This window comes from Dermacentor andersoni, chromosome 3, assembly GCF_023375885.2.
Source record: "Dermacentor andersoni chromosome 3, qqDerAnde1_hic_scaffold, whole genome shotgun sequence".
Taxonomy (NCBI): domain Eukaryota; kingdom Metazoa; phylum Arthropoda; class Arachnida; order Ixodida; family Ixodidae; genus Dermacentor; species Dermacentor andersoni.
The window spans coordinates 57235245-57379423 of NC_092816.1; the positions used below are offsets into that span (position 1 = coordinate 57235245).

At 45.5% G+C, this 144179-nt stretch overlaps 2 protein-coding genes and 1 pseudogene across 3 annotated transcripts; 1 reads left to right on the plus strand and 2 right to left on the minus strand.

Moving 5' to 3' along the window:
• Positions 1–13360: 13360 nt before the first annotated feature.
• On the minus strand, positions 13361–24223 carry LOC140216352 (uncharacterized; annotated as a pseudogene).
• Positions 24224–30351: 6128 nt separating this feature from the next.
• On the minus strand, positions 30352–56296 carry LOC126547533 (acetyl-coenzyme A transporter 1-like). The gene is made up of 10 exons (XM_050195483.3): positions 56190–56296; positions 51851–52130; positions 50029–50336; positions 48109–48263; positions 44557–44753; positions 42048–42232; positions 41295–41415; positions 37083–37304; positions 36342–36511; positions 30352–34102 (listed from the first exon to the last, which is right to left on the minus strand). Exons 2-9 carry the CDS (start codon positions 52109–52111, stop codon positions 36353–36355), a joined length of 1608 nt encoding a protein of 535 aa, XP_050051440.1. The 5' UTR covers positions 52112–52130; positions 56190–56296; the 3' UTR covers positions 30352–34102; positions 36342–36352.
• A 521-nt stretch (positions 56297–56817) lies between these two features.
• Positions 56818–110080, plus strand: aPKC (protein kinase C iota type). Of its 2 annotated transcripts, XM_050195479.2 has the most exons (18): positions 56818–57173; positions 63626–63747; positions 65904–65993; positions 66286–66336; positions 66988–67073; positions 68508–68639; positions 73718–73829; positions 76249–76361; positions 77036–77200; positions 79050–79147; positions 80714–80850; positions 82051–82136; positions 84887–84974; positions 86067–86192; positions 89434–89513; positions 90299–90388; positions 99213–99328; positions 104137–110080. In XM_050195479.2, exons 1-18 carry the CDS (start codon positions 57124–57126, stop codon positions 104222–104224), a joined length of 1830 nt encoding a protein of 609 aa, XP_050051436.1. In that variant the 5' UTR covers positions 56818–57123; the 3' UTR covers positions 104225–110080. The 2 variants fall into 2 exon arrangements, with proteins under 2 accessions (XP_050051436.1, XP_054919140.1); XM_055063165.2 differs by lacking the exons at positions 56818–57173; positions 63626–63747 and adding an exon at positions 64464–65622.
• Positions 110081–144179: the final 34099 nt, after the last annotated feature.

Below are 144179 nucleotides of genomic sequence, written 5' to 3' on the forward strand. Positions count from 1 at the left end.
ACCATCATACGCATGCAACGAGCAACCCATACAGGTATCAGCTTCAATTCCATGCATTGTTTGTTTCCCGGACTACACCGTTCCAAAGCGATCAATGCCGAAATGCCAACTGCATGTAGTTCAGCACAATGCGCTATGTGAGACGTCGATGTATTGAGGTCATACACGAAAGGAGTGTTTGACATGTTTGTCGAGGCAAGAAGAGTGAGGATATTTGTATGGCCTAAAGAAAGGACAATGGTTTCATTCTAACGTCTGTGGCCAATGGACACCGGGGCGCGGGCGTTTGCTTTTGAGCGAAATGCTCTCGTGCACATCTGCGACATGTGATGTGACGCAAGCGCCCCAGCCGTCTCACTTAATTACGTCGACGTATATGCGCGCGAACGGTGCGATTGTAGCCTGATGCTTCCGCTACCAGCCCAGCGCGGGGCAATTCCGCTTGCGTCTATTTGTATGTATCGAGTTGTAAATTTTCCAGCAATATCGAGAGGAAAAAAAGTCGCAGTTTCGCCCGAAAGGCGAAGCATCGATTGCGATAGCAAATTAGTAGACAGCTATACGAAGTAAGGATAGTAGTTTTGTTGGTCGTATAAACTTGTGAACATTCGCTTACTAACCAAATTAACAAGCATGGTGTCACCCGCGCACAAGCAAACATGAACTCGTCTCGCTCAATGACCGCGAAAACTCGATGTCAAAACGCTGTAGTGAGGAAGTGCGGCAGCAGCAGCGAGCGAATTGACATTATTCGTGGTGTTTTTCGCTTCAAAGTGAACTAAGTGGCGAAAACACAGTGCACACGAAGCTATCAGCACTCGGCGCACTCTGTCCCTGTCGCAGGTCGCTTTCAAGAGCCCCTGCGACCGCACCATGTGCAGCAGCCGCCAGGGTAGAAGCCCCTTCCCCTGTGCCTTGCGCACGACGGTACATGGCGCGCTTCCTCCCCGCTTTCCTGTGGCAGTGGCAGTACAGGGCCAGGAAATACCTCGGGTAAGAGAATATAAATACCTTGGTTTATGGATAAACGAAGGCAATAGATATATAGAAACAGAGGAAAAAAACAATAACAGTGAAGGGGAAAAGAAATGCAGCCATAATGAAGCACAGATCGCTATGGGGATACAATAGGTACGTGGTGCTCCGGGGTATGTAGAAAGGTGTGATGGTTCCAGGACTTACTTTTGGAAATGCGGTTGTTTGCTTTAAATCAGGGGTACAATCAGGACTCGATGGGAACCAAAGTTCACTGGGACGCCTCGCATAGGGCGCTCGCGGGAAGACTACAAATGAAGCTGTGCAGGGTGATATGGGCTGGATTAATTTTGAAGTGAAGGAAGCTCGCACTAAAATTGAGTAGTACGAAGAACGACTGAGGAATTTGGAAGAAAGTAAATGGGCTGGGAGAGTGTTGAGGTATCTGTACAGGAAAAAACATTGATTCACAGTGGAGGAAAAGAACTAGGAAGCTTACCAGCAAGTATGCGGCCTGTAGGATGGGCAACACAGCAACAAAGAACGTCAAGCAGAAAGTCAGACAGGCTGAAATAATATCATAGGGGGGGGGGGGGGGGGCGGCAGTGGAAAAGAAACCTGCCATGAGTAACTACTTAAGAGGAAAAAACGAAATCAGGAAAGAAGAAACAATTTATGATAACTCAAAGGGAATTGCTCATTACTTTTCGAAGCGAGATCCGGAAGCCTTAGAACACGCACCTATAAAGCGAGATATAAGAAGGGAGAAGAAGCATGTGCTTGCTGCGGTAAAGCTAGGGAAACTATGGAGCATGTTTTATTAGAGAGAGAGATTCTTGTTGGAGGGAAGAAAAATTGGGGTAAAGTGCAGCGCAGTAACTGTCTCTCAGGTGAGGACACCTCAACCGCGCTGCACAAGAGGGAAAGGGAATTGAAAGAAGGGTGAAAGAAACGCGGCGGCGGCTGCCCAAAACAGCGCGCGAGGGCAAGTTGTTGATATTCGCTTATGAGGCGCGGTGACGCGCCTAGTCGTGGTGAAGCAGAGCTTCCTGCGCGGCCAGAGCCGCGTCGCACATCTGTCGTACGTTGCCGTCGATAGCAGGGCACTGAACGAGCAGGGCACGGAGTGCAGCCGCGAGAGCGGCTATGAGCGCGTCCCTCGGGTCGCTGCTCGGAGCGGTTTGTGGGCTGCGCAACGGCTCAGGGGCGGCCGTCTGGGTGTTGCGGCCACGAAGGGCGTCACTGTAGGATCGGCCCTGTGGCGTGCGAGCAGACGTCGGCGGAGCGGCTGTATGTGGCTCGCACGATGTAGCGCCGGCCAGTTCAAGCGCTTTTTTCCCCGAGAGGGGCCGCTCAGATGAAGACAACAACACGGCCGCCTTCCTCTCGCGCTGCCACTCGGGACAGCTCGGCTCTGTTGAAAGGTGTCGACCACCGCAATTTAGGCAGCGGGGCTTCTCAGCGGGGCAGTCTCCTGTAGGATGCGAGTCACCGCAGCGCAGGCAGCGGGCGTCGCGGAAACAGGTGGCGCCGGCATGGCCGAAGACGCCGCAGCGGTCGCACTGAAGTGGCCGGGGCAGACGGGCACGAACGGCGCGTAGCTGCTTGAAAAGTCGCACGTTCGGAGGCACGACGCTCCCGACGAAAGTGACGGTGACGCTTGCGCCACTCCGCGAGCACGACAGCACCGCGACGGGTGCCTCCAGGTTTTCGCTCACTGTGCGGGCGTCGAAAGAAGGGTCGACCCCATAGATGATACCCACACAGGAGTTGCTGTGTAGTGCCTTCGAGCGCACCGCCACGTTACCAATGACGCACACCTCGAGAAGGGGCGCCGAGTCGGCACCGCGTGTCACGTCCACAGCCACCACGTTGCGACGGAAGTTGACACGGACACGCCTCACGCCCGGCACGGCGGATAGCTGAGCGGCGACACTGTCTCGCGAGAGGGCCAGGAACGTGGCTCTGCGCTCGATGGGCCGGTAGAGGATAGTGACGGCGGTATCGTGAGTAACGCCGCCGTCAACGGGTGGGGAATGCGCCTCAAAGTCGACGAACCGTCGGAATCGGCGTCGTCTTCTTGCGGCGTTTTTCGACTTTCCCGCTGCGGGCTGGCAGGCTTAATTGCGAGTCCTTAGCGGTCGCGGGCGGCAGCGGAGACTTCCTGAGGAAGTGCTGCCCTGATCCTTCCGCAACTGGGGTAGGCGTTCTCGGCCGGCTGTGGTTGGAAGCGGGGCCGTCGGCGGCATCCTCGAGATAGTCGAGAGGCAACATCGCAGTCGCGCACGGACTCTCGTCTGGTGCGGTGTTGAGCGGAGGCGACGAGCAGGCTTCCGTCGATGAAAGCAAGGGGCTCTCCGGGCGGATAGGACTTTTCGCGGGTGAGGCGGTCGCGTCCGTGCGGGAGGACGTAACGTCGGAGCCAATCATACTTGCGGTTGGCAAGTAGAAGGTGCCGGCGCTCTCGTCGAAGACGTCTGCCCAGCGGTCGATTGAGGCACCACTGGCCTCCTTGAAACCCTTGGGTTGAGCGAGAGCAATGTCAAAGTAAACATGTCCGCTATAGAAATTAGTAAGAGGCGATTGGAAGATTGATGGAAGTAGGGAAACTACAAAAAAATGGAGACATACAAAAGCAAAGTTCGCAATAGGGGGAAAAAATTTGGTTGTGGGAGTTCATAGTGGTCTTCCTTTTTTTTTAATCCTAGGTAGGACATTAAGCAGTATAATAGCAAGAGCTTGGTGGCGCGACCGACCGCCCCGTTCCAAAGAGGACGCTCATAACATCCATCCTTCCTCCCTTCACGTGCGCGAGATTGAGCATAGGTGTTCTGTGATTGAGCCGCCAACATGGAGGAAGGAAAATCTAAGGAGTGACGCCGGCAGTCGGCGTTACTCCGCCATCGTGTCGGGCCGGACTCTCCTCTCTTGTTTACCTTTCTCGCCTTTGCAAATTTACGCGCAGCTTGGCGTGATTGCGTGCCGCAGTGACCTGACGAACGGTCCAACCGCGGTGTATTCCATCGCGATACGATGTAAGGCAAGCCCATCTCCAGTTTATGAGAACAAACACGTGTGCTGGCCGTGGCTTCACCGTAATCGTTTTGCTTTGTTGAACACGTTTCGGACGGCCGCCCACGGCGGAGATGTGACGAATCACAGCGCGCCGACGAACAGTGAGGCCGAAGAGAACGTCGTTACGTATTTAAATACACCGACTGCGGCCTGAGGTATATAGTTGTCACGGTAAGTGCAGTTTCACGAAAACAAAGCCCTGCGGGGCCAAACACAAAGCGCGTTGACCGGGCCTACGTATGTAGGTACGTGTCATCAGCCGTTTAACGTGCGCGCAGGCGTCTGTTCATCTGTCGACCCTTGTTCTCTCTTGCACCGCATCCGCCAACCTTCACTTCCCTGCGCCCCTCGAGCAAACAGATGTAAGATTACTGCAATAAAGGGGGTTCGTCCCTTTATTACTCACGGCAGTCGCTTCTTTCCCATCCTTCCTATATTTTACGTGCCACAATTGCATCGTCTGCCGTCAAATCTGGACCACTGCACAGCTGTCACTGAGGTGTCACTAAGGTGCTTGTCGTACATAATCTGAAGCACAGCGGTTTTAGTCCGTGATGACTCGTTAGCATGCGAATCCCCCGAAGACGGGAAAATATATCCTAACGTCGTCCTTCGTCCGTGGTGTGGTACGTGGTGCATGGCGTTGCACGCGCGCTCGTTTCACGCTTTTTCGAGTCCCACCTGGCCACAACAACAACTGGGAGAGTTCGGACTAGTTAACACAGTGGAACAAAACACGAAGACCAACGCAGTCCTCTGTTGCGCACCCTACGCTTTTGTCACGGTACTAAACCCACGGAGCAGTACGTGTGAGCGCGCGCGACCAGAACAAAGCCGCTATTGTGGCTTGGGAACACGGCCACTACAGCAAAAGAAAGAAAAAAAACGGGAGTGGGGGAAGGAGAAAATACCACGTGATATCTCCATACTTTTCGCCTAGCGCGCGGAGGGTGTGGGGCGCCTCCTCATTTTTTTCCCTCCCCCATGGCCGCCAACCATCCGCCAACGTTGGCTTACCCTCGCATGCTTTCACTTGCACATACAGCCTACAGCGCGCGGCGACGATACAGAACATCACGGCGACGGCGGCAAAAATACGCCTGCGGTGTCTGTATAATTGCTATCGCAGTACGGGAGCGCACAAAAATGCAACATCGAATTTACTTTTCACCCAACGTGCCCCGACGTTGTCGTTCGCTGGTGAAACGCCATCGATGGTTGGGAGTGCCGAGGTGCGCTGCGCCGTTACCGAAGTGCCGCCCGTCTGTTTGGCCTACAAGACGAAACTCCCCGGCATGTTAGGACTTTTGCTAAACCTTCGTAAATATTGCAACAGCTCTAACTGCTACACTTTACAGAACTGTGATACCTGCTTTCTGCTGCAGATGTCAGGGATTTGTAATTCTACATTGTTTTTCAATTTTCATTGCACTTACCGATTTTTTTGCAATATTGTAATAACTATGTGGTCGCAAATAAAAATGTCTGCTAATTTCTACAGTCGGTAGAATTCGTATTTCAATGCAGCAGATTTCAAGGACAATGTGCAAAACCCGCAAGTGCATGCGCTTATCTGCTGCAAGGCGAGAGGGGGGGGGGGCAGAGCGAGAAACACCTTTATTTAATAAAGGTACAACGAGGTCCTTAAATTAGCTTGCCGGTAATACGAAGGGTGGTGGCCAATCGCTTGCCACGACCGTTTCGGCCTAGATAGTAACTTCTGCCTGAATCTGGTAGTTAGTCGTCGACAGGAGTGACTCCCACGTCGGAAGTTGGTAGTATTGACTGTGGAGGAGGGTTTCCCTCGCATTCTCAAAGAATGTGGTTTTGGGTAGTCTTCATGCACTTGCAATGTTGGCAGTTTGGCTGGATTTCATCAAGGTAGATTTTGGATAGCCGATGTGGTCTGTGGATAGAATCGGTTTGGATTTGTCTCCAGACGGTAAGTAGCCTGTTGTTAGTTCTGTATGCGGGTTCACGTATGTTTTACGATTCTTTCAGTCATAAGCTGTATAATTTCGTTATACATGTGGTAATCCCTTCCTGCGGGAAGTCCAAGGTTGAGAGGTGCACCTCCCTGTTGATTACACCTCGGGCTACTAGGTGGGCCGCCTCATTCCCCGGATTCCCCAATATTTCCTTCTGCCCTCCCGTCTTTCCTAGCACTACGGAGGGACAAATAATAGTGCCCTCTTGCGCCACCAACGAAAATGGAGAAAATACCCCACCACCATTAAGGTACGTCCACACTAGCGGCAAACGGTGCACGGTGCTGTGGCAAGATTCACAAAAAGCGGCAGCAACGCGCAAAGGGGTGCGAGACCCATTCGCGGCAGCCGCAAAACGAGCACCAATAAGAAGCGAGCCGCGCTGTTGTGGCGCCACCTGTCGCATAAGCAAAGAACCATAATCTGTGGGCTCCGAGATAGAACAGTGACACGCACGTCGTGAAATCTCAGGCCATTTCCAGTCAAGGGGGCTGCTTTTCTTAAGCCTTCCACAACGCCACCGATACGTCGACGAAGAAGCCTCGCAATGGAGGCGTTTTTGGAAACCGTTCGCAGATATGCGTGCCTCCACGACAAATCGAACGTCGATTTTAAGGACAAGGAGCTGCGCGCCAACCGCTGGCACATTATTGGGCAGCAGTTTGGCGTGACAGGTGAGTAATTGGTGAAGGCGGGGAAGCAGAGTGTGCGCCTGGCCCTCAGTGTCCCTGTACCGCCATAGGGCGCACCCAAAACTTTCTCGTTCGCTTTCTGGCCCGTCGGCGTCGCACAAGTAAAGAACAAATAAGTATTATAGTGTTCACAGTCACCAGTAGTTCCTCGTCCGTATCCGACATGCCCGAGGGTGGCCAGCAGTGGCGCAAAGAAACAGACACTTCCGATGGAACAAGAAATCGGCAGAACGGAGAGCGCGTTGTCACGAGAAGTATCAAATGGAACGAGTCAACGCGGGATTCCACGCGCCGTTGCCGTGTGCCGCAAAACGCGACTGTGGACTTGCCCGCGTGCGGCGTGTCGCGCGCGTTTTTGTCGCTAGTGTGGACGTACCTTTAAAAGAGTCGTGGCGCCGCACCTGAGTGCGATTCGACTCTACACAACTCGTTTGGCCTAACCAAGCTAGGTGGTGGACCTCGCGGTTTTGCATGCTTGAAGAAATGAGCGCTACGAAGACGCGGACTGAAGGAGGAACATGTACGACAGAAAACGCGCTTTACAATCTCAGCCTGAAGCAACGACCTCGGGCTAAGGTTGTAATTAAAGTGTCAACATGAGGGCCGTTGACGATATCTCTACCGCCCTCCGTTATCTGCAGTGCACAAAAGCGCGTTTCTCAGCTCTAACAGTGCTAATAATGCTTAGAGTATACACTCTAAGCACTATAACAGTGCACTACTACAGGGGGAATGCGACCATCTTGGTGAGGGCAAGTTAGCTGGAAGTTGTTACGTGCCCTCTAAGGAGTACAGCAAGAATTTTTCACATTAGTTCATTACTAGCAGATATATAAATCTTTGAAGTGCCGGGAATCCATGATTTCAGGAGGCGATCTAGCGTCACCGCGAACATAGACGCCCTCTCGCCCGTCTAGCCTCCGCAAGCGAGATGCCTTCCCTACCGCGTTACGAATACATAACGGGCCCCGGCTTCTTTCTCTCTCTCACTTTCGCTCACGTTTTTTGCTGTGTGTCGCACTTTCGGTGACGGTCTCGCGCGTGAGCTGTTGTGTTTGTCTCGTTTCGCGCATCGGACGGTTGTGCGAGCTCTACATGAGAGCACCTGACTATATATATATATATATATATATATATATATATATATATATATATATATATATATATATATATATATATATATATAGTGGTGTAATACCCCTGACACACGGGCAAAACTAAAGTCCTTTCCAGTAAACCCCTTTTGCTAGTCTGAAGGACCATTTGAAGAAAGGAGTTGCGCCGATGACACACGGCACCGTACTGAACTTCTTTAGGTAGTTCCTGAGATGAACGCCGCAAGAAAAATAGCGCTGGCTGTTAAAGCCACAAGAGAGAAAGCATTCTTAAAAAGCTGCATATTTAATTACACTTAGCTACTGTAGAACCTAAATATATATATTTTTTAATTGTTGATGGCTAATAATGCTTATAGTCGTTTATTTTATTCGCGTTCTTGCGTTGTTAGCAGCCATTTAACTTGGTCCAGCAACTATGTGCAGCCGGTGTTTTGCTGTGCGTGCTGTTTAATCTGGTGATGCCCACGTTTCTGTAGTCCTTTTTCACGTCTTTTTCGTCCCTTCCTTTGTGCGCGCAGGCGTAACGCGTTTTATTTAATATGTTATTCCAACAACTGTGGTTTCTTCTGGGTATTTCTTGCGGGCGCTGATTGTGCAGCCTCCATCTCGCGACGTGAACACACCACATGCGCGCAGCAAACAACGACGACACTGCCGGAATTCAACATGGCGGCACTAGCGACGTTATGCGAGCGTTTGAGAGTATAGCTAGAGGAAATCTTCACTATTCGACAAATTGTATTACCAACTGTATTTTCGCAAGGTAAAAAAAAATACCTATGGGCACCGTAGTTGTGTGGCAGGTTTCCTTCTATTGACGAGTTGTGCACGCTGTGTGTGAGAGTAACTCCTTTTCCGCTCGAAAAGTAGTTGCGCGATCTCCTTTCCCGAAAAGGAACTTTGCGTTAAAGGAGATACTCCTTTGTCGTGTGTCACTGCACTTGAACGCCTTTCCGGTAGATGTCCCCTTACCTAAAGGACTTTAGAGTGCCCGTGTGTCAGAGTGCCCGTGTGTCATGCCCTATCGGTAGCCGTATTACTCGGGCAACTGAACTGCACCTTCCTTGTAGTAGATCGGGACACGGCAGGACAAAAAGAAAAATGCAGATCCCACGCACTGTGGGAATGATGTAAGCGAAGCTTTCCGTGCTGGACGCTTTGATTGACGATAATTAGCGGCGATGCTGACGGCTAAAGCATCACTTCTTCAACGTTCAGTCTAACACGAGAGTGGTGACGAGTTGATGTTAATCGTTACTTTGCGTGCACCAATGCTATTTGTCTGCGTAGTATACAGAACGCACAGGGAGAGGTGTTTGCTTGAGGCGTTGTTGTGCGGCATATTTTATAATCTCTGAGAGGGTTGAGCGTTGCCATTTCCTCACATGGCACATCGCATTGTGGCAGAAGTATCAAACTTGAATTGTATTATGGGGCTGTACGTGCCAAAACCACAATCGGATTATGAGGCAAGCCGTAGTGGCGGGCTCTGGATTAATTTTGACACCGTGATGTTCTTTAAGGTGCCCCAAAATCTAAGCGCACGTGCGTTTTCTATTTTGCCCCCGTCGACTCTGACCGCATGAAATGGTTGGATTCAGGCCAGGGCTCAGTACACAAGATGTCATGCTCAGACTTAAGCATGATTTCTTAGACATATACTACTCAACTAACACCAGGGCGATCCTAGGCCTCGACCTCACCAAGGCATTTGACAACGTTAAACACAAGGCTATCTTGGCAGGCCTCGAATAGGTGGGACTCGCCGTGGTTGCTCAGTGGCTATGGTGTTGGGCTGCTGAGCACGAGGTCGCGGGATCGAATCCCGGCCCCGGCGGCCGCATTTCGATGGGGGCGAAATGCGAAAACACCCGTGTACTTAGATTTAGGTGCACGTTAAAGAACCCCAGGTGGTCGAAATTTTCGGAGTCCTCCACTACGGCGTGCCTCATAATCAGAAAGTGGTTTTGGCACGTAAAACCCCATAAAAAAAATAGGTGGGTGTGGGACATAGGGCATATGCATACGTCAAAGACTTTCTGTCACATAGGGAGGCGAATATAAAATTTCTGGAGGTAAAGTCCCCTCCCATCACGCTTGGGAACAAAGGAACCCGCAAGGGTCGGTGCTATCACCCTTCCTATTCAACATAGCGATGAGGGGTCTCCCGGCGGAACTCAATAAGATTAAATCGATAAAATTTAGCATGTACGCGGATGATATCAACAACTGGGTTAACAGTGGGAGTGACGCAGCCATCTAACTTAAACTAAATATAGCGGCGAATATGGTGGAAGAGTATGCGGCCAGCAGAGGCTTGGCGTGCTCGCCACAGAAATCGGAGCTATTAATCATTGAGCCAAAGCATCAAAGGGGACACGCTGGAAGTAGCAGACCATTGAGCCATCCTGACAAGCAGAACTCCACGAGCTTGCAACTACTCCACAATGTAAACATAGCAGCTCAAGCTTTGTTGCAAGTCCAAGTTGGGTGCCTCCTTGAACCTTCATCCCAGTCGCGAAGCACCGCTGGCACGGGGTCCCGGATAGCAGGTTGTCTAGGGCATCCGTTTGTACAAGGAGAAATTTTTCGCCTTCAGTTGTAGCGGTGGCAGCTTCAGGATCGCGCTCCATTGCTCGAAATTTTCGCTCCGTCGCTGACATAGTGCCAAGTTCTCGTTGCACAGCAGCGCGTTTTTTCACTGTTTATCTGCCGTCTCTTTCTCCTCACACGTCAGGAAACGCGTTTTCAAGTGCACAGTGGTCGACGCGATCGCACTGTCCGAGGCAAATGAAAGAGGGGACGTGGAAGCCGCTGTCGATGAGCACGAGACACCAGGCGCACTTGTCACGACAAATTCTTGCGCCGGTGGAGCAGGAGTCACGTTGCTGGAAGCGTCGACGCAATCACGCTCTTGCGTAGATTAAGCAGAACCTGCCCCACAGGAGCCATCGGTGCGATCACCGTCGGCGCGCGGGCGAGCTTCATAGAACGCTTCCTTGCACCGAACGCGTGTTAATTGAATTTCTTCGGGCGCATCGTGGCCGACCGCACAACAATCGGCAGGCTAAACGTAACAACGGTCTCGTAAATACGGTTGAAAATCGCCTCGTAAAGACGATAAAAACTTGGAGAATATGCGAATGGCTGCAAAGATAGACGGTGGCAAGCGGAACACACAAAGGGGGCCGGCGATGGAGGAGCCGAAGCCGACGATGACCGGACGTATTATGCCTAGAACTGAGGTTAAACAGCGCGAAAAGACGAGGACACAAGGAAACAAATACCACAGACAAGCGCTGACTTCCAACTGGAAGTTTATTTGAAATTCACCGGACATTTATACCTTTTTCAGCATAGGCATGCGCACACCAGTCGCAAAAACATCTGCAAATCAGCAACATTATAATTTTTTTTCCAAAAATGTTATTTCTTTTCCCGACAAGGCAAGAGAGGGAGTGCTTACACATTTATCCCCTTCCTTTCTAATGTGAAAAACCTCTACTATTTCCCTTTCCCTCTTACCTTTTCCTTTCCCTATGAATTTTGTCTTTTCAAATATGGGGGTGCAGTGACACTTGTTACAGTGTGTAGCTAAATGACTCCCATAGCCATTATTTAGGTTACTGCTGTGCTGACGAGCTCTTTCATTGAAGCACTGTCCCGTTTGACCTATAAAAGATTTCCCACAGCTTAGCGGTATCTGATAGATAACGTTGCGCCTGCACTCAGTGAAACGAGTTTTATGATTTGTGGTGTACAAGTGCCTTTCGCGCTTGTTCATGCGATTACACAGAGGACAGCTTACACGGGGCACTGAAAACCAAATTAATATTGTTTATTGGAAACTTTAAGATTGTGTGACAACTTGTGTAAGTATGGCACCACGTGCGCTTGTCTTTTGTCTTTCTTTTCGGGAAGTTTTGGAACTTTCCTAGCTCTTTCTGCAACATGGCTTCGCATACTAGTGATGCCCCACTAGCGACAAGGTCATCGCACGCAGCAGCCAATAGGAGTCGCGGGCTCTCCCGCGTCGTTGAGGAGCGCCGCGCTTCGCCCAATCTCAGCTTCACGTTTCAGTCGCGGGAAACTTACGCCTCTCTCGCGCTGCCGCGGGTGGCGGGGAAAAAAAGCACCAGAAAGAATTCACCAAAACAAAGCCAAAACAGCGGCGCTCGGGGTAACGGTGCAGAAATGGCGTTCGCGCCAAGTAGGGGTATTTTGAGCTCGAGGGCTACCGAGGCCCATTATAAACGTTATTTGATATAGTTTCGCGATGAATGAGACGTTGAATTTACAGAAATGGTAGTTTATAAGACATACTGCCCGAATATGTGGTTTTCCAAAAATCGTCCTTTTTGCGATTTTTCGGTTTTCAAAGGGCGCGTCCCCCTTTAAGTCTGGGTGGTACTCAAACAGGAGTGTGTGGGGCAGTTACACACAGACCGACTTTCTTGGCATGCTCAGGAGCATGCTGCACTCTCGGCACTAAGGCTGATAGGCTAGCCGCTACCTCCATAAGGCCAAGCAGGCTGGAGGGGCTGGCAGATTGGTAAAGAAGAGGTTGATTCCATCAAGACAATTTTGAACTTGTGCTAGCTGATCTTGACCTCACCGGTCAGAAAGGCCTTGGGATTCAGTTGGAACTGCTCCCCAGTGTCAAGAAAACCTACCTCCATGGGCTCAAGTGGAGCACTGGAAGAGTCAGGAGCCGGAGAAGGTGGCTGTCTTTCCAGCAGTTTTTGCGAAATATTCGTTGTACCAAGCCATACATTTGCAGCAGGACTCTAGGAGGTGGAGGACAGGGTCGGGTCAGCAAGGTCATACTAACATTTCCCATCAACCAGAGATAGCGCATACCAGCACCAGTGAATTGCGTCGGCCTAGTTTACACCTGAAAACTATGCACGTCCTCTATGCACTGCGCGACAATTTTTTTAGGTTCTACCTAGATTATCTTGTCCCTTTAAATATTACACGATCCAGAGTAGACTGCTGCAGTCACGGCACTTTGTGAATGCATTCGTAGTTTTCCAATTTATATTGATGTTCAGCACTGCACATCGTTTCCCATGACAGGAATGTGAGCTATGCCTATATCGCTGGCTGTTGACACATCTATATGAGTTCAGAATGAATAGCCTGAATGGACAGCTGAGGAAAGCTAAGCTGACTTTTTCATGCCAATACATTCGGTTAAGGTGAGGACTAGATCGTTGTGTTTATCTCCATTGCTTGCCTTTTTTATTGTTATGCACCCAACCGTAGCGACCACTTGTCAAGCAGTGCATCTAGAATGACTGTATTTCTCATTTAACAAATCTATTTTAAGTAGGTTATAGAAAACGAAAACAACAGTGTGACGGTCATACTAAGAGTGCATGTGCCATTATCCATGTCATTTCTTCCCTTCCAAATAATCGAAAATAAGTCATTGTTTCTTCTATATTATGTGGGGGGAAGAAACGACACTAAAAGGGTTAAGGATGCATAAAAATTAAAGGGCCTTCAATCCATGAGAACAATGTTTTATTATGAAGCAAGTTCAAGGTTCTCAAAGGTCTGCACGGATCTTTACGAGCAAAACAATTTCATACCAGTGCATTAGTATCACTGAAACCAGTTGAATCATAGTAGGAATCAAAAAAGCACATAATAATTGCATAATTTCAATTCCTCAGAAAAGGCTAAATGCATTACATAGCAATAGTAAATAGCCACTCAAATTCTCTTTAAGTGTTCAGCACAATAAACGCGAATAAACTGAAACATTACATGCTATGAGAGCAAGTATTGAAATAACAATAATAAACAAAACCCAATCCCAAATTTTATTTAGTGTGCTGAAACGAACTCCCACAACTGATTTAGTAAAGAGCAGTTAAACACTTCAATGCTGAAAGAAGTGCTTGTCTGCAACAAATAACTTAAACATCATAATAATGAAAAGTGAAGCCTTACAATGTTTCATCCTAGTATAGAACTACAGGCGTACACATATGCTGAGCTTCAATGAAAAAACTAAGGAAAACATGAAAAGCAAGAAGGAACAATAAGGAGTGCACACAACTCAGCACTGCTGCACTGCACATGTCAGGTGCACTTGTGGTGGCAAGGTGCCTATTGAGGTGGCTTTTATGCCCAAAGGTTTGACGGTAGAAGTGGCACTGAAACAGCCTCTCGCTTATGTGGGTTGTGCATGTGTCAGTTCAGTGTGAACTTCTGCAAGTAACTCTGAGGACATGAAGAGCCCTGACATGGCATCTCCTTGAGTGGATACACAGGTGATCCTTCACTACGAACTTTGTGTGTATGAGCGCTTGTCGGTTCAGTGCAGACTTCCACGAAAAGTTCTCAGGACATGAAGGACCCTGAAACAGCCTCTCACATTAGTGGAAGTGAAGTTCAGTGCGAACTTCCATGAGTACATCCAAGTACATGAAGAGCACTGGCATGGCCTCTGGCTGAGTGGATGTACACGTGGTCTTTCAGTAAAAACTTTTGAGGATTGCTGAGGACATGCAGGGCACGGAAATGGCCGCCGCATGTGTGGATCGCGACTGTTGGTTTAATGCAGACTTCCACATGAAGTTCTCAGGACATGAACAGCTCTGAAACAGTCTCTCACATTAGTGGAAGTGCAGATGAACCTTCCATGTCGACTTTTGGGAGAAGCTTTGAGGGCATAAAGGGCACTGAAATGGCTTCTCTCTTGTGTGGGTGCGCAGGTGTTCGTTCAGAGCATTCTTCTGGGAGAAGCTCAGAGGGCATGCAAGGCACTGATATGGCCTCTCACCTGTGTGAGTGTGCAGGTGTCGGTTCAGAGTACTCTTTTGTGTGAAGCTTCGAGGGCACGAAGGGCATTGAAATGGCTTCTCACCTGTGTGGGTGCGCAGGTGCTGGTTCAGATGACTCTTTTGTGAGAAGCTCTGAGGGCACGAAGGGCATTGAAATGGCTTCTCGCCTGTGTGGGTGCGCAGGTGCTGGTTCAAATAACTCCTTCGTGAGAAGCTCTGAGGGCACGAAGGGCATTGAAATGGCTTCTCACCTGTGTGGGTGCGCAAATGTTGGTTCAAAGTATTTTTCTTTGAGAAGCTCTGAGGGCACGACGGGCACTGAAATGGCTTCTCACCTGTGTGGGTGCACAGGTGATGGTTCAGGTTACTCTTTCGTGAGAAGCGTTGAGGGCAGGCAGGGAAATGGCCTCTCGCCGGTGTGGGTGCACAGGTGCTGGTTCAGAATACTCTTTTGTGAGAAGCTCTGAGGACAGGCAGGGCACTGAAATGACCTCTCGCCGGTGTGGGTGTACATGTGCTGGTTCAGAGTACTCTTTTGTGAGAAGCTCTGAGGGCATGAAGGGCATTGAAATGGCTTCTTTCCTGTGTGGGTGTGCAGGTGTTGGTTCAGATGACTCTTTTGTGAGAAGCTCTGAGGGCACAAAGGGCATTGAAATGGCTTAGCGCCTGTGTGAATTCGCAGGTGTTTGTTCAGAGTACTCTTTCGTGAGAAGCTCTGAGGGCACGAAGGGCATTGAAATGGCTTTTCGCCTGTGTGGGTGCGCAGGTGTTGGTTCAGAGTACTCTTTCGTGAGAAGCTCTGAGGGCACGAAGGGCATTGAAATGGCTTCTCGCCTGTGTGGGTCCACAGGTGTTCCTTCAATGTAGACTTCACCGTGAAGCTCCTAGCGCATAAATGGCAATGAAATGGCATGTCTTCTCTGTGGATGCACAAGTGTTGCTTTAGAATAACTTTTTGTGGGAAGCTCTCAGCATGAAGGGCACAGAAATTGCCTTTTGGCTGTGTGAGTATGCAGGTGTTGCTTCAGCTTGAACGTTCGCGAGAAGCTCCGAGGGCACAAATGGAATTCAAACACACACTGGCCTACATGGATCCTCGTGAGCACTTCAGATCACAGTTTATTCACCTCATAGACACAGGAGTTACAGCGCTGGCGGTATCCTTCATGTAACTGTACCATCTGTATTTGCTGGACAGCTGGAATGCTTCAATGCTGCACCAAGAAAACAAGACAGGTTACCGAGTAATATTTTTCACTTAAATATAAAAATATAATAATAAAATGCCAAAGAAATAAAATTACATAGATAGTAGTGGTAAAGATCAGCCTTTTCTTCATTCAATGTCTCGGTAGTGATTTCAGATCAAATCAGAGCACAGCAGGTCAACCATTTTGATTTGGAAAATATAAATATATTTTTATGATTGCTCAATGGCCAAGTTTATGAATTTACACAAATGTTTGCTTAAATAATTTTTAACTGTAAGTATAGTGAGAAGACTAGGAGCATGGTATTAGTTCAAGCTGCCATAGCAGTCAAATACGACAGCCCAAACATTCAGTAATACCATCATAGGCCTGATGACCTAATTAAGAACAGCAGTACTTCATCTCGAACTAGGTTTCACGGTATTGTCTGTTGTGGTAGATAGTTACATTCCTGAAATTTATTTATAAATGCTGCCGACTCACTTGAGTCCAAGGAGGAATGAATATACAGAAAATGCAATCAAAGGACAAAAGCACAAACACTGGAAAACAACATAAATCACAAATATGACAACATATCTACTTTCAACAACGATCCTAGGCTATTCATTCCATTCTTTGTCTTAGAAAAAATTACTATTTATAAGCATTATTCAAGCACATAGCTCCTGTATCATTCTACTGTGGTACTGATAAATGCTGGCACAAGAAGCAGGACACAGGTAAAATTATTTCATAATGCTGGACTCTGTTGTACACTAAATGCAAGAGTTGTAGCCTGTCTAGCGTGTCTTCCCTGTTGCTATTCAAGATGGAAAGTACTCAGCATCTGCGATACACTATCAGTTTTTCTGCAGAAATTGCAGATGAACCTAACTGCTATTTGCTGTAATAATTCTAATTTAACAATATTTTATTGGCATATGGATCCCGCAATGCTTATGCATATTCATAGCTAGGTCTGACAGCATAGCGAACGCCCCTATACATTTACCTATATAGGGGCTCCTTTGAAATTGTGACAAAGGTCCATAAACTTCTGAGAGCACTCACTCAAATGTTTTCAATATACTCGTCCCACCTCACATGTTCTGTTAGAATTACATCGAGGTACTAATAGGTAGAAACATTGTTAGGTGTTGGCGCCAATAAAATATGGAAAGCGTAAAGGTGTCTCCTTGCTGCTTATTTTCATAACACAGCACTAATTAATGTTAAAGCTCATTTCCTACCCTTCACACCAGTGGCAAATCTTATCAAGGTTATTTCTGAGCTATTTCGTCAGCTTGTGATTTAACTACTGTGTACAATACATCCACCCATATTTGCTATGTCATTGACTACTAGGAACAGAAAAGGTCCCAAGAATGACTCCTATCCTGTGCTACACCTGACGTGAAAAGAAATACCTCAAATACGATTGCCGACTTTGATGTACTGAACACTGTTTTCAATATAGGCTCTGATAAAATGCACAGATTTCGTGTCCATTTAACTGCGTAAAGCTTACATGGAGCTTTATGTTCAGGCACTTAATCAAAGGCATTGGCAAAATCTAAAAAATCCTGCCTCTATTTGTTCCCTGTTATTAACTGCTAAGTCGTTATATGAGGCAATAAGCTGTGACAGTAAAAGCCTTCCATAAAACCATGCTGGACTCGAAACAGCATGTTGTCTTCATCTAGGTATTTTTAGGGTGCCAACACATCACATGCTCTAACCTATTGCTGCAAAGTTGGGTCAGTGAGACTGGATGATGACTTTGCACGTTTAGGAGATGCACCAGCAATGTATTTGGCAATGAATGGGTGGACACGCAATATGCTGTATGGCCAACAATAGTATATACTTTGCGAATACTTGACCGGCAGTTTCGCAGAGGATATATTCTTGTTGAAGACAAAGAGCCAAGCCAATAAATGTTCCACAGTGGCCTGCAGCAGCATTCATTGGATGATACGTCACAAATCTCTCCCAATGGCGCCGACTGTTCTTACGATGAGCCAATTATCGCTTGCGAAACCCATCCGTTCACTACAACTTTGAATTGAAACCATAAAGCAGTCCTTTAGGGCACCAGTTGGAGTGCTAGAGTATAGTCGAGGCAGTGGAGCACGGTTTATGCTACGTTGACGAGAAAACGTAAAGTACCTTGTGCAGTGATGGAACAGCCATTTGACCTTCTGGCGCAGATCTTAGCACCAGCAAGAACCTGATTTTGCGCAGCAACTAGCACTTCTGGCACAGTGTCGAACATATGTCAATCTTTCTTTCTTTTATTTAGATTATTCAAGGCAAATTCGGCAAAACCATATGATGTAATTTTAACTGAAATAGGCAATTGATATATCTGACGCCAGTTTATGCGCATAAATAAGGCATTCGGGATAAAAAGAACCCAACTTTTAAAATAATGGTCAGCCCTTTGCATACATAATGGTATAAGGCTGTTTATTGATGGTATTGCTCAGCATTTATTAATAATTGGAAAGTTTCCTCGTCAGCAGGTACTGACAATATTAACTCTAAATTACTAAAGAATGCTGTCTCTGGGCAGGTTTTTATTCCATATTTTTCATCAATCTGTAATGACTTGTCAGATTCCACAAGATTGGAAACTGCCAATCATACCAACCTTCAAAGACGTCAACAAAAACATGGCTGAAAACCAGCAGCTGATATTGTTGACGTATATATGCTGTAAAATGATGGAACATTATGCCACGGTACCACGGGAGGGACAAAGACGACGATCGACAAAGACGACGACGAGACACGACGTAAGAGACGACGTAGTGGGGCTAACCTAACGTTCGGCCATACTGGTTTTACCGGTCATATCTTCTGCAGAGTAATCACGGTCCCATTTAACCTTACATCTTTGCTCGTTTCATTTTTGGTGGAGGTGCTAGGTATTGCAAAAGACGGAACTCCACAGCGGGCTTGTCCTCGGCCGTTCTACCATGCTGACAGACGGCCAGGCCTTGCGAGCATCACTGTCGGGTCCCATCGGATGTGTGTAGTGACGCGTTCGTATATGCCAAGCCATTCTTCGATGTTGACTTTGTCGGTGCTGTTACTAGAGAAGGTGCCGGGGTCGCGCGGATGGGTGAAGATGACAGACGGTGGCGGTGTCGCGGATGCTGATGGCCCGGGTGCACCAGGTGCTGACGCCATGCACGGCAAAAGTTCTGGGAATTTGAGAGCATGGGAATTTTGACAGACGAGAACAGTTTAGAAAAACTCAATGTTTCTATCAGTCCTTGTACTGTTTCAAAGCAAAGTTGGATTTGACGGGGGTCGCTATGAGGTAGCCTTCTCGTGGAAAGATTGTGAGTAGCTAGACAGCAATCAAAGATAAGCTTTAAAGCGAGTTTAATAGGGATTTCGCTGGGAATATGGATCAACCATTAAAATTTTTATGAGGGCATGCCTTGCTGAATGTATACCGGAAAGAAGTGGTTCGCCATGTCTTGTATTCATTACATTCCACATCATGCTGTCGTACGTAGTGAGTCAACAACTACAAGAGTATGGATGATCTTCGAAGAGTCAGCATATAGACCTCACTTGTGTCATCGAACAAATGCTTAGAAAAAGGACCTAATCTTCCGACTGACTTTGTTGCTCCTCTCACACGTTTTTGGATTAATCATTAAAAGCCTTGCTACAGATGAATAGCAAGAAAGAAGAAAGAGGTACTGTGCAATGAGTTGAGAATAATCAGACACCTCTTTAGGACTGCGAAAAGCCTATTCATGCTAAACTTTATTCTGGGGCAACACATGATATCTGTGTAAGGCCTACTATAAGCGACAGCCAGGCTATTGGACTATTAGCTCAATCTTTCCATGTACTTGGCCTTCGCATTAGACATGCAACAGAGGAAGAAGCACGACAACTGTACGGAGAAGTTAACGCCCCGATTGAGTCGATGGGCATGCGGCTGAGGAAATGGCCATCGCAGTCTCACCATGAGCTAATTGTTGCAGCCAATGAAACCGCCATTCCTGCTCAAAATAATATGGGACCCTGTGACACAAGTTTTGACAGTTGCCTCAGGATCTGCGCTTGGGTTTCTCCAGACAGAACGCAAACCATGTAAGAGGTCTGTTCTGTAGACAGTATCGAGAATATTTGACTCCCTTGGAATGGCTGCACATTTCAGTATTTAAGCGAAGCCACTGTTTTAAGAGCTGTGACAATGAAAAATTGGTTGAGACAGCGAGCCGCAAGAACTGCAGAAAGTGGGGAAACTAGTGCTCAGAGCCGCATCGTATTCATACAACAAGGGACAGCCTGGGCATGAGCCCAGGCTGTCCCTTGTTGGGTGAATGCTGAGCCAGGAAATTAAACCGTTCAAGTGCAGATGTCTTGTAGTACCAACAAGAAAGCTTATGTAGCCTGCACATTTTTTCAGGTATATTGAACATGAGTGCATGTCCGCTGTGCTTGTGTAGTGGCCAAATCAAGAGTACCAAATATAAAGATCCTGCCACCGAGACTGCAACTTTCTTGGTACATTGCTAGAAGCCAAGTTGGTGAAGTTCATGGTTAGCTCCCTCAAGGCATAAAATAGGTCTAACCTTTTAGAACCAATTCTACAGTCACGCTGCATTGCATCAGAGGATCACCATTCCAATGGCAGCATTTCGTTGGCCAGCAGAGTGTTTCAAATTCAATGCAACTCTCGCAAAACAAGTGCATTGTTCAACAGTACTGCTCTCAAAGGAGGTTTGAGTGGAAGCTTATTGCAGAAAAGGCAGCATTGTAGGGAGGCTTTTGGGAGAGGATGTTAAGAACTGCAGTTCCAGCCTCCAGAAGGTTCTCAGCAAGGTGAAGCTGATGCCTCAAGAATTTGGGATAATGTTGTATAAGGTAAAGGTAGTAATGAAATGCAGGCTCCTCACTTAAACGTCATCGTTGCCAGAGAAAATGAAAGTGGTTACACCAGCCCATTTCTCTAATGGTAAGGGACTCAAAGGCTTTCTCTATCACAAAGACACAGACATTTCAGTTCCAAAATCCAGTGACGAGAAGATGCTGTCATGGCACAGTTCGTTGAGCAATCTTGGAAAACATGGCAGAGAAAGCACCTACTGAGCCGCCATTCTGCACACCATGCAAGTGTTCAAGCTCAAGCTTCGAACAATCTAAATGATGGAGCGTGTGCTTGTTTATCAAGAGTAAGCATCATGACTGCTGTGGAAGACTGGGCAGATCACAGAGGTACATTGAGGACATGATCAGAACATAAATATCTGTTGAATTAAGCTTTCAAACAACTCAGTAGCACACAGACCTGTCCAGCATTTTCTTTAATTGAGCTTTTGTCGACTCAGCAGAGTCAAACTACATGGTTTTCAGAGGCAGAGGACAGTGAAGGGTTTTGCTGCTTCTTGCACAAGCATAACCATCAGCTGTAAGAAAACTAAGAACAGGGACAGCATCCGCCATGAACTCTCTCATGGAAAACATGGAAGGACTCTGGTATTATGGTTGATTTACTTGAAAATTTATTCCCGCAATGGCCATGATCATATTTTGCACCCTCTCCCCTTCAAGAATGACAGAATATCTGACTGAATTAAAGAATTACCATACTTAAGAACAGCAAGTCTGCAGAACTAATTGCACGAAATGTGTCATGGACGCTACTCAAGCTACAAAAAGCCTGTCTAAAAGTGTACCTGAAATCAGTGTAGAGAACATTCAGATAGAATGAGCCACTGCTTTTTACTAAAACAAGACTTTAGCTTCTTCGTCCAGCTTTTCTAGAACTTACATTATAGCTGCCCCATTCTAGGCCTTACGCTAACATTGAATTAAAAGGATATCAGCACCGTACAGTCAAAATGAGGACAATTGTCCTCATTTTTGTAGAGCACTGCTTAAGCAGTGCTCTACAATCATTGTCATTATGTGCTGATGAAAAGAACTTCATTTAGGACCACTTCCACAACTGGGAAAGCTACATGCTTGACTATGAAGGTACAGACGCCAGCTCTATCCAATACACTGATGTTCAGCGGGCGTTGGACAGTCATGGCAGCTGCTGGCACTCCACTGATGTATGAACAGAGTGGCTGAGAGGCATAATCCTGGACTGCCAATCTGTTGACTGTGAATTAATGTCCTTCCAGAAGAATGGGAACATTTCGTTCTTTGCAGTTTCCTTGCAAAAGATTTTGGGATAATAGTGACGGGCAGGCGGAGACACCACTAAAGATCAAAACAAGCAGGGGAGTTCTATATCTCCTTGCATATTAACATTTTGTACAGGGCAGCCTGCTTAAGATGAATTTTCACACACGTCACTTGAGAAATAAACTACACTGCAAGCTGCAGAACTGCTGGCACTGTAGTTGCAGCAATGAAGGCACGGAATCATAAAATAATTTTTAGCACTTCCTTCAAAACTTAAATAGCTGATGAAAAGTGTCGCAACAGGTGCCATTGAATGACAATAAAGTTAAACCTCGATAAAGCAAGGGCCGTAAGATCGGCAATTTATTTCGTTAGATCAAAATTTAGCTAAATTGAAATTCAACCTTTTCGCAAAGTAATGTTGCCAACCGATTCTTTTTTACTCTTAAGGGGCGTAACGATTGAACTTGATTCATTCCCATTCTCCCTTTTCCCTAACATACACCAGCGTGCCATCAACTTGCCTAATAAAGTTTTTTTCCATTACATTATATTTGCAGTAAAATCGTCTGATAGGTTTCACGTTATTTCTCTGGGAATTTGTCGTTTTCTTTCAGTGTGTCGAGGGCAGCTTCTCTGAACTTCAGTCATGGAGAGCGACCTCTGTGTGGTATCCCGAAACGAGTGGCGAAGGGTAGCGCTGAGCTTAGCGTCACCTATTACTACCCAATACTCCCTCCCTCCCCTCCTCTGGCTTCTAGATTGGATTGCCGCGGCTCGCTACGTGCTTGCGCGCGCTTTTCCGAGCGCAGATTGGTGTGCGCCTGGTTTCTGCAGTAGGCTTTTATACGATCGCTTGTCGCTGCTTTTCTTTCCTCTGGATTGATTCGGCGTGGCTTGGTGCAGGTGCACAGACTTGGTGTGCGCCTGCTGTTTGCACTGGGCTTTTAACACATCGCTCGCTGCTCGCGCTTATATATAAAGAAGTGAGCGTCGTTTAACGCGGAAGTGCTGCACCGCGGGCGTACCGTGTAAGCGCGCAGCAATGACGGGAAGCATTGCGCAAACACGTAGCAAGTCGCGCCAATCCAATACAGAAAAAGGGGGGGGGGGAGGGGAGTGTTACGTTTCGCCTACGACGGGACGCCGGGGCTTCGTTCAAAGCGGCGGACATTTTGGCCCGTTCAGCGCCGCCGATACGCCTCCCCGCCAAGCGCGTCTTGGCATGTTTCAATGCCACGTGTCTTCAAGTGTGCGTGTGTGCATGTTGGTGCCCACGCTTGTCAAAGCGCGGCAGCCGGGGAGAGGAGCTCCCCAAGTGTGAAGCGAGGAGGTCTGACCGGCACCGGCCCGGCGGATGCGTCACTACACTCGTCTCAACCTGTCTCTCAGCGTGTCCGTGCCCCGTCACGTGCGCCTCTATCGAGGCGTTCCTTCTTTTCCTCAGCTGCCCCCGGACGCCAAGAGAGAGGCTCCGATTTCTTCGGTTGAGTAACGTGCTCTCCAATCTCTCCACTTCGGTCGACCTGACCGGCCGCTCTTTTGCGATGCTAGAATAAACAAATTGTTCTGTTAGCAGTCGACTCATGCTTTGCCAGGACCTTCAGATGTTTCCAGTTGTGCCCCAGGCCGCCAGGCCAACGCTACCCTTGGGGCTTGCGACCCATTTGCAACAACGGGTGTCAGCGCTGAGTTTCCAACAGGAGTAATAGGTGACACTAAAGGTTTGTTCGATTCAGAAAAAGGTGCACGGCACAACAAACAAAAAGGTGCAGAGGGTGCCAGTTATGGTGTGCCGGGCTGCACCCACTTGCTGCAGGGTTGAAGGGTGCACTGCACCGCGGCGACACCTTGCCTTGCACCTTGCCTTTCATTCGTACACGGGTGTGCAGGGTGCACCCCTGCACCTCGGGGAATCAAAGGCCTAGGCGCAGCGCACTGTGAACAAGTGCAGAAGGTGCAGAGAAACTTGGCTGTATCGAATAGACCTTAAGCTCAGCGTTACCGCGGCGAAGTCCTTTATATCGCACCGATCGAGATCGCTTGCACGATGCTAACTAGCCTTGCTCACAGGCGAGAGGCTGTTGCATATAGGCAAGGCGTTTAGTACTAGTACTGCCTCTACCGGTACTCACGCTTGTCATTTTGCAGACGAGGTAGGGAGCATTGGTCTTCGAAACAGCAGAAACAACCCAGCCGCACACACGAAATCCGGTCACAGAACACCTATACAAACTTAGAGAAGGGAAACTGTACCTTCCACAGTGCTACGGAAATAAGCATAGCGGTGGCGTCGTGAACTAAAGTATGCGACCACAGGTGGCGCTGTACAACAGGAAACGGAAACGGGGTTTTGCACACGCTTCACCAGGTGTTCTGTGGCTTTACTGGGTTTCTGGCTGCTGCGCCTCGTTCGTGCTCCCGCCAGTTTAGTTGCTGTGTAGCAAACGTAGCGCCTACATATTAATGTAGGCGCTACGTTTGCCACACAGCAACCAAACTGGCGGGAGCACGATCGAGGCGCAGCAGAATACATGTAGCGCTGAGTCATATCGAGTTAAGGCACACTCTAAACTGACTTTTAAGGGCATCCCGAGCGGTTTTTCGTTTATTACGCCGCCGTTACCCTGAGTTAAATTGTGCCGCCGCGCTCCAGCTGTTGCATTTCGTGTAGGGCTACTGACAGAGTGCGGTTTCCAGGTGGCACGATGGCCTCGACTGGAATAAACGCACACGACACCAAAGATTGAGTAAGCCTGAAAATATTTTATTTGCATTTTACAAGTACAACAAAAAGCACACGTCTACGCATCCACACAAACGCGGTTCAAGAAATGGCTCATTAATAAGAGTAGCACAAACGCACAAGAAAGAAGACCTAAGCTACAAAACGTACGGTCGGCTGCTAAGTATAATAATTTCCCTGTCACCGCGTGTCACTTTTATACAGCATCTTTACAGCACTACCAGGCCGGGTAGTTTGGCGGAAAGAACGCAACCGCTTATACGGCCGTCAGCTGCCTCTTCCTTACGGGTGTCATAATTATCCTAATCTCCGCATCAACGTCGTGCAAGTTCGCATACAGGTATCTGTATCTGAACCATATGTGCCAGCTTAATACACGTGTAGTGAAATTATGATAACCACTGCGTCTTATCAAACGTATTGGTTTTACAAATGCGCATTACAGCTGACGGAACGACATACTGTAAGTGAAGCACAAGAGAGCAAGGACAAAAGGAGGATACAACACTTGAAGAAATGAAGAATTAGTAGGCATACAGCAAACAAGCGATGACGGAGAACACACAATGATGCATCGGGTGTTCTGTGACATCGGTTTGCGTACTTGCGGTGTTATGGAGATCAACGGCATAAAAACGTACCTTCAAGCGTACTCCCTCAACCTCTGCCGCATTCATTATGATAATCAACGCCTAAACAAAATGAGGCACTATTCTTTGGGAAGAGTAGACCTTTTTACAGCAAGTCTATGTAATGACTCGCAGACGAAACCAGCATGCTTTCGAAAATGTTTTACCGCCGTAGTATTCGAACGCCAACGGCCAGGAAACACATCGATACCAATAGGCTGTCGGCTGTCGGTGGTTAATCGAGCACAAAAACCTTGACGCTATGACTAAAAAGCAGCTTCAACAATAAAATATTTAAAAAATCAACTGCCTATTTGCCTGAGGTAAAAAAGCATCCTTAGACACCTCGATTGTTCATGTCAATGGTTTGTGTAAATTAAAAAATTCAGCATGTTCAGCGCCCCTAGCAGAGAAAGCACAAATTAAAGTAGTCGACCAAATTACAGTAGCTTCACTTACGCGCTTACGCTGAAACGCGCCTCGATTGATTTTTCGCCCTCTGTGGCCATTTGTTGAACTTGAGAGTGTGCGGGGCCTGATCCGGTATCGAAACACGCGCACATTCGGCGCGATTGGTGCCGATGTTGATGGACTATTCCATCTGGGAGGGAGCCCTCCCCCACTTCCATTTTCTTACTCCATACAATCCTCGGCCCAGACGTGTAGAGAGGCGTAGACTAATAGGTAGCGTCGAAAACATGCGTGCGCCTAAATCACTGAACACCTATATGTTGTACAATGGTCGCACGAAAATCCCTCATGTGACCTGATCCTAGATGCACTGCACATAACACCGTTTCATCTGTCACAATAACTAATTTTCTACTAAAACAGCACGTAAAAAGCTGTTTTAGCGTTATTATTACACCAAAGCTTGTTTTGTTTACCTACGAGAACTTGTTGTTGCATGTAGATTATATGAGACTTTAAAAGTATCACCGGGCCGCTGAAGTTGGAGAACAGACAACAATATTCGTGCTCGCTTTGGAACAGTTTGTTGTCTGTTGCTTTTCTTCGCTTGGTTATGCATCGCAGATGAGTAAACTTCACTGGAAGATGTAATAAACATAAATGGAAACATTTTATGAAGATTTTACTTTAAAAACGCGTTATTTGTCTAGCCTTATCCACGTTTTAGACGAAGTCTTTTACAACATCAGCCAACACAAGCCCCGCAGACACATATAATAGGTGTCTGGGCATATACTACAGTTACAGTGCCTAGTACTACAGTGAACTACATTCCATACACCACATATACTGTGGTGTATGGAATGGGGCAATGTGTCTCCGTACGGAACTGGGAACGCTTCTTCGATGACGCCAAACCGTGGTGCCTAGCGCGCGAAATTTAAACATGTTGTGCAAAACTTCTGCATTTGTAAACCAAAACGCTCTCAAAACACGACTGAAATACTTATAATTTGCAAAAAAAAAAAAATAATAATGCGAACTGTTAAGATGCAACAGTAACGGCGTCTATGCTTGCACGCTTCCGACCAGAGATCATGCAGTGTTCCTGATCGTTTGCTCAGCCAACGGCTCGGCGTTTCGGTTGCAGAAGACAGACAAACACTCGTCTGCGCGTTCCGTTCGGTAAGTACGCGTATATTTTTAGTATTTCGAAATACACGAGCATGAAAAACCGAGAAAGAGCACCTCCACTGTGCCTGGTCGGTTGCACGGGATTCCTTTCATTTTGTATCGGCCAGAAAAACGGTCGCCATGTTTCACTCAAGAAAAAAAAAATATATGCTCTGTGACGAATGCAGCCGCTTACGTTTAGATATTTCTCTCCGTGAAAGGGCGGCGAAGGGCAAGAATACAGCCCATGCTCTCTATGTGCCCGATCTAAAGCAGCTCGGAGTTGTTGTGATCGTTATGCAGGAACCTCAATGCACGCGCGCGCACACACACACACGCACACACAAAGTACATTTGCAAACCTAGCGCTTGCCGTGCGCATAAAGTATGTGCGAATGCGGCAAGAAAAACCACAGCAAGCAATCGGCGAGCTCCAAACGTACATGAATGACCTCCGCGATAACCATGCATAGCTGTCAATCCCGGAGGCCCTGTGTTGCACAATTAGTTTTTTTTCCTCTTGCCAACAATGACTCCAGGCTGCAGCGACAGATGGCGCTGCAGTAGACCGGCATGCTCCAGCACTCCCGGCCGTCATCGCAAGAAGAGGCATGTCGGGCACGTTTTCGCCCCCGAACGACACACTGCCCTATTCCAGTACACCATAGCACAGCTGCATAGTCCGGATCTGGCATGTCGGGCTGGTCCTGGCGTCATCCCACATTCCAAAAAGCGTTATGCGTAGACACTACAATGCGCATCAAGTTACGATCAAGCCACTATCCTTTTCGACTCACCCTCGCACCCAAAACACATATACCGCTACCCACGTCTGTCATCGTTATTGCCACATGAGGCAGTGGCATGACAAAAACACCAAATTGGGTGCTCGCGGCGTAAAATGCGCCAGTACAAATTCGCGATATACCCTGCGCCAACACTGCACTCGTTGAGCTCCAAAATCGGGCGGCGCGCGCTGCGCGATTTCGGAGGCCATTTTGTAAGCTGAATTTGCCGCTACCGACGTTGCTCTGCGGCCGCTCTTTCGCGCGGCTCACGATTTCACTGGGCCTTAGTGTTGGCCTTAAATAAAGTTTTTTTTTTTTTTTGCCTTCCTTCAGAGGTGCGTTACGCATGTAATTCAGCCATTTGGGCATCTGCGCCCGCGGCAGTTTTTATAGGAGGAGGAATAAACTTTATTATTAGAAATGAGCCGACAGTAAAATCGTCCGAGGGGGGCGGCGTCCCTAGTCCAGGATGCCGTGGGCAGGCCTGAGCCGATAGCTTGGCCCTGCTCACCAGGCGATGCTGGTCTTCAGGGCTCGAGCTTGTCAGCTGGGCCTCCCACTGCTCGACGGTTGGTCCGGTGATGGGCGGTGTCGATGGGTTTTGTTGACATTCCCATACCATGTGGTAGAGCAGAAGGCGCATTTGTGAGAATAGCTCGTAGGATACATGGCGTGTAGCAGGGTGCCATGCGGGAATGTGCCGGCCTGTAGTTTTCGGAAGATCACCGCCTCTTGTCAGCTTGGGATGCGGGGGTGGATAGATCATCCTACCCAGTCTGTAGTGGCTCAGGATATCGGCGTATCTTTTCGGGACGCTATCTTGTTGGTCTACCGGTGCTCGTGAACCCGGTGGGATGGCCCGGAGAATGTGATCTCGGGCAGCGGCATTAGCCGCTACATTACCCGCCAGGGACTCGTGTCCCGGGTCCCAGACAATGCACAGTTCTGGAAAATTGTCTCGTTTTTCGAGGATGCTCAGGGCTTAATTGTTGGAAATGCGGCCCTTTTGGTAATTTCTACATGCTTTTTGTGAGTCGGTGATGATTGTGATTTGATCTTCCTCTCGCTGGCCCGTAGTGGCCGCCAGGCCTATCGCCGTTTCTTCCGCGCTGTCGATGTCTGGAGTGCTTACCGAGGCCGCTGCTACCTCTTGTCCTTGGCCGTTGATCACGCTGATAGCGTGGGCCGCTCTGTTCTTGTACTTTGCCACGTCGGTGTATCGTACTTCTCCTTGTTTTGGTCCTTCGTAGGCCTTACGTAGAGCTTTCACTCTCGCTCGCCTCCTTTCTCTGTGGTATTCAGGGTGCATGTTTCTCGGGATGCTGGCCACCGTGATCTTCTCCCTCAGGGGTAGAGGAATCCGCTGTTTTGTGGACTCATATTGTGGACTCGAGGTTTAAAAATACATGGCGTTCTATGGGCTATAAGTTATGTTCAATACTTTGTTATATATAAAATTTTGTTATACTGAAGTTCGTTGTAGTGCTTGCTTATACGTCCTCTTTTGTGTTCCATCGTCGTGACAGTATCGTTTCCCAGTGATGAATTACTGTCTTGCAATATCCATCCAACAGCAACGTTTGCCCTCTGCTTACACTGTTCTTGGTGCATGCCTACTAAGTGCCCCTAGCAAGTACCTACTAAATGTTTTCTCTTTTCCTGTGGTCCAGTAAACACGGCCGAGTGAAAGCGGAACAAAGCGGAACAAGCAAAGGGACACTTCTTATTGCCCGACGACACCCTTGTACCTGAATTGCGCTCACCGACTCCTGGTGGGTCTCCAGAGGCTGAAGTGCTGTTCAGCCAGTTTCATTTGTTGGCCGGTAATCCCAGTCTTGACAGGGCATCGACACTCATGCACCACAGTAGGGAGGAGACTGCATCTAGTCTCATCCTCAACGCACAAGCCCTCTAAACACCACTGGCAACGGCGAACGTAGCCAGCAGCAAACCGACAGCAGCAGGTATGTGGCGTTGAAGAAGTGCCTTGGTTTCGTTTTTTATGCGAAGCATATTACTAGAGCTCAACCCAGCTCCTCAGGCGCGGCGGTGTCGCCATATGGTGTCGCCTTCAATACCACGTGACACCGTGACGTCACGACAGAGGAGAAACGGGGCTCCAACTCGCGCCGTCGCTCGCGGCGTCGCCTTGAAGGCTGACCACGTGACACCGTGACGTCACGACAGAGGAGAAACGGGGCTCCAACTCGCGCCGTCGCTCGCGGCGTCGCGGCGGTATATAAGCAGCTGCGCTTGTTTCTAGGTGGCTTTGGCTCAACTCTTGCTAGATGGGCTGGGTGGGAATCGAACCAGGGTCTCCGGAGTGTGAGACGGAGACGCTACCACTGAGCCACGAGTACGATGCTTCAAAGCGGTACAAAAGCGCCTCTAGTGAATGCGGTGTTGCCTTAGAAACGAGCTTCGTTGCCGCGCCGAACGCTGCGTTGCTCGACGCTCACCGCGTCCAATGCGGGGCGCGTAGTCGCTGCGCCGTAGCCCATTGTCTTACACCCCTTGGCGGGTCGACGGGAACGCTGTCGCGTTTTTCTCACTGTTGCCAGTAACTTTACCAGGAACGTTGGCCAGGAATGATACCAGGAATGTGAAACAATCTTTTTTATTATCATCAATAAATATGTCATAGTAAATGGATCTGGCATTCAAGAGTCTTTGAAACTTTGGTCACAAGTTTTACTGCGCAGTCAGATTTAGGAGAGCAGCGTTCCAGTTCAATGTGCCCTTGTAAATGGTAACTACTGAGTATGCCCAAAAGATTGTGGCATGTAGTGTAAAACAATTCACTCGATCTACTGTCAGCTGGTACACTACTCCATTCTGCTAGGGATGTGGTTTTAAAGAAATGCATTCATATTGGATCTGCGAATACACTGATTTGTCATTATGGCCACCATGAGGAAGATGACAATGCTTACGGACACGTGTACGATTGCAGCTTTATCCCTCCCCTACTTTCTAATGATCAGAGGGACAGAGACAGCTGATATTCTAGTTGAGTCAGATAAAAAAAAAATGAGCCGAGCAGGCCATGTAATGCGTAGGGCCGTTAGAGTTACAGAATGGGTGCCAAGAGAAAGGAAATTTGCAGCACAAGTTGGAATTAGCTAGCACAAGACAGGGAGGGGGTGATTGGAGATTGCTGGGAGAGGCCTTCGTCCTGCAGTGGTCATAAATATAGGTTGACGATTTTTTTTATGTGATTAGCATTGTTAGGGTACTTCACGCACTTTCGAGGGGCTGTCTGTCTCTAACCATTTTCGCACAAACTTAGGTCACTGGGTAGCCCATGGTCTAATGGTTAGAGCACCGGGCTGCTGTGATGGAGGAAACGGTTTCCAAACCAATTGTTGGACCATCTTTGGTCACGGATATGCGAGATTGGATATGCACTGCTTATCAGTTAACCCATTTCACACCAACTTGTGTTACTGGGTATGTGCCAGTGCCAGTGGGGCGGAGCCACGCTTTCGCGTGCACTCCGCCCCACCGGCTGATATGGCATCGCCTGCACTGGGACGACGCTATCATGAAAAGCGCCGGCAACGGGGCGCGAATGCTTTCCTGCCTCTCGCTCCGACGGGCCACCAAAACTCGAGATTACGCAAAATACTAAAGGCGCGGAAAGACAGCTTACATGATGCCATGCCGTCTCGGCGTGCCCACTCTTTGCACACGTGGCAGATTACCTCTAAAGCAGAGTGTGCGGCTGCGTATGCGCTCAGCCGCGCTTGCAGCCATGGGCAGCCACGGCCGAGACGCGCACCCACTTACCCTCCCAGCCCCCTCGCGCACGCTTGAACGCGTTACCGCGAGCTCGCTCGCCTACCCTTTTCCCTTTACTTGCACGGGAAGGCGGCACTCGTGAAGCCATCTTTCTTGTCTCACTCTCGCACACTTTCACTCGCGCCTGAAGCACACTGCGCGGAGCGCGATAGGATCTTATCGCACTTAGACTTTATACGGAACGTGGCGCAGCTTCACTTCGGTGGTCAATCATTTGACCATCTTCGTCCGCGGAAGTTTCCATTTATCGTCTCGGCATTCCTCTGTGGTGGAAGCGAAATTTCGATATATTGAATTCGCCTACAAACACACTTCTTATAATGAGGTTCTAAATACATGGTGTTCTATAGTCAAGAGGTTGTGAAAAGTTAAATACTTCCTTATATCGAGAATTTCGTTATATTGAAGTTTGTTATATCGAGTTTTAACTAAATTTAAGAAAAACCCCACATATGTTAACAAAACTAATAAATAGGGATGGGTTTGGTAATGCCTTCTTTACTTCGTTCTCTGCACTTTTATTGCGATTTAAATTATATGGACACACCAGACGAATTTCCGCCACTGGCATGATGCTTCATATAAAGTCAATGTGTGATAAGATTGCGGCCTCACACCGTTTGTTGTAGGTGCAAGGGAAAACATCTGAAGGTGAGCCGAGAAGGATGGTGACTTGGTGCAGGGGTGTCTTCTCACGAGGCGGCGCGCATCCTATCTTGGAGGCAATCTGTGGTGGGTTCGAAGGCTAGCCGACTGGAGATACCTGATGGCTTTGTTTACACTGTGTTCTTGCTTGCCTAGTTCATACTGAAGCAAAAAGAAGTAGAAAGGGGAATTCGCTCACCACTGCTGCTCTTCACCACACTAGCGTTCTGACAGCAAGTGTCTGAAATCGTCGAGTGAGATGTGTTCAGATTTGCCTGTGTGTGCATGACACCATGCTTGTTAATTAGTTAGTAAGCAAACAATTACAATAGCTTATACAGCTGATAAAACTACTAACTTTGCTGCGTATAGCTGTCTAATAATTTGCTATCGCAATCAATGCTTCGCCTTTCAGACAAAACTGCGAGTTTTTCAACAAAATAATAAAGTATACGAAAAGTAGCGCACACCGGCATGCTTCACAGGAGATATGATGTCTTTCCTTAGCTCACAAACCCTTGCTGGCATACATTATATCATGCACATTTTGAACATTTCTGTCTCCATCCTAGACATGTTGGTCTGTTGTCGCCCCGTTTTACTCATTACTGATATACACTCTTGCAACAAAATTAATGAAGAACTGACTAGAAGAATCAGCCACCTTTCTTAGAATGTAGCGTAGTTAGGTAAACATCCTCTCAACATCACGACTCCCGTTTGCAAAACAGAGCGAATCAGCACTGTGTTAATTCGCTTCCAAATACATTACCACTGTATGCATGTATGCATGTATGCAAGGTGTGGGGAAGTGCAATGCAATGTGCCACTATCGTATTCATGTAAATGTGGCTAACTAAAAGAGCAACAAGCTTTCATTCAGTGAACGGCAGCATACAGTGAATATATTTAAGTGTTTAAGTGAAAATAAGGTGCTTGCTGCATTCATTTAGTAATAATAATAATATTGATATATCTTGACCACTCTTATCACGAAAGGTGGGCAGCGTTCATTAGTTTTCTAACACCTGCATTTATTATTATCCTTCAAGAAAGGGCAAACATGGGGAGAAATGGGGTTCAATCAGAGTTTTATAAATTTTGTTAGGGGTACAAAATTGAGGAGTTATCAGGTTTTATCTGAAAATGAAGGACCCTAGGTATGTGCTGCTCTTCAATCAATTAATGTCTTTGATGCCAAATGGAGTGCACTACGGCGAAGCACCACGACGTGCACTACGGCGATGATCTGCTACGAGATGGTGCCATAGTAGCAGGTGCTGTCACCCGGTCACCGATGACGTCGTTACTAAGCCATGTGACGAGCACATCCACTGGTACCATATATGGAAACAAAGTGTTGGCGTGGGCTTCAGTCTCATTAAGCATGCGCTACTTTGCCTGCGCTGCCGCCGCTGGAGAATGCGCTCTACGCGAGCCACACATTCACGCTTCCTTTCTGAACAATGAGCGGCGCAACCGGTGGAATTCAAAGCACCTAAACAGCTGCACTCAAATTTCTCATCAGGGAGTATTGTAATCGTCGATGAATTTTCCTTTTTCGCTGCATGCAACAGAATAGACATAAAACTTGGGCGAATCATGGAATCCAATAAGTCTTCACGTCTCTTACTTAGTCGCAAAGGCGACTATAAAACTTTTGGTTAGGAAAACATGATCACGCTCATACAGTATAAACTTGTACAGAGACATTTGAAAATGTTGGAATGCTTTTTGACCTAACAAATGTACAGTACCACAGATGCCTGAACAGCTCAGGCATAGCTTTTCACAACAAACCAAAGTGCGAGTTTTATACAATGCATGAGTGACTGAAGAAGTGGCATCCAGTTCCACAGCTTGTCGTTGAAGTTTCCATTGCAGTTTCTTGTGCGTAGCTTCACATCTGGAAAGAAAAAAAACAGGTAACCATCTTCAGTGACGGCACAAAGTTTTTCATAGAATGCCATACCACGTTTTCATGAACATGGCAAGTGTTGTTTTCACTGGAAAGCGCACCTTACGCAATACTATGAACTATGTTACAAATACTATATTTAATTTTTTTTGCTTTTTTCTCTTCTGTTGCACCAGATTCCATTAATAAATATTTGCACAGTAAAGAGTCAGCTCTAAAGCTCCCACCATTATCTGTAAGCCCACTTAACATGCAAACTGATCCAGCAGTGGAAGCACATCTTGAGTAACCATATCTTGAGACTTGAGCTCCTCTCAAGATCTCTATGCTGCATTTCATACGCAGCTCCAATGCTCCATAGGCTAGAGTGACATTATAGACTACCCTCACTTGTGACCATAAAATAGAGCGAGCACATGACAGCAAGAATAAAGAATATGCTACGTAAAACAGCATAATGTTGATTTCATTTGTTACACTCGCAGCATTTGCGTCACGTAATGTTAGCTCAAGGCATACAAACAACATATTATTTGGTGTAACATTAACTCCATGTATTATATTAATAATATATGATGATGTTAGTCGGTAAAAGGCATTGCAGATCAAAAGCTAGTTCACTGTGAAATGTGGGGTGATGCACTTCAATTGCACTATGTGTGTAGCTCCTTCACTGTTGCCTGCTAAGCATGAAATGGAGCATACTAAGCAAACATGTTTTAAGCACTGCACAGTCTCACCTCAATTTCCCAAATTATAATGATTTTTTTTTTATTACAGAAAGTGCTTTTACAAGTACTGTATACATATTCTGCACACCTCTGCATATGTACAGGATTGTAAGTGCACAGGCAGCTTGATGGTCATGCACTGCTTTTAAACAAAAGGTAATAGACAACCTAACAGAGCGACACAGTACAAAGCACTGAACTAGCAGAATCACAAATATCATAGTTATGGGAATTTTCTGATTACCACCAATCTGATGACACGAAAGAAAAGAAAGAAGAGCTTCTATGTTAGTGTGATGCGCCATTTTCTAAGCAATCGCTTCACCTGTTTATAACTTTTATTTTCACGAGTTCTTCTGGGATGGAGTTGTACATGAATGATGCGTAAAAGTCTCAATTTTTCTTTTTAACCATAATTTCTGTGTACTCAAGTTATGCAGTATCTTTCTGTTTTCTGTTATGCACTGGTATTTTAAATTCTGCGTTGTAATACTTAGTAGTGAGGATAACGTATCTAATTCCTGAAGCTCAGTGCGCACAGTTATCCTAGTATTCCATCCACCTCGTTGCTGTAGGCTCTCAAACCATGTGCAATGTTCTTCGCACCTCTTCTAGTAATTCTTGCCTGCCTGCTTTTAGTACACCACACACTGAGATACCGTACCACAATGCACTTTCACCTAGTGACATATAAACGTGAACGCTCCATTAATTCAAAACCTGTTCAAAAACTCTTAGTTTGCAAAACTTAGTGGTGCACGTGCGCTTGCCCTTGCATAATGCCTGTACGCATCTGAAAGGATGCTTCACATCTGCTGCCATGGCCTTGAGTTTGCACTATTGCACTATGAGCTACACACATAGTGCAATTGAAGTGCATCACCCCACATTTCACAGTGAACTAGGTTTTGATCTGCAATGCCTTTTACCGACTAACATCTTTATATATTTGCAATATAATACATAAAGTTAATGTTACACAAAACTTACACATCTGCTGGCTAACACTGCCAGGGGCAGGTCTAGTGTGCATACACAAATATTCAAGAAAGTGGTCAAGCGAGCAGCTGCCACCAAGGCTCAGTTGATAGACCATTGCATGCGAAATGTGGAAGACGTGGGTTCTGCTACCACCACCAACAAGTCGTCTTTCATTCGTTTTCATTTTCCTCATTATTTCTGCATTCCCTGGGCAGCCGCAGATAATTTTCCCTGTGCTTTCCTTGAGGGCTACGCCTTCAGGAGGCATGTTGTTCTGAGCTTAGTTATCTACAAAGTCTTCGCTGTTCTTTTTTTCAGCAAATCAAAGCACACATGAACAGTTAAACTTGCGAAAGAAAATGTAAAACACATAAGTCGTGTGGTCATGCCTCCGCGGAGGAGAGATGATGAAAAACCAAGCTTCACTTGAAAACAGGTGTCTAGCCATGCAAGGGAAAGTTAAAGGTCTCTGTACAACTTCATGGTATCCACTGATGGCAGTGTTTGGAACGTACTTGCAGCATGATCAAGTGCACTTCCACGCAGACTGCGGCAGGGACTGTAGCCAGTGCGCCCACCGCCGCGCAGAGAGGAGCCACAGGAAGCCAAGCACGATGCAGAGCACCATCTCAATGTTGTAGCCATCTAACGTAGTCTCGCAGATGCCTCCTTGGCTGCTACATGCCTGTAGGAAACGTGGACAGTGTTAGAGCTTGACAGTCAATATAGCATCAGCAATTATGAAAAGAAACTTGCGTATACTTAGGCCCCCTTGCACACATTTGCTACTGAAGATGTGGGAGGCAAGTATTTTTGAGACATGGTGCTGGCTTTGTCAGGACACTGCGTAAGGTCTTGTCATCAACTTTTCAATATTTAGAACACATCAAGTGACCATTTCAGTGCTACTAACTATACATTCATATTCAAGTAGGTGCACCTCCTTGAATGCCAGCTGTCGCCAGCGCTACAGCAATGCTATGCAAATGGTACGGTATGCAGTTAAAGACGGATGTCATTTAGCGTTACAAATTACTGGCCACACGGCACGATCACACAGCACGATCAGTTTATGGCAATATCCAGTGCTCGTAACAACATTCACAGAACCACATTTCTTATCATTAAAGCCAGATGTAACTTCAATGCCTCGAATACACTATATGTGCTAGTTAACACCATGGATATGGTGCTGTCTCAAGTAAACCATTTTGTCTAATAACTGCTAGAAAAGTGATGAATCACTTAAAGCTCACATCCAGGTCTTCCTTGGAGGAACAGTGGAGCCATCCCTGAGCGGCACCAACACAGCTCTTGAAAGTGAGACTGTCCACCATCCACAGTGCAAGCGTCGCGGGCCAGTTGCCGCCAAGGTTGGTGATGGTGTTGAGGAGAGTCATGTAAGTTCCCCCAATGGCGGGGTCACTCACTCTTGCGTGGAATGCCATCAGGGACACAAAAATGCTGTACACGGTCACCTGCGCACCAAAGTCAGGCACACACACACCTTCACTCAGTCGTGAGCACAGTCATAAAATGAAGTCACCCAGGGAAGTAACGTGAAAGACGTATCCTTATGCCAGTTTGGGCTCTGCCAGTAATAAAAGACATCTGAACGCTACAAACGCAGCTGATCTTTCAGCACTTTTCGTTGAACCGTAACATAACAAACAAAGATACTGTAACGAAGTAAATGTAAAATTTGGTTGGCTTTGCTTTATTTCACTGGAATATGTATTGTCCTGCTATAAAGAAACCGAAAATATAAGATCCGACACTACATAATATTGGTAATAGCGAAACAAATTTTCGCTTTTGTGTGGCTCGAAATGTGTATTCTGGTAGCAAAATGGCAAATGCAGTCGTCAACCAATTTTTAAGCTACCCGACTTTTCAGATCTGTACAATTATATGCTGCGCCTTGGCCACCTGCCCCTAAAACCAATATATAACGGCAACCGAAATTGCGGACACCACACAGTGTGCAGCTCAATTTTTCCATTGTCTGCACTGCGATGCTGCTGATGTGACGGCCGTGAACAAAGCTGTTGCAAGTCAATTTGAACTCAAACCGCAACGCTGGTTAGGCCGAGCAACCTAGGCACTCCAGTTGTGACAAAAATTTGTCAACAACCAGCAAAGTGATCGGCAACAAATACTCATGGGATACTCGCCGGCAATATGCTCACAACCTTTCTTTGATTGCATCGGCGATAGAGAGTGAGATATACAGGCTAGACTAAGCAATGGATATACGTAGTAGCGGAGTTTGAGATTGCATGCGCTTCCTCCACTGTCTGAAAAATCGCCTGTTGACTATTCACAAACACCAACTTGGAATGGCACATGTTGGGCAAGGGCGCTGTGCAATTAGGCCAGCTGAGTGGCTTGGCCAAAGCCGGCAAGACAGTGTGCTGACCGATCCTGTGCTATCATATTGATGGCATGGATGCACGTCAGTGATGGTGCAAAGCGCATGTGTGCAATTTATTTTTTTCGTGGCTTTGCCACGTATTAACGTGGCAGACCACTGAGGTGCCATGAATATCTGCAGGAAGGTGTTTGCTAGCCTGTCAGAGGCATCACGCCTGTGTTTCTCTCATATAAACGAGGGATGGTCTATCAATTTTTTTATTCGGTTAACGATTTTTCATTCATCATTTTAGCCTTTAATTGATTTATCGAAATTTTTTGCTGGGCACATTTAAAAAGCTTGAAACACAGTTATCTGCTTTAGTAGGATCCCATGTTGAAGTTTGAGATCTGGAGCTAAGTTCGAAACACGAGTGTATAAACATTTGATATATGATAATCTTTATATTGTTAAAGATTAACTATAGTTTGCACTTGCGACTTTTGAAAAGATAGAGAATATATGTTATAAAATGGCAATTAGAGCAGAATTAAACAAGGTACATGACACTAGTGGATCACCGTACAGTACAATTAAACAAGAAATAAGAAAAATGGCAGAAGTGAAAGGTGAAGTCCAGCTGAAATATGCAATAAATTGCAATACGTACACGGGAAAAGAAAATTACTGGATTAGAATTCTAAACCACATGCTATCTTCTACAGAGCAAAGAAAAGTCAATTGGCTGGGATGTTCGGATGAAACCGACACCTTCCTTGAGCGGCCACACAACCAGCATGCGAGAATAAATAGATGCTTGGACACTATAGATTTGCTGGAATCGACATGAACTCCATGGCTGTGTCAAATACATGCTCCGAACCGAAAGTGCATGCTGTGCCATATCTTTGGTGGACTGGGAGTAACATGACAATCAACGACTGGGTTGCTATAGTGTGTATTGAAGTGCGAGGGCATTTCAAGCCTCTGGTTTCAGCTGGCGTGCTGGTGTGTGCAGTGTGGGGAGAAGGGAGGGGAAGCGTTCGGCTGGGCATCTTTCAGGACTCTAAAAAACAGTCGCTCTACCACAATCACGCAGCCACTGCTCATGCGCCGCCATTTCAGTACGACGGCAAAATTTTCACGCCACTCCTGTAAAATTTTCTATAGCAATTAATCGAGCAGGCCTAATCGATTAGGTCGGTTAAATGAAAGGCTTCCATTGATGAAGATTAATTGTGTTGCGAGATACATTTAATCGTTTAATCATTAATCAATATTACCGACCCTAACATAAATAAACCTTATTGTGACTTTTTTCCCAGATATTGGATATAACAAAGATATGTTTGTGTCAAATGCAATTTTGTTATAAGAAGGTTCCACTTGTTGCACTGTGCTTTGCATTCCTGTCTGTGTGAAAATGTCCTCCTGTTGAAAAAGAAAAATGGGGGACGGCTTATGTATTTGCACCTGGACTCGCACCATTATAGATAAGTATTGTTTCTTAAGACCTGCTCTTATGGACATGTTGAGTTACCAATGCTTTATGCTTAAGAGTCTGGCCAGCTTGAGCACCTTATGTGGGGCCCTGACAACAGCACCGATAATTGGTTGCAGGTGTCTACTGCTGTCTCTGCACTGGCAACTGAAGGCACCGAATACAACAAGCCAATAGGCCATCATATTCTATAAAACATCATATGAGCAACTGGGCATGTTAATCTACTACGTTCAAAAAACATGTCAAGAACTCCTTCAGGGTTGAATGGAATGCCCGAGTTCATTATCCAGCTATGACTGCACGCAGCTGTACTGTGCTACTGGAATATTACAGCCAGCATGTATCTGTCGCCGTTAAATCACCGTTAAAACAAAAAGTAGAGTGAAGGATGTTTCTATAACATCAGCTCTTAGATGCTGATCATAACGAAACCACGTCCGTAAGGAAATTTGGCTAGGTCATTCTACAGTAAAACCTCGTTAAACCGTACCCGCTTAAACAATAGTTTCATTTTAAGAGTAGTAAAGTCAAATCTCCGACTCAGCGGCCATTGAACATAATGCGTTTTGTATCCGCATAAACCGTACCAGCTTAGTGCGTATGTATCGATTAACACGTAGTGTTTCCACTTTTCGTTGTGCGATCACAGCAGTACGTCGTCTCCATTGGGTGGCCTGGCAGAACAAGTCTCAGAGATCGGAACAACGGCCTCCAAGCGCCCTATGCATTTGGATAGATAGATTATGGGGTTTTACGTGCCAAAACCACCCCTATGCATTTGCGTGTGAAGCCGCATCAACATCATTTTGGCCCCATGCCAGAGAGCATTATGGCCGTGGTAGTGGCATCGTGCAAGCTAGGACCCACATCATGGCGAAGCTCAGACAAAAACACTGGGTGCTCTGCATAGAAGAAAAATGGGACATCCCTCTACTATCAAACATGGCACGATTAAATCGGCGCTGGCACGCAACAGGGATCTACCGTTGACTACGGTGTGTGGCATTTGCAATGTGAAGGAGTTGCTCGGCAGCGCTGCTGCAACAGCGAGAAGATGTCAGCTACGAGGTTTGACTTTTCACCATCGTTGCCTCTGTTGTTGCCGAAGTGTCGCCTAACGACAGTGATGAGGACGACATGGAAAGTGACAGCACGGGTGATTCAGGCCCGACAGTGGCAGAAGCTATGCATTACGTCAGCCTCATGAATGCAATCATCGCGACAAGAACAGCGCCTCGCGACTTCTACAGCGCTACCGCGCCCGTGCATGGAGAATATGCAATGCAAACGAGGAATCTGCCACACGAGTGTTTGCCGAGAAGAGGGGGCTGGCTGAAGAGCTGGCTCGCAGCTTTGAGTTTGAGGCCGCTGTCGTCACTGCTAAGCCGTCGCGGCATAAAATGAAAATAAGACTTGTCACATGAAGTGAATAAATACTGCATGTTTTTGCCCTTTCATCGCACTCTCTCTGAGTTTTGTTTCTGACAGGTAAGTGAGCGATCTTATGCTGTTTTGGTTAAGCAGTACTACCGTTTAGTAGTACATACTTTTTCCGAGATCCGGCCAACTACGGTTTAACTCAGTTTCACTGTATGTGCATACAAAGCTTACCTGGTGTACTGCGTAGACAACAACAATGATTGCATAGTAGTAGATGGGGAAGGTTCCATCTGGATTCTTGACATGATATGTCCAGTGGAGGAGAATCATGAACACCACTCCAAGGAGCAACCTACAAGAGCCAGAGGTCATGCGACAGGAGTGAATGACGTATAAAGGCAACCATATGTGCTCAAGGGTTATTCTTCAGTGCAACCAATAAAGCTTTCCATGAAGCTTGCATGATATGTGTCGTACCACAGAGTTCAGTCCTTGGAAACATTCCAAACATGGTGATAAACTAAGGTACAATTTTTAATTCACTAGCCAACAAGAGTTGATCACTGGATCGAATTTCTCCTCTTTGTTCTTCATACATGCTTGTGTTGCTGCCATTTCGCTTGTCCTTTCATCCATTGGTTTGTTTCTGCCAAAACTAATTTTGCTCACTTACTTCTCATGAAGGTCGCAGGGAAGAAATGCCATTAGATTTGATTCCTTACTGCTCAGTGAAGAAGAATCTCACAGAAGTAACAGTGACAGAGTTCAGCACTAATCGTTAAAAAAAATATTCTTAAATTCTTCTTATATATTAAAATATTACAACCTTCTGCACCACATGGACACAAAGCGCAATGCTTCTGTAACCCTCAATGAATGAAGTAAATTATGCTTCATTTTTATTTAACAAAGCAGGACTAGTGGGGAAAGAAAAGAAAGCAGGTCACTGCAAAGCTGCAGGCCCCTTCATGCCGAGTTCCACACCTGTATGGATAGGCCTTGAAAAACACGTCGAGTGGCCTGTGGCCACCTGTATGCTTGCTTATCATCAGTGGCAGCATAATCTGAATGGGCACCATCGGTATTGCCAGCAGGGCCAAATTTTCCCGGTGCAAGCCAGCCTCGAGGAGCTTCAGACCCGTCACGCTGTCAGCCACGGCGAAGCCGACCTGCACAGTTGTGGTACAGCCTGCTTGAGTTTCAACCGCCAGCATCAAGCAAAAGAAGCCTGCCACTTTGCTGCAAGCATTAGGCAAGACATATTTGAGCCCAAGGCTCGAGTAAAGTTCTCACAGTTGTCAGCCGGTGTAGAGTTACAAAACATCATCACAGGATGAGCACTGGAGAGGGAAACCAACCAAACGAGAAGTGTGCATATCGTTGTTGTGGCAAACCATACCAATGCCCACTTAGTGCATAGTAGTATTTCGGGGTGATTTTGGCATGAACCGTCTAACAGCTGTTTGTAGTGGCATGCAACGAGACTGAAACAAGGAGGTCTAGTCAAGCCTGAATTCAGGACGCTTCTCACAATTTTACAGCACTAGAAACAGCCAAGATTGTTCAAAAGACCTGGCAGGAGCAACTGCGACACAAAGCACGTGGTCACCAACTACCAATGGTTCCAGAAGTTGATGCCTAGGCATGCGCCTCCTGATTGTTTGCCACTCTGCACTTCAGAACCAGTGCAGAACAGAACACCTTCGGCAAAGCCTTTGGAACGTGCCAGGGCCAAGGGCTGGCATGTTCAGCTCTCCTGGCTTGTATCTGGCTCCAGGGCCACAGCAAGGCCACAGTCTATGGGACGAGCACAGAATGTTGTTGGCCTGGAATGTATGCCAGTTCATTTTCCTAGTGTTACTCATTACTGGAAAAAAAAGCTTTATCACCGTTTTCTATTTTTCCTGCAGTGCTACATTGACCACTTTGATCAAGGGCGTTATTACAGGTACTGCACGTGCGCAGCACATGAATGACTGGAGGCAGACAGGTTGTATAAACATGACTGGGACATGTTGTCAAAAGACAAGTTAAGCCTGCATTGCCGTATAAAACAAAAATATACTGTCAAAGGTGATGTGGGAAAAACGCTAGGAGACTAAATATCGCGAATGCCCTTGGAAACAATCTGTGCTGTTGGGACATCAGGAGTACTGTTTGCACTGCAGCACATGGGCAACAGGGCGCCAAGCAAAGTCGGCATTTGCTTGACGCCATGGGGGCTCACAACATCAGTGGGCTCACACCTCTGCCAGGCAGGCTTATACTGAGTGAAACCTTCAAAACCACACATGTCACGTGACAAGCCAACACCATGCTGCATCAGGTGGGAGTAAGCATTCATATTTAGGGCTACTTGCTTCAGCAGGTGAGTCGGTTTCACAGGTGAGCTGCTACCCTCTCCGTGGTAGATTCCAGCACCAATGGCAACTGTCCAAATATGTCATAATGCATGACCAAGCATTTTGGCATGGCCCTTTTAAGTCTTCTGTTTTAATCCCTCAGCCTTAGGCGACCCCAACTCTGCGCCGTCATCCTCTAAACAATGCACAGTGTGGCCAGAAATGGCAAGGGAGCTTTTTTAGTAGGATGTTACAACCTTATACATATTGTTGCGAAGCGGAGACAAGCACAAATGTTGTTTATGCAAGGCGAATGCCGAAGGCACCAGCTGACACTATAACATGGTAGCCGAAGTGCCCCAGCAACAACAGCACTTTTTTGTCATTGTCTCTTGTTTGCACGTCCTGTTCTGCGTTGCGACAATGTTGTTACCACTGCTACCCCCGTCAGGTATTGTGCGTTTCAAAATTGCACGTACGTGCACAGTTACCGCTTGGACAGGGCAGCAGCAGTAATGGTAAGGCAGTAACACTAAGCTAGAGAGTTCAAAGCTAGGCTAATTGGTTTTTGTTTAAAATGGAAAACAGCACAAGCAATAGAACAAGAGACTTGGCATTATGCTTGTGTGTCTCTAAGCTTGCAATGTTCTGTGCTTGTTGTATGTATTGCAGCTCTTGAAATAAAGATTAGTTTCTAGCAGTGCAAGGGTCCTGCTTGTATCTGAGGAGATCTTTCTTTTTTTTTCAAAGTGAGCCAAATCACATAACCGAAACTAAGTAGATATTGCTTCTATTAGTAACTACACCTTCATACGCACCACTTGGACATTCAGATATATCGAAATTAGCCAATTTAATCTACAAAAACGTGTTTGCCATTGACAATTAGTGGCTTCACTGTGCAATTTTCGCATTTTTCTCCACTTCACTTCTGATGGATTTGGCAATGCTCCTCATCTGTTGTTCTGTTGTATGCACTGTTTGCCATGCTGAAAGTAATGCAACGTCCTAAACATGTTTATGCAGCCCAATGCCATAAGAGAAACCGAGACCACTCGTCTGAACATTGTACTTAATCTATGTATTCCTACTTTGGTGCAAGATACTAATGAAGATGTGCGCTGCACATAAATGAGACAAATGCCGTTTACCTTGCATGTGAACAGAAAAATGCAGAATGTGCGGACACTGGGCAGCTGAAAGATACGAAGTGCCATCTTGTAGGTTTGAGCAATGTCCAGATCAGGGTGGCCATCGTCGTCCGTGGCAGTTGCGTCACGCTCGTGTTTCAGCACGGCCACTAGGGTGGTCGTCACCATGAATACGATGCCCCAGAAATACAGGAACCCTGCACGAACAGCGCAATTAGCGGGCTGCATTGTGAAGCCGAGCATATACAGTCGAATATAACGAACCCTTATCAAGTGAATTATTCTCCATATCAAATGCACAAAATTCGCTGATCGGTACTAATTTATTTATTTATTGAATATGTGATCACATACAGCTTGGTGCCTTTAGTGTGGTGCAGTACAGTACAAATTGCATGGTGCATGTAGCAGCGAAAAAAGCACTATAAACACACAAAATGCATGATAAACAATGCATTGAACAAAATAAAGTGAAAGACAACAACAGCATTTAAGTAGCACAGGCCCACTAGCCATAACTATAGATATGCACATACATATAAACTAAAGAGAACAGAAATGCAAGGACGGATAAAAGAATGGCAGAAAAAATTTTTAAAAATGTACATTAATCAATGCAGAGCTCGAACATGTATCTCAATACAAGGATGAGCCACGCTGTTCATAACAACCTTAGAGAAGTGTAATGACACGAGTATATCAACATTACCCATGTCAAGGAGGTTGTAAATTATTTGCCAACAGTTCAATGAACTCTTGAGGAAGGTGTGGGACGGATAAAACAGGAAAGACCTGCGACAGTGTGTAGGAAGATGAAAACTGACTGTGGTTAGCAGTGGAGCAGAGTCTATGACTCCATGCGCCAGCTTGTGCAGGGAACATATGTCATGGACAAGTTGCCTCTGCGATGGGAAAAAATTACTGTAAAATGTAATGTAATGTAAGATAACTCATCCATAATGGAGTTGACATTGGCTATATTGAACTCAGGGCATCCAATGCCTGTGCTGCAAGCGTATTGGAAGCATATTGTAGTGAGAACCTACTGCGTTGCTAACAAATGCATTGTTGAGTTGCTTGCACATGTTTACATGCTATACACTCAACCAATGGTTCAGGATGCACTTGCTGCGGTGGATGTGCTGCATCAGTATACTGTGACGACATTGAGGAAAGTGTGTTAAAGCAAGTCTGCACAATCTAGCGTATCAAGAAGGCCATTCTGTTAAACAGTTCAAGGCACAAGCAACAATTATACTGCCTACTATGCATAGTTTCGTTTTCAATGAATGGATGCTTTGCTTGCTTCTTTTTCACTACTGGTGATAACAGATCCATATACACTCGAACCTCATTATAACGAAACGGGATATAACGAAATAATAAGTACAACGAAGTAAATGAAATTTCCCTTGAAATCACCATAGAAATCCATGACGATGAGCAAAACGTGAACAAGGTGAATGCAGGAGCCAACGTTTCGACAAGTGGACTTGTCTTCTTCAAGGCGAAGAAGACAAGTTCACTTGTCGAAACGTTGGCTCCTGCATTCACCTTGTTCACGTTTTGCTCATCGTCTTGAATTTCCATCTCCCGCATTCCCCGTCTTTTCCATAGAGATCCATGTATTTTAACACCTCGTTTTAACAAAGTGAAACTGTCCTGCCGATGGATGTAACAAACTAGATTCGTCTCAAAATATAGCCAACTGTTGTGCGCTATGTACTTCGCTTTCCACGGGGTTTGGTACTTGTTTGCAGTGGCAGTTCAAAACTCCTGCATCCCCGAATCAAATACGTCGTTAGGCAACACCGGTCTTTCTCACAGCCTTGCGCAGCTGCGCACAAGCAGCAGCTCACGATCGCACTTCTCCCCTGACCTCTCTCTCTTCTAGTGCCTGGCTACAAGGCTATGTGCAGCGGTGCGAAAGTTTAGTGCATTCACTTGTGAGCGGGGTGCCTTGCAGGCAGGCGCAGCTGGGCGTGGCCTTTGAGATCTCCTCAGCGCAATCTCGGGGGTCATGCACAAGACTGCGCGGCTACACACAGCGGTGCGAAAGGTTAGTGCATTCACTTATGTCTTTCTCTACGGTGCACCGCATAGGCAGCCGCAGCTTGGCCTGGCCTAAGAGACCTCCCCTGCGCAATTTTGGGGGGTCACGCCCAGGCTGCGCATTCACTTCTTCCTCTCCCTGCATCGCACCGCGCGGGCTGGCAACTGGACGTGGCCTCCGAAATTGCATTGGCATCGGTGCACTCTCGGTGGCCTCGAGCCGGCCGAGCCAAGCCAGTGCAGAGAAGTTCGCTTGCTGGAGCGCTGTGTTGTGTGCCATGTGCTGCTCAACCACGACGAACCAAGTAGAAAGTGGACGCGAAAGCCTGTCACAGTGGAACAGAAGAGAGCTATCTAAAGCTGTCGCATTAGGTACCAAGTCACACGTTGCACACGCCAAAGATTCCTTTGTTGTTCAAAATTCATTGCATGCGTGGCTGTGTAGCATGGTTCTGTGGGCCACAGAGGTGTCATATTATTTCCATGTTTACAATTGCGCACCATATTGGGCATGTATTGCACTTAATTACAATAGTGGATATAACGAATTAGCAGATATAACTAAGTAATTTCGGCTCCTCCTTCAACTTCGTTACAACGAGGTTCAAGTGTACTATCATTTACAGTATTGCATATTGAGGCCCCCGAAATACATGCACAGATGCCACCACTCCCTGATACCCGAGTCACATGGGGCACTCTCGATTGCGATAGAGTCAGATCAGGATCAAATTTTTCCATTGTGACTGGCTCCCTTCTGCAGCTTGTTCAAAGGGGCCAATCGCAATCAATAAATTTAATCCTGATCTGGCTTGATCGCGCTGCAAAAAGCTCCATGTGGCTGGAGTACAAGTCGGCGTAGCACGAAAACTCCACACAAATTATCAAGTGCCAGAGCGGCTTGACAGGGCAGTGGTTAGCAATTTTTCTTTCCATGAACTTTTTCCCACCTTGCAGGTTTTGAGAGAACTGATTTGCCATATTCTGTGTCCCCGAGCTTCGAGTTGTTGATTAATTCGGCATTGTGCTGCGATCTGCTAGCATCCTGGTTAGCTCAGATGATAGAGCAATCACCCCGGGAAGGCGATGGTCCCAGGCTCGATCCCCAAGCACATATGAATTTTTATTCAATTGCAAAGCTTTCTTTCTAGGGAGACCTGTATGGGTTTCCTTAACAGTTTCATGCTACAGAAGGGTGGATAAAACTTTTCCCTTTCATTAATTTTCCTTTACCACGCAATCTTCCGCAGAACTGATTTGCCACATCCAGCTCCTAACTGCACATTACCACAGGGGCATGGGTTCAAATTGCAGGGACAATGGGCAAAAATTTGCCCCGTGACAAGGATGAGAAGGTGGCCTGACAACAAAGCGATGATCATGACGACGATTGTTGTCAGCGTAACAGAAAGACTGAAAGGATGAAGAAAGCAAACAAAATGTTGAGTTTTTAACAGCTGTTCAGTAAAATAAATGGCCAAGTGGCAGAAGGAGCCTCACCATCAAGAGTGACAATGCCATCCTTCTGAGGTTCAGACCTCAGGTAACGGTTGCAGAAGTCTGCAGACTCGAGAGCCAAGAAGACCACGTTGCCCAAGAAATATCCAGTCGTTTGCCCCACAGAATTGCATGTGGAGGCATAGCCTACGTGCCTCCTGAAACGGTGAAGTAGACACATGGCATTTGTAAGGTTACACGAGTCCCAGTATATACGTATATAACTCCCAAGAGCAGGCGTGCATTTCAATACTTCAAGGCTTCAAAAGATTATACACTTACTCATGACAGAAACTAAGCATACCTCTATTACACATTGATGACAGCAGATGATGATAGACTAGACTCCTGAAATTGTCTGATGGATTTTCGTGCAATAACCCACTTCGACTGATTAGTGGTTGTGTGTGAGAGAGAGAGAGAGCAAATATCTCTATCGCCTGTTCCAGTGCGTTATGCCTCCAGGATGGCTCCAACATGGTTTGGGGTGTAAAAAAAAAATTATTGAGTTTTACGTGCCAAAACCACAATCTGATTATGAGACACACCGTAGTGGGGGACTCCGGAAATTTGGACCACCTGTGGTTCCTTAAAGTGCATCTAAAACAAAGTACACGGGTGTGTTTTGCATTTTGCACCCATTGAAATGTGGCTGCCGTGGCCGGGATTCGGTCCTGCAACCTCGTGCTTAGCAGCCCAACACCAAAGCCACTAAGCAACCACAGCGGGTCAGTTTGAGGCGTAGGCACTCCAGACCGGCAGGGTGCAGCTAACCTAGCCCAACCTAACAAGTGAAATTTAGAATAGGCATGGACTCTCCAGGCAACCTGTAGAGAGAACAACCCTGAGCGATCACAAGCACAAACTCTGTTCAAGAAGCCCAGGCAATGACTATGACACTAGCCGACTTCGGTTTGACTCTGGCAAAGCTGTCTGAAAAACTAATTGCATAGTCCCTTGCATGTCATGCTGAAAGATGCAAACATAAACGGAAGACATAGCTGAGTTGAATGTTCTTCGCATCTCAGTGGAATCTGCTAACCGATCCCAATTTTTGCCTGCCAGTCTTCTACAACTAAAGCTTTGGTTTTAGTTGGAAATTACCACCCATGTTGACATTCGTGTTTCTTACTTTTGCGTCCCTCAGTCTAATGGTAAGTAAAGTCAAACCTTGATATAACGAACATGGATATAAAAATTAATGCATATAACTAAGTAAACCTAAAATTTTTCTTGCCAATATAAGCGTGCAACAAATATAACATATAACGAAGGTATTACAATTTTGTGTTAGATGCGACTTCATTGTAACAAGGTTTGACTGTGTCCTTTAGCAAACACCAATTAGGCGAACAACCCAGTGACTGCAATGATGTCCACTGGATATCCTGTGGACATCCACTGCCAGAGCATGCTTATTCCAGGGGTGTACTGAATACGTCCTGCACATATCCCTCACACAATTACTTATTTTCTTATCAAACAAATAAACTGAACTGAATAATGCCCAGGTTGTATATCATGCTTTTCTTACATGGTATGTTAATTAAAACAAGAACTGCTGTGTGCAATGTGGTAGCTAAATCACTGTATAACAGGGAAGTTTCCTGAACAGCACTCAAAATTGCTCAATAGGATGGAACTGGGGATAGAACAGTAACACAATAAACCAGGCAAATATACTATGTATACATCTATTCACTCTGGACATTGTTAATAGAGTTTATGCCATTTCACTGCCAGTCTGAATTCTTGCAGAATTAGCCAGAACAAACCTGCACGAGGCTTACACTACTTGTCCCACAAGAAGAGGGAATGTTGTCAACTTGCTTTGCATGAACACTGCATTGCCTGAAATGAATGCTGACGGGCAGAAGCCACCATGCTGCACTGCTGCTTGTAGGAACTATTTCATTCACTCACCTTGAGAGCATTGTGAGGGCCCAGCCGTCGACGGCAATGTCCTGAGTAGCAGCCAGGAAGTTTAGCGACAAGAAAATGACTGTCAGCAAGAGGACGCTGGGCTGCGTTGTGCTGCTGCCTTCCTCGTCGCCCAGCAGGAACCGCACGTGCGACGACAGCCAGAAGAAGGACAAGCCAATGGCGTACTGAGTGGGCACCAGCCAAGACTTGCGCCGGCCAAAACGGCTCGAGTACAAAGAGTCTACGATGGGTGCCCATAGGAGCTTCACGCTGAAGGGCCATGTGACGAAGCTGAACAGGGCTTGTTCCTGCATGACATGAAGTGGTGTATCCTTTTAGCCTTAAGTAAGCCGATTAATCTTTACTCCTCAGAACCAGATATAGCTCCTCCATATGTCAACGTCATCGAGACTGAAACACCTACTACCACTACCAACGAGTTGCCAACAAGCAAGGGTGTGCCATGACTTCCCAGTCATTTTAAGCTTCTTATTGCAATAATAACAAAAAAAAGTTGTTTATAAGCCTTAGATCATTGAGGCTAATTACTGAAGTGACTTCATGACAAAGAATGGCAGGTGAACATTTCAGTCTATGCAGATGCACGCCAGTGACGTCATAGTGTTATTGTTTAGAAACAAGGATGATGCTTATAGATGACAAGTTGCACCTGTGTAAACAAAGACAATGCTTTGGTAAGCATTCTAATTGTAAGTGCTGTAACCAGTTGGAAATTACCATCCATGTTGACGTTCATGTTTCCTACTTTCGCGTCCGTCAGTCTAGTGGTAAGTAAAGTCAAACCTTGATATAATGAATGTGGACATAAAAATTAAGGCATATCACTAAGTAAACCTAAAATATTTTTGCCAATATAAGCATGCAATGAATATAGAATATAACAAAGGTATTATAATTTTGTGTTACATGCGACCTTGTTATAACAAGGTTTGACTGTATGTCCCTTAGCAAACACCAATTAGGCCAACAACCCAGTGACTGCAACGATGTCCACTGAATATCCTGTGGACATCCACTGCCAGAACATGTTTATGCTGGGTGTGCTGAATACGTCTTCCAGATGTCCCTTACACAGTTATTTGGCCGCACTTTCAGTGTCCTGCGGACATCCCGTGCATGTCCGCGAGGGGCATCATGGGGACATGCTGCGTACCTTTCACGGACATGTCAGGGCCTTTTGCACGGTGTTTGCTTCTGTGAATATTGCATCTGCAGCACCTGCTGTGTGACAGAGGCAACAGGCAGAGCGCCCGCACAGCAAGAACAGATACATTGCGTGCGGAAGTGCAGCATCCTCCTCATTTTTCTAGGCCTTCCACCAGGCACAAGTGGCGTATTGAACGAACTGAAGTTTTTAAAATAAATTGCATCAGAAAACCCACAAGTTATGATGTAAATATGAGCCGCAGACATGATAGCTTCGGATTATCATTAGAACGTACGAGAAAACATAATTCTATTAGAAGCAAACTCAAAGACAAAGCCTCTTGGAGGACAAATACATGTGTAAGCCTGAAAAGGTCCATGAGCAACACCCCGCAATATCCGTGATAGGATATCCAAATCAGGCCATCCACCAGATGTCCTATTCGTCTCCAAAACAGTGTACGGACATTGGGGCATGACTCGGATGTCCTATGGACAAAAGGCTTCACCGGGAAATTCCAGAGGGGTCATGTGTGCAGCAATGACATCTACCACAAGAGCGATACCTTGTATAAGGGCTACAAAACTGGAAGCAAATTTTGGGGGAACAAGTAACACAGTGCCCCTACATATAGCTGCTGAATCAAAAGCCCACCTTGTAGCTGACATGCCTGTTCTGAAGCAACAGTGGCACAGCTGAACCGAGGCCCAGTGGGATGCCTTGGAGCACGTACAGAAACAGCAGGAGTGCGATGCTACGCCACTCTTCTCGTGCACCACCAGCGTGGTCTTTGCTGTTATGGTGACCATCCCCGCTTGCCCAGCCATCCTCCAGCTGCGGGTTTCGGCTTGGAGCCAGGTTGCTGTCACCGATGGAGTTTTGATGTTCGCTGGTGGGACGCTTGCGCGTCTCCATGTCACGCTGTGGCGAGCTTCTGTTGTTGAACAACAAGAGACAGAACATTCATATGGTCACTGATAATCAATGAACACATTGAATTTTGAACACTAAATTTGCTAGCTGCTGTCAATTTTGCAGTAAATGTTTCGGTGTCAGAACAAAGATCAGAATCATCTTACTATGCAATATTCTACACAGACATGGTATATACTGGAGGAAGTCCCAACGATCAAAGACTGCAAGGGGAGACCTCCTATAACATTGAATTCATAGACCTATTCAGTGCAGTGTGAGAGGTCAAAATATAGAAATAAATTATCAATGCTAATTAATAAATGTAGAATTAAACAGGTTGGAGGAAAGTGCAGAGGTTGTGCCTAAACATGTTAATAGCGCAAGGTTCCCTACGGTTAGGCAGTAACGAAATCAAGAAGCAGCAAAAGACTTAGCGGAAAACTTGCTATAACCAGTCTTGGACACCGGAAGTGAATCAAGTGGACCTGGAATCAGAAAACTGGCTGTTGTCAATTACTTGAGGAAATGTTCCGTTGATGGATTTATGAAGCTTTTGCACAGATAATATGTTGTTACATCTCCGGAGAGGGTTAAGGAGTTGCTTTAATGATCACCAAAGCACAAATAACTGTCCAAATCATAGCAGTAACATTGTCCTTCTCTCTCTCCACTCTCGCTTCCCGCATATTTTACTTGCAGTGACCCTTTGTAACATTTCTCCTATCCCAGACGAAGCCCTCCGGCAAGTCACTCCTGCTTCCTGCGCATGAACGGCTTCAGGCAGGCAACATGCGTCACCTCAGTCTTGCGTGAGACGTTCATTGGAAGTGAGACGTTCACCTCGCTTAGACAATCAAGGATAACAAACGGCCCCACATAATCGGCAAGCAGCTTTTGGCTCAAGCCACGTCTGTGTATTGGAGTCCACAGCCACACGAGGTCGCCAGGAACATACGTAACATGTTGGTGGCGACTGTCGTAGCATGCTTTAGAGCGGCCTTGCTCGGCCAATGTACGTAAGCGTGCAAGTCGACGAGCCTCTTCTGCACGACACAAAGTCTCCGCCATAGACAAATTGTCATGGATGACAAAAGAAAAGATAGTGTCCAGCGTATGACGAGGTGGGCGTGCGTAAAGAAGGAAGAAAGGGCTGAAACTGGTTGTTTCGTGTTTCGCAGAGTTGAAAGCATACGTCACGAATGGTAATACTTCATCCCAGTTGTTGTGGTCCGAAGCGACGTACGTTGATAGCATGTTTATCAATGTTCAGTTTGTGCGCTCGGTGAGCCCATTAGTTTGTGGATGATAAGCTGTTGAGTGTTGGAACGTGGAGGCGCACCAATACAGTAATTCTTCCACAATATCGGCAATAAATTGGCGACCGCGGTCACTTATTATTACGCAAGGTGGAGTTGTTGTGTTGATTACGGAGTGACTAGGTGGAGTTGATTACGCAAGGCGACCCGTGTTGGAGTATGATTGAATGCAGCAAAAACTGGGAAACCTGGGCTGCAGAGGCGAAGGATAGAGCTGCCGTCTTACTACACCACGTCAGGTAGTCAGCACACACAATGATCCACCAGTTGCCTCTTGAAGAACGCGGAAACGGTCCGATCAGGTCTATGCCGACTTTTTCAAAAGGGGAACTGGGGGGCTTTACTGGTTGCAGGTGACCGACTGGAGCTGAGGTACGTAGCTTGTGGCTCCGGCACTGTGTACAACTGGCAACATAGGTGTCAATTGTTTTGCACATTTGAGGGCAGTAGAACCTTTCTTTGGTACGACTAAGTGTTCACGCAGTCCCTAAGTGACCTGAGGTCAGGTCATCGTGCGTAACGCGCAGAAGAGATGTGTACATAGACTCCGGAACCACCAGTAGAAAGCGGGCGCCCATTGTTGAGAAGTTCCTCTTGTAAAGAAGACCATCTCGGACGCAAAATCAACCTGAGGTTATAGGCCCTTGCGTGACAAATAAAAGAGCATTAAAGCTTGGGTCATTGTGCTGCTCTGCAGCGAATGTCAAGGCATTGGGAAAGTCAGGCGAAAGGGAAGCGATAAGGTGATCAAAGTTGTCAGCTTCACAATCCGTCGTACGTAGTGGTATCCAAGAAAGGGTATCCACGTCCTCGTGTTGACGGCCACTCTTGTACAATATAGTGAAGACATATTCCTGTACACGAAGGGCCCATAAAGCGAGGCGACTAGACGGGTCACGAAGATTGACCAGCCAGCACAGAGAATGGTGATCTGTGACAATGGTGAACGGGCGACCATAGACGTACGAGCGAAACCGCTGCATAGCAAATACTACTGCTAGACATTCTTGTTCCGTCACAGTGTAGTTGCGTCCAGGCTTGCTTAAAGAACGGCTTGTGTACGCGACGACATGTTAGTTGTTCCTAGAGCGCAGAACGAGGACGCCACCGATGCCAACGCCACTGGCGTCTGTGTGAATCTCTGTTGGTGACAAAGGATCGAAGTGCCGGAGTATGGGCTGTGAAGTTAACAAACACTTCAGCTGGCAACAAGCGGCTTCACACTCAGAGGTCCACTGAACCTGAGTGTTCCTACGCAAAAGATTTGTCAAAGGGTGAGCGACATCCGCGAAACCAGGTATGAACCGCCGGAAACATGAGCAGAGCCCTACGAGGCTATGAAGCTGTTTGACAGATTTAGGTTGTTCGAATGATTCAACTGCTGCCAATTGTAACAACATATTAACTGCAAGTATGTAGAAGCGGAGGGACATTGTGTCATTGCTGAGTGTTGCAACAACTGGTGCTTAGTTTTGAAAGTGTTGCTATGAATGTAAATGCTAGATTCTAGTAAGGAGCCTACTAGGCTGCTTTTGGACGCTATAACTTATCAAACAGTTGTACAGCTGAATGTATAGTTTGTAAACATTCATTTATAAGATAGTTATACATTGAACGTAGAGTTACGTAACTGAATGTTCATATGCTGGAATCCAGCATAGTACATAGTAAATAGAAATATTTTAATTATCGACATCTACTGATGCAAATATCTCAATTTGTAGGTGTGTTAAGTAACACAGCAATAAAATAACATGTTTTTGAATGATGTATATAATGTCCGTTACACAACACACTGCCCACTGTGTTCAAAGATATGCATGGCTGATAGTTTAGTTTAGCATTTCATATGACTTTACATGTACAACCCGATTCTTCAGGGATATGCATACATGATGGTGAAATAAAGATGATAGTTATTTCATCACCACGAGTTATTTGTGATGTATACACACTCTAATGAGCGAGATGCCCCTCGCTCATTATGTTTCGTTTGGTTAGGCAGATATCAAAATTTTGCGCTCTAGCTGCGAAAATGTAACGCGTGCTGCGTTGAAGAAAAAGAAGTGCTTGGTGGGGAAGCTTCTAAACAAAAATACTTTCTAGCCGAAACTGGTAGTTTTAGACATATACGACTTCAGGCGAATAAGAGTAAATGCAAACAAAGAGGTGCCCTATAATAAGCGTACGGTAATCTATCCAGGCACTAGTTAAGCCGCAGACATACGTACTTATGGCGCACAAGAGATCAGCATCGGTTCGATTGGATCGATTCATATGGCGCTTTCTGGAAATTGGTGTAACACAACATACAATACGTCATATTTCCGGCGGATTGCCAACAGCTGCTAAACGTCGGATGAAACAGAACATCCCGGCATGCTTAGAAGAAGAGCGGGCTGTAAAACGTTCTCAAAAATTCCATCTCGCGATACAAATGCGACTATAAATAGACGTCCGAGAGCAGCTGCACTTGTATCCGAATTCGTCAATCGACGATGCAGCGTACTTAACGTATGCCATGTCGTGTAGACATTACAACGTCCTGTGGACGTGGGGCCATACAAGATCGCGCAAGCGATAATTCCTATTAAACTTTTGATTAATGAACAGCACAACCTGTGCCAGGCCCAGCAATCTCTAACTCCTGTTTGGGCAGCGTATTATTTTTCATCTTTCTTGGCTGCCCACGCAGAGCTTGTCCTAAAGCTCTTGTAAATCCCATAAATGTGAAGGCGCGATCCCTAGATAGCTCATCTCACCTCTGAACGTTGGCTATCCTGTGTCATTCATTTATTCCTCGTGTAGAATGACTGCAGCAGACGATCTAGCCGGAGCTTACACATACGTGTCTCAGTCGCTTTAGGGCTTCAGGCTACACCGCCAGTGGCGCTACGTTTCAAAGGTCTGCTCGGCCACACAATATTAAATATAAAAAATGCAACGTTGTCTCATAATACAAAACAAAGCTTTTGTTAAGTGTTTTAATAAATTATGATAAGTTTATTGCCTTATGGCTAAATAAAGTACACCAAGTACGAAGACCTTGCATTTTTTTCGATGCCTGCCCAGTAACGCCAAAACAAGAGGTTACATAGAGGACGCCACTTTTTTACCACATGGTAATAGTTTACGAATGGTTAGGGGGTTAGAGGTACGTCAATTTTCTTTCTTAACTGTCGTGCAAAAACTGTGGGATGAAGTTACGGCAGCACCGGTAGCATGTGGTGGAAGTTGCCTATGCCCTAACAACAATGGAAAAAATTCAACGAGGGTTTCGTAATGCGGCGCCGTCACATTGGACCATTGGTTTTATGACTGGCTTACGAGCTGGCTCTCATGCATTTCGGAGCGACTGGGCAGGCATTGTAAATATAGACGAGAAGGCCCAAGATGCTATGCGAAAGGTGTTTCCGCTTCCGTTTGGCACAACCCAGCATGGCGGCGGTGGAATTTCTGCTTTGACTCATTGGGGTGTTTGTGCAGCAAGATTGGCGAGCGCTGCAAGTGCTGAAATGCCTGAGCGGTTGAAGACTGTGAAATCGACGTCGCGGACGCGCTGTCTGCGACGCTAGTTAGCCTTTTACTTTCGCGAAAATCGCGATCCTATGAGCAGTCGCTGCGCGCTTCTCCCGCGAGTTGACCACAGAACATCAATCTGCTGCTTCGCTCTGAGTAATTAATTCGGCCTCCAAGATGACTGACGGCGAAGGCAACGAAATTCGTGTCAAGACGGCCTACAATGGGTGAGACGATGGAGCATGTTCTTTCGCAATGTTCGGGTTTTCATTGTCTTTTCGCCAGGCTTGTTGTTTTTCCCTAAAAGCCTGGTATCTCCCGGCTGTCTTCTGATGACCGTTGACACACGCAATCTTCCAACATTCTCCAGCTCCACGCGTTATATTTCCAAGTTTTAACAGTCAAAACGGTGTTTCTTTTATTTTTTTCCCTGCTTCTTTCACACACCGACATGTTCGAGTGATCGTTACTAAGCCCGTCTCGAGAGAAAGACGTGCTCCTTGTAGGGCTTAATCGAAGCGCCCCTCCTGTCATTTGCCTGTTTGGTTTTTGTCAGGCTCCTGTCACGCTATGCAGAGGCACCCCGAGTCAATTCGGCTTCTCCTTAGTTATCCACACCCGCGGAGAACGGCTCGCTGACGGCGTCCAACTTCTGTCGCGTCCCCTCTTGTAGTAGACGGATCTCGATTTTCATGTGTACTTTCCTCCGGCTGACTTCGCGTGTCCCCCTTCGCGCGGCAATTAAGACGGCTGACCTCGAAAGTGTCGCGGCCGCCGCCGCTTGTCCGCGCGCGCGCGCTGCCTGCAACGTTATGTGGTTATGTCACTCGCACCGTTCGGCAGGTCTAAAGCCCCTCCATCCACGGCCCCGTGTAACGTTATCGCCAGCGCCTGGAAACTTCCTTCTTATTTTTTCCGCTACATTTCACAACTCCCCTGCATTGCGCGGAAGCACTGCAATGTCTGTACCAGTGTTATCACAGGCTGACGGCGAAAGTCCGCCGCTCTTTCTCGTCTTTTTCTTTCCATGTTCGCGTGCTGCAGCGTTCCTTGGCGTGCGACGGATGTTTCCGCAGCGAGCGAGCGAGTCGGCAGCCCTTGCGTGACGCGACGACGGCTCTCTGCGCTTCGCGCTACCCGTTCTCTTTTCCTTTTCTGGGTTCTTGTTTGACGCGCGGCGTGTTTGTGAAAATGGAATTCGTTCCGGTCACGGCCCCAACCGTTGTTCATTGTGCTGCAGTGGCCGCCGCGTCATACGCGCAGCTGCTGCTGCTCCAAGCGTGTAGTGCGCCGCTGCGTAACGTAACGCCGCTCGCTGGACTCGTAACGGTCCCTCGGAAAAGAGCCGCCGCTTGATCGTCTGCTACCTTGTTCGTCTGCTCGCGCAGCGCCGTTTCTCTCGACCTCTTTCCGTCCTTAGTTTTTATTTTCTCTCGCTTTCCGAGCTAGCGCATTTTTTTCCGGCCCACACACCTACAGACTGCTATATGAGCAACGCCCGTAAGAGACCTGTCAGCGAGGAAAAAAGAGAAGCACGGATATATAACTTGGCTGCTAACCGCGCAACGCGTGCACCTCTCCCAACTCGCCCAGCCTGTGTCGCGCATCTTGCTTTTCTTTTCACTTTTATTCAAATTACTTCAGCAGAGCTCTCTGTGAAGCAAGTCCGGTTATCGAACAGGTCCGAGCTACGCCCTTTGAGTGCTTTGCGTGGGCGTCGTATGAATAAGCGCGCGCACGCATATCGGCCGCGCAAGCCGGGTTTAAAGATCGTCTGGCGTGTGTCACGGCTTTATATGAGCCATTCGCAGTTCTGTTTTATTTCACACACACACACACGCACACACTGAGTTTCTGCACTAGCCGTAACATCGGAATAACGGGGAACAGTTGTATACACGCTTATTCTCTTGTTAACAGTCAGCAGCATCAGCTGGGAAATTCATATTCCGCTGTGTAGTATGTCTGACACTTACCCTTTATGTGCAAGAACTTCAACGTATGCCAGTCCACCTTGGCCGACGTTGCTGCATTGTTTCACATGTTTGTGCCGCCAGCCGTTTTAGTCATGTATAATGGAATCGGGATATATTTGGCACAATTATGCACGTTTCTGACAGAAAATTTGATTTGTGGCCCGGGCTTTAGTGGAGTATTTTATGTTGCTCACATCTTTTCAGGAAAAGGCGAATATTATTCCATCTAGCTGGTGCACACATTTGTTTGTCCATTGTGTTATTGCCTGTACTTGTCATTTCTAAGTTCACCCTCGAAACTTCAGAATGTTTAACGCAAAGTTGTTTGAATGGAATGTGAGAAAAGAACACTCATACACATGAAAGAACCTAGCAAAGCGTCTAAATTTTACCATTTTTGAAAGATGCAGTATGCTGGGGTTACCCTTTCTTTTTCTTTGCCTTCGGTATCCAATTCAGCATTACGAGGCTAATAAAAAACATGAAATATATTGACTTAGGATGCACTGTGTGTGTGTGTGTGTGTGTGTGTGTGTGTGTGTGTGTGTGTGTGTGTGTGTGTGTGTGTGTGCGTGCGTGCGCGCGTGCGCGCGTGCGCGCGCGCGCGTCAGTGTCTGTGTGTGTTTTTTACCATTCATGTAGTACGGTCACAACCTATATGCAATCTTTATGAGTAGCTTACAAATCCTAGGCAAACTTGCAGTGGAGAAGTGACAAGTGGTAGTGCTGTGAACACACAGTAACCCAAAGTAAACTGGATAAAACCAAATGGGCATATTTTGCCCCTTTGGATTGAAGAAACTCGACACAGCAGTAACACGTTGGAACAAATGTAACTGCGTACATTAGGTTCACTTGAAGAGTGCAAAAATTACATTGACTACAGATGGAATGTGTAGATAGTTTAGTAGCTCTGAAGTGAATTCAATAGCAAGTAACATGGATACAAAGGAGACAGCTGGGCAGTGTTTTCATATTTTGTATATATTGTCTTGTATATTTTAATTTGCTGTGTGCTTTAAATATGCATACCTGCATGTTGGCATTGAAAATGGTAGTTCAAATTGAGAGGGAAGTTTAGTAATGTTCATGTGAAAACTGACAGGACATACATTTTCTTGTGTGCTGCAAGCTTTTGTTCAGTTATGTGCATGGTTCACTCATTGCTAGTACGTTGAAATTATTCCCCGAGAGATACAAAAACTTGATTTAATATTTCTTTTTTTTTTAGAACAATGCATAATCTTATGACTGATAACAGAACACAAAGCGGGGCATGACAAGTTGGAGTGGGTAATTTATTGACACACTTCTTCCACACTTCTGTTTTATCTTTCAAACTTATTACTATCGGCAGCAGTACGCTATTCTAGCCCGGCTATGCAAACATTCTGACACTTTCGCATTTTTGTGACGCACAAGTGCCTATCATCATGACGTAAAGCAATGTCGCATGTTGCTATCCTAGCAGTTGCTATCATCCGAGTCTTTTGAGATTGTCGACAGACACATCGCTTGGAGCTGAGAATTCTGTGAGCCAAAAGGTTTCAGACCCACTGAAGCTTGACGCTGACATTAAATGCACTTGGAATGCTTGACATTAAATGGAAGTTCGCATACCATGATTTTAAAGAGCAGGACAAGATGTTCAGACTTATTGTAGCCTGATGCTCTAGGCACGATACCCAAGTCTTATTGCTCAGCTTTAATACAGACAACGTACTTGAGAGCTCAGCACTGCGGGTTTTTTGTTTCTAGAGGTAGCGGGAGTCAGCCTGCTGCTGGTGGGTGGCGGGACCCCTTAGTGTGCCGGTGGGCTCTTTTCTAGAAAATTTAGCATATTTGTAGTCAATATCCCAGAACAGTTTCCAGCAGTTTTAGCTGACAATGTTTGTTCACATGTAGGTCTACTAGCTTCTCCAGAAGTTATTGACATGAAACTCAGCCTTTTTCTAGAACATCTGCATTGTATGCAATCAGCACACTAGAGGTCTAGCTTGCCCACAAAAAGGTATTGCCATTTCTGGAATGTCGGGTTATCGGAGAGGTCCACAGCAGCACCAATGCTCTTAGCGACATCTTGTGACACAGAGCTTAAAAGGACACTAAATCAATTTACACTGGTAATTATTGTTGGAGAACTGTATTGTTGTTAAGTTAGCAATAATAGGTTGATTATCAGAAAAGAAAATTAAGGTTAAAGTTAAATTTTCTGAATATCGCGCCAAAACCGCAATCCCGATATGTCAGGGTGGTGTCGGGGATTTCAAAATATTTTTCGTGTTTGGACCTTGTCGAACCCAGTGAAAATTCCCGAAACTTGCCATTTTCAGTCCTTGGCTCCTTCAGAACACCATGTAGTCCATTTTTACCCATAAAGAATCTAGTAGAAATTCCTGACATCATGCGGGCTGGTGTGGGAACTCCAAGGCGGCGGTGTCGCCCATCTTTAGTTTTTGCTAGTTTTCTGGCTTGCCAAGCATCTACTTGCAGTAAGAGTGGTGTTTTTTGGTATTGTAGGAGGGTAATTTACAAACACATGTGAGATCATCTTTCTCTTTACTGTCCCTTTAAAACCCGAGAGCATAAAAAGTAGTGCTGCAGTGGCCCACCATACTGTGCTTAACTAGTGGTGTAAAGTGTTGGTGGCAACAGAATTGTTAATGTGCAGTTCTTTTTATGATTTTGCTTCGCTCAGAGCATTTGCGGGACACAATTTCTCAGGCACATTTTAGTTGGACAAATTGTCACAAGACGTCACTGCCAGCTTTGCTCCTGCTGTCCGCAGCTGCGGTAATCCATAAATGGTCAGAAGTTTACGGACAAGCCAAAACTCGCTATTATGTAATGGCTTCTGTTCATTATAATGGTGGGAAATTTTCATAATTGTAGGTGATGTATACACAGACAGTGAGGTCTGTGCTCTCACTGTCAGTGTGACTGTTGTACCTACCAGCCATGTAGTTAGGCCGATATTGTGATCGACATTAAGAGAACAAAAAATGGTGCTGGGCAGATCATGTAATGCGCAAGTTAGATAACTGTTCAACCATTAGGGTTACAGAATGGATACCAAGCGAAGGTAAGTGCAGTAGAGGACAGCAGAAGGCTAGGTGGTGCGATGAAATTAAGAAATTCGCAGGTGCTAGTTAAAATCGGTTGGCACAGGACAGGGGTAATTGGAGATCGCAGGAAGAGGCCTTTGTCCTGTAGTGGACATAAACAAATAGGCTGATGATGATGATGATGATGCCACATAAGCGTGGCGACAAGCATTTCCAAGTGGCAAATTATTACTTTGTGTAAGGACTGCACTTAATTGCTGCACTAGGCATGCAAAATAGTGTGGTAAAGTGTTAAAGTGGTTATTGTGATGCTCCAACTTGGCCATGACTTGAAGGAACCATTTGCTTACCCAACCTCTTATGATTACACACAAACTATTTTTCTAAGCATTAGAGAAAATGCAAAACACGAAAAAGTCCCATGCGACTAGTTGCGCGACACTTTTCGTGTTCTTTTGCAGGCATCTTTTGGGCTTGGAGAAAACTTTTGCTCCAATTATAATATTTGAGGAGTTAATCAATTGTAAATAACTAATTCTGTAAATAGGCAAAATACAAAAATTAGTCTGACTTGCTCCAAGCGACGGCAAACAACACTACCTTGGTTCTGTCTAGCTACATGGTGATCGCATGTTAAAATTTTGTAACTAGTTACGTGGAACACCCTGTATTAGCAGCAAGTTGCACGTGGTGTAATCACTAGCTAGCACCTCCATGTAGCCTGTACATTCAGTTTTCCTTCCACTGCGTAAAACACACAAGGTCAAGAATGAAAATATAACTGTGCAGATCGAATTGTAAGGTGTCAAATATTTTTCTCAAGTCTGCAAATATATCTATGGATGATATGTCGTGAAACTGCCATTGAGTTGAGTGAGGGAAATAGTGGAAACAACTAGAATGTATAAGAAGGGAACAGGAAAGCCACTGTTCTTTCTTGAGAACACATTTTACTGTCCAAAGCAATAATCTCTTAGGGAACAGATTTTTGAACATAGCACTATTGTGTAACAACACTCAGGCAATTTTTCAGTTGTTTTTTGGTTAAGCTGAAAGAGAGATGAATCTAAGCTTACACAAAAAGATGATAAACGCAAAACGAGATTTGCAAAATCTTTATGTTGTGTACTTGTGGGCCAAGTTAAGTGTGTTAATTTGTTCTAAGTGCTCCCTAAACATTCATTCTAAGTGCTCCCTTCCAAAAGACAGCTCTTTGCCGCCATGAATGTCAACCAATAAAGTGTGTTTCACTGGTAACCCTTTTTGCACCTAATGCTAATGCGCCTCAGTAAAGTGTCATTGCGCCACCATCATTGTCATCATTGTGGTTGTCATTTTATGATCTCTTTCACCACTGTCGCGCCATCGTCTTCATACGGCAATCGCGAATTTAAGTGGCTATACCTTTATGTAGTAAATGGCTGAAGGATGCCAAAAGTGTCAAACCTTGTTTTTTTTCTTAATGATGATTTCATGCATGTTCTTTAATTTTTTTTCCCTTCTTTTCTTTTAGTTTTAGAATACATAAAAAAAAAAATGTGTGCTTAGCATGCTTTTTGGCACCCTCTGAATCCTACTAAACTCTACGCTTTGATTGTGCATGTTTGTTGGAAACTTCAACCTGGCCATCTTGTGCAGGGAGATCATGGTCATGTACATCGACCCATCCATCGCTCTGGAAAAGCTCTGCAAGGAGATGCGGGACATCTGCAAATTCAACGAGGAGCAGCCGTTCACCATGAAGTGGGTCGACGAAGAAGGTACGGTGTTGCAGCGCTGTCGTGTGAAATGCTGGGCAGTGAAAAATACCTGAAGCCAGGGGCCAACGTCTTGTAGTCTTGGTCATTTACGGATCCTGAAACAGCAAGTTTTAGTTATGACCATGCCATGAGCCGTTTAGAGTGCACACTCCCTAACTACATGCAGTGGTTGGCAACATGATCTTTGTTATAGTAGAAAATAAACTTGTCAAATACAGCTATCAACGGCTACTTCCTAGTTTGTTCGTGTTTTCTTTTTGGGGGGGGGGGGGGGGGGCGCTTTTGGCTTTTTGATAAGAAATAGTGAAAGATTAGCATAGCATAAGCAAATTATTCAAGAAGGCCCTTTTGTGTGCATGTTTCTTTTTTATGTAAGTAGCTTAGCTTGCTTATTATTTTTTCATTGCGTTCTTATCAGATGGCTTTATTTTATTATTCATTTCTCTCTCACTTTTCATTCTTTTGCTTGGGAGAAGAGATAACTTGGGACAGGTTCAGGCTTAAGTTTTTCCGAGCTGGAGACAGTGGAGGTTTAGGCTTTCTGGTGTAGTTAAACAGCAGTATGCTGAACTGTTGACTGTTGCTGCAAATGTGATCTTGCTTGATTTCAAGAATGTGAAAGCGTTTACTAGAACACCAAGAAGAGTAGCAGTAAACACCATAGCTTTTCTTTATCGTATCAATTCTAGCAAAAGAAAGCCTAGTTCATAGCATTGTAGCAGCATTGCTGAGCCAAGGCACTGTAACATGCACTTTACCATAGAAATTGGAAGACAACCTCTAGAATGCATTCAGTTTATTAAATCGTTGAAAAACCAAAGTGCAGAAAGCAGAGTACTGACTGTTTGTTTGGTTATGGGTCTCGTGTATATGAACATGTCGCAACAAAGGCACATCCGCCATTTGAGGCTTCGTGAGAGAAGGCATTGATATTTGTGAGAGAAGAGTTGTCACTCTGAAAAATGACACATGCTGCACGACCGTGCCTGCTTTGTTTTCTTCTTCTTCTTTTTCTTTTTTTTTTCTCAAGCCACATTGTTCTTCCCACTTGTTCTCTTTGCGTTGCAGCGGTGTTGCATGACCTATTTTGTTCTGTCTGTGGCGAGCAGCTGCCGCATCTGTGTTGTGTCGTCAGGAGGAGACAGGCCTGCCCCGCAGCGTGCTTTCGCTCGGCTCTGGTAACACCTGCTCAGGCCTTGAATCCGAGTGTGCCCGACGCTGCACGAGACACTGGCAGTGTTTTAGTGATGTGATTGCTGCCTAATGAGCCGTGTCACATATTAGGAAAGGAGGGGGGATGGAATCTGTGCAATGCCCAGCGTTGCAGCTTTCCTGTCTGCATTAGGCCTGGGTGCTTCATGGGGATTGGTTGAAGTGCACTTTATTTTCTGAAAGACTCATTTCTCTTGCATATATATGTACATGTATATATCTTTTAGCTTGTTGCAAGAGATGAGCACTGAGATTATGTCTAGGGACTTTCTTTTGTGAAAACCTGATTGCAGCCTTCTTTCACAGACAAAAAGGGTGCTTAGCAGATAAGACTTGTAGTGATTTGCTTTTGGCTTTACTTGGTATTTCCTCTTCTCTTTGTTCTGTTTTCTTTTTTTTTTAATTGATTTCTGTTTCTTAAAGCCTGCATCAGTAACGATCCTGAGCCTGCATCATAAAGGCTCAGAATCGTTATAATTGTGTAATTTTTTGTTGCATCTCATCGTGCTTATTAATGGGTTGTTTGCTCAGCCTGTCTCTGGGCTCCTTTCCTTCCTCTGTCAGGTGCACGGTAGTGGGGTCATTGATAATATTAACCATTGAAATTGGAGCCATTAATTAAGGGGTTGTTGTTATGTGGTGTCCTGCTAAAATGGCATCAAGGTGAGTTGAGCTACATTTACGGGTTTATGATATAAGTTGAAGAATGTGCGAATGTCGACCAAGCACCTTGCTGTTATTTGTTTCGCTTGTTATAATCTCTGTTAGCTTTTGGGCAAAGAAAACCTTTAGGTTAACCATTTATACACTTGAAATCTTTATAGCCCTAGGTGTGCATCATACGATATTAGCCAAACTGTTCTCTTGTTGCAGCATAAGTATTACTTTTTTTTTTTTCATATAAGATTCAGAAAAATAATATGATGTAAATATCTTTGCTGCAGGCGATCCATGCACCATTTCATCACAGGAGGAACTGAACGAAGCCATCCGTCTGTACGAACTCAACAAGGACTCCGAGCTCACCATACACGGTTTGTCTATGAGCCCGCATCTCACTGCAACTTTATCTCCATATTTGTTTTAATTATAATGAAAACTTAGAGTTCTAAAAGAACAAAGGATGTAGAAGAAGAAACGCACACCACACGCGCAAATGAAGGTTTTATGTGTTTCTTCCTCTACGTCCTTTGTATTCCTAGCGCTCAAAATTTTTATTATAATGCATTACCAACTAGCCCACCTATCCATCCTTTTGTTTTGTTTCTTGTGCAGTATTCTTTCTTCTAATTTCTCATTATGCTTTTATCATTCCATATTATGCAGTTTTTCCTAATGTCCCCGTGGCCCCTGGTATGCCCTGTGCTGGAGAGGACAGTAAGTTGATGTTTTCTCAATTTTTTAGCGAACTCATGTGTAATGTCTCACGCTTGCTTTAGTGCACAGTTGGCAATGAATAGAACATGAAAATAGGAGTATGCAGCTGTAAATGTATGCAGTGTGATAGCATGTTGACAAAGAACTGCCCACTTAGTGGGAGTTCGAAAATTCCTTCTTGGGTGTTTTTAAACATAGACTCTCTGGTTTTACTGTATCCCTTGTAGCTCTCTTTCTTGAGTCTACTGTAGTTTCGTTTTTTTTAATATTGTGCAAAATTATCTTGATTATAAAAAGAGCTTAATTTTTTGTTCTTTTATCATACACAGCATAGGAATTTAAGTGGAAGCTGCACTCTGTTAACTATAAGTGTATTTTAGCTGTATGTGGAGCAAGTTCTTCTGTAACAGTAAGGTTCTACCGTACAGCTTATAGAAGCTGCAGTTCTGAACACAATATTGTAATTCGGTTTAAATCCGAAAAGCCACCAAACTCTCATTATGACTAGCATATGTATGGCTGTGGCCACTTGAGCATTTCGAATTTTGGACCCCACTTACCATTTTTATTTCTGAAGGCACATAAGATCTCTAGCCTGGTTAGCAAAGCTGTCTGGAAGTCCCTGACGGTGCTGTTGTATTTACGTTTCAGAGAGCATCTACAGAAGAGGGGCACGGCGGTGGCGTAAACTCTATCGTGTCAACGGCCACATCTTCCAGGCGAAGCGTTTCAACCGGGTATGACACTGTCCCACCACTTCTCCGTCTCCTCCCAATGTCTCTTCCACGGGAGATGTATTGCGACGTGGCTTGCGTGATGGCAGTTTTCGTCGGGGCGAGATAATGCTGTTTGCACTTCTCGCCTCTTTACACATAAAAAGACACACGGAAGGAGCCCTGTGCCTTTGCAGTTGTCAATTCTCTCATCTGCCGCTCCCGTGGCCTCACCCTCAGCAGCCTCCTCGCGAAGCTTACTGTCGCAGGGAAGGGGCTGAGTGGGTGGCCCCTTATCTCGGTCTTGGCTCCTCTCCTGATTGAGTGTCGGTCCGTGACAGCCAGGCTCAGTGCGGGACCTCCCGGGCTTTGCTTTTGTTAGGCATGCGTGGTTGTCAATGTGTGCGATGATACTAATAGAGCTGATAGTGAGTGATAATAGCCTTCTTGTCTTTTTGGGGTTCTTTCACTGTGATTGCCTTTTGTCCTTGCTGTCTACTCATTCTGAATTACTTTTTCTTAGTGGATGAGAAAGTTATATATTTGTTGTTCAGTTCTTATGCTCTTGTGTTTTTTTATGCTGTGTAATTTTTGTTTTCAGGTTATGAATTGGCAGTTAATGTAACGATTAAGAGATTAGTCATGCAGAAACATCTGGCTGCTTTTGCATTGCATTTTTGTCTTGTGGTAAATTGTGTTTTTCTATGAGAAGATTGGAAGGGGCTAAGTTTCTTTTAGTTGAATACTGCACAATTATTTGTTGTGAGGAGAGGAAATTGTTACCGAGCATTCGAATGAGAAAACTGCATGGTACATTTCTGGCACCTAGTTTTCTGCTCTTCAGTTTTACAAAAGATACAAAACTTTAATGAAAAACCACTTTGTTGTACGTAGGCTGAATTCGTGACCACTTTCACCACGTCTGCCTTTCATGCAAGCTGAGTTGTTGGGTTTGTCACGCGCACTTTGCACGGAAGAATTGCTGTTGCTGCATTGTGGATACCTGCTAGACTAAACGGGGCCTGAATATGTTGGAACAGGATAGACGTCTTTTCAAGCACTGCCGAGATTAAACTTTTTCAACAAGGAAGAAAATGGACAGATGAAAACACTTCTAACAAATTATTTTATTCAATGATGCACTTTAAATATAAGTGTATGGGGTGGAGAATGTCCACCTATGGTCTTGTATTGCCCTCAGCCCATACTCTATTTTTTTTTTCCTGGCATCACTGAATAAAATGTGTTTTAGGAGTGCTTTCGTCTGTCCATCTCCTTCATTGTCGAAAAAGTTTCATTTTGGCAGTGCTTGAAAATTAATTTGCTGGACTAAAGAGTGTTAACACATCCATGTCTTGTGAGTGGTGTTCTGTCTGCCACACTTCATGTTAGATTCTCGCACTGAACAGCATGCCCTGAAGCAGCATCCCCCCCCCCCCCCCTTTTTTTTTGCCACAGCGTGCATTCTGCACCTTCTGCCTGGACCGCATCTGGGGGCTGGGCAGGCAGGGCTTCAAGTGCATCAACTGCAAACTCATGGTGCACAAGAAGTGTCACAAGCTCATCAAGCTGGCTTGCTCGGGACCTCTTGTGAGTACTTTGCACCCCTCTCTCTGACGCAGCAGAACCTCACTAACTTGGAGCCGCTTAACTCTTTCGTTACCACGCCTATTCAAATCGATCACCGGTGATTGATCCTTTAGATATCCGATTTCAACATGTTGGAGCCATTTCTTATTGGCATAAGGCCATCCAGTACTTCGTACAGGCACTGAACATTCAGAATCGGTTTAAATTTTCACGCTTCAGTGATGTTGTGATTTCTGACGGACCTTTTTGTGAACTAATGTACGTATGTTGTAGCGTAAAGAGGCGTGGCTGTCACCTTCTGCCGTGTTCGAGAAAAAAAGCATGCCTCTCACGATTACGCTGCACTAGCATCAAAATTTTGTAAATGGCTCGCACCAAGTCAAGGATTAAATTAAATCGCCGGCTTTGCTGTCCGACAGGGCTGAGCAGTGATAATTAACCGAAAGTGATGCCAGCTGTTCACTAGTCAGCTTTGGTTTGCAGTCCTAGTCATTTTATTCTGCCAAAGGGTATTTCTGAAGGTCCGCCTCATGTCCAACATGTGGACCTGTAATTTTCAACCACATTCCAAGAGTTTTGGTTTGGCTTATCTCATAAAAGGCAGGCGCGTGGCACTGTCGGTGTCACTGCGCAGTTATCGAAAGTCACTCCTATGGTGTGGTCCCGCGCGGCTGCGTCGCGAGGAAAGCGTCATGCTCGAAACTATGCTGCACCTGCTCTTCAATTTAGTTACGAGGGCTTGAGTTATGATGTTATGATTCCGAAGATGTCAGCAAAGCAGATTCAAGCTCTGACGGCAACAATATTTTGAGTCAGCATGGTATATCTGCAGCTGTTCATTGGCAAGTTTCCTTTACGGCCTTGCACGGTCTCCTTGCTTGTGCGAGCTTATCTGCCTATCTTTTTACACGATCTGTGAGCTCTACTGATCATCTTCAGGGTGCATACTTGCTTATGATGTGCTGCCATCAGCAGCATAGAAACTTCCATTCACGCCAAAAAGGCCGCCCGTAGCACATCTCAGCCCTGCCCTACGGATCAGCACAAGACAGTTTACAACAGCGTAGGATTTCTTTATACTCTTCTTCTCTGCAGAGGTGATCAAGACAATCTGTAGAAGTGCAAACAGAGATGCTTGGGTGCATAATCTTGTAGTTACCCAGCTACGCTGAGAGCGATCGGTCCTGGAAGAGGTGCATGACTCTAGACGAACTGGTGAAGTGCGTTCCTTGGACTTCTCATCAGACCATCCTCAAACGATGCCGAAAAGGTGGAACTGCAAAATGTGTTTCGAAGACTGCAAAGTTGAACAAAAACCATACGTTTCGTGATAAAAGTGCAGAGTGCACATCATCATCAGCGTCATCATCATCATCATCAACAACAACAACCTGTTTTATGCCCACTGCAGGACGAAGGCCTCTCCCTGGGATCTCCAATTACCCCTGTCCTGTGCCAACCGATTTCAACTAGTGCTCGCGAATTTCCAAATTTCATCGCTCCACCTTGTCTTCTGCTGTCCTCGACTGCGTTTCCCTTCTCTTGGAACCCATTCTGTAATCCTGATGGTCCGACGGTTATCTAACCGGCACATTACATGACCTGCCCAGCTCCATCTTTTTTTCTCTTAATGTCAATTAGAATATCTGCTATACCCATTTACTCTCTGATCCAAACTGCTCTCTTTCTGTCTCTTAACGTTATGCTTAGCAATCTTCGTTCCATTGCTCTTTACGTGGTCCTTAACTTGTTCTCAAGCTTCTTTGTCAATCTCCAAGTCTCTGCCCCATATGTCAGCACTGGTAAAATGCACTGATTGTGCACCTTGCTTTTCAGTGATAATCGTAAGCTTCCAGTCAGGAGCTGACAATGTCTGCTGTATGCACTTCGACCCATTTTTATTCTTCTGTGAATTTCCTTCTCATGATCAGGGTTCCCGGTGATTAATTGACCTACGTAAATGTACTCCTTCACAGACTCTAGAGGCTAATTGAAGATCCTCAACTCTTGTTCCCTTGTCTGGCTATTCATGATTGTCTTTGTTTTGTGCATATTAATCTTCAACGCCACTCTTATACTCTTTCTGTTAAGGTCCTCAATCATTTGTGGTAGCTCGTCTGCATTGTTGCTGAATAGAACAATGTCATCGGGAAACAGAAGGTTGCTGAGATATTCACCGTCGATCCTTACTCCTAAGCCTTCCCAGTTTAATAGCTTGAATACTTCTTCCAAGCACACAGTGAATAGCATTGGAGATATTGTCTCCCTGTCTGACCCCTTTCTTTACAGGGATCTTCCTGCTTTTCTTGTGTAGAGTTAAGGTAGCTGTGGAACCTCTCACCATGCTTCACAGAATACAGGAACTGCTTCACCACATGGCATGAGCGATGAACTGGTCTTAGTTTCTTTTCTGTATCCGAAGAATGGCAGAATACTGAGCATTTATTTATTTTTTTAGCTATTCCTGGGTTATTTATCTTTGAAATGTATATTCTGAATTTCTTTTGATATTAATGTTTATTAGATATCATTTTTTATTGTTTTTATCAACTGGCAGAAAAAATGGCACTTTCTAAAATTTTTATGTTTTACCTAATAAATGTTTTTGTTCGGCAACATATGTTTTTTCGAAAGAGCATTTCATTATGCACAATGTGCTATGCTGCAATGTCTGCTTGGTATTATTTGTAGTGGTAAATGATTTTTTTTCCAAGACCTATAAAAAGGACCATTTTATCTCGGTAACGAAAAAGTTAAAGGCTTACTTACTAAAGGGAGAATTAAGTTAGCTCTATTAGTAAACTTCACTTCTACAATACCACAGAAGGCCACTCGCACCTTGAGACGATGTTTGATAAGCCTAAAAAAAGATATACAGAGAGGGAGAGACAGGTGGGGACACGCAGCCTTGAAGTTCCTGCAACAGCTCACTGTGATTTATAGTAATGAACCATTTATTGTGAAATAAACAAAAATAAATTTATGAGTGACTACTACTTTATCAGTCTTAACTGATTTTCATCCCTCATAGCGTGGCCCTAGCTCAGCAGCACCTAATGCGTGTAGCTCCTTTTCCCATGCTCCCTAGTGAACGACCTCCATTACACCAAGTTACGGCACAGGTAAAAGCACACTCAAGTGAAGACTGTGAAGTTTGCTGTCTTCCTAGAGAATGCTGTTTTGAGGTGGTTTACTTTTAAGCATGCACTCTCCGACACTCCGGCAGTCACTACTAGTACTACTCGCATTCCTCAGCCTGCTTTCAAAATGGTTACTGCACTGAGCGACAAGGTGTGTTGGTTGTAGCTGGTTGTAGCTGGTCATGCACCCAGCAACTTCTTTCTTGACTGCAATGCCACTGATGCTGTTCTGGACATGGGCTGTTGTGGGAATGTGCTACCACAATTGCCGAAGTAGAAACTGCAGACAGTGCCTGGAAATTGATGCAAGTGGTGTTGGCATGCTCAAAATGGCAGTGCATGTTTGGGACAGGCCGTCTCAAACCAGCAACATTGATAACCTGTCATGATAACCAGAAAAGTGTTTCACTGAGAAATGTATTAAGAGACCTTGTATTCAATCTTTTGTTGCATACTTGGCCACAAAACAGCTGTTTGTTACCTTTAGAAAGAGCCAGTCCTGTTCTTCGTGCTTAGCGTTTAGAAGAGTACTGGCACAATATTTTTCTCATTTCTCAGTTGGTCCAGTAATTGTGCTATGGAGACTCAATTCCTCGAGACAGCAACAAATAAATAATTGCGTCTCCTTTTAATGCGAGGAAGCTTTAGCTCGGAGCCTCCTATCTAAATACATGGGAAAGAAGAAATTGTTTTTCTCGGCGACCGCTGCACCAAATTTGATGAGGTTTGTTGCACTTAAAAGAAAAATTTTAAATCTAGGAACTGCTGGCTGTGAATTTTTGATTTAGGCCATCAATTTTTTACTAAAAATTGACGAAAATTGCAAATTTTCAGAAAATGAAACTATGAAGTTTGCAACTTTATAACTCATTAATGAAAAATGATATCATAATTCTGTTATTTGCACCTAATAGCACACCTAAAGTGGACAGAATTGATATGTTATACTTTGTTCTCAAATAGACCACTAATTTGTAAGTAGAACTTTTGCAAAACCCTTGTAAACAATGTATCAAATTCACGTGCAACATAAGTTTACCTATCAAATTTGTCTGCTTTGGATGCTCTAATGGGTGCAGTTTACAGAACTGTTATATCTGTTCTAGGTGGAGAGCTACAAATTTGTAAACTTCATGCTTCTATTCTTTTTTCCAAACTTACCAATTTTTGGAAACTCCATTTAAAATATTGAGGCCCTAAATCAAACTTCCGCTTCAGCAGTCACTAGAATTTAACTTTCTTTCTCAAATACAACAAATTTTATTAAAATAGGCCCCGTGGTTATCTCAGAAAAGAGTTTTTGTGTTCTACATGTATCTGAATAGACGGCATCAGAGTTGGGACGGAGCTAAAGCTTCCTCTTTATGCGGCCATTTTCAAAACAAACGCTAAGTGCAGTGCAGCTTTGGATGTGAAGAAGGACACTATTGCTGTCACAGAAACCAGATGTCACGATCTTAGACACACCATGACAGTGCTGCCAAAAGCTGAGCCCATTCAACACTCCATGGGGGAAAGGTAGAGAAGGGGTCCTTCTGCCTTTCCAAGAGATGTGCACATTTGGAAGGGCACGACTGCACCAAGGTTGACTAGCGTTCACTTAGACTTTTTGTGATACCACATGACCTCCACTTCAAGTCTCAGTAATATGAACGATCGCCTGCTTTGTGCCCAAAGCCATGCTGCACTTGGGGCGCATCTTGAACTGGTCGACTAAAAGGTAGTGTAATTATTCATGATGGTCTTAAGGGATTGAATTTTCGTATCGTAATTATGGAGTATGCAGCTACTTAAAAACGAAAAAAGTGCAGGACACAATATTTTCGTCTCGGTACACCTTTAACACTGCGCTGTGCCATGCATTGTCCGCTGTGACAAGGTACGGAACTTACGTTCTCAAAGAAATGTGTAATTTAAAGATGTTGAATGCCCTTCCAGAAAAATGACCAGGACCAGTTTGCTGAGTCGTCTGCCCCCACTACACCAGCACCATCAAGGACAAACGACACAACAAATGGCGGTGACGTCAATGGCACAAGTTTGACCAGAGGTAAGTCTTGCTTTTTTATCACCTTCCATTTTATCACCCTTTTCCTAGCTGGCAAGTGCACTTCTCTGCACTGCACATCTGCTCAACTAATGGCAGCACCAGTTATCATTCAAAAGAAGTCAAAGTGCCGAGCACGTGCTGGGGCTTCTCTCTTAAACATGGTTTCACCACGAGCGACACATCTACATTTTTCATGCCATAATACAGTCGAACCCACTTATAACAATATTCAAGTGCCACGAAAATTCCATTGCTATAACCGGTAATTGTTATAACCGGGTTAGATGAAAAAAAAAAAAGTCCATATGGGGGATGGTGTAGCTCTTTCGAGAAAACTACAATGGTGGGGAGGCCAGTTCTCTTCCCCACCACCTTCCTCCATCCGGCTTCTGATTGGGTTGACTCGTTCAACTGTTTAACTCTTCTTCCTGTGCGTTCCGATCGCGTGTTGTTAACAAGCCGTGGCTGTCAACGTTCGAGAATGGCACTGCTATAACAACTGCAAAAAAGGGTCACAGGCAGCAAGTGACATACGAGCTCCGCCGAGGCATCGCTTTGGTGGCCCCAAAAGGCGCCTTTTAAAGAATGCGGGAGGGTTGCTGTGGTAGCATCTCAGCTTGAGAAATCCAGAATAAATGCCGGAGCGAGATCGCCATAACCATCTTGCCACGTACTTCCCATTGGCTTGCACGAAAAAAACCGCATGTCCGTCGGCCTTGCTTGCTTTACACGAAGCTTGCTGACATCCTTTTCCAAGGCATTCAGGTGCTCCATGTAGTGAAGCGGAAGGTCCCTCGCGAGAACAAGCTCATGAGGGACTAAATCATGTGCAGGACCTCCTGTGGGGACAATGTTGACGCAGCCTTCCCTACCATGTCAGTGCTGCCGGTGTGGGTGTCACTGTCGCTATCTGATGCAAGCATGTTCGCGATGATTGCCTTATCACTTAGAAGCACTCAGTTTCCGAATCTATAGCAGTGCACTTTCTTTTCACCGGCGACGTCGGGCATTGCCGATGATGAGCGGGCAGATCAGCCATCTTTCGTTTCGGCGGCCAGTAAAATGAGGCTGAGAAACAGCGTGGCCAGGAACGACTTTGACGCATCGAGCAAAGACAAGCACAAGTGACTTGCCAAGAATGAGGACAATAGTAGCGAGCAATCTGGGAGCAGCGCGAGCCGCGCCGGTAGCGTTGTCAGCATAGTTGGCGAGGTCCATTCATGTTTTGGAGGGTGGCGCGGCGCAGAGCTATGGGCGCAGCGCATTCGTGTTCGGAGGGACGGAAGGGCGACGGGAGAGATGCGCGTGAGGCTGGTGTGCATCTCCCGTGGAGAGAAGCGCGTGGCGGCAGTTGGGGTGGCGGGCAATCGCGCAGTGGCTCACATTTCACGTTTTCTATTATCTTTTCAAGGATTTCGCATTCTATTACCTTTCGGCACGAACAACCAGCAGCCAGGCTTCATCGTTAGAACTGATAATGCGGCATGGGGACATAAGCTGGTTATTTCTCCATAGAAAACATAGAAAATTTGACGATGCAGCAGCTTTTCATTGTTATAACCAATATATTGTTAAAACCGGTATCGTTACAACTGGGTTCGACTGTACAAGCAAAGTGTGCTTGTACACGCTGTTTGCAAAAATGGCAGTCATTAGTTGGGCTAACACCTCGCAAGGAAAGCCAGCTTTACAATTATGAAAAGTCTATTCACCAAGCAACAGTGTCTCACCATCTTAAGATTAAGAAACAGTTAAAGGAAGGGACGAAGGGCAGGAGATGTGGCCCAGTCACCAGCATACATGTCATTTTAAAATGTTCTCATTTTTAGCTGGTTTAAAATTGTTGTGACTCTAAAAATTTTATTATTCTTAATTCGTGTCCAGTGTAGTGAAAAACTGATCTCATAAGAATACAGATAAATCACCAACCAATTCCTCACTCTGATTTTTGGGCCTGCTTCATTATTCAGACTTATCTGTAGCACTGTTGCGCACTCTGTGAAACAATTGTAGGATGGCAACGAATATTTTGGCTGCTGTTATGCAAATATTTCAGGGATCAACTTTATAAATATATACTTCGTTTTATCTGTGGCACAGTTTAGTCTAGCGGTGACTGTAGAGGAGTGCCTGTTTACCGCATCACTAAAGAACAAAATCTGTGGTTTTGCAGTTAACAGTCAACGTCTGCATAATATAAATAATTCACAGTTCTTTTTGAAGTTTATATTTCTTGGCTTCGACTGGGTTTTTTTTTTTTTTTTTTCTTTCAAATTGTATAGTAAGCAGATCTGCCCCGAGTTAAATTTTAAACATTTGCCATTAACAACATCCTAGAAAGCAGTAGCATGGAGGGTCACTGTTTGCTTACCGTCATCTTGTTTTTCTCTCTTTCTCTCTCTCTCTCTCTTCTACCTAGCTGGAACTCCCAGGCATAAGACACATCAAAGGGCAAGCTCAGCTGTCGAAACAACTACCGACTCTTCTGCTGGTCACCTTGGCCAAGACATTGATGACCAAGTTTCGGGAGGGGTGAGAGCAGTGCATTTAGGTTTTGCAGCCATAGTGATAAGAGCTTTGTAGCTGTGCTTGTCGCATCACTGTTGGGTGTTGCTGTGTTATCATCGTCGAAGGGTGTAGTAACAATGATAAAATAAAATACACATACATGTTTGAAGAGCAGAAGTGACTTCAGTCACTTCGAAACTTGGAACCTTCTCTTCAGTAAACTGGCTGTTTAACCAGACACCATCGTGACAGTCTGGGGAAATACAAGTACTGGAAGGGGCAGTGGCTCATGAGGCTCTGGTAGGCACTACATGACATAAGATAACGATAAAGCAGCATTCAGATGAAAGCCGGCACGTAACCATGTGAGATGTCAACGAGAGCTGTTTGTCAGGCCTCAATTTGCAAAAGAAGTTTTCTAACTGGTGGCAGAGAGAACTTCTGTTCAGATCGAACGTTTGAAGCCAAAGAAGTAATCGAGCTGGTGAATGTAACCCTGATATGGTACACGTGTGACTGCAGAGGTTTTCCATATGTAGGAACCATGATGAGATCACATTCCTTCACAAATTTGTTGCACAGTTTGTTATTGTGTAAGTTGAACTTTCTTCCTAGTTTTGAGGCTCTGTAAACCTTTGTGGTTGAGAAAATAATTGATGCCTAGTGGGATTTGCCCCCGTTGTTCCTGCTTGGAGCAGGTGGAATCTGGTGGCGACTCGTGCCAGTACGGTCTGCAGGACTTTGACCTGATTCGGGTGATTGGCCGTGGCTCATACGCCAAGGTGCTCATGGTGGAACTCAAGAAGACCAACCGGATCTATGCCATGAAGATCATCAAGAAGGAGCTTGTCACTGATGACGAGGTATGCAAGTGCTGCTGTCGATCACTAAACCTTTCACTCTTGAGTTTGTTCTTATTGCGAAAAAATGCTGAACTGCTCACAGGAGTTTGCTAGTAAATGCATAAAAGGATGTTTGCTGGAGGTGTTTGTTGATTCTGACTGCTCATCAATGCAGCACAACGAAGCACAAAAATTAATATTTTTTTTTGTCATTATAACAGAGCACACCACATTCCAATTAGTATGTCTGTATCTTTCATATACATACACATACACGAAATCCTCACTATATTGTTGGCCTGTGGCTTGTTGGACCAACCCACATCGTCAGTATGTCCCTCTTTTCAGCATTGACCCTCAGAGTCTCCCGGGTACTGGGCAAGGACATTGAAGGTTTATTTATTGGTTGAGACATTGTGTAGCCTACACCAGTAGTTTTGTTTAAGATCGAGCAACTCAGTTCGCATTTGTGCTCTCAGTGTGAACAACCTGGTGGTACTGAGCATGTGTTATGTCACTGCCACCACTATACCACCGTGCAGTTAGCAGCAGACATCACTTAGTATTCAAAGACATATACAGACTAAGGATTTCCTAGAACTGTAGAACAAAAGTGGGGACGCAGTCCAAGACACGAAAGGCCTGCTGTTATACTTGCTCCAGTCAGGACTTCTAGACAGCCCTGGACCTCTTGTTATCTGGACTTGATTTGCTTGTTTGTTCTTTTTTTTTGCTTTTGTTTATATTCTTCTCTCCAGGGCAAATGAAACAGCTCATCTGATGTAAAAAGCCGTGCATGTAGTAAGGCTGACATTTTCAGCTTCAATCGTACTTCCCTTCTCCCTCTCTCTCTCACCCCACTCCCGCCCCCCATTATGAGAAATACTTCACCTTTGTTTTTTACGAAAGCCATTTCTGCTTGCTGTGCTGCTTTGGTGTTGTGTTGCTAAGCCCGGGGCACAGGATGAAATGCTGGCCAAGGTGGCTGCATTTTGATGTGGCCACTTGTACCGTGCATTGGGTGCATGTTAAAGAATCCCAGGTGGTCAAAATTAATTCGGAGTCCCCACTACGGCATGCCTCGGTCATATCATGGTTTTGGCGTGTAAAACCCCCAAAATTAAGATTTCTAAAACCCATTTCTAAGGCCCTTCAATTATATAAATACATACTTTGGTTAGGCAGGTATGAAGCCCTGCCTCGCCCCCTTCCTTGCCCCAAGGACATGCTGGCAATTCAATTAAAAATTATAAGTAACCGCTTTCCTCGTAAAACAGACTGCAGCATGACCGCCAAAGTGGCACAGCAGAGGCCATAAACAAGGTGTGTGCAGTTTTCGCCAGTGTCGGAACAGCATCAGTACCTTTTTGGATGGGCATGCATTCACAAGGGCAAGTTTAGCGAACTAGCTATCACCTCAAGATACAAAAATGGGTGCTTATTGGGAGATTAAGTTGCAAATCTAAATGCAGGATAGGGGAATAACTTATGGTCATCTTCCTGTTTATTTAAAATGTTTGAATATTTGTACCCTCTGCATTTTTTATGCAACCCGGTTACGTAACAGTTATCGATTATAATGGGATTTTCTTGGCATTTTACTATTGTTATTAGTTAGTTCGATTGTAATGCTAAGATGGAAATTCTGAATTTTTTGCTAAAGCATTCCATTGAAGTCACCAATAAGGTTTGATTGATTGACGTCATTGATAGGCTTGCTTTCTTTGCGCCTGTTTGGCCTGCTATTTCTTCACTATGAATAGTATGTTTCTGAATAGTATAAAGAGCAGCGTTTTCCACTTCTTGATCCTTTGCATGCTACTGGTAACTTCTTGAAACATTTAGTGAGCATTTATTTTGTGATGTGCAGGACATTGACTGGATCCAGACAGAAAAGCATGTGTTTGAAACGGCCTCCAACTACCCATTCCTAGTGGGCCTGCACTCCTGCTTCCAGACAGAGAGCAGGTCAGTCGTTCAGCTTTTTTGGCTAACCTGCTTGCTTACATCGGTGTATTGCTCATTTTACCTATACTATTGAATTCCGCTAGTTGATCTCGAGGGGCTGCCAAAACCTCTCACACAAGATCCCAGGTACAGTCGCCAATCAATGATTTGGATTTGATAGGAGTGCCTAAATATCTGAATAATTGGGAGTTCAAAATATCAGATTTGCCATAATATATGGGACTATTCGCCAAGCGACCAAAGAAAAGTGTGCTGTATTTTAGGGGGTCCTCCTTCGGAGATGCTTTCACTCTTCTGGAATTTTTTGTGACTAGTGTCAGGTGTATCGTCGGCTTCTCGTCAATGCATCTAGTGCTAGCCACGCAGAATATTACAAAAGTGCAAGCACCTTCGAAAGTGGTGGCCCGAGAATATGGCCCAAGTTTATCAACACATTGCTGTGTGCACATGGGTTTGCTTGCATCCTACCTAGTCTGTACCTTGACCATTGTTGTGCTGTCACTACAGGTAGCCGGAAGTACGGTCAACGCATGCACTGAATCTTCATTGTGTGGCAACATGAAAGAAGTGGACCGCACTGCAATAGCTGAATGACTGCGGGTTTCTTCACAACAGTCGTTGTCCAAGGCTGCCCTTACCTAATCACCGCGCTCAGCTTGGAGAAGTCACCTAGGCTGCGTTACTATTTAACACGTAAATAAAAAAAAATCGTGATACATGCTGAGCTTTCATGGTACAACTGTGGCGTTCAAAAAGAATGAGTGACGGGAGTAGTTTACAAACAAGCGTTCTTCGTTCATTGGGCACACTACAGGTTAATCATGAATAATTACCAACTCACGCAGCTTTCGGTTCTCGTGCGCTGGACTTCCACAACAAGCCCCAAATACAGCCTTCACAACTTGGCGACTTGGCTTAACTTTTATTCCAGTTTCAGTGCAATCAGTGCTGAAGTCACTTGGTTTGACTAGTTTCAGTTTGGAGGAGGCTCCAGTGACATGGGCGACGACCATGCCGGTGATGTCTCACAGACAAAAACATGCAATTCTGCTTGACTTGGTGGTCAAATTAGCACACGGTCATGCAGGCAAAGTCTGAAATTTATGTTGTCCTTAAACGTTACGTCCATGGGGCCAGCGGCGGCGTTGCAAAGCTGTCCGAATAATCAAGCACGTCTGAGTTATCGGTTGGCGACCGACGGTCAGGAACCTGAAACGGGACGACTTCTTTTGAAAGGGGCGTGGTCAGTGACAGGTCAAGAACGCAAGAGAGGCTTCTCCCACAAAAATGAGCTGTGCCTGCCTGCTGTTGATCCATTTTTCCAGACAGTGCTCGTATCTCACAGGCACAGCAAGGAGTGGCTAAAAAATGCGGTAGTTCGAGCACCACACACTGAAGCATCACGGCCTGTGGAATACAGATAGTGTTCACTCTGGAGCATAATAGTGCCCTCCCTTGATCAGCCAGATGGGGGAATTACACCTTTGTTTGCTTGTTTGTTGGTGTGTGTGTGTGTTTATACATGCACACACACATATGCGCCAACTGTCTTATTCTTCCTCGCAGATTGTTTTTTGTGATCGAGTTTGTGCGGGGAGGCGACCTGATGTTCCACATGCAACGACAGCGCCGCCTGCCGGAAGAGCACGCCCGATTTTATTCGGCCGAAATCTCTCTTGCCCTCAACTTTTTACACGAAAGGGGTAAGCACTTCTTGTCTCCTCTTTCATATCTCATTTTTGCGGTTGTCCTGCGCCACAGTTGCGGCACTGCGGGAAACTAGTGGCACTCTGTTTTCTCGCTTGATTCCAGCAACTACGTTACAGTAGTTGCTCCAAAACTGTGAACCTTAATTTTGGCATTTGTGCCAGCGTTTGGTAGTTAGTGGATGTTGTTTTATTGCAGTGCAGTGTTGTGACTGTGATGACTGCCTCAAATAATTAAATGTAGTGGATTCAGAAAGGATCGTTTTTGCTGACGAAGCCTCGTAGCAGCTGCAGATGTCAAAATTTTCACAGTAATTGCCGGTACAATTAACAAATTATTGCTCAAGGACTTCTATATAATTACTTTAGGTGGATAAGTTGTAACTTCAGGCTTGAAGTCGGCCAGTGCTCAAAGTGTAACTGTCTGCGACAAATCCTCTGCCTTGCGCGTTTTCTTTTTTTTTTTTTTTTTTTTTTTTTTTTTTTTTTTTGGAGTGCTCAATATCTTCTGCGAAAATGCTTTGCCATTGCCGCTGATGCATTTCCGCTATCTGGGATAATGCAGTGTGGCGACTGGAGCAGCAATGCATTTCGTGGCACATTTCGAATCTGCATTTCTCAGCTGGTGCAAAGCGAGAAGCCTCTAGCAAAGAGGTCACGCTTTGAGCACTGAGTGACTTCATTTGTGCAAATAAGACACGAGTCCTAAATGTTTTAATTAAAACACTAATTGGCGAGAATTTTCAATAATTGTATTGGCAGTTATCATGCAAATTCTAATGTCCACCTCTGCTGCGAGCTTGGTCAGCGAAAATTGTTGTTTTCTCTTGAACCCGCTGTTTTTGTTGTTTAAAACAGGGCATACAGCACTGCACCTTTTGGAAACAGTAGAGGAAATGAAGGACCCCTGTTTCCATAATTTTCCTTTTTTTTTTGTTCCCACAGTTTATTTTGGAAGCAAGAATGCATGCATAAGATACAAAAAATAACAAAGACAGAGACAATGCTTGTACTGATGTCTTACCTCATCTTGTCAAGCCCATTATGCACTGTCTCTGGCTTTCAGCATGGTTAACCACTTAGCATGTCCTAGTGCAATGTTAGTTTACTATAACGAGGCTTCATTGTCATTTCAATAACTGTCTTGAAGAAGCGCCTCCCGGCAGAGCCCACTTCACTTTGTCTTCACATTTGCAGGCATCATTTATCGGGACTTGAAATTGGACAATGTCTTGTTGGACCACGAGGGCCACATCAAGTTGACCGACTATGGCATGTGCAAGGTGGGTCCACTCTTCAGCGCTCACTTGCTCCGTTGGGCACTTCTCTAGGCCTTGCAGATATGGATTCAATGTTGTTTTTTTTTTTTTTCTTTTTTTTTCTTGAAAGGAACCTCGAGTAATTTACAAAGACCCGCCGCCTTTGTTGCTTAGTGGCTATGGTCTTGGGCTGCTGAGCACGAGATTGCGGGATCGCATCCCGGACATGACGGCCGTATTTCGAAGGGGCGAAATGCGAAAACACCCTTGTACTTAGATTTAGGTGCACGTTAAAGAACCCCAGGTGGTCAAAATTTCCAGAGTCCCCCACTACAGCGTGCATCATAATCGGAAAGTGGTTTTGGCACGTAGAAGCTTACAATTTTTTAAAATTTATTAAGGCTACCAGATCTTCTTTTGGTCTGTTTCCTGCATCTCACAGAAGTAGGTGCTGGAGCAACTTTGATAATTATTGTGTGCAAGCCAGGTTTGCCACACTGAACTGTGGCTGTGAGAGGTGTCGTGGGGGAAGGCTTCAGAATAATTTTGACCGCCCTGCATTCCCTAACGGGCACCTCAATCTAAGTACAGTGCAATTCACTGCTGTGTAGAGTGTGCGAGCAGCCCAACCCGATGTAAGCAGCAGAAGCTGCTGGGTTCGAGATAGTGCGATGAGGAACATGCACAGCCTAATAGGCATGCAGAACTGTGTACAATGTTTATTCACTAGTGGGGATGTTAAGTGCATACAAAAAAAGCAGTTGTGAAGGAAACTGCACTGCCTTGCGACAGCGCAAGACGATGCCATATATACAGGAAGTACTTTTATCAAGCAAGATTATTCTGACAAATTTCCAAAGCAGGTGAAATTGGCAGCATCAGTGTCGTCGAGCAAGTCGCCGTGGTATAAAAACAATCTGTTCTTGTCAGTCTTCGCTGTGCCAAATTTTCCGCTGCTCGGGTTCCACATCTAAAGTTAAATCAGTGCTAACACTGTCAGGCGCCACTTTGTCCCGTTCAGTGAAAACTTGCTTTCGCCAGATTTCTTGCATCTTCAGAATCGTAGAAAGCGTACCACTGCAGAAAAGATTAAGAATTTTCAATTTAGTGAGCTTTGTCAAATTTACAGAATGTGGACTCCATGTGAAAGCCTACGACAGGAACAGAAACATCAAATATTAGAATATAAGCTATTTCGTGTTTTGAAAAGCTTGAGAAGCACTTATCCAGCCACTTGAAAATTATGCCTGGTGCATGACATTGTGCAAAAGAATAAAAGAAGTGAACCCACTACATACAAAATGCTGGCACCGAGTAAAAACACCCATCTGTCCTACCTTCCCACTCATTTTGGTAAAACATTCTGCATGTTATTCAAAATCGCAGTGCAATTCCAATCATAAGTGTTTCAAGATCTATGCGACAGATTTTTAATATCATTACTTTTATCAGTGCTTTTGCTGTTGACGCAGTATCCTGCTCCATACAATTGTGTACACAGCGCCTGAAAAGGTTAATGAAGTGGGTACATTTCTCAAAATTCATGAGCTCAGGAGCTGCGTTTACATGAATGCGACAGTGTCGCAACGCATCGCATTTCTAGCGCATCACATTCATGTAAACAGCAGTAATGCGCTAGGAAGGCACATTGCATTAATGCGCCAGGCGAGGGTAGATTTACGGGCGCGAGTCGACTCTCGCGGAGCATGTAAACGCAGGATCGTCGCATTAGGAATGATGGGAAGGAATTAGCCACCAACATGGCGGCGGTCCCAGCTGCCCGCTTCGAATTGAATTTGGCATTGCTTTTGTAAAATGCACTTCGTTCGCAGCAAATGATTGCGTAAACGGCTTTCGCTTAGTCTCAGGCCGCTTCGACGACAGAGTATTATGGATATCCTTGTGGTGTTTTCGAGATCGCTGCTCGTTTTGAACGAGTCGAAGCCTAACGAAAGAAACATTCGATATGTCTGCGCTACCTATCGCGAGAGTCGGAAAATAGCCGCAACGACGGCATATGGCCTCTTGAGATCCGAAGATCTCGCTGGCCAACTAAAGCTGCAAAAACCGTGCGCGGCTTCGCGTCCGCTACACTATAGCGTATAGCGTACGCTATAAGTTGCGTAAGCTAAACTAAAACTGCCTATTTCTCGGCACTCAACCACCAACGTGCACTCGGCCTACTACCGGAAACCAGTTACACCGGAAGTCGGTTGCACTTCCCTTATACGACACCATGTGGCGCTACGTTCTCGTGAGAGTTAAGGCGCTACATGTAAACGGCGTCGCATCGCCTTTCCCAAATGCGCTTGGAAATGCGATGCGCCACTGTCGCATTCATGTAAACGGGGCTAGGGCAAGCAAAAAAAAAATGCATGCTATTCCTACTTTTTCTTTCCCCCCTCGATGTCGTGTCCGGGGGATCTTATGAAATATTGAATTCACAGATTGGCAGGTATGCTGTAGTGGCACGTCCTGTTGCGTTAAACTGAAAATTAAACTTTTTCATCTGATGCTTTTACATAGATAGGTTTGTGATGACTGAGCTTGTGGTTTGTGTGTTTATTGTTTCGAAGGAGACCATTTGCTGGTTCGTTGGTTTCGCATACCAAACTTTATCAAGTTGTTGGACAAGCACCTCAGCCTTACTGTAATAATGCTCAATTTGCAGTTTTCTTGAAACACAACACTTTGCACCACTTGTCCAGCACATTTGCATAAGAAAGTCTGAGAACAAGAGTTAATGGCTTGTGTATTTTTATTGCATTCCCCAGGAGGGCATTCGTCCCGGTGACACTACAAGCACCTTTTGTGGGACACCGAATTACATTGCCCCTGAAATCCTCAGAGGGGAAGACTATGGTAGGTGGTATCTGCAGCATGGGTATTCTTTGGGACTTTCAATTGCATTGGGCCCGTATTTTGTTACAAAAGTTCTCTTCGATTACCACAGTGATTGTCTTGTTGTCACGGCAATCAGCATCATGGCTGGCATGCGCCAGTCGTTGACCATTGAGTGAGCGCTTTTATGTAAAAGAAGTTTCATGACTACGGGACCTGTGCTTTCATGTGGTAACGCAACATACCGTTTGGCATTTTCGTGTGTTAAATTGCCGAGGAGGGCCTAGACTACACAAATGTGAAGCCCTTGATATTTGTGCACTAGGGAAAATCGCAACGGGACAAGCCATTCGCCTCCGGGATTTGAATGTTGGGGTGATATCGACGCTTAGTGGACGAGCTTCTTAGACTACCAACTGTAGAAGCAACTATTGGATCTAAGAGAAGCTCAATCTCTTGCGTGTATGCCTCTGCACATTGTACCAATCCCACATGGCTGTGGTAACGAAGTACATGCATAGAAGAGGGCAGTATCGAAAACAGTTCAGTTCTGGTTCAACTTCGTAGTGAAAAAAACACAGATTTAAGTTGTCTTGAACCAATTTTATTTTATCTTTTTTTTATTTATTTCATACTGCAGACCTAGATCAGGTCCAAGCAGGGTGGTTAAACACAACAATAATACAATGCATTATTCAATCAAGTAGGGTGGTAAGACACAACAGTAGTACAATGAATCAGTCAATTGAAACAGGCAACGAGTTATTTCACTCTGTTATAGTTCAGGGAAAAAAAGAATACTTGAATACATCCGTCCTTTCAAAATAAGGTGTTAGTGAATTCAGATGATGGTGTCGAGCAAGTCTAGACATTGTACTGGACAGATATGATGCAGGATTAATTGATAAGTCTCCATTAAAAAGCATGGAAAGAAATCGAATTCTTAAGTGTTGCCTTCGCTACTCAAGGACTTCGATGCCATTAGCACGCATTATCTTAAAATTCCGGGCAGTTCCGGTTCGATACTCTGTTGATGAGTGGTGAACGTGGCAGGACAACACTGGCTCTTTTCTGAAACCCTGCTGTCCTGTTTCTCTGTTGAATGACTTGCAGACTTCAGCGTAGACTGGTGGGCGCTGGGCGTGCTCCTGTATGAAATGCTGGCGGGCCACTCTCCTTTCGACATCATGGGCACCAGCGAAAATCCTGATGAGAATACCGAAGATTTCCTTTTCCAAGGTGAGCGAGCCTTTGTGCACACCGCTGCGGTGTGGCAACACTGTGCCCTTGTTGGATTGCAAGGCTTGCACTTTGTTTCTATAGAGAAGTACTTTTTGCGTAAGGGAAAACATCAGCCTTCGTACTCAAGTTACTGGCGGAGTGCAACTTACACTGGCATGTCAACCTTTTTCTTTGTGGTGTGATAGCAGCCATAGAGCTTCATACAATTACTAGAGGGAATTGTGACACTACTAGTTGTCTACAGCTCGCAAGCAGGGCAGTTCAGGCAGCATGGGAATGATAGCTAGTACTCAGATTTCGTGATAGTACACAGTTTCGTGACTTTCCAGAGGGATAATTTTTAAGAAAGTACTGCGTTATAAGTAATTAAATAAGCATTACTATAATTGTCCAATGGCAGGATTCGAACACAGGACCTCTAGGACAGAATCCCAACATCGAAAACATTACGTCACAGAGTCATGGACAAGTGGAACCACTGCAATTAGCAGCAATTGTGCGTGCTTTCAGAGTAAAAAAAATATATATATATACCTAAATTGCTTCGTAATCTAGGCCTACAAAGGTGCACAAAGTGTAGTAAATGAAGCCACAAGAACGTCTGAAGCCACAAGCACGATCAGACAAATCCACGCACGCACTACTCTACATTCCCATGATGGCTGAACGACCGCACCGCCAGAGTTCCCTCCAGTAATTGCAGGAAACTCTGCGGTAGCAGTGTGCTTGCGACCCCAGAAAACTTCCAGCCTCACAGGCATGCCATGCCGCATTAACTTTCTCTGAAAGAAATAGCATTATCGTTTATACTCCACTATGGGCGTACATTCTTTATATGATCCGAATACAAGAAACTACTCATTAGGGGTGTGTGAATACTCAATGGTAGATTTAGAATCGCACAGAGAATCGAATCGCGAGAAAAGATGAATATTGAATTGAATATCAACCAGCATCAGAAAATTTGTGACAGTGTTAATGCTTACAAATGTTGTGCAAGAAAACACGGTGCTACACATGCTCAGGAGTCTACTAGCACTGCATAACGAGAATGTTGCACGCTATCAGTAACTAGGAATCTTATCAGTAACTAGTAACCTAGGAATCAAGATGCACAGCTATGGTACGCTGTTACTGAAAGGAACACCAAATTAGCATGCGAGCACTGATTACAGCTCGGTTCTTATGAAGGTCAGGAAAATATTTTTTTTTAATAAGCAGAATGTCTGTTGACTGGAACCAAGGGCTTTTCTTTCCCTCTGAAGCTGAAGAAGTATAGAACTTATGTTAATTGAACTAAATATCTTATATCTTTCAAGGTAATAGTGGACCAGCATTTATACCAATCTCTTATTGCATAGAAAGTTTTCCTTTACACTATTCCTCCGAAATACAGAAGGATTTTCCTAACTTTACAAGCAGGTGGGCTTTTTAGGTTATCGTTACCTCATGAAGATCAACAGCGAGACAAACGAAAGCGCAGACCACGCATCTCCCGACTTGACCACCACATCAGGTGTAGCCATCGCTAGTGATGCGCAGATCGACCATAGTTGTGGCAACGGTAAAGATCAGGGGCATTTTCATTGTCGGATTCAGCATCGGAGGGCCACGGAAAATTTGTGCCAAACACACACACACACTCCTTTGTTTCCATCTGCCATTTGTGCAGATGTGTGGAGCTGGGCGATCAGTGCACTAGTCATATGATACTTTTGCCTCTGCTGTGTAAATTTAAAGCTATTCTTGTGACGGGTCACTCTAAGCTGTAATAATAAAAAAAAAAAATTTAAATGCACCCGATGTACGTCTACAAATGGCTCTGGGAACGAGAGACCACCGTACGGTGAGTCACAAGAAATGAGATGGCAGCCGTGAACAACATTGATGTCATCCCGTACGCTCACTTTTGTTGGTGAGGCGTAATCTGGCTGTCCGAGAATCACGATTGGCTTCTGTGAACAAATCTGCGTCGATGCAGCACCAAACTGTAACTTTAGTTGCTGACGCTCAAAGCAGCGTCATTAGGCCTAATGGCCTGTACAGGTTAGAGTGACGACTGTTGAAGCAGTGTTTGGGTACACAGGCACGTGTACCAAGTTCGTCTGTGTACATGAACACGCGTATCCAACACAATCTGCGTGCCTTCCTGCAGCTAATTCGCCCAATCTTCGCACATGCTTTTGCACTTTCCGAAATACGCACTGCTTTTGTCCCTGTTCCCTCTGTCCGCATCGCATTATTGTTACTGTTGGCCGACGAACCATGTACCTACCGAGCATGCCGTGAAAAGCACCGACCACTCCAGATGTTTTACCAAACATTCTAAACATCGAAAAGTAATATATACTAAATTGGTGAATCGAATTTTCGAACGTTCACTATTCGATTTGTATTTATGTATAATCGAGTATTTGCACGCCCCTATGACTCCTGCATCGAGTTCATGTGTGGAGCATTTATTGTCTTATTTCGCAAAATAATAATTAAACTGATTGGCAGTCTATAATAATTGAACTCAAAGATTTGCTATTCCTTCATGATTTTTTTTATTTGTTTTACCCACCAAATTTACCAAGCTATTCCAAGGAGTGAGCCCAGAAGTCTCTTGGAGTCTGTGTTTATAAATATTAAATTTGTCTACACACTGAGGACCTTGAGCTGCAGATTGTGCATAGATTGCGCATTGCATACATGTGCCACTAAGCATTCATATTCAAGGTTGTGCACATGATGCATTTTCATATCTACAGACTCCAAAGACAGGACTGCATGGCTGGTAACTTTTGACTTTGTTGACAGCAGCATGGGTGTATCATCATACATTGCCAATATTATTCAGAATGTGCTTGTGAAGTCATGGTGTTAGACATGGACATTTCAATTGTACACCAGCCATGCACAAACAGTTGTTGAAATAGAGAAGAAAGCAACCGATTTGATGAAATTGCCTAACCTGTCGTTACGTAAGGCAATTAGGTTAGGTTATGTTAGGTGAGGTGAGATACTTATGTACTAATTTGTCTGAAAATGTAAAAATTCAAAGCAGCTTTGTGTTTTGGAGGCTCTGCTGGCTGTTATAAAGTTGAACATTCACGAGTCTGTGCACTAAAGAAATGCTAATTATGAGAGGATCCTGAGAGAAGGATTGATGAAATGTGTATTTTTGTTGGTTTATTGGTTAAGAATTGGGTTGTCCTTGCGTGACCGCCTTGCCCTACATTTATTTGCTCTGCAGCAATCCTCGAGAAGACGATCCGTATTCCACGCTCTATTTCGGTCAAAGCCCAGTCAGTGCTCAAAGGGTTCTTGAACAAGGTGGGTCTATCACTGCTTCAGACATTTCACTTTGCATTGACAATGTTTGTGAGGTTTCTGTTTTGTTTGATGGTTGATATCTGTTACGAGAGTAGGTTATATGTTTAAGAACAAAAGGATGTCCTAGAAATTACGTGTAAAAATTGGGCAGCAACAAGCAGACCTATGTGCAATAGTACAGCCATCACTTGAGTAAGCTATTGTCATGTTCTTAGTACCTTTGCTAGTGCTTTATAAACAAATAGTGACGTCATTTCGTGATACCAATACGAGCAGAAGTGTTGTTTACTCAATAAGTGTTACGAATAGTTCGAACTTTGTTTCAGTAGCATGTTAGTTTTCGTTATTGCTAATGGATATATTACTTGCCAAAGACAATTTGAGCGAATTGCATAACCTACTGTCTAGTATAATCTGTGCAAGCTAGGCTCTTATCGCACCAGAATGACGGGTTTTAGCTCAGAAGAGATGAACTATCCTTTTATAGCCGTTTTAGCAATGTTACTCTGAAGTTCGTCCCCCTGCAACTTTGTGCTCTCAAATATACTTCTGTCTATTCACTCGCATATTGTTTTCTATTACAAACATAATGAACTCAATTTTCATGGCAGAAAGAAAAAATCTTTATTGGAAAGGCTCACAGGCTCTATAATTGATCAGGTGAACAAGTTATGCATAAGGATAACTGTGTGTCACCTGTTATATTTCATAGGCAGTGTGTTGAATGGCACTCACAACCAACTGGCTTATTTCTTTTTTCATGTCCCCTGTCTTCACGCCACCAGAACCCTGTTGAGAGGCTAGGCTGTCACCCGAATACGGGCTTCAGTGACATCATGTCGCATGCATTCTTCAAGAGCATCAATTGGGAGCAGGTATGTTGTTTTTCTGGTACATCACTACGTGGCATTGGCCTGTGCCACCTTTGTTTCTTAGCCTGTTTATCTCCACGTGCATTTGTCGTGGAGGAAGCGGGAGGCTGTTTTGAAACCATTGCAGCCATATTTGGAAGGTATGAAATATGCAGTTATGTCAATTGCAATATAGCAGTCACGAAAATTATGAAATAATAGAGAGTTTTAGCGTGTCTGGTAATCCGGTAATATGGTAATTCGACTGATAACCTTGGAGCATTTGGCGGTGTTCGCGCACTGTTGCACTCAGGCGCTACATTTATTTATTTATTTATTTATTTATTTATTTATTTATTTATTTATTTCGTTTACCCTCAGAATAAAATGGGCTTCCTATTTTGGTTAGCCACATCATGAACGGGGCTCACATGTAAGGGCTGGAGCGTGATTTACACTAACCATGTCTGAACAACTTCAACTTCGTACACGTACTTGTACCGCCCAATTATTTTCTCAGAATGCAAGTGTTCTTCTGAAGACCCTAACGCTGAGTTTGCGGATGCCGAAATCATCTTCACTAAGTAGTTAAAATTAAGAACACTCCATTACAGCACTAATGTGATCCGCATAGAACTCTTGCGACATAAACAATTGGGATCGTATGGTCCTTACTAAATTTATTAAAATGGAATTCTCAAAACAGCAGTAACAGAAGTAAGTAAAAAACATGTTAAAAAGCATTTATTCGGTATAGTATTAAGAAGTGTTTGAATTAGCTCCCATTGAGAGTGTGCAAGGGCGGCTCAGGCAGATTAGCAGTGTTGGGAAGAACAAGTTTTGGCTTTCATTGCAATGAATGGGACATAATACGTAAACTGCTTATACTGAGTCCTGAACGAAAAGAAAGGGGGTTAACCGATTTTTGTTTGTCGTATCGTGAGAAGCCAACAAAGACACCAAGGGTCCTGAGCCTGTATCGCAACATTTCTTCAGACACAACAGAGAAAATTATAACTGAATCTTCACAGCTTCTGCTAAGATCAAGAAGCGACATTTGTACTGATGCCCTTGAATACGTTCTACAGCTGCATCATTGGGATTACTACATTAAATTAGTTCTCGCAACTTGTTTTGCGACGCTGCAACTACCATATTTACTTGATTGTAACATGCTCTATTGTAACGCACACCCGTTTGCCGTGACCTAAAAAAAGAAAAGTCCTTTACAGTACTGCACACCTCATTGTTTCACACAGAAATACAACTTTCTCTCTTATTTGGAAAACACAATACTCCCAATACACTAAAGTTGCAATAAATAAAAAAACTCCCAGTTTAAATAGGAAATTAGTAGGCAGCTATACGAAACCTAAGGATAGTAGTTTCATCGGCGATATAAACTTTTAAACGTTCGCTTACTAACTAGATTAACAAGCGTGGTGTCACCCATGCACAAGCACAAACTTTTTATCAGGACGCTGGAGTGAGAAAGTGCGGTAGCAGCAGCGAGCGAATTGACTTTTGTGCGGCCTCTTACTTCAACGCGAACTAAGCGACGTGAACACAGCGCAGTGCGCCTAGATGTGTAGACTGTCTCCATCGCAGATCGCTTTCAAGATAGGGGCCGTGCGTCCATGCTTCTGCCGCCAGTGTAGAACGCCTCTCCTGTTTGCGCCAGTGTCGCACTCAAGTTTCGGTAATTCCGAACACCCGTGATGCGGCTCGATTTCCGTCCGTCTCCGCACACGATCACTTTCCTTTTAATTGCGGCATCGTGATGAACACTCGGCATGTCTTCGCAGTTGGCACTTCTGTGCTGATAGAGCAATCACAGAAAACGGGAAGACTGACGGTGGACTAACCTAAGCACTCATACTATACAGCACATGAAGGAAGCTATGGCAGCTAGGCTCGCGTACTAGGCGGCCATTTTGGAAAGCCGATGGGGTTATGGTAACACAGGTTTAGGGTCATACTTGATTATAATGCACATGCAATTTTTGGACCCGTTTTATCGGGAAAAAAGTGCACATTAGATTCGAGTAAATACAGTACCCCACTTTACACCAGCTTTAATGCTGCAGCATCATTCTCCTTGCAACGAAGTATCTCAATCTGTGTTCTGAAGCAATAGAAGAAAAAAAAACTTCAGAAGTTTCTTTTCAACGTCATGGCATGTTGGAAAACAGTCAACAGGTACAATGCCAGATAGGGCCGAGGCCTCTAAGTGCACTAAAGTTAGTTTGTTTTGTAGGAGGTTCGTCTGGTTTGAGTGAAACAAGACCTCAGTGGCTTGGAAGAACTGAACAGAAGCAGCTGATGATGCTACCAGCTTACTGTTCGCGGTTTACGATTTCAACTCTGTAAGCAAGCTGACTGTCATCGCAAAGTTACTGCTTCTTGACATTCACTGCACAATGTCATTGATCCTCTTTTTTTATTTTTTTTCTCCACGTTACTTGCAACATAGCCTGCCAAGTTTATCAGGGACTCCTGTACTGTAAGATTCAGAATGAGTAGGTCATTGGGATGTGTCACTGATTCTGTAATGTCATTAGAGCTAGTTTCTGCAGTTGTCATAACTAGGCCGGTCAAAGAAAATCTGTCGATCTTTTTCATAGCTGCCATGTTTGCTAGGCCTCAGCAGTTGACATTGTTGCCGCGCGGATCACATACCGAAACTAGAGTGGCCTAGGCATCAGGTTTTTCGAACGCGGGGCTGAAAAAAGGTTTTCCAGTACATCTTGCCCAAAGCAACTGAACAAAACACAAAGGAACCGTTTTTTATTCCAATGATAATCTTGCAGCTCAAGGGCAAGTCCCTGTGATGATATTCCCGTCTGCACGGGTTTCCAAGCTGCTTTTTCAAAGCTGCCAATTTTCGGTGTAACAAACAAGCCTACTATACTGCCTAAGAAAGTTATAGCGTTTTCATATTTCTTTTTGTCAAATTGACTTATGGCAAGTTTCGTGGTCCTAGGTAACATTATTCAGAACCACCTAAATACACTTTCAATAAACCAAGCCATTGTCAGGTCTTCTTTAGGTAGGTCACCACGTTGAACAAGATATGTAAGGCTGACTCATTTTTTCATAGTAGCCAGGGCCTAAACAAGCTGGCTTCAAGTGAGGAGCCATGTTCAAGTTGAGCTTTTGATTGCCATCGCGTGAAATGATTATGGAAGTTTTTAAGAAGGCGTGCAACGTCTGCCATGAAGTAGAGCTTTCGGGTCGAATCGCAAGGGTGAGCACATGAGATGGAATACCTCCTGTACACTACACATGAAAATTCCAAACTCTTTCCAAAGCCCTTGGTTTCCACCTCCCATGCCACTGACTACTGCATCTACCTTCATCCCGATTTTTTTTGCATTTTTGAATACTTAAAACCTTTAACCGCTGTACCACTGAAGGATTCCAGTAAAGTGGTATGCCGCGGTTTGCTTCCATTAGTGGTTACGCCTCTTAACTTAAAAACGAGACCACGGGTAGCAAATTTGTCATTCGGGAGTGTCCAATCTGCTAATGGAATTGACAGCCTGCCAAGTATTGTTCCGGTTGTTTGGTCACAAGCGAGACTGGCGTCAGCTGAATTTTTTCCACCATAAGAACAGTGCGTGTTTCGGGGTCCTCCATGAAGTGCATGTGGCGAAACGTAACGTGGAGAGAAATCACGGGTTGCTTTGATAAAGCAGTTAATAGCGTGATCGCAAAATAATGATTAAGCGGTACCCTACAAAAGTAACAGAATAGATACCAAATCAGAGAAAGTGCGCTCCTGCATGGCGTTAGGAGAAGGGATGCAATTAGAAAATTGGCACGCACAGGATGAAATCAGCTGTCGCATGATAGAGGTAAGTAGAGATTGCTGGGAGAGGTCTTTGTCCCTACACTGAACATAACATATATGACAATTTCCAGCTTCGCTTCTTATTAGTGAAAAGCAGACCTCGAGTTCATCTAAATATACCACAGCTGCGGTAGTTACAAAACAGGGGCAGAATTTACAAGGACAATTCTTGCTGAGATGTTTGGGAATAACCGGCTGTCATCGCTAATATGTTCACCACTACCATAGCTCTGCCTGGTTTTATGAACTGCTGAAGCTTGCGAACTTGCACGGAAGTTCGGCTGGAACATTGAAAATGAAAGTATTTACCCCCTTCCCCACTGAAAAACAGAATAGAGGGGGGGAAAACAAAAAGAAAAGGAAAAAGAATGAACGCAGCAAGTTTGCGCGTCACTAACTATTCCTATTGCGCATTTATCAGGAAGTAGTACGGCCAAGAGCATGTGTTTGAACCTCGGCCACTGCAGCAAGGATAGTATTCTCTTGCAGCCATGCAGTCTTAAACACACACTTTATTTAGGTCTCTACGTCTACAATGCAAAAAAAAAAAAAAATTGTAGAAGCATTCATGCTCTCAAAACTCATGCTCAAGATTGTAGATGAAGTATAAATAGATAAAAAAAGTTATAGTGCTGTAAAAATAACAATCTAATAAGTATAGTATCGTACATTTACCAGAAATGCAATAAATAAAACAAAAGGATACGTAAAATAAGTGGATACAATATACAGAACATCTGTCACAAATTTTCTGGAGTCTAGAAATGAACAGACTCCTGAAACCCACAGCAGACAAATTATCTGACACCTATACAGAAAACTAAGCCAACAAGAAAATATGAAACACTGCAAGATCCTCTACCTAAACATGTGATACAAATGATATACTATCTAACCACTCAAACATAACAGACTGACCGAAACTACTTCAGCAACATTCAGACAAACAAGTTCGGAAGTAAAACGGTAACGGTCTGACCGTCCTCGATCATCGTGGCTGGACTTCCCAAACGTGACGTCAGATGATGGTCTCCGCAACTTCACGGGATCATATACGCCAGCTTTGGTGATGACCAACGGTGTGCCCTACATAGCGTAGTACGTTGGCCTGCATGGTTGCGACGCAGCGTAGGCGTCGGACCTTCGTTACGATCGACGGGGACGTCGTCCTCCGCCGGGACCAGCATGGCACAGGACGCGATCTGGGCCCGTAAGGTGTTGTGCCACTGACGTACGTGGCCAGGTGATTACCTCCGTGGCACGGGACAGCAGCTGGTTATGGCAGCGTGAAGTTGGAACAGGGCCCACGGAGCACAGCCATGGCAACTTAGTCGAGGCTGAGGAGCTGGAGCTGTTGCCGTCCAACTCTCGGGCGTCCCCTATCCTGTCCTTAGTCCTCGAAGCTGCCGCTTCCCATCTCCACAGCACAGCTAGAGATGCTTCTCCCTTGCTCCTCGTCCATGTCTGCAATGCCCACTCTTGTGCCTTCCTCTCCTTTTTGTTAATTTCTCCTCGCATGCTTCTTGCGTCAGAGTTCCATTCTCCATTTTGTCAACCAGCATCATCGTCTTCTTCACGTGCTTCTCATGCGTGCTTTGCCAGTGACTCATTACATTTAAAAAACACTAAAAGGCAGTCGGGGTTACAATGCTATACAGAACATTGCTGCAAGCAAAGTTAATCAGTTCGAGTTGGCATGCTAGATCGGATCGTAGTTATTTCAGGAGCACACAGTGTGAATTAAGTCGTTGGAATATTAGAACTGAAGAGGGACTTACTCACACTGGGCAGGGGGCTTTCTTGGCCTCACCTGCTTTCTGTAAATAAGGATACTGGGTACAGTGTCCGGCTTCAACGTCTCTTGGCCAAAATCACGCATAATCAAAGGCTCAAATTGGTTGTCCAAAAAAATGATCCTAAATATTCAACAAAAGGCAGAAACAACATCCTACATAAATTAAGCATCATATGCCCTGAAAACGATTTGTTTCGGATATCGATCTGGTAAATATTTATAGAAGGAGTAGCATTTCCCATAGAATTTTCAAAGCTGAAATACTTTTTTTTTTTTTGTTACAGCACCATCGAATGCAAGTCTGGTTTGTTTCTTGATTATTCTAACAGCTTAACTGATGTTGTATTTTTTTCCTAGGCTAAGCACTCAAGCTTAAATAACGTAAATTTTAGTCTTTAATTGTCACTCCGTTATAAAAAAAAAAAGTGTGCACCATTGCTCAAGGAAGAAAAACTGCACTGACATAATGCATAATGAAGGAGTGCACAATATCTGTGGTAGCATCGCGGTGTGAAAGCTTGGGAATAAATACCTGGGATACACTGTTTCATTTAGAAACCTCCTACTTACCTCACAAAGGCACACGGACGGCAGCTCATTGAAGTTTGCGCCATCAATCCGGTGCATCCATATGTTTCTTCGCTCCACATCATGCTTGCTGGATGGCAGTGTAAAAAGCTTTTTTTCTTCACTGAAGCGAATAAGGCAACCGTACGCACGGCAACTCAGGACAAAAAAATTAGCCAGTGCCAAGGAAGCACGCTGTTCTTAATGACAGTGTGTTTCAGTTGAAGCAACACTGCTTCCCTGTGAAAACTTACAATGCAAAAGAATACAGATGCACATAGTATACAAATATAAAATGAGCATTTCAGCAAGAGTGTTACTGGTACTAATGAGGGGGGATAATTATTTTCGGAACCTCTGATAAGCTGTCCCATCAAGTTTGTTCTTGCTATCAAATTCCAACCACTTGCACTGTAATAAATAAATAAACGATTCCATGTGCTGCTTTGTTGTTAAAGTTATCAATACTGTCTACATGTAATAACGTTGCTCATGGCCACCACAATCCGTGCATGAGGTACAAGTATCAGTAAAAGGCGCGGAGCAGAAGTGGCCCTCTTGCTAGGCGTTGCTGGCCCCAGGCAGTTTGAATCTCTCACACAGCGGCCGAACAAAAGTATTCTGCAAGTACGTAAATGAACCTACAAAACTAGGTACACATACTTTCACGCGGTCAAAACCTGGAAGTGAGGTAATTAAGCGTGTATTTGAGCACAGCGTGTGCATGCGTCGTGTTTCAACAACACAAACTCTCAACGTGCGGGTGCTTTATGCCTTAAATAACGGTCGTTTTCTGTTTTCTTGCGCAATTCCAACACGACATTATTAAGGCCAGTTGCCGACTGACGAAGCAAGACCTCACCTCAATGAATGCTCCGCAAGGCTCAAATGAACTTTTCAGCGGATTGCCTCTGGTAGCGCGTTAGCCTTCGTCTGCTACGACTGGGCCTGCTCAGGCGGCGTCGCTGTGGAAGCCGCGCCGAGCGCGGCAGTGGAGCGGAGGAGGAAGGAAGTGGCTGGCGCGACTTTTGGAGATTGAGGAGCTTTAGGATGGCCAGCATGATGCAGCCACCTGGTGATGCAGTGCACAACCAGACAGACACAGCTAATATTGCAGCACCCAAATGCATTTTACTTTGCTGCTGGTGTAAATTTTTGGTAGCAACACGGTTATGCTGCTGCCAAAAATTTACGCCAGCATAGAAGTAGAATGCACTTGTTTATTGCAATGTTAGCTGTGTTTGTCTGGTTAAGCTCTGCACACCTGGTGGCTGCGTCGTACAGGTCGTTCATGTTAGTGCCTGCATTAATTCGGTAAAACTCACAGTCCGCTTGCGTTTACCGGAATACCGGACACACTTAAACTCTCCAATAGCAACTATGAGAAGGTAGCAGTTATGAGAAGGCCAAAAGATATATCCAGAACCAGAAATGTGGGTAGCACAGGGAAAAATATTTCAAAAGGTTGCTTCAATTTCCATACGTTTACGTCTGGTCAGAGTCCTGGTTTCTGTTAAGGCAGTGCAGATGAAATGTGATGTTGCCGTGAAATCGATGATCACCTGTGATGCTCACTCACTCATTGGCATGATAGCACACAATTCCTAGTAATTCCAAAATACAATGCACGTAGTCAAGTGCACCTTTCAAAAAAAGCTGCTTGTAATGGCTGTGTGCTATCCATTAGCGAAAGCGACTACCACACTTTTTTTTGGACAAATTTAAGCTTAACAGGGATGGTCACAGTCACGCGTACAAGTGTTTTCCACGGTTGAGAAGGAAAACATGAGCACGAAAGAAACAAGGACGAGATGAATACACAGGACTGAATACACAGGATGTGTGCTCATCTCCTCCTTGTTTCTTTCACGTTTCTTTTTCCTTCTCAATTATGAACCAACTCAAGTAAGAAAGTTATCTCCCCCAACATGTGGCAGGTTTGAACTGTAGTCAAGTAGAAAAGTTAACTAGGCATACTGCATGAGTTCAATTTTCGAACTTTGAAAAGCTTAAGCGGCAGTGTCATTCCTTATAGAACCTATTCTAAATTGCCATGAACGATTATATGCATATTGATGACTAAGGCTTTCAATCATTCTTTAGCATGTCGTGAGAATTTTGCCATTTTCTTGTTGTCACTAGCATTGTCCTCACTGCTTTACTTCTTGCCTACTTTATTTTAAGAATTATGCCTTGCATGTGCTTAAAGAATTTTGATGCCATAAATAAATTTTTTTTTTTTGTACAGGTGATGAATAATAATTTCATAGTTCCCTAATTGTAAAAATCAAAGTGAAACTGTGCCTGGGTGATACGACATCACAACCATAATGCTAAATCTAGCACCGTAAGATGTTTCCTAAGCAACATCACTGCTGTGTGGGAACTCGTAGTAAAACGCAATTGACCCTGCAACTTCAATCACACGTAGCCCCAAGTTGGCTCTCCACTAGACAGAGTAAAGCTTGTAAAAGTCATTGGGAAGCAGCTCGCCATAGCTTTCGACTTTCACAGTCAACATAGAAGCGGGCATTCAACTCTTGTGCTCAGTTGCTTTCGCGTCAAGTGTCATGCTTTTTGCTTACACTGGCTTTCCTAATGCCCACGCATACATCTCCTGTTCGTTCTCCCAGCTGGAGGGAAAACAAGTGACTCCGCCATACAAGCCCAAACTTGGCACAGAACGTGACTTCGAGCACTTTGACCCACAGTTCACAAGCGAGCCCGTGCAGCTGACTCCTGATGATACGTGAGTGGCCTTTCTACTCCCTTTCATTCTTTTCTCTCTCTCTCTCTCTCTTGCACTTTTTCATTTTTATTTTGCCACCTTATCTTCTTGTACTAAAGCAAGCAATCGACAAGCCCGTGTGGAGGGGACGTCTCATGAAAATGTGTGAGGCTACAGTCTACAGAGACAACTTGAACTATGGACATACAATATCCTCCTTAAGTTGTCTTCCAGGGCGTTTTTTTTTCAGTTGATCACTTTCGGGGGCATGTTCACTTTCATTAGATTTTGTGTTTTCATCAGATTCATCGGCATCTATGGGCAGCAATATTCCCAGCACTGTGCGAAGACAGCATGCTTGCCACTGTGATAAATATACTGTACAACTCCAGCTCTAACCATGTGAAAACTTGTGAAAATGGTCGTATCCCCAAAATTGATTGACTGGAAATGCTGCCCATGGTATGTCTGCGGGCTTCGGTTCCAGCTCAACAATGTGGGTGATAAATGATTCTTCTAGGCCAAAGCCACAAGTGCCACTTGCGAGGCTGCATTCTTGATTGATCACTTCCGAGGATATACCTTGCCGTTTGCATGATGTAACATCCATTGCCTTGCTGGAGTGGCAGGTATCCTGCCTGTGCACTCGAGATGCGATGTGATAATAAAGTTGATGGGTGGAATGCCATTCCTCCTTTATTCTCTTGAGCTTGCTAAGCCAATTGGTGTGCACTGAAAGCATCACTACTTGTTGCTGGGCTAGTCGGTTTATACTTATCATGGCATAATAGGATACGAAACAATGAGAAGTAAGAACACTCTTTCTGCTCTTTTCTCTCCTGTACTTGCACCATAATAAGCACTGAAAGTGATATCCCTGATCAATGATCAATAATATGTCTCCTGAAAGGTGCGGGATAAATATTAAAATGTACATGGTTGAAATTTTTGGCCCTTTTAGGGGCAGAGTTATAGTTAGCTCAGTCAAGTTTTGCTGTCATTTTGGTGCGTTTTAACATGTTGGAGTAGTACTTGTTAGCATTGCCTGTTCTAGCATTGAGAAGGTTTTTTTCAAAAAACGTTTTCTTGCACTTGGAAAAATTTTTAGTTAATTTTCTTTTCTTTTCTTTTCTTTGTCATTCTAAGTTGGGCAATAAGCAAAGCAAATTGTGCATCATTCTCAAACCGCCTGTCTTTATTAGCCACTTGCTCATTATGAACGGCGGTGTTATGAGTAACATGCATTGTGCGAAAATTTTCTTTGTGTAAAAGTGTTCAATGTAAGCTGCAGACGTACAGGAGAGCAAATGTTGTTCATAAATTCAAGGTGTTTCTTTCCTTTCAAGATTTTCGCTTTTTGACTCATTAGTATTAGACATAGGCATAAGCTGGCTGGGGAATATTATGAAGTGGCACTGCACAGAATTAGGTGTGCTACAAGTGTGGTGCTGATAACTCAACACAATGGTTTGAATGCAGTTATTACTTATGAAAAGGTTTGTTCTATATTCCATACCAAGTAGTAGGCTTGTGTATTTCTTTTTCCTTTCCTTTTTGTTTGCCTCACTTGGACATGATTCTGCAATTCCTATGGCTACTAAAATATGCAGCGATAATTAACTTCCATTCATCCTAGTTCATTGGGATTAATAAATGAAATAAAATTATCTGAACGCTCAAATTAAAAAAAAGTGTTTCAGAATGTGTGGCCACCTTTTGGTATTTCTGAACCCTGAGCAATGAAAAGGCATTTCATGCTCTCTCAAGTCAGATTGATGGAGGTTGACTGTTATATGCAAGCGGAATGTGTTTTTATATCCACTTCAAGTGCAGAATTTTATAATTGGGCATCTATATTATGTGCCTGAAAGCGTCCCATATACTTTGAAAGCTGCCATCTTAGTTGTGTAGTTAGCTGTGCAAATTACTGGTGTTGAATGGCACGATTGTCCACCCAGCAATATACTCCACAAGAGATGCGAGAAGGGCAAGTCAGCGTTTAAACTTTCATCTTTCACTTGGGTGAGGTTCTTGCGTTCACGTGTCATCTCGTGTTTTATTTTTAACTGTACAAACCACTCGAAAAGATGGCACATTTAGAGATGCGCTGAGTAGGTAAAGTGCAAAGGATGTGCTTACTTCAGTTACAAAGTGGCCAAAGGAAAAGCTCTGAAGATAATCTGCCACTTCATCGCCTTTAGAAACCTTACCACAAAAGTGTGGAAGACGCAGCCAGCTGCTCCCTTTTCCTGCAACTACCTTCTGCTCTCACCTAGCTTTTCTTTCGTGGCTTTATTTTTTACTTCTTGTTTATCACTCTGTCTGCCACTTATCTGCCTAGTGACCTTCCCATGTGTCATCACCCACACTTTTGATAGCCTGTCCGTCCTCCCTGGAGGCCTTCTTATCTCTTGTGTGCCGTTATCTATTTTGGCACAGTCTGTTGCTTGCGGCGTGGCATGGGAGCCATCGGAGGTCACGTTGGATGCTTTCACTTTCCCTGCCCCGCTCATGAGTCTTGTTTGTGCCCACCGTTTTGTCAGGCAAGTGCTGCCACCTGGTTTGGTGCAGCAAAAACTCTTGACTTCCAACTCTAGCACCGAAAGCATCAGTTGGGCCACATTCAGGCATGCAGAGCATTTGCAGAAGACACGCACCCACTTACCTCAGAACTTGCCTCAGAAGACCAGTTGCATCACGCCTAGTGCACAATTTGTGGAATTTCTGCTTCTTTATTGTCTGTTGCCTTCTCACGGCCAACGCAGTCCATTTTACGTCCAGGAAAAGCTGTGTATTTTTATTGACTAGTGTTCCGCACAACAACCTATTACAACGTCCCTTTACAACACAGCATCCCTTTTCCAACTTGAGGAAACCGAGCAAGAGTTATTTGTCTGTTTCTGTGCCCAACTGCTGTGACAAACACTGTCACACAGTCTCTTGGCCAAGAAACCTAGCCAATCCGATTTTCACACAAATGGTTCCGTCTGCTGTTATTTGTTTTTGTTGAACTCCAGGCAGCACAAGCTTGACCTTTGTCATTCCGCATCCTTCCCTAAAGAACTCCTGCATTCATTGTCAACAAGTTCCTCCACAGCCGTTCCAAATTTGAAAAAAAACTTGATGCCTGATGGGTGCACGCAAATTGTCGCCATTGCTTGCATCAAAGGTCGCCCTGCTCTTGGAACACGAAAGTGCTTGCCTGTCTGGGAAGGCCACCCTCGCAGTATTGCTTACTCACTCCTTCACTGTACTGCATCTTGGTTGTAGAGGGCTGTAAAGATAAGATTGACGCAGGGCGCTGAATTAGGTGTGTGTGTCAAGACTGGGGATCAAAACAAGTTATTATCACCTCGACTTGGATGATAACGGACACAGTAAAACCCTCTGTATACGAAATGCAGAGAGGCGGCAGGGGATGAGAAGCAGGGATGTAGCAACCTATTTGGCACTAGCTTTTTCGCTCTGTCATAGAGCATAACATGTACAGGGTATAGTACTTGTGCACCAGTCACCAAAACTCAATCAGGAAAGAGAAAATGCAAAAAGATTTACATTATTTAAATGCCTTCATAGTAATGATTCAAAGTTTTCTATTTTTTTTTAATTGCTAAGCAGTAACACACCGTGTAGGGCGTTGCAAATGCACATCATGGTTGGAGATGTCAATCGCCAGCTTTCACAGAAGAGCACGTCCACATAATATATCAGTTAGGAATTGAATACATATTTCAGAGTCATGGCGGCACTCAACTTGCACTCATCTTGCTGTTGAGTACCTCTTAACCTCCGCGCATGTTGCTGGACCTGCTTTTGGGCAACCCATTGAGAGCACTCGCTGCTCCAAAGCCCCAGAGGTTGAGATGGCCACTGCCCTACGACAGGTGTTGGTCACAGAATCTAGCTTTGAAAATTTAAAGGCTGCATCTGCATCCCCTATGCACTGAATGCGTTCCCAGAATGCCAGACTGTGCACATAAACAGCATGCACCGTCGCAAACAGGTACCCCGCAAGATCTGCAAGACAGCGACTCTATCAGTGCCGTGTCACCTGCTTTTCGAGTGTCTGCACGACCCGCAAGATAGTCGCCAGATAGCGAGTCAGATCAGGGCTAACTCGCACAAGTGCAGATTGTTGTCCACTGCCGTACACGGCTGTAATGCACTTGTTTCCTTAGCACTTAGAATGCCACTGCCTGACAGAACAGATGTGTTGTTGGCTGCAGCATTCCTTTGGAGTGAGTGTTCAACAAGACAAGTGCCTTTTTTTCCCCCTCTCTCCCTCTCACCAGATTAGCACTTCTGACGGGTACTCATGCTCGTGTGCATGCGTGCATACACGTTTCCATAAAGCAGGAAGCAAGGATGTATGGGAAGTTTGTGATCTTGCAGGTTGCACGGTTAGCTGTGAAAGAAAACGAAAGGACATGTAGAACTAATGTTGGAGACAAAACAGACCAGTAGCCATGCACAAATGCATGTGCTGTTTTGCTAGAATTGTGAAAAACGTGCCAATATGATTTTATTGGGGATTTCGTGTGAAACCTTTGATTTTCCAGTTGCTTTTGTAAGTCCAATTTGTGTATTTGTTATGTGTACATGTATGTGAGCTGCTAGTGTTGCTATTTTGTCCCATCTCTATGTGTGCCTTCTGATGAACCTTTGCATGCTGCATAGCCACATAATCGTAACGCTGTAGGTAATAGGAACATTATTTTTGTCTTCATTTTCAACCATGCTGCTTGCAATCAGAGTTCTTTTGTGCGGTCACGGTTCTCAAAGTCCTGGGCCAGCATTTTCCTTATGTTACGTGTGTTGCCTCTTTTCAGGAAAGTCATCTCGAAGATTGACCAGTCGGAGTTCGAGGGATTTGAGTACGTCAACCCGCTGCTGATGTCGCTGGAGGATTGTGTGTAGCTGTCCCTTGTATTATCTCTCTCGTTCTTTGTTTCATTTCCGGCCCGTGTCCCGATGGATGGGTGGAGTCGAGATCCTCTTGGGCACCTTTTCTCTGGATTCCACGTGTGAGCTTCAGGGCCCGCATCACGGGCAGACCAAAATAGGGCCAAGCCAGCTCACTAAGCACCCCTGCTCATTTTTCCAGTGTCTGGTTTAAGGAAACTACCAAGCGGCGTGATTGTTCTCAAAAGGTGTTGGATCGTTGCGTCACCACTATAACGAGTTGTACCATCGGTATAGCGAGCAGACACAGTGGCAGTTCTATTTTGAGCACTTGACCACAGGATTGGGCTGGCTTGCCTTCTGTGGACCACACACCTCAAAGGAGGCCTTCTTTTTAATTAGTCCATGATAGTTTCTCGCGCAGATGTTATCGCGAGCGAGTGTCCGGGTGTGGGTGTGCAAGACTCTTGTGGCAGGCCTTTCTCGAGCTTGCTAGTACGCGTGCATTACGTGTTGTTGCCTTCCGCTGCCATCATTAATTGGTGGTGGAAAATTGTTTGTCGTAAAGCTTGGCGTGCTAGTACAGGTAGCACAGAAGTGTGTCTGGCTAAGCCGTTGTTATTAAGTGAGAAGCAGTTCTTTTCCTATGATACTTAAATGTGTGAAGCAGCCTTGTAGCATCATTTGGGTCAGAGTTCGTTACATTTTTATCTTCTCTGTTTCACACTAGAAAGAGCAGCCCACAAATTGTTTTCGATAAGTTAGAAATATTTTTTAATGTAGTTTCAGGCTACACAACATATGTAAGGACATGCGGAGCGCATTCTTATTGCCTCAGTTTTTGTATTTTAGAGTTGCTAATGTGCGCCTGCCGTACTCGACGAAAGCAGCCGTCAAAGTGTGGGTAGTTAAAAGACAGCAGTCCCTCTAGTGGAAAACGACCTTTGTCAAGTAGCACCTTCCGTAGGGTTATTGTGCACATATATAGAAGCATTGCGGTGCTTCTCCACAAGCCACAGCATCCTTCTGGAGTGCGTCCCCCCCCCCCCTCCCCCCGTCGTCAACAGCAGCATAGAGCCCCAGTGCTGCTGTGTTTATCATAGTATTAGGCGTCTTTTCTTCCTTATTGTCCTGACACGCCAGGGACCTACAAAATAGTGCATTCCATCCATCACTGTCAGCCATTGTGGTTCTCTCTTTTCACTGTGGATGTAGTTCCGCAAAATTGGACCAGTGCTACTAGCACCGCAGACTCTCTTTGAAGTCTTTTATCCTGCTTTCCTGCATCATAGTACTTCAACATAATGGTGGTGACAGTTGCTTTACGCAACTCGCCTGCAATGAGAAAGATGATGGGTTTTCACTGGAGACGCTGTGAAGTACGACTGCCCAGTGCTAGTGTGTACGTTGAGCGCTTCATCTTCACATGCATGATGACCAGTGCCACCGGTACATAGGCTAATATGTAACATGTATTGCTTTAACAGAATTGCACCCTTTATGGTGCAATCGTCTCCCACAACAGCATAGTCGTCATTATTATTATTGAGGGAACATTTTTCCTCTAATGCTGCGTACCGCCACATAGTGTTACCGACAAGAAAGTTCCACGCACACAATGTACCGCCAATTTACAACTTAAAGCACATAATGTGTAATGTTAATGTTAATGTGTAATGGAAAGAGGCTCGTTGACTAGATTCATTCAATTTCCTGCGCATTGAAACGGTGCTGAAGCAGCCACCAAGCAGCTTGTGCTCGTTGTTAGTGGCTGATGGCAGTGCTCTCCTATCGTAGCTTTAATGTGGTGCCACTTTTCTAGGTTTTGTATGTGAAAGTGTTAGGGCCGTGAGTAGGAAGTGTTGTCTGATCTAGTACAATTCCTTTTCCCATTGCGGGCAGTTGATGGTGGGGTTGCCATCATCACTGTGGGGCAAAGAAAAGTAGGCGCAACCTAACGGAGCAAACAGCACATGTCGTGAGATAGTTGTAATTTGGACTTCACTGACAGATACTTAAGATGTGATAGCAATGTAATTTGGCACCTCTATGGCCTTGGCTAGTTGTTAGTGACCTGATCTTGCCTCTTATACTGAATTGGGGCATAGGCAGCCTAATGTTTGCAGTAACATGTTTGAACCTTACCAAATCAAAGGTGGATGGCATTTCTTCGTTCAGCAGTGAGGCAACACTAATGGGCTGCTCCGAAATAAGTGATGCATTTATAGAAAATGTTTACATTGAACACTAGGCCATTCTTTAGGGCTTTCTATTCAGACCGTCCCTGCCATCTGCACGTTGAGCATGCTACGGTGTGACCCTCGCCAGCACTTCTTGTACCGTATAGAATTTGTAACAGAGCATCTCTTCCAACCACGCGAGCATTTAAGGCAGTTGCTTTTTTTTTGGGGGGGGGGGGAATGTTGAGTTTTTGTTGTCTTATCTGGTTTTGACATCTTGAGAGCAGTTGTGTAAACAAGCGCAGGCTGGAGTCTGTCCTTATAAAATTAATATTCAATATGTTTTACTTTGTAGCAACAAGTCCTGTAACTATTTCCTTTCTTTCTTTTTTTCTATTGCTCTTCTTAATGTGTCGTGTGTTCTGAATTTTGGTAAATGATAATTTTTTACACACATTCCTGTCGCACATGTCACTTTTAGAGATGGCTTATGTGCAATGTAAAGTATTTTGACATGTGATGTGGCCTTCTCAAGAGGGCACTCCGTTTAAGCTATGTATATCTCTGAACCAATATGTGCTGATGTTCTTTATCACAGACAGCGCAGAGTTGCCAGAAAGCAAATGACCGAATATGCATGCATTTCGTTCATTGACTAGATAGCTTAGATATTTGTGAACCAGAAAAAAAAAGTAAACACAGAAATTTGTGGCTGTTTGTATAATCCATGCACTTGATGTGCATGGGTGCTGTTTGCTTTTGGTTCATTCATAGTTAAATTGTCAGGAAAATAGGTTTGGAATTTTTCCTAATGTCTGCAGTAGGCAGGCATTGCGCAGAGCCACGCAATGTGTAGCGTACAGCTATGCCTGTACTTTAAACTTCAGTGTACTTTCACGAGAGCTGCTTTGTCTCACGAAGGCTGGGCACGCAGGAACAGTTTGCAGATTCCAAAGTGAGGCCCCTCATTTAAAAAAATTGATTGCGCTATTGTGATGACCTCCCGTTGACGACTGCTTGTTGAACGTCTGCCTTCTTATCACTGGAAGCTGAAGTGTTTACCACAAACGTATGTACACAGCAAAGCACGCTAAAATTTTTTTTAGCGTGATTAGCCTTATTTTCTTTGTCAACCACAGAGTATTTATATGATTGTAGCGCCATTACATTGCCTTCTTTTATGATTGTGATCATTACTCGTCGTTTGTTGCCGTTTGCTCATTATCATATTACTTTGTTGTGTTTTTGTGATTGTGCGTCTGTACGCAAATGTAGCAGTTTGGCCAAGGTCACCAAACTGCAGTCATGCTGTTGCTCCACCACGGGCACTTTATTATTATTATTGTTATCTTTCAAACTTTCAGTTTATGCCAGCTCACTTTCAAACCATCTTGTGACAGTACTCGATTGGGCTATCATTCCTGCTGCCCCCTTTTTTTTGTAACTTTTTTTAATCGCTGATTTACAAGTTGTGCTAATGTGCTTTTGTGACTCACTGCGTGTTTAGTTTTTAACAATCCACTGTGTTATTTGTAATTATGGATTTGTTGTGCATACATGCTTTTGCTTGTCACAGTGGCTGCTTTTGTGGCGTGTACTGCGTTGTACAGGAGACTGAGGTTTCGCCACATTTTCGTAACCTTTATATATATATATATAGGTATATATACATGTATGTACACATAATCAAACACGATTGTCCCAGAAATGTTGCCTCGGCACTTCGCGGAAAGTAATATCTTCCGACACTTGCGAAATGAATGCTCGTTAACCCCCGCTAACTTGGTCACTGTTGTCTATATAAGGGTTAGAAATTGTACAGGTAACAAGAAACACGCATTAAATACTTATTCTGCATCGCATTCACAGTGGCAGCGAAGAGTCACAGCACACAAATGGAGACAAAAAGATAACACAGCTGTTGCAGCCACCACTAACTTTTATTCACAGGAATGAGTGCTATACGAACGCGTGCATAGCAGAATATCACATTGTGACTAGCTGTAAATTTTTTTTATTGTTTATCTAACCAGTCAAACACTTGGTTAGCTATGCTGATTCTAAAAAAAAAAGAGGAATTATGCTTTGTGTATATAAAATCTTAAATGCTTGTCTGTTACGTGTTTCATTCAGTCAAGCGATATGAAAAGCACAGACGACATTCTGGTGTGATGCTCACTTTGATTTAATAAAATTCTTGCTTTACCTATCAGGCTGTTGTATATATAGCAGTTCTCCCTCTGAATAAAGCTTAGTTTCTAGTGCAATGGCTGTGTTGCGCTCTTAAATCCTCTATCGTCTACCGTGCGTTTTCACTGCCATTGTGAATGCAATGAGCCGCCAACTACCGAGCTGTGAGAACTACTGATCTAGCAGCACGTTATTGCAACCTGCCGATTGCATTTGCAATCATAACTTATAGCTTGTTACTGAAAGAAAACAAAAAATACAACAACAAAAAAAGACTGCTTTCAGCACTTTCTGTAATGCTGTGTGTGTGTCCTGAATTTTGTTCCGCTAAAAAAGGAAAAGAAACAAGCGTATGCCAGGCTGCCCCATTACGACATTTAGAATGTAATCTCGCGCCTTAAAGGGCGTAGTTTACACTTGGGATGTAATGTTGCACTAAAGGGTTTAACAACATTTAAGACGTAGCGAAGGAAACTTGGTAACGTTCATTGAATGTAGTAGGTTCACCATTTTTGCTGGAGGTAAAATTGATTTCACCAAACACATGTGTGGATGGATGTATCAAAGGGCATTTTACAAAACCCACAAGTTGAACAGCCAAATACATCATTGATTGTGGTGATGAGTCTATTGTGGACGTTCTGGACTTGTGTATTAGTCATGCTTGGCACTGTAAAATGTACATGAGGGAACATGTAAATTCAGTTAAAACACTGATTATGACTTGCATTAATGCCATAGGTGCTCTAGTTACTACCTGTTCAACAGATATTTGTCTCCTGGGTTGCATCTGTTACCGTTCCTCGAAGCAGCAGGAGAAGTTGTAGCAACCAGCTAAATGTACAAAAGTGAGGTGTATGCATGCACTATTCCTTGTACACTGTCTTTTGCATGCCAGATTATTCATTGTTTCTTCAGAAATAACTTTTATATTTTTTTGCGCGTATGCGTGATATGGTAAGTGAACCTCCCTCCACACAACTTGCATTATCACGAAAATGTGGCGATATTTAACTGAATTGTCTTTCTTTTTGGCCTTTGACGACTCGCATTGCATGAGCACTGCCGTACAGCGAACATGGAAACGCAGACATAGAGGCCTTTTCTTGTCCTTTGTAACCCCTGTACAACCAGCATTTCTCATCTTTTGACAGATTTTTTCGCATGTGCTGTCTGTATACGTACAGCATGTGGCATGCTCGTCAAAGTGAGTACACGCACGCGGGACTGCGTGCATCTTCCACATAGACTGACGTCTCCTATCGCTTGAATATATAAAAGTGCTTTGTGTATGTAATCGCTGTTGCAGTGGCAACCTGCCTGTTGATTATGCATATCTGTCGCCGTTTGCCGATCCAAGATGATGTATTTACGCACCGTGGCGTTTCATGGCATGTGCGTGCTGACCCTGCCGCTGTGTAGTTGTTACACTAATGCTCTGTAGCTGTACTCACCATGAAATAAAGAGAAGAAAAGTATTGTACAGAGGTGATCATAGCAACATGGGTGTTGTGTGTCTGATTTGTTCCGTGTTCACTTGACATTTACAAACGTACCAAAAAGCCCGTGCAGCATATTTTCAAACATAGCGAATAAAACTACATAGTCTCTACAGCTATGCAGTCTGCATAGCTGCAATAGTATGCGAGCATACTATTGCTGTACTTGCAGCAGCTGCCTATGAATTTTGTTTGAAAGACTGATGCCTCCAAATTTTCTGAAGTTCCTGGTACTTGTCGTTCATGCACATATTTAAACATGGTGGCCATTGGCTGCATTTCTTTGGACGTCACGACCAAGCAGGACCTCTGGCAGAACCCAAATCAAGAAATCTTATTATGATGATTATGGTAATCTCTAATGGATTGCGTTGGCAACAAATGGTTACACAGCCTGCGTGAGCTGCTTGCATTTTACCATATCGCAATCTAGCATTCTGCCTATCTGTTCCATCTCCTGAAAAGCCCGTGCAGAAGCCATCAAAATCCACAAAGCCGCAGCATGCTAGTGCGAGAACTTCAAGACGCCATCACTACCAGTCTTTCGGTTTCTCATCTTTTCTGGCTTACCAAGCCTCTTCTCGTGGTAAGTGTGTGCCTTGTTCTTTAATTTTTGTTTGAAGGAATGGAGGTTATAATTTACCAATACAACTCAACTTATTTTTGTGTTGTGGCCCTTTCAAGTAGGAATGTGCGAGTATACACTCGAACCTCATTGTAATTATGTTGCATCAAACGCAAAAATATAGCTTCATTGTACCTGGTATTCGTTATAAACATCTGCTACCCTGTAATAGCGGGGATAAGTTGATATTTACGTCGTTATATCCGATAATTTGTTATATCCATGTTATATAAAGATTCAACTAGGGATTTTTGAGACCGAATCGAATGCTTTTCAAATAGCTCTTGTGCAATGGAGAGCCAGTTTCAGCGTTATAACAAAATGATATTGGCATCGTAGTTTTCACAGCATTAGCAAGTCTAGTCTTCTTTCCTGTAATTATCATTGTATATCGCTAAGCATTGTTCGCTAAAAGCACAAATACAGCATTAAAAGCAAATCGGCAGTTCGTTCGCATGCGCAGCACAGCTGCTCGGTGTTCTTGTTGAGCGCCCGTGACTATTTGGCGAGGGTGAATGATCACTGTTTAGCCGGAACGTATATACAGTCTGGCTCTCGTGGCGGCATAGTGTGTTCTGCTACCTGCAGTACACCGCAAAACTTCACTGGCCATGCTATCTCTGGAAAACGTTTAATTTCCGAGCAGCATGTACTAATAGCCAGATTCAGCAGCAGCGGCAGTGGCGGTGTAGCAGTGTATGCATGCTTGATTGTTTTGCCTCGACTTCACAGGTTTACGCTATCGGCCGGCCTAAAGAAATCTTCAGCACCTACTCGCGACCCTGGTCGTGCAAGTAACCGGCCCAATCGCCAGCTGCGTGCGTCATCGGGCTCCCGGCGTGATTCTGACAGCTCACCGCAGCCCTCGGATCTGCGCCTGCGCCTGGTCGCCAGCAGCTTGCCTATATAAACGGCCTACGGACCACCCAACTTCATTCAGCAGCAGCGGCAGTGGCGGTGTAGCAGTGTATGCATGCTTGATTGTTTCGCCTCGACTTCACAGGTTCGTGCACATTTTCCCCTGTCTATATATTGGTATTCATTTAGTTCATAATTTAGTGCCACTGCTGCTGCTGCTTCCGGTGTTATCATTTAACCATGCCAACTGTAGCCGAACTGTCCAAACGCATGGAACAGCTAGAAAATACCTTTAAAGAGAGACTTGATAACCTGCTTGACAAGATAACGACAACTGTAGTATCCAAGCTAGATTCCCAGCCTTCCTTGATCATTAAAGGCCTAAAGGACCAGATAGAGGGACTAACAAGCAGTCTTGATTTTCTGAACAGAACTGTTGAATCCCTCAAATCAGAAAAGGAAGAACTGCAGTGAACAAATCCCTGATTGCGCATAACGAATCTTTGGAAAGACGAATTGGTACAACTTGGAAATCAAAGGCGTTCCGGTTACCCAGGGTGAAGACTGCATGACGATTCTTCAAACTATTGCCTCTAAAATAGAATGTCCTATCTCTGTTAAAGATATTGACGTCATTCATCGTGTTCCGTCCGCTTCTGAGACAAAGCACTTGCTTGTCCGATTCCACTCTCGAGCCTTGAAAACCGAGTTCATCAGCAAAGCGCGAAAGGCACTCCTTAAAACGTTGCTCCTTAACACTAGTGACATTGGATTTGGCAAAGCACGAGGTAAAGCTTTTTTCGTAAGTGACCACCTCACTCCACAGAATAAGCAATTATTCAGCAAGGCCTTGCAACTGAAGAAAGAAAGTGGCTTTTTTTGTGGACCGATGACTGCGTCATCAAGGCGAGGCAATCTACTGACAGCAAAGTGTTTCGCATAAGGACTGACGCGGACCTTGCGATATTCAGTTAAACTGACAAATCCTTTTTTTATCCCCGATTCCTCTTATCCTGATCTGAATGCATGTCGCACATTTCGGTTAGCGATATTCAATCCTATTTTTCGGATAACTATCATTATTATTAGATCCATTATTATTATCCATTAGGTATTATTAGATCCATTTTAATTCACGTAGTCTTCGCAAACATTTCTGCGATTTTCAGAGTCTATTGTCTTCTTGTCTTCATTCTTTCTCAATTATATGTGTTTCTGAGACATGGCTGAGTGATTTTGACAAAAATCTTTATGGTTTTCCATCATACAATTCAGAATATTGCAATCGCATTTCATCACAACATGGTGGCTCAGCGATGTTTATTCGGTCCGACATTAGATACAAGCGTAGGCTTGATCTTCACTTAAATATCTGTGATTGCGAGTCCGTGTGGATTGAGGTTGATCATTCTATAATAGGCAGTGATAGTCATATTGTCTTTGGTACTATCTATCGATCACCACATTCGCCAATTCCTGCCTTTTGTGAAGCACTTGACACTATTCTTGACATTCTTTCAAAAGAAAAAAGTCCGTTGTCATCTTGGGTGACATTAACATTAATTTACTTGATGCTTCCTCCTCTTATCTAACTCAGTATATCAGCTGTTTCCAAGGTTATGGTCTTGAATCTCTACTCTCCCTTCCCACCCGTTACACTAATAATGGTCTAGGAACACTTATTGATTATGCTCTTTCGAACCTTCTTCATCCTCCCTCCGCATTCATTCTTCAAAGCAATATTGCAGATCATTTCCCAGTTGCACTTTTCTTTGAGAACAGTCCTCGCACAAATAGTGTAAGCTTTGTTAAAAATAAGTTTGATCGTGACAAATTCATAGAAATGGTATCGAATTCTGATTGGTCTTGTGTCACTTCAATGAATAATGTTGAATCAGCATACACCGCTTTCATTTCTACAATATCCAATTGCGTATCTTCATCGACAACATGTGTACAGTGCCATAAAGGTTATTCTTCCCCTAGAAACCCATGGTTAACAAAGGGATTACTTAATAGCCTGCGTAAGAAAGATAACCTATATAAAAACAAAAAGACAGCCATTTAATGTGCATCTACTTGACCGTTACAAGCAATATTGCAACACGCTTAATACTCTAATGAAGAATGCCAAAAAGCGCTATTATCAAAACGAAATTAATTGTACTGGTTTAGATATAAAAAAACAATGGCGCTTGATCAATTCCTTTCTCAATAAAACCATTAACCCGCCTATAGCCAACATTCATCATGAAGGATCTGTTATGGCTAACCCACTAGATATCGCCAATGCATTTAGTGACTACTACTCCTCTTCCATACCCGTTCCAGCCAGTACGCATGACGAACTTGATCATTGTGGTCACTCTTTTTTCTTTTTCCTGTTACCCCGGATGAGGTAAGAAGAACAATTATTAGTATTAAGTCCTCTAGCGCAGGTATCGATAATATTTCTGCTAACCACGTGAAAATGATTGTTGATCATATTGCGGATGTGCTCACCTACATAATCAATATAATTTTTTAAACCGGCGTATTTCCTCATGAGTTAAAGATGAGTAGGGTTATCCCGGTATTTAAACAAGGTGACCGATGCTTAATTTCTAATTATAGGCCGATATCAGTTCTCCCCTTTTTTAGCAAAGTAATTGAAAAAATACATGTTCGCCTGTCTAGCTACCTGACGAAATTTAACCTACTTCATCCGAAACAATTTGGGTTTAGACAAGGGTATTCGACTAACCTAGCCCTCATTTACTTCACAGAAAAATGTAAACTAAAAATTGACAATGGTAACTTCGTTGGTTCTGTTTTTCTAGATTTTACTAAAGCTTTTGATACACTAGATCATGACATTCTTTTTTCTAAACTTGCATCTTATGGCATTATTGGCAACTCTCTCAATCTTTTCCGTAGTTCTGATCCGTAGTTTTCCGTAATCTGATCGTGAGCAATTAGTATCCATCTCCGGCATCTATTCCACTAAAAAGATTATTAACATCGGCGTTCCGCAAGGCTCAATTCTAGGCCCGCTTTTATTTCTACTATACATTAATGACCTTCCACAGTGTCTAACCACATTATCAGAATGCATCTTATATGCTGACGACACGACTGCCTTATGTTCGAGTAATTCTCTAAGCAACATTTCAACAACCCTTAACGCTGAACTTATTAAAGTTAGTGCATGGTGTGCTAAAAATAAGCTTTTGATAAATCCTTCGAAAAGTAAGTTCTTAATTTTCTATTCCAGGTCAATAAATAACGCGCAAGTTAGGCCCGTCTTTATAAACACACATCCTATTCATCTATCAGATCAATGTTCCTTCCTTGGTATCAAACTTGATTCCCGCTTAAAATTTAATTTGCATATTAATGAGCTACAGCGGAAATCTTCCTATGGTATTAGGGTATTACTAAAAGCTAGATGTTACTTTGACTTGACTACTTTGGTCACCTTATATTATGTATTCATTCACAGTCATCTAAATTATTGTGTTGCTTCCTGGGGTCAAACATATCATTGCCACATTTCTTCCCTCCAACATGTACAGAATCAAGCCATTCGCATTCTCACCTGGAGCAACCGACGTTCACATGTTACTGATCTGTACCGGGAACTGCACATACTGAATATTGACAATCTATCCAAATTTAATGTCTGCACATTTGCTTACCAAGCAGTTAAAGACCATAACCTTCTCAAATTTGTTCTTATCCGACACCTTACTAACTCAAATATTACGCGCTTTTCCTCCAATAACAATTTTATACTCCCTAAGGTACGAACTAACTATGGTTCACAAAGAGTAGCATTTGTTTTAATCAAACTTTGGAATTCACTGCCTTTTAACATTAAATGTGCCTTTTCTATATCGTCATTCAAACATCAGCTTCGCAATTTCATGTTTAACCTATAGCTCCGTTTATTGAATATGTCTATTAAAACAAAACTTCAGTTCTGTCGTTTCTAGTACTGTTTGCCTCGTTTCTTACTTCTGCTAAAGCCTTATCCCTACCGTTCTATATTTTCCATTGTATTATTCTTTTGCATCATCATGTATTTGCATTTGTATTTGCATTTTCGTATTTTTTTTAACTCGTTGCCTTTTTGCTGTCAAGTAGTATTAGTTTTTTTTTTACATTATAAAAGGTCCCCCTACAGTGTTTACACTATGGGACCTTTTTCTGTACTAAATATCAATATTTTTGTATCTGCACTAAGTATTCAATAAACTTCAAACTTCAAAACTGTATCGTCGCAGTTTCCAGCGTCTACTAGTACATACTGGCTGTTTCATTGAAGACTTTCAAATTAAAAAAAATATTCCTGTGGCAGGTAGCACAATTCTAGTTTATGAGCTGGTCTACTCGAAGAGGCAGACATTACTTGCACAAAAAATTGAAATGCATAATTGACTAATTAATAAAAATTCACTAAGTCTTTAACTAATTAACTTATGGCACATAATGCAATTTAAAAATTCTGGCCGGGGATATCACAATGGAAGAAATTCTCAGGATGACACTAGTTACGAGATATGAGCTCCCGAAGATTGCGGAGAAATGCATTGGTGTTCTGGCTACTTTTGTGCTTCAAAGCAAAAAAAAAAAAACTTTTCGTTAAAAAGTAAGTAAAATAACTGCATCTTTAGTCCAAGTTTGACGGCACATATCTCGTAAACGGTGCCATGCACGCAATTATCTTCAAGTGGATATGCTTTGCAGTGTCACCCGCTAGAATTTGTAAATTGCAATACCTACCTTAAATCGTAATTAGTGATGTTTCGCTAATTAGTCGGGAACTATCTTAATTGGCTTCTATATATGTCCCACATCATCTCATCTAGTAAAAAAAAACTAAGTTTCCTCGGACGTCATTTACGAAACACCCCTCCTCATGTTAAACTCGTTGCATACGTCTCTAATTTGCCCTAAACTCGAGTACGCGTCAGCAGTTTGGAACCCTAATCAAATTTATCTTCTAAGTGCACTAGAAATGGTGCAGAATCGTGCTACTAGGTTCATTCTCTCATCGTATTCATACAACAGATATGCTTGTTAAGCATATCATCATTAAAGGCAGAAACGGGTCTGCCCCACCTTTACTGTCGCCATCGCATTGCTAGTCTTTCCCTAATTCACAAAATATGTCGTAGTTCTCTCTATCAGATACGTTACATCTTGCCACCAGCTCGCATATCACTTCGTACAGGAAATTCCCCAAGTATTGCTCGCCCTCGAACCAACCCATACTCTCACCTTTTCGTCTTTTTTTTTTTTTTTTTCCACGCACCACTGTAGACTGTAACGGCCTTCCCCACGTCGTCGTGGCCATCACCAACCCACACGCCTTCGTTGACGCTGTAAGAGCTCACTACTCATCTTGAATGGTCAACGTGTTTTCTTTTTTTGTACACCCACCCCTTAAAGGCCCCCCACAGTGGGGCCTTTAAGGTAATAAAGTGAAAGTGAACTGTCCGAAAAATATTAGTGTTTAGGAATAACAATGCCGGTTTCATCGAACTGTGTGGGAAAATATTCAATTCGTTAGTTAAAGTTTTGAACACATTCGCAAACACCTGCTTTCGAGTAAGGTCAAGGGCTAATTACTAATTAGCTCTCGACGTTTTTGTTTTTGTTTTGAACTAGGCGCTGTGCAGTCAGTTTCGGCGCGTGCACGTGTGCGCACGCCCTCGTCAGACTTGCCGCGACAGGCCGGCTCTTCGTTTGAACCACGGCCTCCGAGATTCTCGGAGACCGTGTTTGAACGATGCCAGAAGGTGCCTTACTGCTGCTCCTCCTCCTCCTCCTCCTCCTCCAATGGCGGTTAACGCCTCGACCGCGCAGCTGCCACCCGCGCGGCGCGAATTAGCGCGCGCGCGCCAGCTGAGGTGGGTGGGGTCCGGCAGTGGGTGGCAACTTGCGAATGTATGGCGTACTTTCTTAAACGGCTCTGATGCGAAGCAAGGTGATGCAAAATGAATAGGGGCGACTGATATCCGCAACGTATAGAGAGCTTTCTCCAACGCAATTAGCCTCGTAGATTTTTCGAGGCATCGACGATTTATCCGGCAAATCTTGGACGCAGCTTTCCTCTGTTTTTTTTTTCGTTCTTTCTTTTCCTGAGCTCTAATAGCCTTCTGTTCAAACCTGTGATATATCGTACAGTGCCCGAAAATCGAAACGTGAGCAATTCCGAAACTACATCAATGCGTTGTTTTGTTTCCAGTTTTGTCTGGATTGGTAACAGCTAGCAGGCCTCGAAATGTATACTGTATACAATTGAGACTATATATATATATATATATATATATATATATATATATATATATATATATATATATATATATATATATATATATATATATATATATATATATATATATATACTCCACGCTTGCAAACCAGTTACAGATTGATTACGCGTCGCGCTTCCATGCAATTACGCGTAAAATTCCAAGGCGTTCGTTGGTGTTATCGTTCCAGCTTTTGAGCACCGCATACATACAGTCGGCGTCAAATCCTCAAAGGTCCACTCAGCGTCAAAAAATAAACTAAAGAAAAGATAACGCAGAATCTGAGAAAAAAATGTGGATATTTTCGCAACTTTGTAACAGCTACAAAAGTTATATCACAATTGTGTAAGCTGCACCTACTGGAGACATCTGAAGTGGACAAAATTGATGTATCACTCACCGCTCTGAAATGTAGCGCTAATTGGCTAAATAAGCTGTAAACTCGTCAAATATGTTCGCCTTAGATGCCATAACAGACGCGATTTGCATAACTTCGATATCTGTTTGTGGTGGAGAGTTTGGGATCTGTTAATGTCATGCTTTCATGTTTGTTTTTTTAAGCAGCAATTTTCGGACTTTTATATATTTTTATTTTTTAGGTCTTGTATCGAACTTTTGCTTTCTACACAAGTCGGCTCTCTCCCTCTCTCTTCAGCGTAAATTTTATTCGAATTAGTCTGGCGGTTGTCCAATCAGAACGTCTATGCGTTTTATGTGTGTTTGAATAGGAAAGTACGTGTTGATCCCTCGGCAAAAGCTTACTCTTCGTGCCCACTTAAAAGACGTGGAAATTATTATTTTGTGCAACTAAATATGCATGGGGAAATTATAATTTAAACATACTCCCATAACCGTAGGCGTGCGCATGGCCTTCCTTTAGCGAAAGCCGAAACTACAGAATCATTCCATGTTTCCCCTCGCCCGCCGCTCCGTGCGGCTGGCGAGGGAAACGCGCGAGGCGGGGAACCAGCGCTGGAGTTTTCACGACGCCTGCAGCGCCGCCCTGGGGGTCAGAACGTGCACAATGCAGCCGCTCCCGCGGACGAAAATTTCTATTGCTAGTGGCGTTGCGTGCGCTGAAAGTCTAAGGAAAACAAAAGGACGCCGACGACACTGTTGCGTGTACAAGTGCCACAACTACGTCGGGATGAGGGAGGATGTATCCTTCTGCGTCTTTCCATCTAAACCCTACGAACAATAACCGAGGCGGCGTTGGATCCAAGCAATCCGGCGAGCGCAGTAAGTTCCCGTCTTGTCGCCCTGTCAAGCGGTGTCGGACTGGTTTCTAAATCGAATTTCACGTCTGTGCTTGGTTTATTCGATAGTGAAGACGGTCAGCCGTGGCAGCCAGTACCAAACAGCGGAATCTGCAGTCGGCATTTCGTCGGAAACAAAATGAGCAATAGCATGCACCACCCGGCAATAGCATGCGCCAACCATTTTTCCTTCGCAATACCACGGCCGAGCCCCTTCCAATGCCACCGCCCCAAGCAAACGATACGAAAGGTCAATATTATCCATTCATTGCCAAGAATTGTGTGGTAGGGAAGCTGCCTTGTAATACGAGTTGTGTGCGCATACTGCCGGCGCACGCGCGGCCAAGTCGCCTATGTGTTTTTAAAAATGCGCATGCGGATGAGGACTCGGCGCTGAGATGCATCCGGTAAATTTATGTAATTAGTGCTAAATGTAGCTAGGGTTGTTACGGATCAGGCAGCGGAGCACTCAAACCTTTGCTTGCCCGAGTCAGCTGATGCGATAAAGCTTTATTCCCCATTGACTGCTGTGGCGAAGTAACATCAGAATTTTTTATGTCTAGCTAGAGAAGTATGGAATGTCTTCAGGCCAACTAATACTTCCGAAACCATGGCGCAGCACGACCGGCGCCATAGCTGCTAGATTTGCGAGGCAGGCTGCCACACAAGCATGGCAACGGCACACGGCGCAACCGTTAAAGAAGCACACGTGCTCGCCGCGACACACTGTGAAAAATATATAAAGCTTAAAAATCTGCTTTCGTCATCCCTTCACTTGATGGCGCTAGCTTCTTTACGAAAACTGTCCACTTGAAGCGGCGCGAAAACGGAAGCATACGAACCATAAAACGGCCACGGACGTGTCGTCTGGTCGAGCGGCTGGAATATGCGGCGTTTCCTCGCCAGGGCGGCGTGCAACGCACTTTTTTCGACGCGCCGCCTATCCAGCGCTGGTTCCCCATAGGCCAAACTATATGCATGTAGCGTGTTTGCATTCCGCCCTCATCAGAATGCGGCCGTCGGGGGGGGGGGGGGGGGGGATTAGAACCGGCTACCACAAGCTCAGCAGCGCAAAGCCATAACCACGTTGGGCTACCGCGGCGGGTGAATAAACAAATCACTAAAGTAGCAGTCGGTGAGTATACACCTGATTATATCGTCAGGAGGAATCGTTTTGCAAAAGGACGAAAAAGATATCCGCTTACCAGTAGTAGCGTGAGCAGTAGCGCTTCTGGGAGAAATACGTCCTCAAAATGGGCAGTGAAATGCTTTGCAGTTTTGGGTGTAACATTTTGCCGAACTGCACTTTTTCGTCGCAGCAAAGTCAGCTGAGACGCCAGTGTAGTTAAAAAGAAAAAAGAAACTAAATTCTGGGGCTTTACGTGCCAATCCCACGATTTGATTGTGAGGCACGCCGTAGTGAGGAACTCCGGGTTAATTTTTGACCACCTGGGGTTCATTCACGTGCGCCCAATGCGTGGTATACGCGGGCGCTTTCTACACTTCGCTCCTATCGTTGTTACCGTCGTTGTCGTCTTGCTGCTGCCGTCACACAGACGCACTCTCTCGCTAATTCTAGTTCACTGTACTCGCGTCACACCCACAAATTTTTGATTTACACAAACACATCAGTCAACCCTGGTAATGCTTTGCGGGAATCCCAAACAATGCTGCATAGCCAGCTGCCTGCAAAATGATTCTCATTACGTCGATTCACACATTGCGTGGAATCACTCCGACCGCTCAACCATTCCACCCTTTCTTCCCTGCACCTGGGAGAGATAGACCGCTCCACCGCGAGCTGCGCCCTTGCACTATGGCCACCATAAAACACGTCCCCGTGTGCAGACCACAGGTCTAGACAGATGGACAAGACTCTGACAGTCATTCAGAAACAGTTTCTCACTCTCATTATCTCTTGCCGTGGAGCCATATATGGAATAAAGAACGAGCTAGCTCGCGCATGCACGGACGTCGTAATGGCCATGTCAGTACCATGGTATTTATTAGCTTGCAGTTTCGTGTTTCTCATATTTTTTTTTTCTTTAGTAACATTGTTAGACTAAAGCATGCACGAGCCCGACGAACACAATAACAAAACAGTTGCGAAAAGAAAAAACATAACGTTGAAATTAATACCATCCATGTCTTTTCGCCCGTCGACAGGCTCGCAAGCTCGTCAATACGACCGGGATGAGTCATTTGGTGCGAAGAAAAATACCAAAAGATGAAACGCTGGGCCATATTACGCAAACCTGCATGAGACGGCTCCCGTAGAGTTCGGCTCCCTATTACGCAAGCGCCACTAGCGACTTCTGCACCACTGGCGATAGGAACACAAAACAGCAGACAAGTAAATCTCCGGATCACTGCTCCGAATTTCCGTAGCTCCAGCATGCATCTTCTGTACCCCGTTGTCAAGATAATGCCGTCACGGGCCTTATACTCATACTACATGCATTATTTTGTGCAAAATAGTGTCAAGGAAATTGAGTATGCGGAATATGCGCGTTGAAATTTACTTCTAAATTTCACCGCACACGGCGCAGTAAAATGAATAAGGCATGGCTCGGCAGGCAGCCACATTGACATCGCGTGCTGTTTATTCGCATGGCGTCGCGTTAGTTTTTGTTGCTGCTCGGTTAAGTGGCGTTGTTTGTTACTCGCGGCAGACTGCGCTATTTCGCGTCTGTGTGGGCCGTACAGAAGCTCGGAAGAATTGGTGGAACTGCTCAGCAAAGCAATGGATGCCTCACTGCCTGGTTCCGACGATGGTTGCACGGAAGAACAGCATGTTGCGAGCAACGCCGAGGGCGATGAGAATCGTGGCGAAGAGACGCAGGCAAACGTCGAGGCAAGCGTTGAAGATGGCAGCGAAAAGACACAAGCAAACGTCGAGACAAGTGTTGATGCTCCAGCTGAAGAAGATCAGGACAGCCGTCGGTCTGCGACTTCCGTACACTCGTCATCCGAGGACTCGCGTTCGGACGACTCGTCTTCGACTGACGAGGAAGCTCTCCGTGCCGAAGATCATCTCCGACCCTCGCTGTGCATCGACGACGTGGGCGACCTCGACACGGCAACTGGGGCTGTGAGGAAGCGTCCCGAGGTCCAGCAGCGGGCTCAGCAGGCACCCAAGTTCGAGACCATCTACGAGATGACCCGTAAGTTCGTCCACCACTTCACGACCTTGCACGTGGAACGCGAGTGCGACTCCGGCGGCGTCTACCTTTGCGCCGCCTGTAGTTCGGCCCAGCGAGAGCTCGCACAAATTCGGGCGGCAATAAGGAAAGATCGCGAGGGCCGCGTCGTGGCGCTCAACAACACGACTTTCATGAAACTCGTAGTCCAGCTCTGTAATCTCGACTCGCATGATATGCCTCGCATTTGCGCCGTTAGCTCGCGGGAAATGCGAAAGTACTACAAAGCGACCGCGTTCCACGAACTCGTCGGCACCGTGACGGTGCTGGAAGATGAGCTTAGCGACAAGTTGTGGGAACGCTTCCTCGGCGTCGCTGCGAAGAAAGTCAAGACGATGAGCTACGCTGTCCAACTACAAGGTAACCGCACTACCGATCGCAACGGCTACGATGGCGTAGACGCCTTTCTTAAGCAGGCGACAAAACGAAGTAATCCCAAAGCCGAGTCGACTGCTGATCCGCCGGTCGAGAGCGACTCGCTGATCGTAGCGAACTGCCTGGACGCTCAACACATGATGGTGTATGAGAGCTCGAAGGCCAAAGAAGACGCTACCGCGATGGATGTTCTGATGGCCCAGTGCCACCAATCCTCGCTGAATCGCGAACCCCGTCGAGAACCTCCCAACGTTGGCGACGTCGTTGGTCTAGTCCTGTCCAACAACTGCCTGCAAAGGGTCCTTGTCGTAAAAGTGACCGAGGACGTCGCCGTGGTGTGGTCCATCGATCACGGCCGTTTCCACAACGTTCACTGGGGCAACCTGATCAAGGTCGTGCCGTCACTGAGGAGCTTGCCGCCGGCTCTTGCCCTCGCTGTCCTTCAGGACGTGGATGCCGTGCCGTTCCTAAAGCTCTTGCGGGAGTGCGCCAAATTTCTCCGAGTCGTGACTAATCACTACAACCAGGAGGAATCATTTCACACCTTCATGGTGACAAAGGTGACGGCGATCGGAATGATCGATGTTCTCGCCGACCTCCTCCACTGCCCCGACTACGTCACAAGGATGACCGCTGCCAAGTGCCTGATCCAGATGTGCTGCCGGCAGAGTGGCCGCCAGGCCGTTGCCAAGGCGGCCTGCGTGCCCAAAGCTCTCTTGTGTCTCGACGACCTCGCGCGTCGTAATTGCCAGGACGACGACAGCGTCGCCATGGTGACGGAAGAAAAGCGAGCCTTGCTCAACCTCCTGCAGGCCATGTTCTTTCGCAACGATCAGCTTCGTCTCGAGTGCGCCGACACAGATATCATTGCTATCATCGTGAAAGTCCACAAAAGCTTGCCTCCGACCGGCACCGTTTACCGTGACGTCGAGCGTTGCCTCCGCGCCATCTTGGGTCCCGAGCAGGAGCGCCGTGGCCAGCCGCCGCCGGCGTACTGTAACAGGGAGCCGTCTGCCAGTTATCGTCAGGCCCCGGGGTCAAACTCGGGCGCGTACCGTCGCCCGCCACCTGCGTACAACAGGGAGTCCGCGCCCGCGGCTCAACGCAGGTTGGTCGCCATGACGCCCGAGAAGCTGAAGGACACGACCGATTCGAGCTGCTACCCGACGAGCGAGGCGCTGCAATCGGCGGCGAAGGCGGCCGCGGCTAGTCGTCCAGTCCCGACGCAGATCCCCAAGCCGATGGCCAACGTGCCGCCGTCATCGGCATTCACGGGCGGGGGCCCGGCCGGCGCGCCGCCTGGCGATCGCTTCTACATACGCGGCATGCTGGTGCACCTGCGTTCGGACGAGACGCACGAGGTGCGGCCCCTCGCGAGCATGAAGCAGGCGTCGGCGCGCATCCTGGCCAACGTGGCCTGCTCGTTCCTGAACTCGTGGAAACCGTGCTCCATCTACTACGGCATCAGCCCGGAGGGCTTCGTGCGCGGCGTCATGCTGAACCAGGAGGAGCGGGACAGCCTCCGGCGCGGCATCGACTTCATGGCGGGCAACCTGCGCCCGCACCTGACGTCCACGAGCTTCGGCGTCGAGTTCGTGCCGGTGCTGCGTCACGCGGCGGACAAGCCGGAAGAGGCGCACCACTACGTGGTCGAGGTGTGGGTGCGCGGCGTGAACCGCACCGTGTACACGACCTCGGACGGAGACTGCTACCTCCGCGCGGGCGACATGTCGTACCGGGCGCGCACGCACGAAGTCCGCGCGTGGATCGTCCGCGTGGAGGAGCAGTACTACCTGGAGGCGAAGAACAGCGCCGCCCAGGAAGGGGCTGCGGCAGCCGCGGAAGATTTGCCCCGCCCCTGGGACGACGTTGTGGCCTGAACGACGAGCGCAGCTGGACAAGACTCGGTCGCGCCGCTTCTGTAGGTTCTCGTCGACGTCCGTGCGTTTATACTCAGTTGTCGCGGTCAATTCGAGCGGTGCCATCTTAGTTCTGGCAAGTACCATTGGCCCTCTGGTGTGTGAAACGTGATGTCGCATGCAATAAAGGCAGTTCACGGAGTCGGGGCTCAGTGCATGTTATATAGAGCGTTGCGTGCCATTGTGTCGGCAACACTTCGTTTGTGATAATGACTAATTGATGGAATAGCTTTAGTATTCAATAATTGCCTGATCACTTAACAGCGCTAGCGTACGTTATTGTATAATTGAAGATGTCGCCTGAACACAGAGCATTCCCGTGTGCCTAAAATATTGTCCCTTGAGTCAGTTCTGAGAACTAAGTCTTTGAAATGTACGGCGGGAAATACATTGGACCCGCTGTTGTGGCGTAGTGGCTATGGCATTGCGCTGCTAAGCCCGAGGGCGCGGGATCGAATCCCGGCCGCGGCGGCTTCATGTCGATGGAGGTGAAATGCAAGAGCACCCGTGTACCGTGCATTGGGTGCACGTTAAAGAACCCCAAGATGGTAAAAAAAAAAATGAATCCGGAGTACCTCACTACGGCGTGACTCATAATCAAATCGTGGTATTGGCACGTAAAGCCCCAGGATTTAGTTTCCTTAACTACACTGGCGTCTCAGCTGAGCTTTCTGCGACGAAAAAGTGTAGTTCGGCAAAATGTTACACCCAAAACTGCAATGCATTTCACTGCCCATTTTGAGGACGTATTTCTCCCAGAAGCGCTACTGCTCGCGGGACTACTGGTAAGCGGATATCTTTTTCGTCCTTTTGCACATTTATTCCTCCTCACGATATAATCGGAAGGGGTATATATTTACTGACTGTTACTTGAATGATTCGTTTATTCACCAGCCGCAGTAGCCCGAAGTGGCTATTGCGCTGCTGAGCTCGTGGTAGCCGGTTCGAATCCCGCCCTCGACGGCCGCATTCCGACGTGGGCGGAATGCAAACACACTCGTGTACCGTACACTGCGTGGCTCGCTCAGGCTGCCAAAAATTAATCCGGATCCCCCACTCCCGTTTTCGACGACGTGCCTCGATCATAATCGGATCGTAATAGACACGTGAAAGCGTGATTTTTGCGTGACGACTATAATGTTGACTCTCCCTCTTGCGGGCTCAAATTAACTGCGTCTTTCAAAAATCGGAAGCTACAGAAGAACCTGCACAAGATAGTGAGGGTTACGCGTCTTCTCAGCGGCAAGCTGCTGATACGTGCATGGAGGGGCCGTTTCAAACCTGGCATTTGTGACAACGAAAACGCGGGTCGACCTTGTTCCGTGAGCCCCGTCAGTGGTTGCTTTTGCCTTTTGTTGAGCGGTATTGCGCTGTCTACCAGCTATGATTTGACCGTTATGCATTGCATGTAAAAAATAATTTAAAAAATCATAAGACCACTGTCTATGGCTTGGTGAAGACAGGATGCGTACGTAAGCGAGTATAGTATCTTTACTCGGGAGAAGGAGAGGGAGGTTAGCCAGGGTAGACCGCCTGACTACCCTGTGCTGGGGTAAGGGGTTAAAGATAATTAAAGATGATATAGAAAGAGACTCAAGCAAAAAAAGAAAGAAACGTACTCAAAAAGCGCAACAACGCGTTCAACGCCTTCCTTGCTGGGGACGCTCTTGACCAGTGTCCAAGGATCCTTGCTTCCGGCAACGGGCGGTCGTCCAGTCTGTCTAATGGTGCTGGAAGTTTTCTCCTATAGGCACGCCGAAACGACATTCACAAAAGAAGGTGCGCAGTTGTCTCCTAGCAACCACACTCGTCGCATATGTAGGTTCGTCGGCCATTCCGATGCGAAATGAGTATCGGCGTTTGTGAAGGCAAGGCCACGCCGAGCCGCAGGCGCGGCACAGCAGCTTTAATTTCTTCGGCTCGCGATATCCCTGGCGGAAGACGGAGCCGAAGATGCGGATCCAAAGTGAGCAGACCGGTGTTTGTGAATTCCGCCGAGTTCCGCTGTGGCGAACTGACAGCTACAAGGCTGCTTCGCTCGCTAGCACGCGAACTGACGACCTTTGTTCCGAATTTTTCCACATTTGTGAGCATCTCGAGCCCTTAGTGCCCACTGTCCTGAGGAGCAAAGGACACTATTTCATTTATAGGATAGATGCGACTTCTGGGGAGGGCGCTGCAAGTGTGGCCGAGTTCGGCCTTCAGTTTGGCCCATAGAGTTTCATGCAATAATGGTTTGGCCTATAGAGAGAGAAGTGGTTCTTGTGGGGAAGGAGGAAAGGATAGCACTATTTTCTGCAACCCATGCGGGAGCACGGCTCAGCGCCAGCATGCTGGAGGAGATGGATATTAAGAGAGAGAGAGAGAGAGAGGGTAGGAGGGAGAAAGGTAGAGGGTCGTAGAGATGGAAGCGAAGTAGTGGCGGATCAGGAAGCCCGAGGTGGTGGGATGGCCGTTAGGCCATCCGTCTTTGTAGAAATGTCCTATAGTCTCGCCGAGAGCCCCGACGAGTCCAGGTACTCGACGACACTTAGGAAGGCCGGTAGCTGATTACGACAGGGGAAGAGGATGTCTTCCTGTCGTGAACATGGGAGCCCCAGGCGGTGGAACTCTTGCAGAAGTCGGCCGCGGTGCTGCGGGTGAGCAGGGCAGGCCAGCAGGAGGTGCTCCAGAGTCTCTGGTTCACCACAGGAGGCACAGGCTGGTGAGGTGGCTTTCCCAAGGCGGTGCCGGCGGGCTACAGTCCAGTAGTAACCAACTCGCAGTCGGAGCAGCAATGAGGCATCCCTTCGTAGGAGGCCGTGCTGTGGAAGAGGCCGTGGAGGCCGGCCCAGGGATACCCGCTTTTCCGAGTGGCAGGCGATGATGTGCCGGCGCAGCCTGTGTCTCGAGAAGTCTGCGGCCGTTACAGCAGGGCTGAGGGGGACGCTTGAGTGGTGGGCACTTTTTGCAAGAGTGTCCGCATCTTCATTACCCGGGATCCCCACGTGTGCCGGTAGCCAATGCAGAGATACTGAGCATCCTGCATCCTGAAGGGCCATCAGTCTTGAAGAGAGCAGCGCAACCCCAAGGCTAGCCCTGTCAGGGTTCTGCAGGTAAAGCATCGCCGCCTTGGAGTCGCAGAAGATGGCTGCCGGGGTCGCTGGTAGCTCCCCTGCAAGTAGGTCCACGGCAAGGTGGAGCCCTGCTAACTCTGCTGCGGTAGAACTTGCTTGCCCCGGGAGACGGCACAGCTTGCTCTTTCGTAGGGCCGGTGCAACGCAGGCTGCTGTGGATGAGCCCGTCCCCGCTATCACGGATCCATCGACGAAGATGTGAAGGTGGTCCCCAAGTTTCTCTTGGAGGAGAGAGGCTGCCGTCTGCTGTAGAGCACATGTTGGGGAACGGTTCTTCGAGGCACCTGGCAGCTCCGTCGAGATAGGGGTAGGGTGCCTCGCCACATAGGCCTCGCCCGTCCTTCTCGTCGGCAGCACGGAGCTGCAGCCGAGGGGGCACATCGAGGCACCCTAGCCTGTGAACCCTCTAATGGATAAGCCATGCGCACGCCTATGGTTATGGTAATATATATAGATTAATTATGATTTTCCCATTTATATTTAGTTGCGCAATACAAGAATAATTTCCCCCTTTTCTAAGCGCACGCGAAGAGGAAGCTTTCGCCAACCTGGGTCTTTCTATTCAGTTACATATAAAATGAAGAAATGTTCTTATTGGACAACCGCCGGACCCATTCGAATAAAATTTGTTGCACTGACGAGAGAGAGAGAGAGAGAGCTGAATCCTACCAACTTGTGTTGAAAGCAAAAGCGCGATATAAGACCTCAACGTAGAGAAAAGGAAGAAGTCCTAATATTGCTGCCTCAAAAAAAAAAAACGAATTAATGCGCGATATTTACAAATTCGTAACTCACCACCCCAAATAAATATCGTAGTTCTGTAAATCACGTCTGTTAGGGCATGTAGGGCAAACAAATTTGATGAGTTTACAGCTTACGTGACATTGTCACAATGTTTCCGAGGGCATTTCAGACGTCCTGCTCGCGAATTTGGGGTATATACATGTCAGAGCGGCGCGTAATACATCAATTTCGCCCATTTCAGATGCCTGAACAGGTGTACTTAACACAATTGCGATATCACATTTTGTTGCGAAGTTTGGCGCAGATTCTACTTTTTGTGTGTGTGCGTGATATTCAACAATTTGCCACATGCTACACTATACGCAACAGCGTATTTCACAGTCCCCGTATTGTGTTGAGACATTAGAAGCCACCAGTTAATCGAATCAAATTATTTTGCTGTTCTCTGGAAGCGTCTACCACGTTCCCATCGTCCGTCGCTTGTCTCGCGTAACGAAGGGCAAAACTGAATCGCTATCGCGTCAGTGCATGCGGAGGAACTCGGTACATCTCGGCTTTGGGAATTCTCGCGATGCGCCGTCCCTGATAAATAAAGGCCTGACGTGCGCGCATGAATTGTGGCGAAAGATAATGCAAGTCTAATGGGGTTCCGCAACATGCCCTTCAAACCATTCTGTATTAGATTACAGTCGCAGTCTTTCGGGGCTCTACTAAACACATTTTAGATAACATACAGACTGCAACCTTTGGGCCATGACGGCACGCGCAAACTATGGGAGCTTATCGGAAGGAGCGCTTTGAAAAAAAGAAATGATAAGGAGCGATTGCTCGAGGTTCTTGGTAGGGTAGGGGAATCCCCCTCCACGGTCACAGTAAATGTTTTGCCGATTTTGCTGATAAGTTTCTTAACGGCGGCAGCTGATAAGACAACAGCACGAAACCGCAAGAAATGTTTTAGCCTGTTCGTATTCGCGCACTACCGTTTAAGGACTACCGGTACGGGAGAAACTATCGGACGGCAGCAGTACCGCAGGTGGCGGCACCTGGTGGCACTTTGCTCAAAGAGTCCCTCAGCAGGCCTCATTGCAAATTTTGGTTATACACTGGAAATCTTAAAACGCCGTCTAGGGATCGTTTTATCAAAATCGATTTTCAGGTCGGTTTATCGTTGGAGAAAAATAGAAGAAATTGAATGCCCTGTTAATATATCGCCGGGAGGCGAGCGCGACTGCATAAAGAGACACTCTCTCCCTCTGCCTCGAGTAGCGTCCGCAAGCGACGCTCCTTCCTCGAAATACGAAACACTTTGCTGCGTTAGCGTTCTTAGCGTACTTCACACACTTTAATTCTGGGGGGGAGGGGCAATTGCCTATGTGTCTGTGTATGTTTGTACATATCTCGCAAACTTGGGGTTCACCGTGTATGCGCCACTGGGTGTGCAGCGAGCGAGAGTACAGTTCTCAGCGTTCGCACGCGCCGGTGCTCCGCGAATTTCGGAGGCCTTGCGCAGGCTTCGCTGCGGCACCACTAGATGGCGCCGCGTGTTAGGGAAGCGCGAAAGAGTCTCGCTGCAGCTACACGCCTCATAGATAACCCGTTTCGATGGTGGTGGTACGTTGTGTACTTACATTGATTCAATGCTTAAACGCATTACCGTGGACAGTTATCGAGATATGGCTTCTGCCGGATCTTTTCAGGATGTTCTACAATTTTCTCAGGGGCACTCTTGCTCTGAACATAATACTTAATGAAGTTGACGCATTAATGATAACTAATTACGTACTTAGACGAAATACAACAAATATAGTATGACTTGCTCCAAGAGATGGCAAACAACATTACCTTGGCTCCCTCCATGTACGTGGCACTAACATACATTTACATTTTCGCGCAAGTTACGTGGACACATGGTACACTGCGGGAGAAAATGCTAGTCATACTGCACTCAATAACGGCGATAGCTTCGTAGGTATACTATCACTTTTTTGTCGCATTCCTTGGAACGTAGCAAGAAAGTCGCCATATTTAGGTATTTCTCACTCACTGTTGACAACAACGTTCTCGTTTCGGAGACCTTACAACACTTTCAGTGACTTTCAGTGAAATATCCAGTAAATTGCCTTGGGTAAGATTTCTCGAGGAAATTTCTCAGTTTCTCAAATTTCTCAATTTCTCAAGTTCGATGCCTCGCCCCCACTTTGTCCCAAGTTGAGTATTTTCACCTCCATTTGTTGCTGTTTCTAAAGGCATATACCGAAGTGCTTATCAGTGAGTAGTCTGAGTGGCATCAAAGCTGGTTCTCTAGGTAAAACCCAATCTTCAATTCAATTCACTTTATTTGGACATACGTAGATGGTACAGGATGCCCAGGCTTTCGCCTCGGGATCACAGGCCTTCGCCTCGGGATCACACATCATGACAGCAGGTCGGCATGACAAAATACTGCGCTACATTGAGAGATCAAAGCAATCAGGGAAAATTCAGCAATCGTATCGTTTTAGTAAATTGAGGACTGTTTCCCCTTTGGTCCGCCACCACATGAAGTAATTTAAATCAACAGTTTGAATATAGTAATGAATACGTTTAGGAACAGTTAAAAAAAATTAAAAGCAAGGAATAGCAAAATTGGATTTCGAATAAGTGGTCGCATCATCATTATCATCATCATCACTTAGCGACACTTCGATGAAAAGGAAGTGTTTTGGGCCGCGACCTGACGACATAGTGCCCCCCCCCCCCTTTCCCCCATTCCCCTAAAATGCAACAGAAAAACAAAATACAGTTGCCAACACTGCTCGGAGTTGCTAATTTTCCTTTTGTCTGCACCATGGTGCAGACAAAAGTAAAGAGGGCGTGACAGTCCGTATAGATGCCGGAACTTTTTCCTTAGTTAACCGAGCTTAGATATATAGAAGCATATATGGTCCCAGCTATAGGGTCGAGACAAATTCTGCAACGAGTAGTACGAATAAAAAAAAAAAAAGCAACTCCGGATATCCGGGGTCATGCAGCATGCAGCGGCATGCGAGCCGGGCCCGTTGGGCCAGCGCGCGTTTACCGACGACGGCTGCGCAACCAAAAGTGCGGGCTCTCTCTGTTTGTCCAGCGATGGGCACGCGAGGAACAATCCTAGGATGCCGGGCGGAAATGGACGCGTGGCCCGCGTAGCTGATAAGACAAGGACGGACGGCGGGGCGAGACCTGCGCGCGTGTCGCAATGAACGACCTTTGGCTGCGGCCGCACGCGTCGCGTATATACGTGCGCGCTGCGGCATCGCGCCGAGAGCGCCGGTTTGGGCTCCGCGATGTGGCAGCAGTGCGTTCACGAGCCCAGAGAACTTCCGGTCAGCCATTTTCGAGAGTCTAGTTAGCCGAGAAAACAGAAGTATTTTGCCGTATAGTATACTGTAGGCACGTATTCCTGATGTTTTCAGATATAAAGAACGTGCCCATGCGTCGAACTCATCTGTGGGCTTTTTTTTTTTGTTTTGTTTTTTGTTCTTAACAACACAATTTATTGTCAAGCACTCTAACTCCCCAGCAAAACTGGTGCCAGCTGGAGGGCCCTGTAAGTTTATAGGCTATTGTAACTTGTGTTGCTCCTGAGGGTTTAACGAGAAGTCTTTTGAGAACTCTGTTTGCAAGCATGAAAATGGTTTATAGACGCAGCGCCATCGTTCGGTGGGGGAGTCATGACGGGTTCCGTCAATTATTTTTCGGCGGCGCTGGGAAACCTTTTGTTTACTCCACTGTGGGAAACCCACCCCCGTTCGACTATATTCTCGCGCACAACTTTCTGTGGCTGCGCTGCCGTGAAGCGAAAGCTTTACGGGCGCGTTGCTGGCTGCACAGGGGTTATACCACGCCGAGTGTATAGTCCGGCAGCGTTTTGACAGTGCTTTTACGGTTGCTCGGAATGTGACGCTGAATCGACGCAGCTTCCACGTGTGCGGCGGTTTCGCGTTTCTCTGCAGACGCCGAAGGGGAAAAAGTGGCAAAATCGGTGCTGTGTGTTCTGTCTTATATAAACTGTTGCTAATGAGGTGTTTATGGTTTGTCCTCCCCAGCCTAAATTATACGTAGATGAAAACGCGGGACTCCTTTCAGAAGCCATCTCACTTGGGCGCGCTTTAGCCTTGGTAGCTTTTTCTCTATTGAGATTGAGAAGTCCACCCCTGATGACAACTTGCGACGATGTGGTCAGTCGCAATGCGCTCGCAAGTTCTCGCATTGCACCATTCTTCCTTTAAAAAAATAAGAAAGAAAGAAAGAAAGAAAGAAAGAAAGAAAGAAAGAAAGAAAGAAAGAAAGGAAGAAAGAAAGGAATACTACAAAAGTTTCCCCCGAGCGGGGATTGTGTCGTAAATCACTTAGAGTACCAACAAACAAACTAAACGGAACGCGATCGGTCATTGAAATAAAAGTTCTGCGCGCTTTGGTTCGATTCCGAGTCACCAGCTGTCGCCACCATCGCTGCTGCAAACGCTTTTCTGTGCACTGCTTTCCGTTTACGCTGTTAAGCCTTCACTGTGCTAAGGCTTCGTCATTCCAGATGAGTATGTGTTCCATCCTCCACGACAGTACCTCAGTGCCACGGAAATGGTTTAAAACATTCAGAAACTCTGCGTGTAGTGCATTGAACGTCGCGGTAACCATCACACACGTGCACGCATTCTTCTTCTCTCAAACAAACGCACAATGCGTGCAGTCTCACAAATACTTTCTCAGAGATTAGTGAAGCGGGCTTCTCCTAACGAATAGTCCTAATGTGGAGAAGCCATCTTCGACGAAGGCCTGTGCAACGCGATAGCTGCTCGGGCTCCTCGCACTCAGTAAGTATTTTCTACACGCACACATTTTTTTTTTCTCAAACACATAAATGCCCTCACGCATGCGCACGCATTCGTCTACGCCCGCACGCACGCACACGTAGGTATAACATGCGCGCACACGCGCACACGAATACCTTTGAAGAAATTATTGAAGTGGGCTTCTCCTCACAAAGGCTAACGTTGTGGAGAAGCAAGCTTCGTCAAACGCTTCTTAGGTTTCGCCCCCTGTTATTTTTTTATGTATTCATTTTATTTGTTTACCACATACTGTGGTCACAGCGGACAAACCATGGGGGATATTATACTTGATAAATACAAAATAGAAGCACCTGCTATGCAGGTGTAATCCAACTCGGAAGCACACATAAGTAAAAAAAACATAAGAAGGAAAACAAGATATATATATATATATATATATATATATATATATATATATATATATATATATATATATATATATATGTGTGTGTGTGGAAACACGCCGCATCAAAATGCTGAAGGGACACAAGTTTCTAATTGTAATCAACGGTTTTCGGGGGTGCCAAATGAATGAAAATTGAGTTTTGCAACAATACCACCATAACCTAGTTTAGTGTTGCACTTTATTGTTCTGCATGGTAACGATACTTTCTTGGTAACAACTGCACATTGGTCTCGACGCCGGCGAACGTGTATCTGAATTTTAAGGCGAGAGCCTTAAGTGGCTCGTACCCCCGATGGCCTTGAAAAAAAACGCGTCGTCCGGTTCAGTGGTACAAAGACTTTCATCATCAGCAATGACTCATAACCCCCTTAGCAAGCAAAAAAAAATATGCAATGGCTCATCCCTCTCGTAATGCAGAGGCTACAATCATTCAGCAAAGGGAAGCATACAGTGCATACATTCATTGAAATCACGCACACAGCATACAGAGTCGCGACATCTAGTCGAGTTGTACAAAAAAAAAAAATAGAACACGTGACCTTCTCAATGACTCATACCCCCGTAAGCAAGCAAAAAATTCAATGGCTCATACCCCCGTAAGGCTGAGGCTACAAGCGCTCAGCAAAGTGAACTGTTCATACATTGATTGAAATCACCCATACAACAGAAAGAATAGCGTACGTTTCAATCCCCTGCTGAGGTGATGCAACGTGAAGTGGAAGAGAAACGTGGTTGGCGCGATTCTGATCCCGCCATACGAGCGCGCGAAGCCGCATCTAAAGCGTCGTAAACGAGGGAAGGAAGCCGAGCTGCGAAAGCAGCTAGGCGGCGATGCGAGACGGCGCATCACCAAGTGTGCAGCAGGCTTTCGCCTTCACGTGTTACAGGAGTGTGACATGCTCCGGAACTTTTTTAGGACCTTCGGACAGCTTTAGAAATTGGGTACAGTGAACACAGGCGGTACTCCAGTGGAGGAAATCGAGAGGTTGGAGGGGGGGGGAGAGAGCTGGCGACTAGCCCTGTCTGTGCCAAGAGCCAGCACTTTGTACGTGCACTTGAAAAAAAAATGTTTTAGTCCTATCATGTCGCAATTTACAACAATAGTGGTGCTGTATAATCCCCTGACTAACACGGCTACTACTACGGATATAGGTAATGTGAACAGTTAAGACCTATATTAGAAGTATAACCACTACAAAAAAAGAAAACTCTTTGTTTATGACAGTGCTACAAAACACAAAAGAAGAAGAATGTGCAAACGAGCTGTCAGGCATTATAACAAGGAAATCTGGTCTATTTATTGTTATACGGGGGGGGGGGGGGGGGGGGGGGAGTTGGAGATAAAGCAATAGTCGGGACATGTGGCCGTCCCGAGTGGGTCAAGTCAGGACACGGGACATTTAGTTGAACGGCGGGACTGTCCCGTTAACCTCGGGACGGATTGAAAGTCAACCGAAGGTCGGCTGACTTTCAATCCGCTCTTTCAGAAACAGTCGTAGATGTGGCTTCCCTTCTGCGTGTGTGTGTTACCTCCCCCCACACACTTCTCTTGGCCGAGACACTCGTGCAATGCCAAAGCATTCCTAAACATTGTGGTTGAACATAGCATCACGAGATGTCGCCACCAGCGCTGATGCCGTTCTGTTTCCCGAAATTAAAGACATCTCTCGGTCGGATATACTCACGACTTGTAAGTAAGCGACACGTATGATGTTGCGTGTGTTCCTGTGGTCGTGCCTTCTCGCATTATTTAATTAGGCGCATTAACCATCCACCTACAAGCTACTATAGAGTTCCTTTCAATGACATAAACACCTATGTTCTATGTACATACGCACCTCCTTCTCCTGTCATCATCGTAATCATCATCATCATCATTCATGCATCAGTCATTTTCCGACGCTTCCCTTTTCCCCACTGAATAGTAACAGGCTAGGGCGAGCTGTAGCTCAGGCCGACCTTCTTGACCTTTCATTTAATAAGTCTATCTCATTATCTCATAATATGCAGCGTACTTCACAACAGCTGTTCACGGGTATTGCGGGTGCGCTTTCTGTGAATGCGTACAGTCGTTATTAACCTTACCTAACCTTAACTTTAACAACGTATAACCTACGAAAACAACGGACCGGCGAGGCATTATTTCAAAGCTCACAATTTCTTTGCCGTGGAAGTTGATTATTGGCGATGACAAAGCGAGAAGGCCTAATTTCCCATATTGGAAGCCGCGTTCCAACGACGCCGTCGAACGATTACACAATTTTGGACGTGATCAATATTTCATTAAATTTCGCGTGTTCTGGTCGTTCTTGCGGGCGAAACGAAAAATATATATGCTGCCCAGTGAGAACACTTCGCCCGTGGTACATCCGAATCATGTTGTAATATCCGAGCACCGTTTTGGAGATAAATAGGACGTCCGCCGGACATCCAAATTTGGATATCATATCGAGGACGTTCCAGTGATTTTATATCTGGTACCTTTTCTGTTCGCGCGTGAATAGTTGTCATCCCGGAGGCTTTGTCTTTCAGTTTCCTGATGAGGGAATTCCGTTTTCTCACCTGATCAAATTACAAGCCGAGGATATATCTATATATCTATATATCTATATCTATAGGCGGACAGTCTTCATTTTTCCGGGGGGGGGGGGGGGGGGAGAAGGGAGGAGGAGACCTGCTGGATTGCTGGTCAGGCGCTGGACACGACCAGCTTTCCGAATTCCGTATATATATATATATATATATATATATATATATATATATATATATATATATATATATATATATATATATATATATATATAAATTTCTTGCACTTGAAGAAACTCCGTGTGACCTCGGAGAATTGAGCGCTGAAGTGACGGCGTTATATGAGTATATACAAGACTTCATAGTAGGAGACAATTCAATTTCACAGCCCGAGTCATCTTTGTGGTGTAATATTCCTTCATGTAATTGTCGCTTACTTGGCTATCATTGATACTACCTTTCCGGTGATACTGCAGCCTCTCTCTCTCTCTCTCTCTCTCTCTCTCTCTCTCTTTCTTTTCTTTTTTGGTGAGTCCGAGTATAAGCGCTGCTGCGCATGACTGTTGATTATTATTTCGAGTGAATCCGCGGCTTGGCCTCATTTCGGTTTCTGAGTGAATTATACATTGTTCCACAACTATCATGCTACAAGACTTAAAAAAGAGCAGTTGCGTTACTCGAAGAAAACCTAGTACATCTTGTTTCCAGTACAGTGGAGTAGCCGCCAGTTCCTGAGATTTCATTCGGTAATAGCAATTATTTATCTAACTCGAGAAGTACTGTCCTAATTTTCAAAGTGTCAATGAGGCATTTGTAGGCACCATAAAATTACATCTAAAGGTGGTGTTTTCAGCGACGTACTAATTGCGTACAATTTCTTTCCAACTGGCAAAGAAACCTCACGAAGTACGAAAAATACCGCGTGAGTGAGCTCCCACCCGCATCATAAAGCAGCGCCCTCAAATAGGCTGATTGAAGGCAACTGCATTGCCTGTCGCAAATCCGAAGAGACAGCGAATCGCCCTGATAACGGTACGGCAGGAGCACCAACGACAGGTTTCGCGGCTTCGCAGCTATAGTCAATTCCTCTCATTTCTATGTCACACATATTATTCGTTTCTCAAGGCCGACTGATCACATTGATAAGAAAAGCCTTTTGATGCGCCGCTTTGATCATGTACGAAATGCGAAAAGCAATGTAATAGGCATGTAGAATGTTTCAAAATCCCGGCTTTTCTCGCACCACATCGAAAGAGTGCTCGCGTAGCTATATTTCGCGCCAGAAACTTGCTTCGGACCAAAGCCAAATTAAAGTGACTGTTTTATTTTTCATGAAAGTGTATACGTGCTGCAAAAACAGGTTGGTGTCAAAAAATAAAAGCGATATAAACAGACCGCGAAGCGACCAACATGTTGACAAAAGGCAAAACCGATGCGTTAAAGAAAGTAAATGTACCGCTTCTAAATGAACCGGATTTGCAATCCGGATGTCTGCATAAGAAAAAGAAAAAACGTCGGATTTCAGTGTGCCCTTATTATCTATGAATTCATAAACTCCGTTGAACACCAGTCTAGAGGTCGTGTTCGAATAGGTCTCCTTTTGCAGCTACTGTTACGTTTCGCCTCCGACGCGCGGTATAGCCGGCGCGGATGCAACGGACGCCGGGGCTTCGTTCAAAGCGGCGGACATTTTGGCCCGTTCAGCGCTGCCGCAATGCTTCCTCCCAAGCGCGTCCAGGCATGTTTCAATGCCACGTGTCTTCGTGTGTGTGTGTGTGTGTGCGTGTGCGTGTGCGCGCGTGCGCGTGCGTGCGTGCGTGTGTGTGCGTGTGTGTGTGTGTGTGTGTGTGTGTGTGTGTGTGTGTGTGCATGTTGGTGCCCACGCTTGTCAATGCGCGGCAGCCGGGGAGAGGAGCTCCCCAACTGTGAAGCGAGGAGGTCTGACCGGCGCCGGCCCGGCGTATGCGTCACTTCTCGTCTCAACGTGTCCGTGCGCCGCCGTCACGTGCGCCTCATCCCGAGCCGTTCCTTCTTGCCCTCGACTCCGAGAGTATAAAAGCAGCAGCCCACGGACGCCGAGGAAGGCTCCGATTTCTTCCGTCGAGTAACGTGGTCTCCCGTCTCTCCACTTCGGTCAACCTGACCGGCCGCTCTTTTGCGATGCTATAATAAACAAGTTGTTCTGTTAGCAATCGACTCATCCTTTGCCAGGACCTTCGGATGCTTCCAGTTGTGCCCCAGGCCGCCAGGCCAACGCTACCCTTGGGGCTTGCGACCCAGATGCAACACTACGCAGTACTGACTCCGCTTTATCACATCTTCAGCGGCTTTCTTGATGACTGACGCCGGAATTCTGCGGCAGACATCCGTTAACTTTGCCTTGAACTTTTCTGACGTCCTTCTCGATCATGTAAGCACGATTTTTCACATAACCCCAAAGAAAGATATCGAGTAGAGAGGTCAGGTGACCTAGCCGGCCTGGCTAGGTCACCTAGTCCGCACTGGCTCATGCCTTCCGCTCTATTGCACATGAAAAGTCGCATCCAGCCAGTTTCGTGCTCGGCTGCTGCTGTGTGCTGGGGCTCCTTCTTGCTGATAACACAGAAGTTGAAGACGCGACAGCGGGACTTTGCTGAGAGACTCATCAACCAATCCTTCAAGGATTTCGTCCACGTAACGCTGTCCAGTCAGTGTGTGATCGAAGAAAATGGGACCGATTATATCACTGGCGCAAATTCCGAACCACATATTGAATGACCACTGGTACTAGTGCCGAGTGTGCTTCACCTAGTGTGGATTGGAGTCACTCGAATAGCGTGCATTATGAAAATTTCCGTAGGCGTTTCTGCGAAAATTATTGGCTTCATCTGTGCACATGATGTTGCTCAATACAGTCCGGTGACTCTATGGCTTTTGTGAGAACCCAATTCGAGAAACCTAGACGATTCTGCAGGTCCCTGTATCTAATCATTGGTGCTGGTTAAGGTGGTACGGGTGAAAGGTCGTCATTTAGAATCCTCCAAACTGATGACTCCGAAATGGGCACCTGGGCGGCCACGTCCAGCACGCTAGCATGAGGGTTTGAGGCCATAAATGCTAGAACATCCGTGCGTAGTCTAGGACTCAAAGATGGAGTCCTCAGCCGCTGTTTCTTGAAGCTGCCGGTTTGTCTCAGCTTTTCATAATTTCTGATGACAGTCGATGCGTTTGGTCTACCGCCACACTTCCATGACTGGTATATATATATATTTGTGGCCTTCCTCTTGTTGCCATTTGCAGATCCCAAGGCAAGGATCATGTTTACCGTCTGGTCACTAGAGAAGGATATGGCGACTGGGACGAAAACAAAACACACTTTTAAACCTTTGAACTGATGTTGTCAATTCGCTTTTGTGGTGATAGGTATTGTGGCAAAAAAAAAAAAAAAAAAAAAAACATCCGTGCACTTTATCTACACTAAGACAACAGCTATCACAGCTTGTTTCCAACTAACACAAAATGCGACGTGTTACTTCGGCCGGCGCGTGGCAGATAAGGCGCTAGCTCGATCACGATGTTTTTCTTTATTTTCTTTGTTTCGTTCTGGATAACTCAGAGGGAGCCTGTTCGAGGGTGCTGCTTTATGATTCGGGTGGGAGCTCAGTCACGTCGTTTTCCCCATACTTTTTCCCCATATCGTTCCCTGTCACGTAGTCGGCGCCTATGTCTGCATACCACGTGTACATCGTATACTTTGCGTATTTTCTGAAGCAGCAATAGCTTTGAAACATTCAGTTAGTTCAGTGTGCCACGTGCACCTGGTAAAAGGCGTGTAGAAGAATGAGAAGCATACTGTGCTTCCGCGCACGCGCGTGTACGTGTATGCACGCGATGTATCTGATCTTGTGCGTGCGCTCTGTTGTATCTCTCGCACATCATATCTCTGCGAACGGAATATTCATTACAGCAAACACTGCGGCCCCGACGTGTCCGTACAATGTACGCGTCTTGTCCCCATGACGTTCCTCGCGCACGTGAGGGGGATGTTCGCAGAACACCGAATGGGCGGCCAAATGATCGCGCGAGACACGTCTAGTGGACGTATTCAGCACATGATATCCGTGGCAGCGGATGTCTGCAGGATATGTCCACTAGACGTCATTGCGTTCACTGGGTCTAGGTTGAGTTTTTACGCCGATCGGAACGTCCAATGTAATTTCGTGTTTGTCGGTAAACGCCTTTCTAGTTCTGAGATGACGCTGTCATCCCATGAGTGACGTCACGGGGATATGGCCTGAGAATTGCGAGGCCACCAGTCCTTTGCTGTTGCCTCCTTTCTGACTCGCATATCGCGCGCGCTCACGGTAGGAGTGCACATATCTGGCATCCCGAGAAGCCTAACGCATCAATACACTTTGTTGTTCCTATTCGGTGTCTTCTTGAAGGGGGCCCGTACATGGACTCGGAAGTTGGACTTGCCAGCCATCGACGAGTGGGAAAGCTGCTCTGAGCCGTTGCGAAAACTCCTGCCAGCGCGCTTGACAATAACGTCGCATGCTCTGGAGAGTTGAAAACCCTCAGCATTGACGCTCGCTATGCATCACTGCGACTTGAAACCGGTTACGAGTGGCCCGCTTTTGCGATTCCAGGCCGAAGGGCGAAGTTGGGCGGGGTTGCACGGGTTGCAGCTATATACCGCACTAGCGTGGCAGCACCGCCGTTTCTGTCATAACCGGACGCATTAGCTTGACGCGTGAGCCTTTGTGAGGCCGCGGGCACGCAGAGCGATGCGACACCGGCTGGAGACAGCTACAGTCCGGCGGTGAATCTAATTACCGCGATTTCATCACGGCATACGTAATGTCGTTACCGCCGCATGTCTACGGCGCGGAGCTCGGCGCATACATAAGGGCAAACCTCTAGGCTTTCATCTGAACAGACTCTCTCTCTTTTTTTTCTCTCTCTCTCTCTTTCTCTTCCGCAGCTGCACGGAGCGTTTCGACATCAACTGCTTTCCACGCGTGCCATTTATACCGGGCGCCCCGTTGAGGGCAGCACTGCGTAAGGCCTCGAAGGGTCTTCCGGATTCTCCGGAGGAGCCTTTCCGCGACGTCGAAGCACAAGTTGGGAGTCTCGCAATCACCCGGTATATAGAGCCTCCGCGCTAGACGACGATGCGCTCCTATGTATGCATGCTCGCGCAGGACATAAATACAGAAACGAAGACAGCTGAAGGGAGCTGGAGGGGGGGGGGGGGGGGGTTAAGGAGCTCGTGCTTTCGCCACCGTGGTGACGCGAGCGAGAAGCTCGTTGTGAATAGTCTTGCGTGGCAGAACCACTCATATAGGCCGCTACATACGCGCGAGCCAGAAACGGCGGCGTTCGCTGCGTGAGTGCCGCAACTGCTGCCGGAACGAGCTTGCTCGGCGCGAATTTATCCCCGTCACCCGTTGCGACAGCCAACTGCGCTTGGTCGCCGAGAAGGAAAGGGAGAGAAGGTCTACCGCATAGACCGGCGTAATTGCCGCAAGCTTGTCTCTTTTTTTTTAAGTGAAGCTTTATCTGCCCCTTCCTTCGACTTCTCCACTGCTGCTGTTGTTGCTTTCTCCGCGTCATGGGGGGTGGTGGGGAGGGGGGGGAGGAGAATATGTGTAATGTACATGGCAGGGGCGCATGAGCGGTGTTTTCGAGACCTTTCCGTAGAGTTCCGGAGGCGTCGCAACAATGCCGTAGCTCTGGAATTTCCTGTCCGTGGACACAATGCCCTCTGGAAGGCTGTAATTAGGCGTGAGCCTCCCCGCAAGAAACATTGCAGAAGCTGCAACGCTTACTTTTGTATACTCACGCACAACAGCCAAGAGGGGGAGATGGAATACAAAGAGGATACGGAGAATGCGTAAAACCAGCACCGTGACGTAACGGGTGAATAACCACTCTCCGCGCGTGACATGGAAGGACCGCGGGAGAAGAGAATGGCGCTGTCGGAAAGGCCGCTTCGTTTGGGGTCTCTTGAATGAAAGAAACGCTACTACTATAGGCATGGTGACTGTTGCGGACAAACTGTGAAATAATAATAATAATAATAATAATAATAATAATAATAATAATAATAATAATAATAATAATTCAAGGTATGGTACGGCACGTTTGCACTATCTTTGAAAAATAAACCTGCAACGAGCAACTTTGTTCGTGCCGACAACTGATGCAGACGCAGAGCCGCGTTAAGTCGCGGCGACGTCAGGACGACAATACGCAAGCGGCGGTCAAGCAAATCGACGCTTCGGCCACGATTATCCCAGACCCTGCAACCCTGAAAAAGGCCGTGCTGCGGGACGGAAGCCTCCAGGTGGCCAACACGGGCACGGCAGCTGTTCGGGTAACGTCGTGGCACGGGAGGCGCATATATATATATATATATATATATCTATGTGCCGTGTGAGGGAATGACAGTGCTGACGTTCTCGCACGCTACGGGTAGTGGCGCACAACAAACTCCTCGAGCAAACGCGTCTCGCTGTGCGCTCTGTGTACTGCGTGGACAAACGCAAGTGGTGCACGAAAGGTAATTTAACACCGTCATCACGACTGTCGCATGCCGTCAAAATCATCGCCCAATATCGTCAACGAACACAAACAGCACAGACATCTTCGCTTACATCGATTCCCCCGCGTTGTGGGAACTGCATTTTTCCATTTCCGTGGTAGCGTTTCACATAAAACTCAGGGTGCCGCCGAATGCACGTTTTTTCCAAAAATTGAAACTGGGGGGGGGGGGGGGGGGGGGGGAATTGCGTTTAATTTTCAACACAGCACTAATCATTCAAAAGAGCACAGACCTTTCACACATAACGTAAATTACAGGTTCGACCGAACTGAACTTGCCATATTATCGATGACCCGTCCGTCCAAAAACGCTTAAGCTTCGTGCATTTGCAGCAGCCGCACATGCGTGCTGTAAACATTAGCGATTCCGCGTATATATATATATATATATATATATATATATATATATATATATATATATATATATATATATATATATATATATATATATATATATATGGGACCAACTGTGCTCGGCCACGCATTTTTCTCGTTCCCGCGGAGATAAATCAATGTTCGCAATTAACGCATTACGCAACCACTATACGCGCGTCTATGCGGTATACATACATCGAGCCTGCGTCCGCGAGAGTGAATGCTCGAATTTCGAAACCGCGGTCGCGCTTTTAGTTCGTGAATGGATGATTACGTAAATTTCATATGCGTCCGTACTTCGCCGCGACGGGCTTTCCAGCTACCCTAAGACATACATTGTTCCCGTTATGCCTGGTAGTTCGTCATGTGACTTTTTTTTTTACTGCTTTCGCTTTTTTTCTCCCACAATAGCGCGAGACAGGCGCGCATGACCGTTGCGTAACAGTTCGAGGAATGCGCGCAACTATTTCGTCGATGAGCGACGGGGTGTCGGTATGGCTTGTTTGTCCACTTAGGAGGTGAACAACAACAAAAAACAACAAGGAAGAAGAATTATTCCGAATGGCATACAAAGCCCGCAACACAATGGGTACGATCCATGATTTGAAACAAAGAAACAGCAGCACCAAGTGGAAAGAAACATGGGAAGATAGGCTATATGCCAGAGCCGGCTATATCCCGAACTTCCAAATTCGATACCCAAGGGAAAAAATTAAAAAATGAAAATAAAGAAAGAGATATCAAGAAGCACGATACACAAAACAGCGCAAGTGAGCTAAGGTTGTTTCATCTGCGGGCGCCACCACCGGCACAGTCTATAGTGACTACATGACGGTTACACATTACACGGGAGCGAAGGAGAGCAGGCAAGTCAATTCATATGCAAGGTCAACAACGCCTCGACATCAGCTCGGGATCGGGAACGTTAAACCAGGTGAGTAGGCTTTCTTTTCCCAACGATGTG

Coding starts and splice junctions, on each gene's coding strand:
- aPKC (XM_050195479.2), top strand. CDS start 57,124: ATGACTGACGGCGAAGGCAACGAAATTCGTGTCAAGACGGCCTACAAT. Junction 57,174..63,625: donor GTCAAGACGGCCTACAATGG/GTGAGACGATGG, acceptor CATCTTGTGCAG/GGAGATCATGGTCATGTACA. Junction 79,148..80,713: donor TGCTTCCAGACAGAGAGCAG/GTCAGTCGTTCA, acceptor TCTTCCTCGCAG/ATTGTTTTTTGTGATCGAGT.
- LOC126547533 (XM_050195483.3), bottom strand. CDS start 52,111: ATGGAGACGCGCAAGCGTCCCACCAGCGAACATCAAAACTCCATCGGT. Junction 50,337..51,850: donor ACAGGCATGTCAGCTACAAG/GTGGGCTTTTGA, acceptor CATGTCATGCAG/GAACAAGCCCTGTTCAGCTT. Junction 42,233..44,556: donor TTTTTCTGTTCACATGCAAG/GTAAACGGCATT, acceptor ACAACTGTGCAG/GTCGGCTTCGCCGTGGCTGA.